Below are 121,896 nucleotides of genomic sequence, written 5' to 3' on the forward strand. Positions count from 1 at the left end.
GTCCAAGTAGTATACCAGGACTCACTAGGGAATAAAGTAACAAAGGAGATAACAATCCCGCAGAGTAGTAACTTGTAAGTCACTATAATGTCGCTCGCCGTATCAACCTTCATTTCAAGATATGATGTGTCGATAGTTTCAGTCTCCAGCAATGCCAGGATTTTTCTCTCTTTGCCTGAAGTAATACGACTAGGTTCTCTAAGATTCTCTTTCTTGGTATGTGTGAGTTTGTGCTGTCTTGCCAGCCTGTAATTTATTTTCATTTAGTGCTTATATCAACTGGCTGCCTGGCTTCGCTAGCCCCTATGGTTATTCCAGGCAGCAAGTACTCAGTAGAGCGACTATTGTTTCTTACACGAAGTTGTTTTCCTCATCGGTTCGTCGTGGTTGCTTTGCCCGTGCAAAGAATGATACACGACTCCCATTTTCTACACTGTCCGTTTCGCGTTTTTAAAATAGCTAGTCGAGTAAACAAGAATTCCTTTTATTTCTCTTCGATCTTTGAACGACTTGTGGGAATCTTCATTGCACAGGCCACGTTATAGCTATAAAAATTCCCGATACCGTCGACAATTCCGACTTGAAAAATTATCGAATAGTTATTTGTTTTCTTGCGCTATGCTACAGTTTGCGATTTCCTAGGCCTCATCAATTTTTGTCAGAGACTCTCCACGAAATAGCATCCTTTGCACGGGCCAAGCAACCACGAGGAGCCGATGAGGAAAACAACTTCGTGTAAGAAGACGCCAGAGTCGCTCTGTTGGTCCTCCTCACTGGTTGGTCAGAAAAACTATTTTTATGACCAATCAGAAGGACGCTACAGGAACTGGTTCGGTAAGAGTAAGTGCCCAGGGGCTCTTCCGAACTTGTTGTAAACTTTCGCCCGAAAATCCCGTCGTCTCGGCTTGCTGGCCCTGGGTCTCCGAGGATGTAAATACACCTGGTGACTTGAATACATTTAAAATAATATGTTCCATAACAGTAACATAAAGATACAATCCTTATAATGAATATTTAAAAAAAGCGTAATGGGTTGATTTTTTAAAGACACAGTGTGGTTCCATCACTCACACAGTTATCTCGGATCGTGAACGGCGGTAATACACTCTAATCGAGATAACAAATGAAATACCGAAATGCTCATATAAGTAAGACATTAAAATCATGTTATATATCTTTTAATTAAAAATAATAGTGGCACAGCCGTCGCAGTGGTAGTTTAAATAGAAAGTTTTGTGCAATTTGCCAGCAAATTCTCGTTGTAAAATTATCATATCAGTAAACATCTTAATAAAAGAGACTTCTTTGAACTAAATGCTATCATTGTCTTGTGCTTGATGATTTGAACGCTTTGCAGTTTTTTCATAATTTTTTCGCCAAAACAACAGCACTTGATTAGAAGTTTTCACAGTTTGCTCGACAAATGACAAATTTTTAATTTGCCCACACTCCTTAATTTATTTTTCCTCATTGATTTCATATTACTAGCGAATCACCTGCAATTAATAGTTTTCATTTCTATCCTAAATAATCTCTTACAAAGGATCAGCGAATCGCATCAGAGGTCCGCTGTGAAAATGATCATCGAAATACCGTGAATGTAATTTGGCGGTGACATATCAGTTAAAAGTGATAAAAAGTCGTTCAGTTCAAAGTCGACATAGACGTGACTTTTTTACATGCGGAAACTCTGAATACTTTTAATACAATCTCGCTGAGAAAATACGGCTGCGACAATAAGCTACTCTGAATTCGTGTAAGGTAAGAGTTATAATTGTAATTTTACATTCCCGCTTTAAACATGATTTGTGGACCGTTTTAGTTCTATAATGCCTCACCGGGTAGTTTTAGTTCCAAATCAAGCAATTTTCGTCGAACCATGCTGGGCTCTCTGTCTGGCGAGTCATGGAAACAAGCCTGATGTTTCGCTAAATGTGCTTTCATTGTTTTACAAGGCATTTATCGTGCTTAAATTCAGATTTACGCGAGTAACCCTTATCGTTTGCAAGAGGCTCAGGTGCTCTTCTCCGACATTGCCTTGTGCTACAGAGCTGCCATTTTGGCACCAAATTAAAACTTCTCTTCTATTCTTCGCAGCAATCAAATGACTATAAATTAACGTGTTTGCGTTTAGCTAGAAGTTTTTTTGTTAAATAAAAATCAGCAAAAACGTGCAAAACTGTCCTTTCTTTCCCATCTGGGATTGTGGGAAAACACGGTCACCGGATATTTACACAAATGGACAGTAATTAGAGTCTCGGAGAATACTAACGAAAATTGTACCCTTAACCATCAGCTGCGGGAAGCCTGATTAGTCGCTATACAGTGCGTTTTTAGCAGCTGCGTTGTCAAAATGCACAGAATGAATTCACTTTTAATATGGCCTTCAAATAAGTTTACGCAGGAAGCCCAATCTACCAATAAGAGCACGGGACCTGGACGCTGTTGCTGTGCTGTAATACTTGTTGTTCGCCGGCTCTTCAGGCCGATTTAGAGCGATTGATTCTCCTCTCTCGCAGCTAGATAATTCCATCTAAGACATGTAATGGTCAAATCGTCTCAAAATTTTTACACCGATGTAATAAGCCCTCAAACGTGCGGGTACGCGTGATCGACCGTTTGAACCACACACAAAATGGCGTAATGTCGACAAAATCACCCTTGGACCGGGAGGTTGCTTGTGGTCTTTCTTACACATAACTTCAAGATAAAATTCAATTGCGTCTTGAAAATTCGTTTTGCCTCGGTGTCCAAGGCTTGTTTCTTCAACATTGATGGCACAAACAAGTTATTCGTTAAGAAATGGTAGACTGAAAAATATGAAAATTTCAATATGTCACGAGCGTGAGATCAGTAAAGAAAAAATCTGAGTCCCCGACGGGAATTGCACCCATGGCCTCCCAGATACCGGTTGGGCGCTCTAACCAACTGAGCTACGAGAGACTCGTGGTGAGCTGGGCGACGCTCGTGACATATTGCGGAAGATTTCGTCTTTATCATTTATTACCAAGCTTAAAATTTGCCATCTTTATTATTTATAACAAACAAGCCAGTTGTTCAAAATTTACGCAGAAGAAAATATAAAAGTGATATACTTTTTATTTAAAAGGAGTTAATCAGCTGATTGGTTGTCAATGAAATTTTGGACATTTTTTCGTGCAACACTGTCACTTACAAATTAATGTATTAATTCTGACTTCATTGCAAACGTTTGACAACTGCGTTTAAATTTGAAGTAGATAAGTTAGAATTTATGGTTCAAGATAGCTTTTGTGGCCGGTGTGTGGTCTTCGAATGATTTTATTATTGGACCCTCTCTCTCATTGTGTCGAAAAGTGCTTTCTTAATCGCTTGGTGAGTGTAAACTTACATTTTGTCCTAACGCTTTCAGCTAGACTTGCTTGAAGTATTCATATACAAAGTAATGAGTCCTTTCATGTTGTTGGCGTACGATGTTACATTTTTGTCTGATGTGCGCTTTTCCGTTCCTTCGCATTTCGATTCCAACGGCGACCGCGGTAGCCTGCGTAGCTGGTGGTTTTGTTGGGGTTTAAAGCGCACACGCTTGTGTCACAGCTTCGCCGCTTGCTTGTGTGCGCTTTAAACCCCAACAAAACCGCCAGCTACGCAGGCTTCGACCACGGTTTAAAAATAATCCCAATTTTAATTTACCAAAATATCGATGAACTCGATGCTCAATGGAATTCATTTGAACACTATCCAAACTTGGGTTTAACACACGGTAAAGTCAAAGGTTTCCTCCAGGAGTGAAAGTATTCGTGCTGCCTCGGTATATGTTTTCGTGCACACTTCTGTATTTTAAACGGGGACGGTTGCTGTTTTATAGAGAACCTCATGTTTGGACCGATAATGTTTGTTCCGAAGAATAAACAGCGATTATTATTTATACTTGTTATATTGTTTAGTCTTACATTTATCAAGTTACAAAGATACTAATGTTAGTTAAGCGAGGCCCAATTCAAAGATCTCAAATTTTCAGCCAAAAAAGTGTTGAATCAGTTGGATGGTTTACTTTAGCCGCGCGCCCGGCCCTTTGTCAAAAATTTCACCCAAAATTTTGCGTGATAAAAAAGTGTTAATATTTTAGCTGAGCCACATCTAACGTAATGTTGGATATAAATGTTTAATTGGTTAGAGGAACTTTAACTGGTTCCGGTGGATCCGAGTTGACAGAAATTGCATTTTAGCAGATTTATGGTAAAACGCTCTTTCCTTTACCATTTCGATACTTTGAATTTTAAGCAGATAGGTGACAAAAATAAGAATATTATCGATTTAGGGAAATTCCTTAAATGAAGCACTAAATTTTCAAATCTATTACTAGAACGGCAATCTAGCATGCTCGTTTCGAGTAGCTTCGTTGTTGCCAACACTGCGCGCGAGTACGACATTTTAAGCGTACATTTTACCAAAGTGTTTTAGCATAACAAAGAATGCAATTGCTACTACTTAGCAGTTGGAAAAATCTTGCGACAACATGCTCATCAAACGGCTATTATAACATAACAATACCCGTTGTATTAAAAAAGTTGAAACGGACAGTGCGATTTCTTTCTGTCATTTCTGAATAGCGCATCTGTTCGCGCGCACAATTGACGATCTCGTATTGTTTTCTCAAACTTTTTATTGCTTTCAAAACGTCACTTGTTTAATGAAAGACGGTGCTCTTTAAAGTCAAAAATATTGCTTGAAATCGTTATGATTACCGTATTGAAAAATTCGCCCAATCGCCATAATTTGGTATCATCGCGTCCGTTAATTTTTACCTCGTGTATATTTTTTCTTCAGCACTTATATGTGAAAAGAAAAGTTGAAAGGATGATATATTCTTGTAAGTATAACAGTTGATAGTTTTCTCTTTAATGTAATCGTTAAAATTCTACCCTAGAGGACACACTCTCGACGGCTGTAAAAGTATCTACAAAAAAACGAATTTCGGTTCTCTCGCTTGAAACTGATGTCACAACCTAAGAGGTCCGTTTAATGGGGTTATGCACGTTCAACTCGCGTGGCTCGTTAGTTTGCACAAATAAAAAATTGATAATTATAATATTCTCTAAGTCCTTTCTAAATATTTAGATTTTTTTCTGCATTTGACTGTCAATGATAAAATTCTTGGTTGTTTTTAGAAGTTAAATTTACAACGGATCTCAAAGTTATACTAAGTAAACTAGGCGACAAGACTTCAAGTTTCTCTAGAACGTTTTTGTGGACTCCAAATTCAACCTTTCATTAAAGTCCCAGAGTACTAAGAATCGACTAAAGAATGTTTCAAGTTTTTTATACATACCCTGAGTACCCTTGGACCTTTTTAAGATTTTCGCCCGCTTCTGTAAGCGACCGGCAAACACGAAATGTAAATATTGTAGCAGTGTTTGCGTGACTAAATATTGCAAGGTAAAATATTTTGTTCGCAATACAGACTACAACAACCAGTAAAAGCTCATGAGGTTAAACCGTCAAAATAATGAATTGTCAGGCTTGTCAGAAGATTTCGTATTTAAACATCTCAACGGCATTTTTAAAAACATTCAGTTGCTCATTCCCAATCCGATTCACTGAGCTCATTTTCCAGTTGTACAATAAAGCTTTCACTTTATCGTCTTCAAGTAATCAACTTTAAAACATAAATATGTCGTTTATACTTAACGCTTTATGATAGAATTAGAACCGCCTGGGCTTTATTTTTGCTTGAGTGTCAATAACTTGTTAAAAATTCACAGCAAAAAAAAGGAGATGTTAATAATTTTGAATTTGTATAATGTGTTCAGAATATGTATTGCCTGCATTTCAGTAACCAGCAATCAATAAATGGTCCAAAATTTAATCGTCTACCGTCAAAACGCAATTTTTTGAGCAATTGACGGGGGTAGCCACCCATAATGACCCTCTGTGTAGACTATCGTGACCGAATTTGGAAAACCGTTATGGCTTGGTAAAGATGTGAATGATGAAAACTGAGTTTCCCATGAATTGCCTTGTTACAGACGTGAAAATTACCAAATATCTTCATTCGCAGAAATCTTTCCCACTTTAGTGGACATCTTTATCTGGTTGTTCAACATGTGTCATCGTGATACGTCACCAGCCATGGGACGCATAAGAGCGCCAATTCTTCCCTCCCCCCACCCCCGCAAATCTCCCGACAAATTCCCCACTATGTCGGCAATTTACACGATCAAATGCCCGATCGGTTAGGGCTTCGCAGATTGTGAAAGCCCTCTCCCCCTCCCCCCACCCCCCCCCCTCCCCCCATTCCGGATTTTAAAGACAAAAGTGTAAACTTTATTAAGAAAAGCGGTAGTCCATGATATTCCCTGGAACAATATCACTTGCATAAATTTTACAAAACTATTGATTGGCCTTGACAACCGCGCCTTGTAATTCGTGCCGACTGTCGCAGCAAAGCTACGTAACTAGGCAACCGACATCAAAAGCATTTTCAAGAAAAAAAAGTCAAAGAAAAAATTAAGGTCAAAAAAAATTCGTTTCAGTTCGCTTTCTTCATTTCATCGTCTTAATGATTTACATTTCTGTTTTTTTCGCTTTTAAACAACTACTGCTTTGTCAAATGAACACAGAAACACCTGTGTTTATTGTCATCAAGAGTAAATATCAAATGTGAGTTCTGAATGCTATGTATCCAAAAAATTACCAGAAATAAGGAATAATTATCAAAGCGTTTAACTAAAAGGAGAAACTTCGCCTGATTTATAGAAGTTACATCATTTGCTCTCGAATGTGAGCACGTTTTCCGAATTTTCTAGATTAAACGCCCCCGGCTTTTATTTCAAATTTGGCATGGTGGATCGAGGACCCGGCGTTAATTTGACTCCTGAAGTTCATTCGAGCAAGGGTTTTATACATTATTTTTGACGGACTTACATATTTCCATTACGACTACAGCTTAACCTCAACTAATTGTTCTAGGGGTTATTAACAACTCTTGCTTGGAAACCGGCGTTTATTCCAGACCGGCGTTTACTTAAGAAAAACGGTATGTAGAGTTTCAGTGTTTTTAGCATAATATTAAATCACTTGATGTCTAATTTAGGCAATAACGGTCGCCATTCATAAAGATGTCCATTTAAAAACGTTTCGACAGTTTCTTTCCTAGTCTAGATTAGCTAAAACGAAGAGAAGAGACCAGAAAAACTTTCTGGTTAAATAACACGCTAAATTTTGACCTTGGATATAGGCTCGCATGAAGCCAATATGTTAATGAGCTTTCTTCTTAGCAAACTGTTCTCATTTATCTTAACTTCTGCTTCGTGTCACACTTAATAATAGTTGACAGCTAGCTTGTTACTTTGTTTGGGTGTCAAAGTTTAAAGCGTAGTCCAAAAAATCTTTATCGTTTATTTTCAACCACTGGCAGCAAGATATATCATTTAGGAACGGTTCCGTCGACCAGGAAGAGAATCGCCAGGTTAGAGCAAATTTTCTGTAACCGAAAAGCTACCAAAAATATGATCATACAAAAATGAAATTTCAACTTTTTTTACTCCCGTTCTAGTTTAGACTTCCTGTGATATTTAAGCTGTGACATGGTTTCGATAACATTCTTCCCCCTCGTTCATATGAGAAAAAGTTACCCAAGGGTGATTATATATAACGACTTTTAAAAAACCTTAATTATCCTTCTTCCGTTGAGTTTTGAACTGTGCGCTTTGCTGAGCTCAATTTTGTTATTGTGTTTTGAAACCTAAAATATGGGCATAACGTGACACTCGGCACTCCGTAAGTTGTCCACGACAAGCTAGCGAAAGTGTTTATATGAGAAAAATATGTCCCGCTTGCCCTACCTGCTGAATCAAGCTAGAACAACACGCCTCCCTGACCCTCATATAAACGGTCGTTTAACTTTTTTCAACGAATTTGAAAAGTTATCTCGACCATGGTAACTCGGGGAGGGTTGTCTCGGGTACCGTGGCTTAAATAACAAATTTCTGCAAAATTAAAATGCGTTGTTAATCACGCGGTTCTCATTTTACCACACAATTTTGCGTAAGAGAGTCATTCTACATTATTTTTTATGAAGCCGTTTAATTGCTGAATGGTTTATTAACATCTCGAAAAGGATTTCGCATCTTTGAACGTCTTTTACACCTTGGATGCCAGGGTTATTTCGCCCTTTCGCGAAGTAATGAGCAGGGGAAAGAAACATCTGGTTATTAAGGTGGCTATCTATCAGCAAACAAACAATTTTATTGGCAGGTCCCAGGTCTATTTATGCTTCTGTCCAAATATCGGCTGACTCCGACATTGTCTTGTGGTACAGAGCTGCCATTTTGGCACCAAATTAAAACTTCTCTTCTATTCTTCGCAGCAATCAAATGACTATAAATTAACTGTCCTTTCATTCCCATCCGGGATTGTGGGAAAACACGGTCACCGGATATTTACACAAATGGACAGTAATTAGAGTCTCGGAGAATACTAACGAAAATTGTACCCTTAACCATCAGCTGCGGGAAGCCTGATTAGTCGCTATACAGTGCGTTTTTAGCAGCTGCGTTGTCAAATTGCACAAAATGAATTCACTTTTGATATGGCCTTCAATTAAGTTTACACAGGAAGCCCAACCTACCAAATGGAGCACGGGACCTGGACGCTGTTGCTGTGCTGTAATATTTGTTGTTCGCCGGCTCTTCAGGCCGATTTAGAGCGATTGATCCTCCTCTCTCGCAGCTTGGTAATTCCATCTAAGACATATAATGGTCAAATCGTCTCAAAAATTTTACACCCATGTAATAAGCCCTCAAACGTGCGGGTACGCGTGATCGACCGTTTGAACCACACACAAAAAGGCGTAATGTCGACAAAATCACCCTTGGACCGGGAGGTTGCTTGTGGTCTTTCTTACACATAACTTCAGGATAAAATTCAATTGCGTCTTGAAAATTCGTTTTGCCTCGGTGTCCAAGGCTTGTTTCTGTAACATTGATGGAACAAACAAGTTATTCGTCGATCAAGAACATTTAAGAAATGGTAGGCTGAAAAAGATGCAAAGTTCAATATGTCACGAGCGTGAGATAAAGAAAAAATCTGAGTCCCCGACGGGAATTGCACTCATGGCCTCCCAGATACCGGTTGGGCGCTCTAACCAACTGAGCTACGAGAGACTCGTGGTGAGCTGGGCGACGCTCGTGACATATTGCGGAAGATTTCGTCTTTATCATTTATCACCAAGCTTAAAATTTGCCATCTTTATTATTTATAACACAAACAAGCTCCGTGTTGTCATTTCAAATCTGTCTCAAACTGAGAACATTTCAACACCCCAAACCAAAAAAGTTTTTTTCTGTTACGTTTCGAGTGACATATGAATTAAAAGCAGAGCTTTTGATTATTTGAATAAAGTTATGGATGCAAAATCTAGGGGGTTTTTTGCTTTGTTTTCATCAAAGTCCCCAAGCTTAACCGGTCAGTACCTGGTCAGTAACTGTAAGTATTGCGTTTAACAAACAAGCCAGTTGTTCAAAATTTACGCAGAAGAAAATATAAAAGTGATATACTTGTTTTTAGTTCAAAAGGAGTTAATCAGCTGATTGGTTGTCAATGAAATTTTGGACATTTTTTCGTGCAACACTGTCACTTACAAATTAATGTATTCATTCTGACTTCATTGCAAACGTCTTGACAACTGCGTTTGAATTTGAAGTAGATAAGTTAGAATTTATGGTTCAAGACAGCTTTTGTGGCCGGTGTGTGGTCTTCGAATGATTTTATTATTGGACTCTCTCTCTCATTGTGTCGAAAAGTGCTTTCTTAATCGCTTGGTGAGTGTAAAATTACATTATGTCCTAACGCTTTCAGCTAGACTTGCTTGAAGTATTCATACACAAAGTCATGAGTCCTTTTATGTTGTTAGCGTACGATGTTACATTTTTGTCTGATGTGCGCTTTTCCGTTCCTTCGCATTTCGATTCCAACAGCGACCGCGGTGGCCTGCGTAGCTGGTGGTTTTTTGGGGGTTTAAAGCGCACACGCTCGTTGTCACAGCTTCGCCGCTTGCTTGTGTGCGCTTTGAACCCCAACAAAACCGCCAGCTACGCAGGCTTCGACCACGGTTTAAAAATAATTCCAATTTTAATTTACCAAAATATCGATGAACTCGATGCTCAATAGATTTCATTTGAACACAATCCAAACTTGGGTTTAACACACGGCAAAGTCAAAGGTTTCCTCCAGGAGTGAAAGTATTCGTGCTGCCTCGGTATATGTTTTCGTGCCCACTTTTGTATTTTAAACGGGGGCGGTTGCTGTTTTATAGAGAACCTCATGTTTGGACCGATAATGTTTGTTTCGAAAAATAAACAGCGATTATTATTTATACTTGTTATATTGTTTAGTCTTACATTTATCAAGTTACAAAGATACTAATGTTAGTTAAGCGAGGCCCAATTCAAAGATCTCAAATTTTCAGCCAAAAAAGTGTTGAATCAGTTAGATGGTTTACTTTAGCCGCGCGCCCGGCCCTTTGTCAAAAATTTCACCCAAAATTTTGCGTGATAAGAAAAAGTGTTAATATTTTAGCTGAGCCACATCTAACGTAATGTTGGATATAAATGTTTAATTGGTTAGAGGAACTTTAAAGTTTAGTGGATCCGAGTTGACAGAAATTGCATTTTAGCAGATTTATGGTAAAACGCTCTTTCCTTTACCATTTCGATACTTTGAATTTTAAGCAGATAGGTGACAAAAATAAGAATATTATCGATTTAGGGAAATTCCTTAAATGAAGCACTAAATTTTCAAATCTATTACTAGAACGGCAATCTAGCATGCTCGTTTCGAGTAGCTTCGTTGCTGCCAACACTGCGCGCGAGTACGACATTTTAAGCGTACATTTTACCAAAGTGTTTTAGCATAACAAAGAATGCAATTGCTACTTGTTAGCAGTTGGAAAAATCTTGCGACAACATGCTCATCAAACGGCTATTATAACATAACAATACCCGTTGTATTAAAAAAGTTGAAACGGACAGTACGATTTCTTTCTGTCATTTCTGAATAGCGCATCTGTTCTCGCGCTCAATTGTCGATCTCGTATTGTTTTCTCAAACTTTTTATTGCTTTCAAAACGTCACTTGTTTAATGAAAGACGGTGCTCTTTAAAGTCAAAAATATTGCTTGAAATCGTTATGATTACCGTATTGAAAAATTCGCCCAATCGCCATAATTTGGTATCATCGCGTCCGTTAATTTTTACCTCGTGTATATTTTTTCTTCAGCACTTATATGTGAAAAGAAAAGTTGAAAGGATGATATATTCTTGTAAGTATAACACTTGATAGTTTTCTCTTTAATGTAATCGTTAAAATTCTACCCTAGAGGACACACTCTCGACGGCTGTAAAAGTATCTACAAAAAAACGAATTTCGGTTCCCTCGCTTGAAACTGATGTCACAACCTAAGAGGTCCGTTTAATGGGGTTATGCACGTTCAACTCGCGTGGCTCGTTAGTTTGCACAAATAAAAAATTGATAATTATAATATTCTCTAAGTCCTTTCTAAATATTTAGATTTTTTTCTGCATTTGACTGTCAATGATAAAATTCTTGGTTGTTTTTAAAAGTTAAATTTGCAACGGATCTCAAAGTTATACTAAGTAAACAAGGCGACAAGACTTCAAGTTTCTCTAGAACGTCTTTGTGGACTCCAAATTCAACCTTTCATTAAAGTCCCAGAGTTCTAAGAATCGACTAAAGAATGTTTTAAGTTTTTTATACATACCCTGAGTACCCTTGAACCATTTTAAGATTTTCGCCCGCTTCTGTAAGCGACCGGCAAACACGAAAGGTAAATATTGTGGCAGTGTTTGCGTGACTAAATATTGCAAGGTAAAATATTTTGTTCGCAATACAGACTACAACAACCAGTAAAAGCTCATGAGGTTAAACCGTCAAAATAATGAATTGTCAGGCTTGTCAGAAGATTTCGTATTTAAACATCTCAACGGCATTTTTAAAAACATTCAGTTGCTCATTCCCAATCCGATTCACTGAGCTCATTTTCCAGTTGTACAAAAAAGCTTTCACTTTATCGTCTTCAAGTAATCAACTTTAAAACATAAATATGTCGTTTATACTTAACGCTTTATGATAGAATTAGAACCGCCTGGGCTTTATTTTTGCTTGAGTGTCAATAACTTGTTAAAAATTCACAGCAAAAAAAAGGAGATGTTAATAATTTTGAATTTGTATAATGTGTTCAGAATATGTATTGCCTGCATTTCAGTAACCAGCAATCAATAAATGGTCCAAAATTTAATCGTCTATCGTCAAAACGCAATTTTTTGAGCAATTGACGGGGGTAGCCACCCATAATGACCCTCTGTGTAGACTATCGTGACCGAATTTGGAAAACCGTTATGGCTTGGTAAAGATGTGAATGATGAAAACTGAGTTTCCCATGAATTGCCTTGTTACAGACGTGAAAATTACCAAATATCTTCATTCGGAGAAATCTTTCCCACTTTAGTGGACATCTTTATCTGGTTGTTCAACATGTGTCATCGTGATACGTCACCAGCCATGGGACGCATAAGAGCGCCAATTCTTCCCTCCCCCCACCCCCGCAAATCTCCCGACAAATTCCCCACTATGTCGGCAATTTACACGATCAAATGCCCGATCGGTTAGGGCTTCGCAGAGTGTGAAAGCCCTCCCCCCTCCCCCCCCTCCCCCATTCCGGATTTTAAAGACAAAAGTGTAAACTTTATTAAGAAAAGCGGTAGTCCATGATATTCCCTGGAACAATATCACTTGCATAAATTTTACAAAACTATTGATTGGCCTTGACAACCGCCCCTTGCAATTCGTGCCGACTGTCGCAGCAAAGCTACGTAACTAGGCAACCGACATCAAAAGCATTTTCAAGAAAAAAAAGTCAAAGAAAAAATTACCGTCAAAAAAAATTCGTTTCAGTTCGCTTTCTTCATTTCATCGTCTTAATGATTTACATTTCTGTTTTTTTCGCTTTTAAACAACTACTGCTTTGTCAAATGAACACAGAAACACCTGTGTTTATTGTCATCAAGAGTAAATATCAAATGTGAGTTCTGAATGCTATGTATCCAAAAAATTACCAGAAATAAGGAATAATTATCAAAGCGTTTAACTAAAAGGAGAAACTTCGCCTGATTTATAGAAGTTACATCATTTGCTCTCGAATGTGAGCACGTTTTCCGAATTTTCTAGATTAAACGCCCCCGGCTTTTATTTCAAACTTGGCATGGTGGATCGAGGACCCGGCGTTAATTTGACTCTTTGACTCCTGCAGTTCATTCGAGCAAGGGTTTTATACATTATTTTTGACGGACTTACATATTTGCATTACGACTACAGCTTTACCTCAAATAAATGATCTAGGGGTTATTAACAACTCTTGCTTGGAAACCGGCGTTTATTCCAGACCGGCGTTTACTTAAGAAAAACGGTGTATAGAGCTTCAATGTTCTTAGCATAATATTAAATCACTTGATGTCTAATTTTGGCAATAACGGTCGCCATTCATAAAAATGTACATTTAAAAACGTTTCGAAAGTTTCTTTACAAATCTGGAGATTAGCTAAAACGAAGAGAAGAGACCAGAAAACCTTTCTGGTTAAATACCACGCTAAATTTTGACCTTGGATATAGGCTCGCATCACGCTAAAATTATGTTAATGAGCTTTTTTCTTAGCAAATTGTTCTCATTTATCTTAACTTCTGCTTCGTGTCACACTTAATAATAGTTGACAGTCAGCTTGTTACTTTGTGTGGGTGTCAAAGTTTAAAGCGTAGTCCAAAAAATCTTTATCGTTTATTTTCAACCACTGGCAGCAAGATATATCATTAAGGAACGGTTCCGTCGACAAGGATAAGATTCGCCAGGTTAGAGCAAACTTTCTGTAACCGAAAAGCTACCAAAATACGATTGTACGAGAATTAAATTTCAACTCCTATATTTTTTTTTTCATACGCCTGAAACTTCCGTTCTAGTTTAGACTTCCTTTGATGTTTGAGCTGAGGTTATTTTAAGGTAGTTACCCCGTAGAAAAAAGGTATGCTTTTAAAGATAGCTGCATGATTTATAGTTTTCATTTTTTTGCTTTAATATCCACCTCGGTTAAAATTGTTGCATAAGGCTCCATTTATATGGTCTCGATATCACCTCCCCCCCCCCCCCCCCCTCACCGATCGAAACAACATCAAGCGTTCTAGCCGAGTCAAAGTTGAGCCTGGGTGATTATAAATAACGAATTTTTTAAAAAAAAATTATCCTCCTTTCTTTGAGTTTCGTTAGTTCATATAACTGTGCGCTTTGCTGAGCTTAATTTTGTTATTGTGTTTTGAAACCTAAAAAATGGGCATTACATTACACTCGATCGGCGCGCCATGAGTTTTCCTGGATTAAAGGCAAGCCAAGGTTTTCATATGAAAAACATCTCCCCCGTTTGCCCTAGCTGAAAAGACAAGCTAAACAACTCGCCTCCCTGGTCCTAATATAAAAGTGTCGTTTGACTTTTTTCAACGAAATTTTGAAAAGTTAGCTCGTCCATGGTAACTCAGGGGACCGGAAGGGGGATTGTTTCGGGTACCGGGCCTTAAATAACAAGATTCTGCAAAATTAAAATGCGTTGTTAATCGGTTTTTATTTTACCACGTAGTTTTGCGTTGGAGAGTAATTCTACTTTTTATTATTATTAATTTTCATTATTTTCCATGAAGCCGTTTAATTGCTGAATGGTTTAATTTATTAACAACTTGAAAAGTATTTCGCATCTCTGAACATCTTTTACACCATGGATGCCAGGGTTATTTCGCGCTTTCGTGAAGTAATTAGAGGGGGAAAGAAACATCTGTTTAAGGTGGCTACCTATCAGCAAACAAACAATTTTATTAGCTACGCAGGTCCCTGATCTATTTATGTTTCTGTCGAAATATTATCGGCTGACTCTCGTATCTCTAAACAAATATTAGATTCAAGAAAATTGCAGTTTACATTGCATTTCTAAGGGAACCTTTCTATATCAATTTTATTAATGAAGTTTAAACATTTTCTTTGAACAGCTTTCTCGTATCTCTCGATTTCACATTTGACAAACCTCCAATTCAAGATAATTGTTAATGAAAAATTTCTGATCAGAGGCCTACAATTCTTGTATGACATGGTACCTCTTCGGGTGATAAATGTTTTGCTGTATGCGGTAAACGAAAGAAACAAAGAAGACTACTGATGATATACAGTGAAGCAAACATCTTCCTGTCAAAACAGACTTGCATACCGTTTACGACTTTAATTTATAGCCTGTGTAGGCATATAACATATACACAAAATTTAATAAGCGTTATCCTAGTCAGTTGTTCTTTGGCACCCATGAACTTCGGTGCAATGCAGTCTACCAGCTGAACTATGAAGCTACACATTCGGCTTCGCAAAAAACGGCAAGTGTTATTAATTAATTTTACATTCTCTCCGCAGTTTATATATTACTTCATTCATATTCCTCGCTTGCCGTAAACGACACTTATTTGCGGCCATACGTCAAAAAGTTGACTGAATGGCAGCTATATTGAGGCACACAGTCTTTTTATTGTAGTAAATTCACTCCTTTATAATTATCCGGCAATAGCGCTATTAGGCGACTGTCGTGAATGAAATAATTTCAAATCGTGTTTTAAATTAAACAACTGTGGTTGTTTAATTATAATTTAGTGAATGTCCTTTTATGTAAATCACATTGTGTAAACTACTTCGGAGTGAAAACATGCAGTTCAGCAGATTTCATTTCTTGTTGTACCAATCGCCGGGGTAATAGGGTTGTATATTTTGACTGGACTAGGTTATCAGCAGTGCCCAAGTTTTAACTGGTGTATGCCTTGGTAATAGTTTGCTTCACTCTCCTACACCTGTCTGCTGGACGAATCCATTCATTAGCAGAGTAATTTCCGTCATCGGAAAAATAAAATTCCGGAAACGGACTCTTGGCTCAGGATTCCCGGAGTGGATTCTGGATACTTGGCTCTGAATTCTGGAAACCGCATTCCAGATGGACTTTAGGGTTTTTAGTTTGATCCAAGATTCTAGCATCCTACTTCCGGATTCGAAATACAAATAACCTATATAAAAGCAACACTAAGAGCCGGGAAATGAGTGAATAGCTTGCTCAGAGTCTTTTTGAACTTTACCACCGCATCGATTGTTGGACATAGATGAAAACTGACGCGGATGCAGTTTCTGCAAACGGAGACAGTGTGAGGCCTTATGCGTCCAATGGAGCGAAAAGGATCAATGATGAAGCTAAGTTGTTACGAACAACAAAGTACAAATCAATTTGTCAAACCTGTTTCACTGGTTGTAGCTGGTGAAAGAAACAACTTAAGATCAAAACAAAAGACATGACAATATACAATGGATAACTTTTGATCCTTTTTGACGGGTGGTGACTCCAAAACGAATAAGATTGAAAGTCAGTCTAAAGTAAAGAATATTGTCAATCTTATTTGACGGCTTGCGCCTCCTAAAAAAACATTTTATCACAGGTAAAAGCATCAAAGTTTTTCAAATATCACTTTTTTGAAAGCTGCTAGGACAACTTCATTATCAATAACAAAAGGTGCCTTGTTTAAATAAAGGCGGATTATAATGATGTCCAACAAGCTAAATTGCAACCTTTGCTTTTATTTGCATTATACTGCAGCTGGTGATACAGGTTTCTTTTGTAAATTCATAGGAGAAAAAGTTAGGGAAATTTGCTTTTAATATGTAAGAGTCTGGCTTTGATGGGTTGATATTTTGATGAATTAGGACATTTGTCATGGTCCAGGAGATTTATTGCTTTTTTTACAAAACCATGACAATTTATGTTAGAATTAAGCATGACTCATTGTGCGAGCGGGAGCCGTTAAATGAATGCACCAGTAACTATATTAACTTTTAACATATCTCGAAATCGTGTCTCACAAGTTTTGTAATTGATTTTTTTTTATGATTTTGCTGATATTATATTTTTTGCTTATCCTCAATAACGTTTTGAGACTAAATTTGATATGCAACGTCTGTCTGCATTTAACCACACATCGATTATTTATTTGGCTTGTATGTTTAGTTAGAAGTTATGCTAAATATTCAATATTCTGACAAGCACGCAAGTAACATAATACATTTCGAAAGTAAGGCCTTTCTGGAGGACAACCTATGGAGCGGCGAATTCTGGTGCGTTCGAAAAACCCTTTAAAAGCACTGCCAATTGAGTTCTAGAACACTTAATCGGCAATCGAGAGCAGGAAACCTTGAAGCACTGTTATTTCTTCCTCTTAACTTTTTCAGATTGTGCATTTTACAAGACAACGATGTTGATATTTCTTCAAGGAACATATTTATTATTAGTGACGTGTGAATTTCTCGTAAGAGGTGTCTCTTCGCAAGATCTTACCGGTAAGTTTCTTTTACATTTTGTTATATATTCGCACATTTTCTATTATTTTTTAGTGTAACTAATTTAATTTTCCACCCGCAGTAGAATTTGCAAAATACCTTGTGTTTTAGTTATTGCACATGCCCTTCCTGACAGCTAATGTCAATTTTCAACATTGGTCGCAATTAATTTTTCTATCCTTGGAATGGTTTACACCTTCATTTCAATTTTCGCCCGGAAGCACCGATTTTACAATTATCTGTGCCTTGATGGAAATTAGCAATTTTCCCTTCCAATATTAGTTAAGCCCGCAATCATTTTCTGTTAGCTAAAATAAACAAAATCATTCATTCATTCGAACGTCGCAAAAATCTAGACTTTGCGAACAGTTTGCCTTTTCAGATAATCAGCATTATTTTCTTTAAAACTATGCTGTATCTTTTTTTTTCTCTTCTCCTCTTCTGTCACGGATCGAGAATAAAAAGAATGAACGAAATGTCGGCATTTTATTAAATTGGCCTAGAGAAGATATCCAACGATTGTATTTGACTTCTTTAATGAATTTTCAAGGGTGGCATCGTTGCTAGTTTACGGTCGTGAAAGCAAAACACGTAAACACTCTAACTGATAACGATAAGCTTAAAGATGTGAGCTAGTTAAGGAGATGTACAAAATATTTCTCCCGCGTCTTTCCTTCTTTCGCCATAAATGTGTCACCTGATACATGCTTTGTTAAAGCAGCTGCCGTTTCTTAACAATACTCAGATAAACTGCCTGGATTATTTTCTAATCAGATTGCATATACAAGCGATGAAAGAATACTTGCAAACGCGTTCTTTGTCACTGTCTAACGATGCACTCGTTTGGTTCTTGAGGCCGAACTTCAGATCTAAGTGTAAATTGTTAAAACAAAAATGAAGAAAAAATAATGAGATGCCGATTGCTTGAAACAAAACGTCGGATACGTGATGACTTTAGACACAAGCAGCTGAAGGCTCTTCAAAGCTCTTACCAAAAATAAATGTCGGTCTGACTTAAGTTTTATTTAAAGCGAAAAAGCGAAAGCCGGCTACTGAAACGGTATATTATAAACCCACTTCACAAAAGTAGCCTGAAAGAGTCCATTTAACACCGAAGAGTTTTGTCAAAGTGTCAGTGTTAACATGAGTCTACGACCAAATCTTTGAAAAATTTTGAATCAGTATCGCCAATTACTATAACAGGCAAATGCAAATTAAATCTGGTTATGGCTATCATAATTTTTTGAAAGGTTCCTCGTATTATTGTATGGCTGATCCAAAGCTTTTGTTAACTCTTTTTCTTTTTGTGGCCTGTTTTTAGCGCGACCCACTGTGAAATGAGACAAAGGCCTGGTTTACACTAGCGAATTGGAAGTGGAGTCGAGAGCGTTAGTTACGACCCAGTGAAAATCAAAAACGAAGCATAGTCGGACGCTCGATGGAATCCGTATCAGGGTCGGAAGCTCGTCGTAATCCGAATCCAAAGGATCAGAATGGATTCTTTTTCTTCTGATTCCGCTTCTATCGCTTAGTCACGAGAGGAGGATGAACGGAAAATAAGCTTGATCACAGGTTGTCTACAATCTTCAACAAAACTGTTGAGACACTTGGCCTAATTTTCACTAATTACCACAGCTCATTTTTGCAACACTTCTCCCCCATTTCAATGCTGTCAAAGCCGGGTGAATTGGAAACCACATGGAGCAGGGGGAAAGGGAAACGAAATATTTTAATTAACCCGTTTGAAAGTCAAGACATTTGCAAAAAAGTTTGTGATACTCGTTTATCCAAACTAGTTTTTTTTTTTTTCTAGGATTGTAGCTTTAGGCCTGCTCGGGTGACATGGGCAACTTCTATAATCAGTGAATTGCTGCTCTTTTAAACTCTGTGTATTTCTAAAACCCGTACTAGTTTACACTTAAGCCCTGGCTAAACAGTTACGTAAGTGGATGCAAGTTGAACTTGCGTATAGACTTGCGTTAACTAGTTAAACGGACTCGCAAGTTTACTCGCAAGTGCACGCAAGTCGTCAAAAAATCCATTTCAATGCTACTGCGCGCGCTGCAATTCAGTACTTGAAGTGAACAGCAAGACTTGCGTTGGATGGCCAAACGGTGAAAACTTGCGTTGACTTGCATGCAAATTTGATGTCGACCAAAGTGAACGCAAGCCATCGCAAGTCAACGCAAGTGCACACAAGTCCTGGTTTAAAGGAGACGCAAGTAGACGTAAGTTTTCAAGTCGCTTCCACTTGCGTCTCCATTAAGCCAGGCCTTTACATTGTATGAGATACGTATAAGCATAAAGAGAAGCAACGATATTCAGACAGCAACATTTTCAAGCGCAATCCTTGCAGAAAAATAATAATGATCAACATGATGGCAGTCCAGTGTGTTCGTTAATGGTGTATTCTGTTTATCATGCCTATTCCCGCTGATGAAATAAGGAAAATAAGCATTAACCAACACAAGTAATAGAAAAAAGTTATTTTTTTGTTCTTGTAGATGTGTTTGGGCTCATTTCACCTCGTTGTGCACTAGTTTTTTCTAGTACTTATGCTTGTGTCTATCTCGCAGGCGTGAAGTAGGCAGACAGTCTGGCGTCTCTAAGGGCCTGTTTACGTGATTCCGGAATCACTTTCATTCTGGAACGAGCTCATTCCATCTGCATATATTTCTCTGTATCTGTTTACATGATACCGAGAAGAAAGTCAAGTCATTCCGGATGAGTTAATTCCTGTTTTCATTCCGGAACGAAATATCGTTCTGGAATGACATTTCATTCTGGCATCATGTAAATACGGAACGAATTTCGTTCCGAGATGAAACCGTATCCCATGAAACCGCATACGGAGGCCACAGAATGAACTCAGAGCCAAAAAACGTAATAGCATTTCCTGTTTAGCCCAAAGAAATATATAATCAAATTGCTCGATAAAATTGCAAATGTGACCATTAATGGGCAGAATTAATTTTAATCTCGCACGAAAGCCACGCACGTGAAAACGCCTTAAGAGCCGGTCGACTCTGTCATGTGAATGCAGAACGAACTTTATTCCGAAACAAGTTTCGTTCCGGAATGAAAGTCATTTCAGAATCATGTTAACAGGCCATAGAGTAATCGATTTCTTAATCTCGTAATTCAATCCCCGTATGTCTAACTAAAAACAGATCAATATAAAGATTGCAATTTTTTAGATAGATTACGACTGGTTCGAGTCTGGGCCCGCACTGTACCAACAACATTTACAACAAAACAAAAATAGTGTTTTACATTATGAGTCATTTTCTACCTTTGTTAGGTAATTGCAGTTTTGATCACAACCAATTTTGCAACTGGCAAAACGAGAAACAAAACGACCATTTTGATTGGCTGTTGTTACAAGGAAGTACTCCTAGTAGTCATACTGGACCAATCGGCGATCATTCAGGTAACGAATCATAACTGTTAAAGAACCTCTTATTATCAGATTATAATCTTTGATCATGTGAACAGGCGTTCGGACCCGAGATAGATTTAGAAGAGAAGGGCCGACGAGTGAGGAGAGGGGAAGCAAGAGTGACCTGTTCGTTGGCTATTTTACAGCATGTTTTATACGAAGATCGTTTATGAGTCCATAACGAGCCGTTACTGAAAGGCGAAAGAGTCGGCATTTCACACTCAAAGAATGTAAGGTGACTACTTGTTGTGGCCGACCATTCAAATGTATTCCAAAGTGCAACTAGCAATTACCTTAAAAAACGCGATCCCGCAAAATAATTCTATATTTTTTACGTCTATTCTTTACAGTGTCTATCTACTAAAACAACTAGACATTCGCTACATAATTTTCTAGTGGTTTGATACAAGTTTACTAACCTCTGTCCAGAGGAATAATGTAAAGCTCATAGATGAGGTTCAAGAGGTTATTTAAACGACACAATATCTTTCTCCAGGAAGTGGCTCATATATCTACATAGAGACGTCGCATCCACGTATGTATAACGAGAAGGCCAGGCTCAACAGTCCTTGGATGAGAGGCGCACAGCGGATGACGTTTTTCTACTCCATGTACGGCAGCACTGTGGAGTCCCTGTCTGTATTCGTTAAAGCTCTGAATGGAAGTGAAGACAGAGTATGGAGTCGATATAGAAGCCACGTATCTGAAGACTGGATCGAGGCATGCGTGACTTTAAACTACACAGGGATATATCAGGTACAAACAAAGTTTTCCCGTATTAAGTTTAAATGACCTTTAAGCTGCCATTTGCATTTTTGTTATTCAGAACAAATGTAACAGGGAGTCCTCGTTTTCACTCGCGGGGAACGCTGGCAACACTTAGCCCGTCTTAACCCAGACTCCTCGCGTTTTTTAGTGTCGCCGTTGTCGAATCGTAAGGTCCTAAATTGTGTTCACTTCTCTACACCAAGCTAATTTGAACTAAAAATCGATCGTTCGTGTGATATACCAAACACTCGAGAGTGTTTCACCACATTTCCAAACACCGAGAGGAACATTGAAAATATGACGAGCAGTTGAGTATTTTTGACAAGCTTCAAGGTGTTTGGAAATGTGATAAAATCAGGTACTCTCACAAGTGTTTGATATATCTTCTCAATCGAAACTAAAACTACGGAGAAAACAGAGAAATAAAATCGTAAAAATCTATGCACATTAGGTCACATATCCTAACCATCGTCGCGATTCTGATTTCCCTGGTTTTAAAGTTGAATTCCAGTCCGTACTGCGCAATCTCGGCTGCAATGTTTATGTGAGCCTCACACGAAGGAATGTTTACAAGCAAAACTAAAAATTCCGCGACAAACTTACCTTTTTCTTCATTATTAATGCCAGATATCCTTGCAGAACAAATAATAACGAGTAGAAGAACCTTAACGCTATTTCAAACCGACGTTTCAGCTCATCGGAAATTCTTGAACGAAACGAACTGTAATGGCGGACTAAAAAAAACTTCATGTATGCTGTCACCGAAGTGTAACGTTTCAACGAATTAAAAACAAAAACGAAAACAAACCCCGAGTCTGCGCAGTACGGACTGGAAATCAGCTTTAATGTGATGAAATATTAATAAGTTTGAGAAAAGTCGTTGCTACCTCGGAAGCATTCGTTGTGTACTTGTTCTCTTTGAACGTTTCTCTAGATATCATACTCCAAAACGTTTGTATCTGGGCTCTATAATCTCAGTCTGGAACTGTGTCACGGATTTTACCAAAATTTTATAGGCATGGGAAATGGCCATCAAATTCGGTGATTATAGAAATAACCACCTAAACAGTGACGGAACATTTCAATAACACAGCAAATACAAAAGAAGGTACGGATAGCCAAAAGTGAAGAAGATTGAAACGAATAGGCCATTTCCGAGTTACCCTGTGCCTCTGTTTAAAAACGAGTCTACGTGCGAAACCATTCAAATGAAAATGAGTTTTATTTGCATGAAAATTGACATGTAGGTGAAACTCATTTTTATTTGAATGGTTTCGCACGTAAACTCGTTTTGAAACAGAGGCAAAGGGTAACACGGAAATGGCCTATTCCGATATAGGATTTTGAAATACTGTTTAGCTGAACAGTTTTCAAATTTTTAACTTTGACTGAACTGAGATTAAAATATTGTTTGCTTAGGAGACACATTTGGTAGTAATGAAGCTATGGTTTTTTCAGAAGTAATTTCTTTGCAAGCATTAAGTTTCATAGCGGGTATTTGGCACAACCTAGTAAAATAAACTTAACTCAGCCGTGACACAATCCCTTTAACTTCAGGTCATAATGGAGGGCGTTGCAGGCTTGATATACACAGCAGACATCGCCATCGATGATATCAGTTTCAGCAAGAACTTAACTTGTGTCTCTCGTGGTAGAAATGCGCAACCTGAAATATTTGAAGGTAATGATAAAGGTGTAATTGTTAAGAAACACTTGTTCATCTCCTACTCATAGAAATCAGTGATCAGTCATGGATGTGCATTAGCCCTACTGATCACTTCTTGTAATCAGCGAGGGAGTTTATTTAAGTTAGTATATGACTAGCAGGCAGGCATTTCAGAATGCCAAATAACTTCTGTTTTTAGTACTCTTCCAAAATGTTTAAGCGATAGTCTGTGAATCAAACGAACATCACATCTCGACTCATCATGACATTTATCTTTCAACCCTTCAAGTCCCAAGAGTGAAAATTCGCCGGTAAGAAGAGAACAAGTTGCTTATTAAGGAAACTCAGTCCAAAACGAAGAGATCATTTAATTTATAAAAAAAACAGGCCAAGGACAGCCGCGATTCATCTAGACAGTTATGTTAACCGGGTTTTGTCTTCTCCCATTCTAGCAAACTGTACATTCGATAGGAACTACTGCGCATGGCGTAACGTTTTAAGCAACTGGGACAACATGGATTGGTATGCAAGGAAGTCTGGAACACCAAGCATAGGAACTGGGCCGAGCCAGGATCACACTGGTAACTAAAACATCCTCCCAAAAATAGCAGCGAGTGACAGTGACCACTCCGTTGGGAATTCTAGTGATACAAAAATACGTTAAAGGAAATTTTGTACCACATTAGGTGTAACAAAGAACCCCTTACTTGTTGTAGCAACGTCAAACTCTGAGCAATTTCTTTTTGCAATATGGAACTTATCGTAGCCACCAAAAGAAATGTATGCTTGTTTTCATCTGTAAAAAGTCGTGCAACGAGATGTTACTCCCTCAGTCGCTATCTTATTAAGGTTTCAGCAGTTTGAAAATGTTTCTTTTAACCTTTTTATCAAAGATGTGTATTTGGTAGACAGAGGCGGCAGAGTGTTTTGGAACGTTTGGGGGGCTAAGACTGTCCCAGGTTTTCATTTTTGGAGCAACGTTTTTTTTCGTTCTGCAACTTTTTTGCTTTTTGAGCAGTTGCTAGACCGAAGACTTCCGATGATTCTCCGATCATTGTTCGAAGGCCCGAAGACTCCCAAGTAATTTTCGAAGGTGTTTGAGCTCAGTTACGAGACGGAATATTTTGACAAACCAATTTTTACGCCTCTCTCGCGATATGTTCGGCACCAAAACGTGGGGGACGGCTGAGTCCCCCATAGTTTCGTTTGGTGGGACAACAGCCCCCTGTCCCCCCTGCTCCGCCCCCTATGGTAGAAGAGTCGCCAACTCTTCCTTGTGTTCTTTGTCATCACAGGAGGTGGATTTTACATTTACATTGAGACATCAAATCCGGCTAAAGTAAATCAGTCTGCACAGCTATTGAGTCCGCTCATCCGGGGACCCAAATGTTTTCGCTTCTTTTACCACATGTATGGACGTCATATAGGAAGGCTTGATGTGTACCTTCAAATTCGAGGACATACAGGCAATCGTTTGATGTGGCGAAAGTCAGGAGAACAGGGCGATCAGTGGAAAGAGGCCACCGTCGAAATTGGCTACACCGGCGAGGTTCAAGTAAGAAAAAACTGCAAAACCTAACAAGCAAAATCAATATCAATATAAATACTTCACCAGATAGCATAAATGTGATTTCCGAAATTTCGAGTCGAAACTACGGTATATGTTAAAACCATAAAAACCTATATATCAGAAGGACGTTTAGACAGAAAAAATCGGCGGCTAACGTGTTTACATCCTTGTTTCCACGCAATCAGTCAGATCATGTGATCAACTGTTCTGTTCGTACATACTTCCACGCAGCTTAGTTAAATGTGTCGATGTGTAACAAATTGCACAATTGTAACCTCGCAAATGAAGCATGACGTGGTCTGAATTGGTAGTAACAAGAAAGTAAACACGTTAGCCGGTTCTGTCTATATTTAAAAAATAGAAAAAAAATGATTTTTGTCGGGTTTACCTCGGTGTAAAAACCTGTAAAATTTTCCTTAGCTTTGGAACTATTGTTTTCCTGCTCTTTATTGTTTCTAGGTTCTTAGTTGACTTGGTCGTTCTTTGTTTTACGTCACTGGTGAGTTTCACAGGTTTTTACACCGAGGATGAGTCTTTTTTTAAAGAACGATTTGTCTAAGAAAAGCCTGGATTCGGCACCAAATCACCATAACAGTTTCCACGTGCTTGATCGAGCCACCAATCACTACTGGACTAAGAACCTCATAATGTAATCAATAAATGATCAAAGTCGAAATTCTTCTTACAATATCAACACATTGCCAAACAGACAAGTGACAAGAATTAAGAAAATCAACAAACACGAAGTAGATGAACCACACTTTGTCAGAGTAGTTAAGTTTTAAGTAGTAAGTAGTGTATGGTAATTTTAAATTAGTAATGAGACTGTCAAATGTTGTCGTTACAGGTTGTACTGCAAGCAGCTGTTGGCAGAGGCTATGCAGGGGACATAGCAGTCGATGACGTCACATTTACTGATGGGCTGTGTGGAAATGGAAATGAATCACAAGGTCTTTGTCTTATCTCTAGCTGTGATGAACATCATACAATGTATAGTAACCAACTTCACTCAGTGAACCACATATGGCGCAAACTTGTATCAGACATTTAATCTTTTAATTGACGTTTTGCAAGATTTCAAATACCTAGCTATGTACCTAGGATATCAAGCGATCTGGTTCTGTGCTGGTTGTTTTGTTTATTTCAAAAATTTGTCATCATGGGAAGTATTTTCCTTGTAGAAGCGCCATTTAAGTTTTTTATTCGCGTTAATTTGAAAGATTATGATGAGCGCAAGAATCTAATTTCCTGTAATTAGATTTCATTAACGTGCATGTAAGCTTTTCAAAAGGGTGCTATCGTTATTGCTTCACTGGGCATTTTTAATATGGCAAGCTTACAGGGACTGTGTCACGGACAGCGCATCTTTCGGTTTATCATACTCTCTCATACTGGTGGTTTGAAAACTATTATTTTGAGGTTTACTTTAATAAGAGAGTAATTTTTGTACCTTAAAACAGTAACCTCAAATATCGTGAGACATCTACTTTTACTTGATAGTTTACTCCACTGTTTACCTTCCGTCGCTCAATTCCCTTACGAGTAGTCTTGCATATAGGTGCTTGGGGCTGATAAAAGGCAGAAAGAAGCTTGGGGCTGAAAACTTTATTATTTCTTTTTTTTTTTTTCTTTTCTTTTTTGTCAAGGAAATTGCAACTTTGATGATGACTTGTGCCTTTGGAGGAATGCTTACAACAATTTTCACTGGACGCAAAGGAGATTCAATACACCAAGTGTAAACACTGGACCATATAATGATCACACTTCAGGTGACCAAGTGTTCAACAGTCGAGGGAATAACTGCCAGTTTTGCCAAATCTTCGTTGAAGCGCTCGAAGAGTTTCCGAATTATTTCATCCAATCAAAAACTAGCGAAAGTGCTAACGAGAACTCCGAAAGTAACCGCACGGACCAATCGTCATGTTACTTAGCAACCTCTGGGACGAGCACCGCGGGATCAGTCCCGTCTCGGAAGCGGGATTTCGTCTTCATCTGGAATTTTTTTGCCGACTGTTAAAACAAATACAAAGTACTTCTCAAACTCATTAAATATGCGTCATGTTAAAATTAATAGAAATCAAAACTGTAACGGTGTATGGGAATGTGTTAGATTTTGTTTCGATTGAAAAAATATCTAAAACACAACACTAGAGACAGTGTTTTATCAAACTTCAAAACACATTCAAGTTCTTCGTGTTTGAAAATGTGCCGATAAAATACTGTTTTTCATGTATCACTAGCACTATCACTAGTAATTTGACTTTGTAGCCGTTGTAGTCGGCTCCAAAATATAAAAAGGCTCTGACGGGGGAGGGGGTATAAATACCACTTTCCAGGCTATCTCATCTTCCCATTTTTGTTTGTGATTCCCATTACGAGTGTCCCAAGTCCTATTTTCCCAGTAAAAAACCTACCAAATCCCAGTTCCCATTTTACGCCTTTAGTCCCCTCAGATAAGTGTGGTGACGGTTTAGAGGAGAACTTCCTTTTTTTCTTTCTTTCTTTCCAAACATTCACCGGCAAAACTTGAACCAATGATGACTCGGTCGATGCGCATTTTTTCGCTTACGACACCTGTTGCATCGCGGTTCTTCTTTACATTTGCAGACTTTTTATGATTGGTCAGACAACTGAGAAGAGACACCCTGTTTTGTAGTACAACAAATTTTGTAATGAAGATGAATTGTATCACTGTTTGTTGTTTCGATGTCCGGCAAACTTTAAAGGAGCAAACAAAATGCAAATAGCTATTGTGTTTTGTGCACGGTCAAGACCAAAACATGCGAACTAAACAATGAACTATGTCAATCTATTCACAATGCCCTTAGCAACCATTCGATAGCTACTGCGCAGTCTCGGTTTCCCGGCACCCCGCTATGACCATTTTTTGAGCCGTGTAACAAAGTAAGTTTCTCCCCCCCCCCCCCCCCCTTGATTCCAACATAATTACTTTTTGCGATGTTGTAGGGAGAACGAAGGGTAGACGTTCAGACCCCTATCATTAAAAATAATGCGATTTATTCCATTTTTTTCCAAATCTAGGAAATGGAATGTACATTTTTATTGAAACTTCTAGTCCACGAAACCCAGGAGACACTGCGCGACTTGAGAGTCCATTGATGCGGGGACCGCAATGCATGACGTTCTACTACCACATGTTTGGCGCCTCCATGAGCTGTGTTATAATATACATAAAAAGCCAGGCTACGAACAGGTTCAAACCGGTTTGGCTGAAATCTGAGGATCAAGGGAACCGTTGGATACGTGGACAAATAAGCATCAACGAGACTGGATCCTACCAGGTGAGTGTGCGAAATATTCGCTGTGGTAACTTAGGTCACGTCATTTATAGAGCGACAAATGCAATAGTAATAGCTTAGATCTCCAGCATTGTGAAAAGTCACGTGGAGGCAAATCTTGTTACCAGGCAGAAATTATCCCATTTCCTCAGTCAACCTCTGGGTTCTGAAGTTTTCTAGCTATAATGATCAGAAATTGCCGTGCTTTCCTGCAACTTTCTAATATTTGTCTGATTCAACTGATATGCCATTCTTTGGTGTTTCTATGGGTCCTTTGCACAAAACGGTCACATGGTATAGAATCCGCCTTGCTGGGTGTCAAAAAAAAGCGACACTCCAAAAACAAAGCAACTATAACCAGTAACCAGTCTAGCTTGACTTTTCTTTGTTTTTGAAGTCCCAGGCCGTTAATAATAACAAGCTTGTCATGTTGTACCCTGTGACCGTTTTTATGAAAAAGAACAATTGACGCGGCAATTTCGTGTGCTGAGAGATGGGATCATCGGCGCTGGCCATAACGCCGGCTTCTGTATACAAAATGAAGCGAAGCGATCAGGAGTAATTTACACTGTTCGTAAATGTCCCAAATGGGATACTAGTCCATCGCTGCTGTAACTCAGGCGGCGATCATTTGTACTTTTGGAGGGAAGAATGCAATCTTAGTGAATACTGTCTTGCCCAAGAACCTGAGAGATTTAGTTTCGATCCCTGCCAAGGCTCGAGACCGAACCTCTCAATCCAGAGTGCATCTATACAAAGCAAAGAATTAAAAGAAAGTTTTCGGCTATGATGATACTTCGGTGTGTCTCTTGATTTGTCAAAAGAAGCTTGCAATAAGATTATAGTTACACTCTGTTTCGTGATGTCAGTGCCTTTCCATCTTTTTAGATAATTATCGATGGCATTAGAGGCAGCAGTTATCTTGGAGATGCAGCTTTGGACGACGTTTCTTTCCAAAAAGGAACTTGTCAACAAACAGGTATTAACATATCGACAAAGGGTCTTGTACGTGAGATCATTGAAAAATCTTTAATTGAAGAGAGTTAATTGCGGCTACTGGCCAAATTATGCCTCTAAGTCATATAAAGTTTTAAATCTAGCGATTACAGTTTTCTTGATATTAATATGTATTTAAACTTAAAGTTGTAGTAGCTGCAGTTTACTCTCCTCGTTTCTTTAAATAATTGACGGATTGACGTTTTATAAACAAATAGGGCTAAATCAGTAGACAAGTTGTCAGTACTTTCCTAAGGTTACGAGTCTAACGATATATTTCTGTGAACGCGCCATCCGAGCTTTAAAAGAACTGCTTCCTGTCTTAGCAGATTTATTACCATTGTATGAATTGCACTTTTTATTTAATTTTCCTTAATCTTTTATTTTCAGAAGTAACTACCCTCTACGTGTCCTCTTATAAGGGACGATACTTCCGACTTTCCTCGCTGCCTTTCGACCACAGTCTCTACTCCGAAGAATTCCGATTCACTGTCGAACACCCACAAGGAAATCCGAAAGAGACACCATACTTCATCTACTCTGGAGTGTACCGCAGCCCAAGTGTCATAACCTCAGCGATGGATCTTTCCAACTCCAGAAACTTCCCACTAGATGTTGTTGTTGGAAGCAGTGCAGGCAGCAATTCTAGGAGGATTAATCTGGTTGACAGGAGTCCTAATGTACATATGATTAGCCTTGGAGATCATAGGGATGATAAATGCTGTGCGAGTAGAATCGTATTCTCTTTTTATGCTGTGAATGTCACTAAACCAGGTAAGAGAACAACAACGATAAAAGTTCGTAGCAATCTTCTTTGACTGATATAACTTCCCTCAGTATGCATAATGTTACTATAAGCCCAAATTACTCTAAGTTATCACTCTAGGTTATTATCCCTGAGCTTATGCATCTTACAGAACGATAAAAATACTGATTTTATCTTCAGAGATTTTCCCTCCATGCGATATCTTTTTTTGCACTAAAAATTCTCAGACGTGAAATCTCTTTAAACAAGTCATCCATTTAGGAAATGCAAAATAACTTCCTGTAATATTCGCCTACTCCCTCATATAATAGTACAATTAGCCTTCCAAATGAATTTTCCAAATAAGAGCAGAAATGTAAACTTAATCCCAACCGGCTTGTATTATTTTTTTTTTTTGTGGGGGGGGGGGGGGGGTGGCGGTGATGGTGGGGACTTAGAATTGGAGGCAAATTTTTTTCCGTACGTTTAAGGTTTTGCAGGAAACTACTCAACCTCTGGTTGCGAACCCGGTTGACAAAGAGCCAAAGAGCAAAAATGTAAACTGAAGCCCAGGGACTCCCAGTTTGAGAAAGGGCCTTATGATTGGAGGCTTATGTTGTTTTCCTGAAGTTTAAGGTTTTTCTTTTTCCAGGAAACTACTCAACCTCTGGTTGCGAACCCGGCTGGTTCAAGGCCAAAGAATCCTGTCATATGTTCTATTTTCGAGGAACTCGACGATGGGGAGACGCGCGGACCTTGTGTCACTCGCAAGGGGCCGAACTTGCTGTTGTTAATGACGCGAACACTCTGCGGGATATAGCCAATCAGAGAAGAGAAATGAAACTTGATGACCGCGACTTGTATCTTGGATTAAGCGGCCAGCTGCTCTGGATCTGGTTGGACGGGGGTGTTGTATCGAATACGATTAATCTGTGGGGTCCTAAGCAACCGAGCGGAGACGGCAAATGCGGGTCCTTCTTGAATGCCATTAGATGGGATTCAAACTGGCTTGGGTATGGATGGCGATGGAATGATCAAAGCTGCACGGACCTACACGGATACATCTGTCAACAGCCGCTGGGTATGCTCAAGAGATGTTGTTGTAATATTACGATGAGGCAGCGTAGCCGAGCGGTTTAGAGCGTTGATGCACTCCATCCTGCCACTAACTAGACTTCTTCTTACCAGTTCCGAGCTTAACTTCTCGGCCAGGCAATAAAAATAAACAATGAATTTTAAAGGAACCGTGTCACGGATTTTAGCCAAACTTAGGCATAGGAAATGACCATCAAATTTGTTTAAATGTATAAAATAACCTCTTAAAACAGTGAAGGAATATTTAAATAACACACCAAATGCAAAAGAAGGTACGGATGGCCAAAAGTGTCGAAGATTGAAACGGATTGCGATGTGGGGTTTTGAAATATGGTCCGGCGGAACAGTTTTCAAAGTTAATCTTGTCTGCTTGTAACTTTAATTTATGACGCCCGGGAGACACATTTAGCTGCAAGGAAGCTATGGTTTTGTCATTTAGTATCAAAGAATTAATTTCTTTGCAAACATTTAGTTTCATAGCGAATATTTGGCAAAATTTAATAACATAAGATTAACTTAGCCGTGACATAGTCCCTTTAAATCCATTTTGATTTTTTACAGGATAGAAAAATGATGTGAAATTTTGCTTTTGAAATCCTTTTTTTAAATTTTTAAAAAAATATTTCCATTCACCTGTAACGGCAGGCTTATTACGCCAGGTGTTCTAATGAAGTCACACCACTCTTTTCAATTCTAATCATCATCAGGCAAGATGACTTTATTTCTACAGAAATATGTTTTTAAATTTAAAAGAAATACAGCCAATTGTTATGCAATTTCTTCAGTTTTGTTCAGAACGTAGTCTCATAACCCTAGGTTCTGTGTACAGCATACTTCGCCATACTTTATCATTCATTTCTCTATTGTTAACATAGAAAGTATCCGACGCCAGTGTTCTTTTAGTTACATTGTTTTTCTCCATTCCCAGCTGTTCCTCTGCCCATGGCACTCTTTTCACTAAGTGGCACCAATGGAACTGTGGACATGAGTCCTAATGGAGCCACCAAGGCTAAGTCAAGTAACGTCACATTTGCACCAGGTCCCTTTGGAAATCCAAATGGCTCATTCTTTTTTAGCGGTGATGGAAACAGCTATGTGGAATTGAAAAATACCGGAGAACTTGACACTCGGTTCTCGATTAGTGTCTTCGCATGGGTACATCTTCACAAATCTAGTGGCCCGATTTACAAGAACGAGCCCGAGCATTACGGCTTCTCGTTGCGGGTAATTTATTCAACACTGGGTGTTAGAGTGCGATACATGGAAAGAAAAACTTTTAAAAGTTATCTGCTGTATAAGAAGAACGTTCTTAAAGCTGATGCCTGGAACTTTATTGGAGCCACGTACGACTACCACACAGGGTTTGCAACAATATTCGTCAATAACAAAACTGTCATGCAGAAGGTTATTAAAGCAAAGATGAAACTGGCGACGGATTCTAATGTTAGAGTTGGAGCCGTTAAGAAAAAGAATTTGTACTTCCGCGGTAGAATCTCCTGCTTACAAGTTTATGATCAGGCCTTTTCGGTGGATCAAATCATCAAGATTAAAACAAGGTGTAATCAAACAGGCGAGTATACCAAAGACCTGCATTTGCTTGACACGACACAAGCATGGGACAAAGAAAAAATATGAGTCCCCGACGGGAATCGTACCCATGGCCTGCCAGATTCCGGTTGGCATCTGGGAAGTTGCCATCTTTATTATTTACTACACACTTGATGAATTCGACATTGCTGATCCTAGCAGTATGCAGAACGCGTGTTACATATCAACCTAGTAATTGCCCTGGTTCACCACGAGTCTCTCGTAGCTCAATTGGTTAGAGCGCCCAACCGGCATCTGGCAGGCCATGGGCTCGATTCCCGTCGTGTCATTGTTGAAAAATTATCTTCATGATTTATCACCGAGCTTAAAATTTACCATCTTTATTATAGACTTAATGACTTTTTTGTTGCGTCTTATGGCTCTTTCAGTAGCTGAGAGATTTTCGTCTAAAACTCCAGCTGTAATGGTAATAGGCTTCTAAAAATCCTAGCTATAGTTTTTTTCCGAAGTTTCTTAACAGAACTTTTTCTAAAACCATTCATAAGAAAGAAGACTCCCCAACGCCAACCTAGAACAACTTCAAGTACAATCTTTGCATTTGCGAAGTCCCAAGTAACATCCTTTTGCTTGTTTTCACAGCTCCCTTAAGATGCAGTCCAAACTTTTTCGCCTTCCATGGTGGTTGTTTCTCTGTAAACACCAAGAATTTGCTAACGTGGCACGATGCTCAGGCACAATGCAACAGTATCGGAGGTATCTTGGCCAAGATATCCCGGGAAGGTTTGAGATATGCATTCTCTAACATGCTAGAAGCCATGAGACCAAAACCTGACAACTTATACATTGGCATGCTGACCCGCGATGATTGGGTGTGGATTGATGGCAGCCCGTTAAATAGCTCTCTGTGGATGCCGGGATATCCTACTGGTTACCATGGAGTCCAAGACTGTGCCATTCTTTCAGCTGGTTCATCTGGGATAAAGAATGTCGACTGTCGGACAAATTTGTACCCGTTGTGTCAGAAGAAACTCGGTAGGTGAGACTGCATGCAGCCTTACTTTCGGTAATCATGACTAGTTGACTCCGAGGATTAACGGAATAAAACAAAAGGAATAACATCAAAATTGTGGGAAAATTTGATTACTTCCGATTAAATTCCCATTTGCCAGAAGCCAAATTAAAATATGCTTACTGATTTCAGAGTATGTTATTGTCTTTTGCGTCTGCTAAGGTCATGCAGCTGGTTAAGAAATCTTGCAGAGTGTAATAACCAGTCATTTATACAACATCAAAGGAAGCTTTAAGCTTACACGATCTGATAACAGTTTCTGTTTTCTCGTTGCCTTTAGTTTGCAATATTTTTTGAGATATGAAGTCGGTTTTAGTCTGGAGATCGCTTTAATCACTAAGTTGACGTTTGATATAATTGATGCAAAAATTTAAAAATACTAAGACTTCTATAAACAATAACAAACTAATGGTGTTATATCAGTTAGTACACACTCTTCAATCACGTACAAAGAGCTCGAGATCCGCGGATGTCTGTCTAAGACTTCTAAACATCCAGGCATATCTAATCGATGACATCAATGACATCAATGAAATCGATGAGTAATTAATAGGTAATCGATAGGTAATCAGTTGATTAGTCATTGATTATTGTCGATGATCAATGAGTAATCGATGACTAATCGATAGGCCACAAAATTTTTGGTCATCGATTAGTCATCGATTGCATTGATTACTCATCGATATCACTGGTTCGTGGTTGAAAACCGGAACTTGTAAAAGTATTAAATACTCAAGCTTGTACAACGCCATAACGTCTAGTAATATCATGTTTACACGTGAAAAAAGCAGCACAGAAAGTAAAAGTGCTTGTAGCTGTTCCGGTGCGTACTGTAACTGCTTATGACGGATGTCTTCCTAAGCCGAAGCAGTTTTACTTTGCTGACAAACATCCACCGAACAAAAGCTATAACCACGTAGTCGTTTATTGTCTGAGTACTTGTTAGTTTCATTTTCAGACTGGTTGGTTTTGCTGTTCAGTTGTTTTGTTATTAAATCAGGGGTACCCATCGAGAATATAGTTCAAAACCACTTAAAGATAGCACCGTTGAACGTATTTTAGTATTTAAACGGTAGATATAGGCATATTTTTATCCCCTAAAAATTTTTTATCTGTTCGGATTTCCTAGCTGAAAGTCTAGTGATCCGAAAGTTATAGGGATCAAAACTTACCTTTTCGAAAAAATTCCAGCCAGAGAAAGGCTCCCGAAAATTCTAGGTGACCTTTTTAGAGTAAAAATCCGTTAAAAATGAACAATTATACCATTTTTTAGATATTCGAAAATCCTAGGAAAGGCAGGCAAGCAAAAAAATTTACAATGAATGTTCCGAAAATTCTAGATCTCAAATCGTCTTCCGAACAGATATTTTAACGAAATATTCCGTTGGGTGCCCCTGTTAAATAAAGAGTTGGGTAAAATGAATATTGCACAATTAAGAATCATCTGTACCCTTCACGTCTCGACATGCCGGAAGGTTATTTGACCCTTTGCGAAGGCGTAATTTCGTCAACAAGAATGCTAGTAATAAAGCATAAAAAAAAAACGAAAAAATGGTACAAGAAAGCAAGGATTGTGTCTTTTGTGTGCAGTATAATAGTCGATAAGTAATCGATGGGTCATCGATGAGTAATCAATAACATCAATAGGTAATCAATTACATCAATGAGTAATCGATGTCATCGATGAGTAATCGATAGGCCACAAAATGTTTGGGCTTTGATTACTCATCGATTACTCATTGATCATCGCCAATAATCAATGACTAATCAACTGATTACTCATCGATTACTCATTGATTACCAATTGATGTCATTGATCATCGATTAGTTATGCCTGGAAACATTCGTGCTTTGTGGAAGTAAATTCGTTAATAACTTCATTTCTACCACATAGGCTACAACTATAAGGGTCAACAATTCACTAATATAACTGCACTTTTTTCCTGTTTTTCCTTTCTTTCTTCATGATTTAGTTTGTCTGCTTCTACATCAGAATGACATCAATAAGTACTAATAATTACTGTTCAACCTTTGTATCTTTATTGTTACAGTAAAGTCATTGTCACACCGTAGTTTGACACAAAGTTCAAGTGTTTTGGTGCCTCGTCATCCCATGCTGGCTATTGATAAATCTTACACCACATGCTTTCGTTCAGAAAAGGTAAAACATTATACAAAGGTACCAGAGCCGTACCTAGCGAGGGGCAGAGGGGGGCAGTTACCCCCGCCAGGAAAACTAAAAAAATAAGAAAACTAAAGAAAACAAGAAAAACTAAACTAAAAAAACCCAGTTGCCTCCGCCAGGAAAACTTACCCCCGCAAACAAAAAATCCTAGGTACGGCCCTGGGTACACACAACACTCGTTTGCCTGAGAGATATTATTTTAAAAGGGATACGTTGTGAGTAGCATGGCGACTAGCGCAGTGCAGAATGAAATGAAAAAAAAATAATAAAGTTATGAAGTTTAATTAAATAAAATAACAAAATAAAATTTCTTAACTGAATTAAACAAATCTCGAAAATAAACAAAACATGGTTAAAAATCCCAACTGGCAGGAGGCAGATCAGCTGGTTATTTACAAACGTAGCTGGAGAGCTAAACTCGGGACTTCCGTGAACAAATCTAGCTTGTTTCACACTCCCACGGTTTGTTTGTGAAAATAGAAAATTGCAAATGCCGATTGTGACTGTAAAGAATTAGGTGTTGCCGTCTGTCTGTTTGTCTACCTTTCTGTTTGTCTTAATGTCTGTTTGTCTGGCTGTCTGTCCGCCTGTGTGTCTATATCTGCCTTTATGTACGTTTTTCTAGCCGTCTGTTTGTCTGTCTTTCTCTTAGTCTGTCTGTCTGTCTGTCTGTCTGTCTGCCCTTTTGTCTTTCTGTCCCATTGTCTTGCTGTCCGTTGTATGTTTGTCTGGCTGTTTATCTTTCTGTCTGTCTTAACAGTATCTTGAGTCATTTAGTAAATCTTTACGCACACTGAGTCTCTACAATAGCAGATAACACAGTGTTCTCTCTAGGTATTTAAGGCCAGGCGAGGACGCCCAGGTTGAATGATCATGACTGAAGACTCGTTGGCGCCTGGCTTTAAAACCAACAATTAAGCCTAACGTTATCTTAATTTCAGTTCTGGTATACAGAAAATTGATAGTAATGCGGGGGAAGACGTTCATTCGCCCACGACACTAATCTTTTAATGATTTTATTGGACATTTAATTGGGCTCAGAAAAACATCTAGAGAATAACAGTTACTTGCTGAATCAAGCACAAGTGAGTCGTAAGTTTGAAAATCTTTCCTAATTGTCTATTCAGGCCACGACAGGCTTCTTCAAACGCAGTTGAAAATCACAGTCAGAATACCCCTGGCTTCCAAAATCCTAGGGAGAACACTGTACAAGTAGTATTTTTGTTTTTCATTTCTTTTGCATGCTTGGTTTTTTTTGCTTGGTTTTTTTATGTTACTTTTTCTCTTTTGTTTTTGTTTTGTTGTTTTTTAATTAGGAGTCTAACCCTTGGTGGCAAATCACTCTTGAGAAACCACTGTATGTTGAATCTGTTGAAATCGAAGATAAAATCGATTGCTGTGCACGTGACACTGGAATTCTCAACGTCACAGTATCCACCAGTCAAACTGGTTTAGATCCAACTTGTACAGGATCACTGGACTATGGGAAACCTTTATCCTATAAAATCCAGTGTTCTCCACCGGCACTCGGAAGTTATGTGACAATCACGTTGATTGGAAAGAAGGTCACGCTAGTTCTCTGCCACGTTGTTGTACGTACAATTGGTGAGTAACATACACGGGGTAGATTTAGCTTCAAAGATGATGTACGTCTTTCGTTTTACGTGATTTTTATGCATGTGACAGTAAGCTTCGATAAACCGAAAAGTTCAGAAGTTGGAGCTAAAGCAATTCAGCTAAGCTAAAGTAACGAAGCTAATAAAAAGGAAGATAGCACACGTCCCCTTGAACTGAAAACAACAAATTGGCAAATAGATGTAAAATGATTTGTTTCAACTTGTACATCATTATGTGTCTGATCGAAATCGTCAACTTTGTACAAGGGATGTATTTAACAATTATTCTATGAGCCCGCGTTGGATACGAGGTGGTAAATAGTCAACGAGGGGCGAAGCGCCGAGTTGGCTATAACGACTCGTATCCAACAATGGCGAATGGAATAATTGTTTTATTAAATTCATCTTTAAGTTTAAATCGACTGGACATTTCATTTTTATGTAAATGAAGTAATAGTATGAGAAGGCGGGAAAATTTGTGGCGCGGTGTTCACTTCTTGAGTTGAATGAAACACCGACGAAGAAAGCGAGCGAGAGAGTTTTTTACCAAGATTAATATTTTCCTCGAACAATCTCCTCTAAAGTCGTCTATATATCCTGGACATTGTGACAACAGTTACAGTGCGAATACTCGAACCGGGACAGTTGGAACAAAGTTAACCAATCACAACGCTAATTGAGAACAAAGAATGGCGACCTTTTTTAGAAATGGACCAATAACGTCCAAGACCGCAAACAATAGATTTGCAACAAAATTTAAACAGTCAACAACGTTTGAAACAGTTGCGGACCTCTCAGGAAACTTGCCTTGTATTTGATTGGATAAAATAAATTTTTACTGACTGCACCGAATTTTCAGTAGCGCTCGTAAAGACGTAAAACCGTAATCAAAAGTTGGCTTTCACAGGCTGAAAAATTCTTCAAAAGAAATTTTCTGATAAAATTGTATTGCTCTTCGTTGGTGATAGCACAGTAAAGAATAACGAAGGACGCTTTTATTCACGACAAGCGCGAAGACGCGAAACGGGATGGAATTGTTTCAAAGGAGGTCTCAAGTGCCTATTCCGTCGTATGCAGTGTCTTATGTCGCATGTGAGCGGAAATTGAATACAAACGTTTCTCCCATAAAAGTTTCAGTGACTTTAGCCTGTGGTAATTTTATTAAACCGCAGAAAGATTGAAGACTCAATGACGAAACGGAACAAACTCCTTTTTTCACGAAAACCGTGAGTTTACAAAGTTGTAACAGTAGATAACCGATGTTTACATTTCACGTGGCCTCAAATCGTGTCAAATCAAAGATCTCTTCGAGATATCGACTTTTTTTGCATGAGGTTAGTATGAGTAGAAGGTTTATCCTGGGCATTGTTGTTCGAACATATCATGGAAGAATTCAAACGTCTTTCAGTTCAAGTATTTTTTATTTTCGCGGAGTAAATGCTGTATTTGTCAGTCGCGACGACTGGGTGCTTTGCGACTCATATACTTTGGCTTGGTTAAAAAAGGTAAACTTTGACGTTTGCCTTTAACATGTTTAATCGAAATAGTCGTTTCCTTTCGAGTTAGAAAGATTTCTACTCGGCCTAATGCAGAAAAATAACGCCTGATCGCAGGTTAGGTTACGCACGACAGAGTTACCTTTTGTCTCGTCACGCAATCTTAACCCCACACTGAGAAGTAAATTTTCGTTTGGATATTACCAAAAGCCGCTTCTCCTCGCGTTATTCTTTACCTTACAGCTACACATGCCATTTCTAACGACTACATTTCCAGCAAAACAGTTTCTGTTATTTTTCTAATTGCGATCGATGCATTTACTTCTGAACAGAAGAAACGTTTAACGTTTACTTACTACTTCCACCGGAAGTAATTTCACAACAGGCTACAAAAACACTTATAAATATCACTTAACACATTTAATGATGTTGCAATTAGCGAAGCGCACTAATGACGTCACAGAATTTGACCCCCGGTGTGAGTCAAAATTCAAACAAACAAACCGCTCTCTGTAAGAGCAATGTATGGTTGGCGGGCACTTTGGAGGCATATTTAGCGATTGTTTCACAAAACCATGGCCAGATTGGCTCGGATTTCGAGAGAAAGCCTTACCTGTGCAACGTAGAAAGCTCAAACCGTGGTTTGAAACAAAAGGTTTGTCAAACAGAGCGATTATTCAATAAATGTGTAAAATGTTTTACTCTCAGTTATTGAATGGATTATAAAGGCCCGATTTGCTGCCGGGATTTGCTGAAAGAAAACATTTATTTTTATGAGAAATGCAAAACGTTTACACTGTTCTTAGTGGCACATTTTCCAACACAACAGAGCTAACCTCAGATTTATGCCCCACAAAATTACACAAAGAAACGCTCGTCCGATCGGTCCCCTTGCCTGACCCGAATATTTTAAGAGGTCAATTTCGTTACACAATTGTCGCGGCAAATACTATTTAATATACACTGATCGAGCTCGGCAGCTGTAGCTGCAGTCTGTAATAGTAATGGGGATAAATAACAGCTTTATTAAAATCAAACCCGCCGTCAATTCCATTAGAAAGGCGTTTGAATAGCATAATATTTTCGCCCTCTATCTATCATGTGTCGAAACAGATCGGATGACCGGCGATCAGTGCCGTCAAATTCGGGAAGAATTCTGAATTTCTTGCAACCGACGATCTTTCCGGTGCCTAAATAAAGCAATCCTTCGCAATTATATAATTCGATAGTAATTCGCTATCCGCCGCTTAAATTTCTCGGCAGCCTGAATAATTTTGCACTGGGAATCAAGGTGTTATTGCCGGATCTTCGACTAATAAATTCAATTTTGGGCCATTTTTTGGATACCTTCAATCTGTTTTCACTTACTAAAGCAAAAATGTTTGGAATCTATGATTTTTCGAGCCTTTCGAGAATCTCGGCCTCACATTGTGTCGGTCCCCTCCATACAAAGCCTTTGCCCAAACTAAAATTGTTGTCCGACTCACGCAGAGGGGGGGGGGGGGGGGGGGGGTATCATGTGGCGAAATCTATTTTTAGTAATAGTGCGCTTCGCTAGATGATGTTGCAATTCTAAATTGTGCAACTCAGCAGAAATAATCAATTGTCACGAAATGAGATCCCTTTGGTTAACTATTAGCGACGTTTTAGTGTGTGAAAGACTTGTACGAGTACAAATTTGCGTTGTTAATCGTTTTAGGTTAAATTAATATTAGCGCCTAAAGACTTGTACTAGTAAAAATTGCGTTCTTAATCGTTTTAAACTTCACTGTCTTCGAGCGCTGAACCGCTTACATTCTTAATTGGTTATGTGACGTAAGATTTGGGCTACTCACGTTTTTGATTCTTATATAATGTTTGTAAATTTGACAAGTCACGTTTTTTCTACAAGAACGGAAGTGCTGAAGCACAATTGTGCAACTCAGCAGAAATAATCAATTGTCACGAAATGAGTTCCCTTTGGTTAACTATTGGCAACGTTTTAGTGTGTGAAAGACTTGTACGAGTACAAATTTGCGTTGTTAATCGTTTTAGGTTAAATTAATATTAGCGCCTAAAGACTTGTACTAGTAAAAATTGCGTTCTTAATCGTTTTAAACTTCACTGCCTTTGAGCGTTGAACCGCTTACATTCTTAATTGGTTATGTGACGTAAGATTTGGGCTACTCACGTTTTTGATTCTTATATAATGTTTGTAAATTTGACAAGTCACGTTTTTTCTACAAGAACGGAAGTGCTGAAGCACAACTATAGAGTGACACTTACAAGTCACGCGCTTTGACCACCCACAGCGGAAAGTATTCCCTTGAGAGTTAACAAGAATGCGATCCCTTCCGGTTCAGATTTGAGTCCACTAAACGCTATTCTCCTCTTTTTTGCTTGTAAACAAGCAAAATAAGTCGAAAAAATGTAAAGTGGTAACTTGTGGACAGTTATACGGCATTGACCGACGATATAAGTATTCTGTTTTCGTGAATTTCAAAGTCATACGAAGGTGTAAAAGCAATTTGTTAACATTGGCGAGGAAGTGACTCGCATCGATTTCAAGGCAACAGACAGAGCAAAGCTACTGAAAAGCTAGAGCGAAATGAAAATAATTACGGCGTGAATTTGATTTCACAGTCTTCATTTTATTTCCGGAGTGAAAATTTTCAAACAAGAGCGAACACAGTGTGGAATATTCAATTCACAACTCCTGGCCGCGAAGAGAAAATTCACGGTTCGTAGTTTGATTTGTAAACTTTTCGCGAAGATGATATTGTAACATACATCTTGTATAACTTGTCTAACTTTATCTATCTACGATCTCTATCTACGACCTCTTGAAAATTAAGGATCGAAACTAACCAATCAAAAACAAGGCGAGTTCCCTGAGAGGTCCGCAACTATTTGCAACGTTGTTGAGTTTTCAAATTTTTCTGTAAATCTATTGTTTGCGTTCTTGAACGTCATTGGTCTGTTAACGAAAAAGGTCGAGATCCTTTGTTCTCAATTAACGTTGTCATTGGTTAACTTTGTTCCAACTGTCCCGGTTCGAGTATTCGCACTGTAAGATTTACGGGAAGATCCGAAGCAAAAGCTTTTCTGAAAACTACATGTCTTGTGCAAGTCGAACGAAGTAAGTGTTAAAATTGTACTTGTTTACGGCTCCACGGCTGTCAGCAAGACTGCTATATTATTTGACTGAAGCGAAAATGAGCTCAAAGTGAAAGTATAAAAGGACAAGACCAAGATTGAAAGGTAACAAACTTTTAAAGAAGTACTAAGCCTAATTTTATGTCGTAAACTAAAAAAAACCGTGTCAGTTTGCCGTTTTTTCGTAAATTATTTGCTGCTTTTCTACTTTATTCAGACACTCGCTCTTGTTGTGCGTTTACAAGTATTATTAATTAAAATTTTCGCATCAATCATTTTGTTTGCGTAGTTCATTTTACTATGGTATTTCTGTGGTTTTTGTAGGCACCGCTGATTATTTCTTGTTCATAAAGCTCGCCAAATTTGCTATTTTCAACCATTTTTCTGATGGAACTGTCGCTTCCCGCAGAAACATTTTACGCTGAGCGGCACTTGCCGCACTCATTTCCCATATAAGGTCAAACATAGGATATGAGCTGATAACCGAAATTCAGTGAACCAATCATAAAGCTAGAAATGCAATATCCGAGGTTGGGGATTTAATAAATTGTCTTACCTTACTTTTTCACTGTAGAGTTTTCTGCAGAGGCACGCGGAGTTTTACGTGAAGGGTGGTATAACGTCAATTACGACTCCAAAAAGGCACCCACTATGCGTGACAATCCCACGTTTAAGTCTGCAGTTCAAGGCCACATTGTTTTGCGGGACTTCGATGCACCAATCAACGTGGGAGAGAAGTACATTCAGCGATTAACAAGCTACTTACAGGTAAACATCTTTTTGCGTATCCAAAGTCACAGAAGACTCGCCGGTTATGTTCAAAGGCTCCTGTGAGCCAGCTCACGGATGAAATGGATTAATGAGTGTTTAAAAGAATGGAGTGAGTGAGTGAGTGCCATTAAGGTCCATTACTTAACCTCATTGCATGACTAGATCATCTAAAGCTAAAAATGGCCCAGAGGAAAGTGTATATCACAAAAGTGGGTTCATCTGTTCAAATGACTTTTTACCTTCACGTTTATGTTTACGTTCTTCCCTTTTTCCAGAAATTGAGCCTGATCTTAAAATATAAGACTGAACTTACATGTCTAGGTATAAATCACGTGAATTCAAATTTTTACAATAACGAAGCGAATTCTCGCGTGCTGATTGGCGAATTGTATTGTCGATAAGAGTATAGACGCATGAAACTCGTTTAGTGCTGACGCAATCAGCGAAGGTTTTGTCCAAACTTTAAAGCACTGGTTTAGCGCTACATTCTAAACTAGTAGTTTTCAATGAGGAAATCATCTTTAATTTATCAGTTAAAACTTAAGAAACTATTGCAACCTGAGGGCGAAAAGATGAGAATATTTATTGAGGATTCAGCCTGAAAATCGGCGGTGAGTGGGAATGCATTCTGTCAATGAAATTAAGAAGCTGAACCGCGTTTTAGCGGATTACATTGAAAACATTTTCCACTGGATAAAAGGTAAGTTGAACTATTTCAATTTTCTCTTGTATTTCTGGCCGTATTCTTACCAAACTCTTAATCTCTTAGCCTATGATTCTCCGCATTGCAGCTTCCTTCGTTTTAAAATCAGTTTTGGCTTTTTGTTACTGTAAAAGAGGCTCGTGCATCTACAACACTTTGACAATGTTATGACACAACTTATCATTAATAACAGGTCAGACGCATAAAAAACTGATGTCAATTTGTTAATTTGATGACTTTAAATTTTGTGGCGTGTCACGTATGACTAATGTTTAGGTAATTTCATATCATTTTATAGGTCCCTGAAAGCGGCAATTATACTTTTTACGTGTCATGTGACGATTTGTGTGAGTTGTGGAAGCACGATGTCACTGAGGATGGCATTGAAAAAGAAGTCAGGAAAGTCGAGGAAAGTGTAGCCAAGCAACCAATAATATCCACGAAAAGAGTTACAGCACATAACGAGTGGGACAGGTATGCGACATGAGAACATGAAAAGGAGAGAACGGCTTTTGAGAATGAGGGAAAGAACTACAAGAAATTAAAACAAACGTCACAATTCAAACTTCAATAGATATCATAACTAAAAATGTAAGAATTCAAATAGATAAAGTCAAATTTATTTATATTCTGACGTTTTTTGCTTGTAATCTTATAAATTTTTGTCGTGGTATTTTGAATTGTAACGTTTTTCCCTGTGCGCGGTCAACCTTTCTTTCATTTTAGTTGTTTAAATCAGTTCACTATAATTTACTGAATAAATCCACAATTTGCTGACTTAGATCCACCAGGATCCGGTACCTCTGTACTGTTCATTGGCCCTTGCCTAAAAGTAAGATGTTGAAAGTTTATTGTATATTTTTAAGGCATCAAGAGCAAAAGTCGCAACCAGAGTTTCTCGACAAATGTCGACTTTATCGAATGGAAGCGTTCATGAGGGAAGAAACGGGCAAAGACCACATATCTGTGGGCATGCGCACACCAAGTGGAAAATACGAACGACCTATTCCAGTGACAAGACTGTTTTGGACTAAACCAGGTAACTTTGCTTTGATCTGAGATGGTGAAGATTTTGTTGAGGAAATATCAATAAAATATAGAGCTTCTAGGGCTTAATTTTTCTTTCGTTTGAAAATTGAAAATTTCATAAAATCAAAATTGTTTTTAAAACGTTTCCGCTTGTTATTTGTTAGCACCACCCTGTTCTCCAACTGTTAAAAAATGTTTCGATAAAGGCTGTCTTTTCACAAAATTAATAATAAAGAAAAGTTTGCTTGAATATAATTCCAAATCATCCCTCCCTTTGACTCGATGTTTATCATCATCATTTATCCTTTCGTTGTTCCAAGCACTAGCGCTTCTTTTAAGCTTGATTTGAGCAAAAGCATTTTCAGCAATATTACAAATTAAGAATAAATTCTTAGTACATGTTAATTTATTATCTTATCAAGGTGAACAATCTTTTTTATGACATAACGCTGAATTCTTAACAGGAACGCGAAGATTAGAGGTAACACTGGACCATCACAAAACCTCCTTATCTGCCACAGTTGGTACAAATTTACGCGTAGCAGGTTGGTTCTTGTGCGATATTTACATAAATAATAAACAGAAATGAATATAAAAAAGAACGAAGTACTTAAAAGTGGGGGCGAAACGAAACTCTGGAAAAAAACAATTGTCATTTGAGATTCCAGCTTTAAGATTGACTTTTTAGCCAGCAATTTTATCTCGTCTTTGATTGGCGGCCCGGCCCTTTGCCCACTTAGGGCTTATGGCCATAAGTCAAGTCAAGTTTGATTGGCGGCGTTTCAGTCTCATTCTGTTTTATTGTTGTAAAAATTATGATAAAAAATTGTTTTCAAAATGGAACCATATCGATTGAAACAGCTGACAGTGTAGTATTTGTTAATGACTTCACGACTTGTTCTTTTCAAAAATCTGTTATCGCAAAACAAAAATTTGGAGGTAAATGGTATCTTTCGGAAACAACATATGGTACACGTAAATATGAGGAAAACTTAATTTGAATTGCATTTTCTTCTATTTTAAAAACAGGTTTTTACCGATTCTGTTGTGAGGGTGTATATTGCCCAGATTGCCCGCTGGAACTAAACATTTCAACACTTGAACAAAATATATCAGTGAATCCCGCGCTTAATTTGTCTTGTGTGAACACACCATTCACGGCTACTTTTAACACGGACAAACAACCAAGAAATTGTACAATAAAGGTCAGTGGAACAAGTTCCTCAATGAAACTGATTTTTGATTTTCTCCTTGTCTATTGTAACTGATTGCCTTAAACAGGTCATGGTTTTGAAAGTGTTAAACATGTCAAAAATGACACTTTTCCTTTTCCAATTATCAACCAGTCAGAAAAGTCCTAAAATGTTATTTTATAATTTTTCTTTCTGTAACAGGCCAGTTATTCCTTTGTCAACAACTCAGAACAGATTGTGGAAGAGAGGGTGCTGGGACATCTTCATCTTCAAGGTAAATGCAGTCTTTTTTCATTGCAATTTTTCACTAAGATAGGATGAAAGCCGTTCTCCTTTTAATTGTTTACTTTACTTTTATTTTATCTTTTTTGTAGCTGTGGTGGTCAAAGAATGCCGCTTCCAATCAGAATATTGTGGCTGGACAAGCCTTGGTGATAAAGAAAAAAAGTGGAAATTGTCGAATGCTAACACCTTCGAAAAATATCCAGGTAAAGATTGTGTTACACGGGGCAACTTGTAACAACGATTGATCGCGAACAATGTTGGCAACACGTTGAAAGTTTTGAACTTGGGTTTAAAAAACGGTGCCGAGCCAAACGTACGTTGCGCGAAAAATCGTCGCCGGTACCACGTTACACGGTGTTTGATTTTTCACGCAACATTGTTGCACAAAAAATCGTTGTTGCAAGTTCAAGTTTCTGTGTAACACCGCCTTAAGTTGTTCTTCCCTTTGTTGGCTGGGTGCGATGGCCATATGGTCAGCGCGAATGGACTAATCAACCATAGAGTCCTGCCCGTGGTCGTTGAAGCTTGGGGAAGATAGTTTACACTCTCAAAGAATTCCTCACCAAGCAGAGTAAATGAGTACTGGGGAACTGTTTAAACTGCACTGACAAAACCTGGCGGTGGGAGGGGAATGGGGTAATTTGGGAGGAAGTAGCAACCCATTCAGGGTGGGGATCGGAAAACAGATCTCACAAGCTCTCCAATAAATGGCTCGTTACCTTTCGAAAGTACAATATAACAAAACAAAAAAAACAGAAACAACGCCCTTAGACCCAATAACAATAGTTACTGCTACGCTAGAGGACCAATAGAATTTCAAGCTGAAGAGATGCTACACTGCTGCTCGGGGGAGATTGAAATACCCCGTCCCTTGAAGCTACTGGGATCGCACTTAAATAAATGAACACAGCCCAAAGTCAAAGCTTTTTATAAATTATTGAAAAATGGAAGAGTTAAAAATGTTTTCTTCCAGCTCATTTTGCCTATATTGATGGCTCCTTTAAAGCAAGGTTGGAAAGTCCGCAGTTACCGTGGAAACCATTTCATCAAACCGTTGGCTTGTGTTTACATTTTAATTACCTCATGCCCGCTCAATCAAAGTCGTCTTTGAAGGTTTTTCTTCGACAGCCACAACGAGAAGAGCCAGTGTTAGTGTGGCAGTTGATCGGAAACCACGGTGCAAAATGGTCAGCAGCTCAAGTGGCTTGGTCAGGTGGCGAAGGAGGTTCAGGTTAGAACGAAGCCATTTGATATCAGTTGGTATAAACATCGAGAAATTCGAAGACTTTTTTCAGTTTCTCGGCCGGTATCACATTGTGTCGTTACATGATCACGATTTTTAAGATAAAAGCCCTTTAGTGGGGTAATGGTGAAGAAGGCAGAGTCAACTAATAAATGTTGATTATGTAGGCATTCATGACTAAATTGCGGAGTTAATAAACATTTTGAAGAAATGTGTTAAGATTTAGCTTTTGCTACATTTCATATTTCGAGATTATACCGCATTTCAGGCACAGCATTCCACGACCATTTCATTTGCCCGACAGTGACATTTCAAAGCCCTTTTGTATTCTTATCAGCAAGGGTTTTTTAAAATATTTCACAATAAAAATTAAAGGTAAAATTGCGCGACGTTTCGACCGCTCTTCGGTCATTATCAAGCTAAATGTAAGAAATAAAATTTGCATAGATACATATAGCTACAAAGAGGTAAAAATGTATGAAAATATTAATGAAATAGAAATATCTAAAAAATGTGTATAAAAAGAATTTACTTCACCGACGGACAACAATAGTCCAGAGCCCGTTCGTGTTGTGTAACCGTTTAAAGACCAAACTTCAGCTGATTTTCTTCGCAAGCAACTGAAAGATCTTAGCCAGAAAATTAACACCATTATCCGACCTGTTTTCGTCAGCCACAAGATTGAGCGAGACCTGAAATTACGCAAAGTCAAGCCGCCAGTAGTATACCAACAGTCCCTTGTTTATCATTTTAAATGTGACCTGTGTGATGCAGGTTATGTTGGTTTTACGTGCCGGCACTTGACTAGCGCGTCGATGAGCACAAGAACGTATCGTCATCTATTGGAAAGCATATTCGCGCGGAACATTCTCTGGCGCGACCCAAAGGATCTTACCAATAACTTTTCAATTTTATAGCATGCTTTTATTGCATGCTTTTTATTGTTTTTACAAAGTACTCTCTACATTCTTTTTACACACATTTTTACATATTTCTATTAAATTAATATTTTTCACGCATTTTTACCTTTTTCGTAGCGTTATATACCTATGCAAATTTTATTTCTTACATTTAAAGAGCGGTCGAAACTTCGCGCAATTTTACCGTTAATTTTTATTGTTAAACCTTCTGTATTCTTTGAGAATATTTCGAATAGCTTCTATCTTGACGACGAAGCAAGGAGAAATGCGAGTAGTAGCTACAAACTCTTGTTTGCAATCCTGTAGGTTATCTTTGAGGGAGAGGGCTTTGTTGTTAACAAGATCAACGTAGCGATCGATGACGTCATCATAACAACAGAGAATTGCTCCCTGAGACCTTACTTCGCTGAGCCAGGTGATTTTTTTTGCTTCTTTATTTGTTTCCTTTGCGTGATCGTTCCTTATATTAGGCTAATTAGAATCGTATTTTCCAACTTTTTGTCTCTCTCTAATCTTTTGTATTATACACCTGAAACTGTGAGTGTTCACAACTGAAAACAACAAGCCCAAATGCTGTATTGCTGATCTGGTAACATTAAAACAAGATTACTTTTGGGGTTTTTTATTTTAAATATTTGAACACATATTTTCTTAGGAGAATACACTTCATAGATCGACATCTTTATTTCTGCCTTCTTTCCCTTCCGCTTTGAGAGGTAAGAAATATTGTTTCCACCACATTTTTGAATAAAGATTTCAATCATTCATTCCCACTGTCCTTTTCCAACCACCAAGTCGAGTCATAAATCTCACATTAACGCTGGGCTAGACCCATATTCCATTACATCTTGCCCGTTCGGCTCTCGCGTTTAGATAATAAGGCGTATACAACTATTTTAAACTTCCAGGTTTCAAGTGCAGCGACAACAAGTTCGCATGCAAAAATGGCGAATGTGTCAAGAAGAATCTACTGTGTGATGGCGACTTTGCATGCAAAGATGGCTCAGACGAGGAGAGTTGTGAATGCCCTTCCAGCATGTTTAGCTGTAAAGGGGGAAAATGCCTTCTAGCAACAGCTGTGTGCGATGGTACAAATGACTGTTCTAACAAAGATGACGAAAACAACTGCAGTAAGTTGGTCATTTTAAATAAGCAAATCACAAATATTGTTGTTGTTTTTTTTCTCAAAACAAGATGTCTCCAGTAAAAGCAGTTATTTAGGCTACGTTTAATAATCGCCTAATCGGCTTCTATTTACACGATACCGGTCCGAAGCGGATCCAAAACTGGACCTGCTCATTTTGTAGGTTCAGTTTTGGAACCGTTCCTGACCAGTCCCAGAACGTTCCCCTGTAAACAGAAGACCTATCTGGTTCGAAAATCGGACCAGATCCATTTGTATCCCTTTGGAACCGGTCCCGTGCAAAAGTAGCCTTAAATTCTTGTATGCCAGAAACCTCGGTATAGGGGTGGGGTATATTCTATCACATTGCCCCACAGCATCTTGTTCGGGACAGGTTAGAAGGGGGCTTCAATAAAAATGGACGTTTACAGCCAAAAAGGTGCTTCATATCGTCTATATTGATAAAGATTGTGCTTTATTGGCCCGGTTTTAAGTAATTCAAAATGCTGCCCTTTGTCAAACCTTTGTAGACTTGGGTGGTTCGGAGGTGCACATCGCCCATTGAGAACGTTACACGATTAAAGGTCACCATTGACTAAAATTTTGATTGAGTGATTTGGACTGATAGTTATTTTTTGATTGGGACAACATTCTCACTTGACGAAAATACTAAATGCAAGACATGAATGTTGTTTTATATCGGTCAAAGTCACAAGGCATGTAAGTATTCAAAGGGCAAACGTCGGCTGAAAGGCTAACCTTACATTAGTTAAATTTTACCCGTCGATACTTGGACGGTTTTGGATTCTTGTGGCAGTGAACAAATTTTGCTAAGAACTTGGAAAGACGACCACAACGAGGACCGCGCGAAGAAAACCCGTTTCATTCTTTGAAACTCGCTACGGAACGATTCTCCAAGTGACTTAACTCGTTCAATGTTCAGACATCGAGGTAAGCGACTTTTTAAGTCCTAAATTTTTTGGAGCACTTAATGGGCGGTGTATGCGAGTGCCTTGACAAAAGTTAGGTAGACTCCTTGTCGGTTTGTCCTTTGGTGCATGCAATTGAATGAGTACATGCCTTAGGATTAAAAAAGAAATTTCTTTATTGGTAACGCGTTTTCTTGGGGATTTTTTGGCCTTGGAGTTTTCCGCTGCATGTAAACGGAGGATGACGACAGTGCACACGTCCATGGAGGAAAAAATAGAAAGTCCGGGTTTTTGACTTTGCCTGCAGTTGACGGACGTGAAAAGCACCAGTGAATGGCAAATCTTATACGACGAGCGTTTCTTTTGCTTTCACATTTTTAAACCCTAACCTATCAAGGTAACATGTCAAAGAACTATGGCAAAAATGTGAATCACACTGGGATTCAAACATTTTTTTTTATGCGCAAGTAGTAGAAAACGACAAGGCCTCATTTATGCCATGGTTAAGGGGCCGACTACGTGCCTGCCTGCCTGCCTGCCTCCCTGCTTGCACAAGATTCAATCAAGTTCAACCCTTTCGATTGCCACTGTTAGAGTTGAATTTGGCTTGACGTTGATTGATTGGTACGCGTTAAAAGTTGGAATTGGTTTAAAGTTGGATTTCGTTTGGCGTTGATTGATACGAAGGACCGTATCAGTTCATCTTCTTTCGCGTCATTTTGGTTAATCAGTAAGTGTAAAACTTCAGAAGACAAGGGAATTTAAAAGGGGTGCACATTTTAGTTGAGCTCAGTTGAAGAGAATACAGCAAGTCTTATTAAGTAATCTCATGGCAAATTTTTTAACCATCAGCCACTGTGATCTATTTATTAAGCGATATAAATGGCACGTGATTTACAAGCTTATCTCTTGTTCTCCCAACATCCCGCCAACATTTTTTACGCCGGCTAATTTCTAGTAAGAGCGGGCGATTGATTTTTTTAATAAACTATGCAAAACGTTTGTTAGAGAAGAGGAAATTAAAGCACCGTTCCAAACAGGACTAGCATTAAAAGGATATTGTTCCTTTTAAAATAAAACGGCAGCTGCTTAGTTTAAGATTACTGCTTTCTTATTCAATACTTTCTGTTATTTTCTAAAGTCAAATGTCACGTTATCTCCAATGAGCATGAACTTATCTCCAATGAGCATGAACGGTGCCCACTGCTTCACTTCAGAGTAGCCGTTATCTCTCATCCACTTCATGGCCTGATGAAGAGATTCACTGGCACTTTCCCCAAAAACAAGATGCTCGTAGAAACGACGCATAAACTGCTCTGTTGCTTTGTCATCTAACGCCCACAGTGCCACTAGTACTGAGCGTGCACCGGATCCTAAGAACGCTCTTGTGATTCCAATAACTCCTTCGGCCCTGATCTGCCCACGACCACTGTGACAACAGCTAAGTACCACCAGTTTAGCTCGCAGACGAACATTTGAAATGTCAGACATTGTCAATAGATAATCTTCTTCTTTGGGAATCTTTTTAGAAGAGCGTACTGGAGAAAGGGCAATTTCTCCTCTTTCGGCATTACCATGGGCAGCAAAATGTATCAGACCCACTAAATGTAATCTTTCAAGCACTGTCTGCTTGGTTGCTTGCTCTCCCAACAAAGGCTGAACGCCAAGCATTCCCCCAATCATCTCCGCTTCCTTTCTTGCAAAAGGCAATGGTGAGAAGGTTTTTCGACGACCATTGTAACGCACCTTACCCACTTCAGGATCACCCACTATCAGAGCACCTGACTGACTGTGATAGTCGTCAGGACTAGTACTGTCCTGAATAAATTTGAGAGTCGTCAGAGAAGGAACGATACGAATCCTGAAAGTGTCTGATAAACACTTCCCACTTTCATCAAGTAACGCTGGAAATGGAACACTGTACAAGCAGGGTTCAGGTACAATGATAATCTCGGACCCCTCAAGTAAGTCAGCTACAGGGGCGATGATCAAATTATAGAACAAAGTTAGACTCGGTTCGGGATTATCCTCACCCCTAAATTGTCGCAAAGTGGCAAGCTTCTTTTCCTGAGAGGAATAAAGTTTCGGTTCATTGTCATTCAGGGATCGATCTTCACAATCTCCTTCGGGTAAAAAAACAAAACTGCGGAAGCTTTTCCAAAAAAAATCATCCAAGCTTCCAGAAAATCCAGCAGCAACACTGTTCTCATTTACTCTTATTGTTCGAAAATGAATGAAACCGCTGGTTTCGAGAATCCACAAAAACACACATGGAGCATTAAAAGAAATGTACAAGCAGATGCAGTTACTTTCTTTTGTCATGACATTCTCAATGCCGAACCATGACTTCGGGTTAGGTGAGATTTGCCACTTCACTGAGTAATGAGTCTTCATCAAATCTGCCAAAGCTCTAGCTCTTGCCAGCTCTAGAACATAAAGGGCATTTTTTGGATTCCCAAACAAACAAAAAAATGAACCAAGAGACTGGTAAGGAAAATTGCGAACGTCCGAAAACGATATCTTAACTTGATCGTTGTGTCTCAGAAAACCGCGCAAAGTTTCGCTTTTTTCCATACTCAAGAGCAGACATTCGAACACCTCCTGTATCTTCTCCTGAATGAGCTTCACAACTGTAAGCTTCAAAATACATTCAATCTCTCTGTCAATGTCTCCAATATCTCGATTAATTGAAAGTGCCTTCTCAATATAATCTTCAGCCCTGTCATATTCACCAAGAGATTCAAGCACAGTTGCTAAATTTTCGTAACAGCCTGCTTCTCCTGCCCTGTCACCAATTTCTATGCTGATGGCAAGTGCTTTCTCAAGATATTCTTTAGCTTTGTCAAATTCACCAAGAGATTGAAACACATTTCCTAAGTTTCCGTAGTTAGCTGCTTCTCCAGCTCTGTCATTAATTTCTATTCTGATCGCAAATGATTTTAATTTTCATGATACTCTTTAGCCTTGTCATATTCACCAAGAGATTGAAACACTGTTCCTAAGTTTCCGTAAGCTGTTGCTTCTCCTGCTCTGTCACCAATTTCTACTGTGATCACACACGCTTTCTCAAAATATTCTTTCGCTTTCTCATATTCACCAAGAGATATCAAAACATTTCCTAAGTTTCCGTAAGAGCTTGATTCTCCTTTTCTATCAGCAATTTCTATTCTGATAGCAAGTGCTTTCTCGAGATATTCTCTGGCTTTGTCATATTCACCAAGAGATTGGAACACAGTTCCCAAGTTTCCGTAACATCTGGCTTCTCCTACTCCATCCCCAATTTTCACTCTAATGGCAAGTGCTTTCTCGAGATATTCTTTAGCTTAATCATATTTACCAAGGGATTGAAACACGGTTCCCAAATTTCCATAACAGCTTCCCTCTCCATCTCTGTCTCCAATTTTTTTTTCTGATGGTAAGTGCTTTCTCGAGATATTCTTTAGCTTTGTCATATACGCCAAGAGATTGCAACACAACCCCTAGGTTCCCGTAGTCTGCTGCTTCTCCTTCTATGTCACCAATTTCTATTCTGATAGTAAGTGCTCTCTCAAGATATTCTTTAGCTTTGTCATATTCACCAAAAGATCGAAACACAGCTCCTAGGTTCCCGTAATTATTTGCTTCTCCTTCTCTGTCACCAATTTCAATTCTGATTGCAAGTGCCTTACTAAGATACTTTTCAGCTTTTTCATATTCACAGAGACGATAAGAGATGATTCCACACTTTTCCTGTGCATACGCTTCTCCATTTCTATCGCCTGCTTCTCTCGTGATATTCACCGTTCTCCTATAAAGTTCTCTTGCTTCTTCGTATTTATATTGCTGTTCACACATGTTAGCCAGTGTTGCAGAAAGGTTCCCTTCTGTAGCTATTTCACCACACTCGCGGTAAAAGTCAAGAAGTTTGCAGCCATAGTGTATTGCATTTGTAAAGTCAGGGATAAGACAATACGCCCAGAAGATCGTTTGATAGATATAAATGCTAACTAAATTGAAAGTTTTTCTACTTTTCCGTAGTTCATTATTGTTTAGGAAAATCAAACATTCTTTGCAGACCTCCAAGGCTTTCAGACCACGACCAGTGTCGAGAAGGAAAATAGCAACAGGCAAGCCAATAACGATAACTTGTAAAATGTCTTCTATGCTGTTCATAGCGTCTCTTTCGGTAAACCTTGTGTAAGGATAATACCAATCAAGAAGTTTGCTTATTAAGAGAAACATACTTTTGCATTATTAAACACAAAGACCTGACCGGAAGTTGTCACCATTCAGCCTCTAAAAGCTTTTCTTCACATTTATTCTTTGTGGGCCTGAATGGAAGCTTGGGGGAAGGCCTTTTACTCTCGGCTGTGGAACTTTTTACACAATACTTAGGTAACCAAGGTTTATTGAACCAAGACGTCCTGAATGCAAAACTAATTTGCATTTAGCGTGTGGCGCGAAGGGAAAAATTGGAAATTGGAAAATCTTGGCCAATCAAAGCCCGACAAGCAATGGGATTCAACAGTTTCACAACTTTCTGCTTCCCCTAGCTAAGAAAGGCCGATGGTTGCTGCGCTGGACTCCGGGTGGAGCGGACCGGGTTCTAGCCCTGGCCGGGATCACTTGGTTGTGTTCTTGAGCAAGATACGTTACTGTCATAGTGCTTCTCCCGTCCCCACAGGCTTCCCAAGCTCAAAAGTCGTCTTTTGATGTGTTTTTGAGAGCCCTTCGGGCGGCCGACTCTACATACGTGGTGCATGCGACAGCTTGTGTATATAGAGAAATGTATGGGAAAATCACGGATTCTCTAAAATCGGGTAAATAACTATCTATTTTGAAATAAAGTTTACCTACCTCAAATGTGTCGCTTACGTGTGTATTGTGCCGAATTTAGAGAATCCGAGAATTCCCCATACATTTCTCTATATACAAAAGCTGTCGCATATACCACGTATGTAGAGTCGGCCGCCCTAAGAGCTCTCAAAAACACAACAAAAAGACGACTTTTGAGCTTGGGAAGCCTGTGCCGTCCCAGGTGTTTTAATGAGTACCAGCGAATTTAATGCTGAGGGAAGTAGTCCTGCGATGGACTAGCATCCCATCCAGAGGGGAGTAGAAATACTCCTAGTCGCTTAATGAAAATTCAAAATGTCTAATGCCCGGAGTTTGTCCGGTGGATTGCCCCGAAAAATGTTGAAGTATCAATTTGACTGATAGATAATTCCTTTTTATAATAAAGTTCCGATATATCGAGCGCTCTGATTGGTTGAAAGGGCGTTCTTTATGAGAGTACAAAGCACGGAGCTCACGTTATCATCCGCAAGGTCTGATTTTTGCTTCGGCATTTTGTGTGATTTGACCAAAATTAAACGTTCTTTGTGCAAATAAAACGAGCTATTCGTCTGCAATAAACAACAGTAGCGTTAATAAAACGATACGCAAGGTCCAACAAACTGCCGATAAAAATGCGGCAATCAAGAAGCGAAGTAATCAAATTTTTCTCAACCTGTCGAGTGCTTCGATAAACGGCGATATATTTATCAGCAACAAGTACAAAAGCGAAAGAAAACAACAAATAAGCTGTCTGTGTGTCGGCAAGATTTCATTGTACAACATTATAGCTTTTATAGCTTTTACATCGTTAGTTTTTGACTGAAAAGTGAACTTCGAAGCATTCGCTCTTCAAACGAAACCGAAAGCGAAGTTCGTGTTTAGTTTTGATTGACAGCGGTTGTCTCGTTAGCAAAACAAATCATTTGAATCATCCTAACGAACGTTGTGATTGGCTAAAATAAGCGTATTTTATGAGAGTATAAAGCATGCTTGCTGACGAATTTTTTAAATCGTTTTGGAAGCAGAAGAAACTGCGTGCTTTACAACAGAACGGAGCAAAGTCGAGGTTTCTTTATTTGTTAAATTTTGTGTCCTTTTAAGTCTAACTAATGTTTGAGACATCAGCAAATTTGACCACGCCAATATCCAGTGTTCTTAAGTCTTTTTAATTCAGTACATGAGAGATAGAGCAAAATACATATCCTAGTACAGCCTCGCATTCATGTTTTAGTCAAACATACAGTATCTGATGTTCGACGGTTATTTCTAGCTCTTTTCTTCAGTAGTGCATGAAATGAAAATAGTCGCCATACGCCTACTATAAAGTAATGTGTACTCACCAGGCTGAATAGATCAACAACGGCAACTGTTTCAATAATATTTAAAAAGAAGAAGACCTTAAAGATGAATTCCAGTCCGTACTGCGCAATCTCGGCTGCAATGTTTATGTGTGCCCACACGAAGGAATGTTTACAAGCAAAACTAAAAATTCCGCGACAAATTTACCTTTTTCTTCATTATTAACGCCAGATATCATTGCAGAACAAATAGTAACGAGTAGAGGAACCTTGACGCTATTTCAAACCGACGTTTCAGCTCATCGGAAATTCTTGAACCAGACGAACTGTAATGGCGGACTAAAAAACTTCATGTATGCTGTCACCGAAGTGTAACGTTTTAACGAATTCAAAACAAAAACGAAAACAAACTTCGACTCTGCGCAGTACGGACTGGAAATCAGCTTTAAGGGACAGTGTCACGAGAAATCTAGTTTTCGTGTAAAATATTCTAGAATTACGAGGATGCACTCACTGTTAAGCAAAGGCAAAAAGTCATTCTCAAAGATGTAAATAAACCGCAATCAATGGTTTTTAAGAAATTTTCTTCCAAGTAAAACTGTCAAACTTGAAAACGTCGGTCCGAAGTTTTAGGCCACTTTTTCCCCACCAGTCTGTACCCAAACGACGTTTTAACAATTTCCAAGACCTGTAAAGTACGTTTTGGCTAGGCCAGGTAGCTATGAGTGGATTTACAATTCATACCAACACCTTCATGGGATTTTCTAATTGCACTAAATTTTGGTGATACTGCCCCTTTAAGCAAATTAACTCGTTACAGCTCGAAACCAAAATAAAATCAGTCACGCGATCCATGCAAATTTCTCGCAGCGGAATTTATTTACATTTAACATCGGTTTATATCCCGTGTTATTAAAAACTAGCGATGGTATATTGTAATTCCTGAGTTCTGGTTGGTTAGCAGGCAATGGTATATGAGCTCATATACCATTGACCACAAATATGGTAGCCGAAACGCGTCAACGAAAACACCTGGGAGCTCAAATATTGTATATTCTTTGGCCTTCTTTTATTCCACTCCCGCTTGTTGGATATGATATCGTTAAAACCAACGAGGCGTGTAGCGCCAGTACCATCTCGCTCATAGCGCTCGTGGAATAATTGTTAATTATAAGCCCATGTTTTAAGGTCTTTCCCCTGTTTTGCATTGTGCATCTTTACTGCGCAGAATGTTACGCGTCATTAGCATGCACACATGAACAAACTGGCAGCTTGTTTGCTTTGGTAGGGGAGAGAATAAAATCGTCGTTTTCACGTAAACGAGTACGGTTACCTATCAGTTCTTTCTCGTATTTTGAGTGCTGTAATCAATTTTCTATAAAAAATGATCAATTTCTATGTTTGAAAAATAAATTATCACCGGAAACGTGTACTTTGCCAGTTCTCGCAAAGGAATGTATTATATATACAAGGTCTTCCTGCTCTTAAATGATTTTTTTACCCTCTTCCCCCTCTTTTATTTCAAAATTTAAATTCCCTTAAGGTAAACAACCAATAGGAAAAGTTGAATGAAATCTATGTTCAATTCTATTTCAGTGGAATTACCTTAAGGCAGGATGTAGGTCGATAGAAACCTACACAAGTTTGGTTTCTCGATCTTGACACCAAAGTAAAACCAAAATAAGATTGGTGGACTTCCTTCCTGTAAGATAAAGGCAGACAAGGACAAATACAAATAGAATTGTGCAAAACACTAAAGAACAAATATTTTTTGTTATTTATGGTACATCCCAAATTCCCATTTACATAGACGGTGTTATCACGATTTTGGAAGCCATCTTGACGCGTATGCCAAGTACTGACGGGATAACGATCAAAAAGCTTTTAAAAACATTTGCATTTTGTTACTGACTTCTAGACTTGACTTTGAGCTTCCTCCCATTGAAAGACGGGTGTGCTTTAAATTAATGAAGAACTAGTGATGCTAGGTTCTATGCAGTTCTCCATTCCCATTTTCAAGAAACAGTAGATTTGCAACAGTCACCACATAATTTAGTCTTCAAGATTTAATCGATGACCATTGTAACAGGCCGAGACATCACATTCACATCTACAGAACCTAAAAGCTTCGAGTTTGTAATAAAATTGAGCTCTGTGTGTATCAGTACTTATCTTAAAATCGGAATATCCTGGCTTTATCTTAATTCTCAACTGGTTATTAAAGATGAGGGCCACACAATACTGATAAGATTGATTGTACATACCACAGTGAAGTTCGCAGAGATGACCATTGAAAAGTGAAAACTATACGAAACAAGCGCATGATCTATCCTTCCGCAAATTCCGCGAAAACAGATTATGATATATTATTACACAGGGGTCAGCAGTATGCGAGATACGGTTTTGAAATCGAGGCGAGATACAGGATTTAACGGAAAGTATGCATTGTTTTTTTAAGAAAAATAACGACTGTTTAACTTATGTGTTGCACAGTAGCCTGTGTACAGCCGTCCGTCTTGCTTAAGAAAAACTGGGGAGGGGTGATTGTGTATTAGTGTCGATAATCGTGCTGCTTGCATAAATTATCCATTCATGAAACTGAAATTTCAGTGGTGCCAAACGGAAAAACAAAAGAAATTTCTGCCTCAAGGTGATATTTTTAATAAAGCCGTTCATGACCTATTTAAACCGCATTCGGTCGGTCGATCAATGAATTAGAAAATTATGTTGTTTAGTCTCGCGATCTATCTGAGAGGTACGATGACTCTGAGATGAGGGAATTCCGGCGGCATTGAGATTCCTATCAAAGAACGATAGAAGTGCACGCTTTTTAGCGGAGCTCCACAGCGGCCCGCCGAAGAGCGGTGCCCAGACCAATAGAAGATCCACAAAAATAGGAAAACCATGAACTTGAGTTTTCATGGTCATCACGGCTAGCAGCATGGCTCGCGGGCGCGTCCGTCCGTCCGTACATACGTACGTACGTCGCCCACTTCAGAAATAGATTTACTCTAACCTCTTTGATACCGGGAATCCACGTTATGGTCAATTGACAGCTGTCAATACAAGATGCCTGCTGACCAGTATCACGTAAATAATTTGCCAGCTCAGGTCTATAACTCATCGAGGTAACGTGTTTTTATAAATTTGAAAATGGTTTTATATTGGATCGCGGGTGAATTCAGACATTTAAATAAAGGGCAAAGTAAATAACCGGTGAGACAAAGATAAATCACAAACAAAAGAATAACCATCTAAATCACTCCACCCAATTTCAATGCTAGAACATCCTTAAAGGTCGGCACACACTAGGGGACTAGTCGCAGGGACTTGTCGCAGGTACTTGCTTCGGGGACCAGTCCCCTAGTGTGTACTAGTATTTTGCATCGAAATTCTAGTCGCAGGGACCACATTTTTGGTCCCTGCGACAAGTCCCACGAATTAAGCTGGTTTGATTTCTGGGACTAGTCGCAGGGACCAATAGTCCCACAAAATGGTCAATTTTCTAGTGTGTACACACTACGGGATAAGTCCCTGCGACTAGTCCCCTACTGTGTGCCTAGCTTAAAGGTCAGCACACACTAGGGGACAAGTCGCAGGGACTTGTCGCAGGGACTTATCCCTTAGTGTGTACTGGGAAAAAATTGACCAATTTGTGGGACTATCGGTCCCTGCGACTAGTCCCAGAAATCAAAACAGCTTAATTCGTGGGACTAGTCGCAGGGACCAAAAATGTAGTCCCTGCGACTAGAATTTCGATGCAAAATATGGGGACACACTAGGGGACTGGTCCCCGAAGCAAGTCCCTGCGACTAGTCCCAGAAATCAAAACAGCTTAATTCGTGGGACTAGTCGCAGGGACCAAAAATGTGGTCCCTGCGACTAGAATTTCGATGCAAAATATGGGGACACACTAGGGGACTGGTCCCCGGAGCAAGTCCCTGCGACTAGTCCCAGAAATCAAAACAGCTTAATTCGTGGGACTTGTCGCAGGGACCAAAAATGTGGTCCCTGCGACTAGAATTTCGATGCAAAATACGGGGACACACTAGGGGACTGGTCCCCGAAGCAAGTCCCTGCGACAAGTCCCTGCGACTAGTCCCCTAGTGTGTGCCGACCTTAACAAGAGTTGTGCACCTCCGAACCACCCAGATGGACCTTTTGCAGCTAACGGTCGCATGCTACAAAATCCGCCATGCTGGAGGGCAAGTTTCGCTCTGGGACATTCAAAACAAAGGAAAGTCAAGCATGACTGTATGATTGGACGTCTCAACCTAAAAGAGAAAGGACTTCGTGCACTTTTTAGTTTGAGACGACACACAAATGTTAGTAGATTGAAACCTTCTCTTGCCTGTAAAATCTTTGATGCAATGATATCTTCAATTTTGCTCTATAATAGTGAAATTTGGGGTGGTTATGTAAAATCTGATTTTAAGGCCTGGGATGGTTCACAAATTGAAAGAACACATCTACAGTTTTGTAAACGCTTTCTTGAAGTAAGTAATAAGGCTTCTAATGTCGCATGTAGAGCTGAGCTTGGTCGATTTCCTCTCCTTATCACCATTAATCAAAGAATCCTCAACTATTTGATATATCTCCAAGAAAAGCAACCGGATTCTTTTGTTAGACAGCCTTTTTTAATTTCATTAGAACTTCACACCGCTGGTAAAAATAGTTTTTACTCTAATCTTATGAAGATATCCGAATATTTTAATTTTGGTAATTTTAATCCTGATTTAGTAGACACCGCAAAAGTGACAATGTCTCTGCAGTCAATGAAACAGAAATATATTTCGTATTGGCAGCATACTCTACAGCATTCTCAAAAACTAGAATTTTACAGATCTTTTAAGAACGAATATGCTACCTCCAATTATCTAGAGTTAACTAGGAGAGTTTCTGGTAGGAGAACATTAGCTAAATTACGTATTAGTAATCATAAGTTAATGGTCGAACTAGGCAGATATAACAATACGCCCAGAGATAATAGGCTCTGCCCGGTCTGTGATTGTAATAAAAACGAAAATGAAATTCATTTTCTCTTTTATTGTTACAAATATACAACAATAAGAGATAACTTTTACAAGAAAATACAGCCTATCATCTTAAATGTCAGCCGACTACCAGTGCCTGACTTGATTTTAGAATTAATGAATTCTCCCGATCATTTTGTGACCATGCAATTGATTAAATTTATATCATCTTGTTTTGATTTACGTAACAAAATACTATCAATGTAATTTATTTTATATGAATCATTTTTGTTTTTTACTATATATTATTATTTTATTATTTTTATTATTATTATTACTAAATAAGTTTACGCTTTTGCAATATTGTAACAAATTTACAGTCATGCAAATAAAGCTTGTTGTTGTTGTTGTTGTTGTTGCTTGCCCTCCGACGAGGTGTTACTTTGTAACATGTGATCGTGAGCTGGGGGGGGAAGGGGAATATACAAAGGTTTGTACAGAGCGGCCATTTTGAAATAATTTAAACCCAGCCAATTGAGCACAATGGTATTCTTCAGTCGTATTGATAACGACGGATTTTGTTTTTGACCTGCATAAAACGAAATTTTCTTTATTCCAAATATAATTGGAATTCCGACCAAAGCTGTATATTTGTTAGGTCTCGATACAGCTTTGTCGCACCAGAAATTACAGACTTGTAGTATTAGCCTGGTTATTTACCATATACGTGTAATTAATTCACCTTTCAGAAAATCCATGCCCCTCTAGTCATCAATGCCTTGATGGCTCTTGTGTTTCGTGGTCAAATACATGCAGTCAAACACCTTTCTGCAGGGACGGAACTAACACGCCGTCTGTGTGTGGTAAGTTACATAAAGTAAAGGAAGAGTTTGGATAGTTTTAGCGTGGAGTTTGTTCATCGTAGCCAGCATTGCTATTTTATTTCTCATAGGTTTTCACATTTGCTCGTTTTCTTGTTTCCTAGTCGTTTTCTTGTGTTGTCTTGGTGTTCGTTTTTTGCTCCGAACTTTTCAGTTTTAATTTCTCATTTCTTACTTTATGAGTTTTCTGTCACTAATTTCTTATTTTTCATTCAATTTCTTAGCAGTGCTTTTACTTTCCGTGCTTCTGAGCAGCTTACCATTTATCTTCTTTGCATGCTCCAACTCATGTGTGTTTTTGTTCATGCATTGGTTTTTCAGGATCTGGGAAGTGTCATCTTGATGATTTAGCATGTACCTCTAAAAATACCACCGAGAAAAAGAGATGTAGATCTTTTAGAGGTAAGATGAAATCACGACTGTCGCCGTTAACGTTATAATAAGCTTCTGCCGACTCGGTATTCGGTTCAGTTGAAGTGTCATTTCCTCTTCTTCGAATCTGGAAGATGAACTGAGAGAGATTTATCAAAGATGTAGCTCTACAAAATATTGTTAACGGGCATTGAGTTCTTTAAGAGAAGCGCAACACATGTATGTCATAAGAAACCCCAAAAATTATGGTATGTTTTCGTTAAACCGCATCGGAAAAATGACAATGACATGTATGCTTAGTGCTTTAGGAAGTGAGCATGAATAATTATGGGGAAAACTAGGGTTCAAAAATCGTGAGGCTCATATTTCAAGTTCCGTTTTAGGAGTCCTTTCAACGTTTGAATGTCATACCATGGAATCGTTTAAAAAAGTTCGTACCAACATATTTGCTATTTATGTTATTAACTGCGCTGCGCAGTTCTTGCTCTGCACGGGGTTTATTATTATTATTATTATTTTTTTTTTTCGTTTTGTCGGTGACCTGTCCCAGACCTCCACTCGGTCGAGCTTGAAGTCACGTAATGTTTAGAAGCTACAAATCAGTAACAAATGGAAAAAGTTTCTCTTTTTTTGTCTTTATAAAGTATGTTTATTGTGAACTATTCCATTTTGAAGCGTTTAGTCCATGGAAAATACTTAATTTCCACGCTTTCAAAGAGAAATATAATTAAGCGGGCCAGAATCTGTGAATAAATACCATTACGTTGGTGTAAAAGAATGTGCTGACATGACAAGTTTCACTTTCGATCGGCTAGAGCTCAAGTCACGTAATGTTTTAAAGCTATGTAAGCTACCTATCAAATCTTTGCGAATCCTTTGGTCTTTACTAAACAAATTTATTGCAAAGTATTTCTCTTAACGGTAATCTATTTTTTTTGGGCCTGTGTCATTGAAAGGATTTTAGAGAAAAAGAAAAATTCCCTTCACAAACATGCCCTGACTTGTACCGCTTACGTCATTCGGTATGCTAGGGAAATACCCTCTGTTCTAAAAACAGCTTCAGCGTCCGCACGTGGGAATTCGGCCAGATTTTGCATATAAGAAAAATTATTAATCGCGGCTAGAACAAGTCAACCATGAACTGTACAACACAAAGTTTGTCAGACGCTGCATTTTTACAACCGCCTATTGTAATACGAAAACCGAAACAGGGTCAAATAAATTTTGAACTGTTGAAGAGGTTCAAAAATAGTAGTAACAGAAACTGCAAAACATTGTCATTGGGCCATTTTCAGTTTTATGCAAATGGGGAATACTGTCAAAATTCTCACGGATATTTACGTTCCTTGCGTGAAGCCAGACGTACTTATCAATTGTAAAGTTTATCCTCGGAGACCCAGGGGCAGTTGTTGTAAACCTTCGCCCAAAAAATCCCGTCGTCCGGATAAGCGTTTTTTTGGTTTACGGATCAGGATCGTGGGAATTAAATTTGGCCAGCATTAGCATATAGGAAAAATATTTAATTGCGGATGGAACTAGTCAACCATGAAATGTCACACAAGGTGTTTTCTTACCATTTTGCTTGTCATTCGCAACATTGTTTGACGCAGATAAAGGGGATATACGGGGGTGGGGTGCATTTTTTATTCTCCCCCCATGGCTACCCCTAGGGTGGTCACGTGACCAGCGCAGTTTTAAGCTCTAAGAGCTTCTTGTTATTATTCCGCTGCTTATTTTTACCTGCGAATCTTGGTCTCCAAAGGTCATTGCAATTTCCAAACTGGACGTTGTGGACTGAAACCTGATAAAAATGCCACGTTCCAATGGACCCTGGGCTCTGGCCAGACACCAACAGAAAATACTGGACCGAGTTACGATCACACGTCGTTTGATAAGGATGGTAAGAAACGTTAGGATTAAAAAAAAACTTCATGTAGAACAACACTTAGAGTCGGCAGCAGTTTGTTGGAAGACGGCGCGAAAAACCGGAGACGAAAGTTTTATTAACCAATCAGAACTCAAGCCAGATCATGTAACCGGTGGCAAGCGTGAGAATTAAAATTTTGATTGATGTTTGTTCTGCTCCTAATGTTTGCTTAGCATATTTAATTGGTTAGAACATACTGCGAAAGTTTTATGAACTGTTTTTGAGCTCAACGCTACGTACTTTTTAACAAATAGAAACAAACACTTAGGGTATGAGATTGTGACAAAATAACATTTTATTTCAGTACAAGGACAGAGTTATAGTAGCAGTAATAAACTTATTTCCCTTTTATTTCACGCTGATACTTAATAATGGTAATTTTTGCGGGCCCAAGAGAGGCCCGCAACCCTAATCTTGACAGTAACCAGCGGATTGCGTTTTACGCGTGCGCGCCACGTTAATAAAAAGCGAACAGAAAACGGAAGTTGGAAATTTTGTTCTTCCACTAAGAACGATCGGAATGCGAAAAATGTGTCAATCACGACAGTTGTCGTAACACCGGAAGAGAAAATCTGTTTTCCAAGAACGATTGTCACATAAGATCTAGGTTTCTGTCACATGGAAGATTGCAAACATTACAATTTGCAGACTTGTTTTAAGGGTGTTGCTTTTGCGAAAATTTGCTCTGATTGTATCACGCATAAACCACGGCAAAGCGAATAATTTCAAAAACGGTTATTCTCGAGAAATTCGTTATAACACTGACAACATAGCGAGTTTATCGACCGAGGAAAATCACATCTCAATTCACACCGCGTGCTCGACTACAGTTCACTAAACTGTCAATCCGACAAAAAAACAACTCTGTCTGGTTCGCGGCCGGTTAGCGGCAATTAAGCGTGATTTATCATTAATCGCGCCACGTTAATAAAAGGCGAGCACAACATAGCAAGTTTATCGACTGAGAAAAATCACATCTCAATTCACACCGCGTGCTCGATTACACTTCCCAAAACGATAAAAACATGCATTTCTTGCGTGACGCGTTACTCGGGATAATTGTTTTTGTCCATTTAATCATTTATTTATCGACACTGCCATCTAAAATTACGCACTCTCGTACCAGTACCTTTACTAAGTGCGTCAAGGCCCGCACTTTCTAACCTGTGGTTACCACTAGTTAATAATTATTTTTTTAGGATCGTACATCTTCATTGAAGCTTCTCCGCAAAGCTCTGGCGACAAGGCGAGGTTGTTAAGCGGCTGGATGGAACCCAATGAAACAGTTTGCGTTCAGTTTTGGTATCACATGCACGGGTCAGAGATCGGAAGTCTGAGCATTTATCTGAAAACTAACCAATCAGAGACTCTCGTCTGGAGGCTCTCAGGAGATCAAGGAAACCGCTGGAGATTTGGACAGACGGCTCTGAATAGTCCCAGTTTATATAAAGTACGTAAGTTTGTAAAGGCATGTAAAATTTCAGGTTTCAAATTCCTTTTTCCGCAAATAATCGCCTTCTGTAGCCATGAAAAAGTAATGAGAGCGTTTTATTTCATATTTTTAAGGTATGTTGAACTCTACTTTTTAGTATTTATAAATTTAAGGTTCTTCCTTTTTTTTTGAATTACATCGTCATTTACAACTAAAATAAAGTTCTTGAATTTTTTTTGTATTTTTAGTTTGTAATAGAAGGAACTGTTGGTACTGGAAGTAAAAGTGATATTGCTGTGGATGATTTGATGGTGCTGGACGGAGTCTGTGAAAAGATTCTAAAACAATGTAAGCATGTAATTAAAAAAAATGTATTTTCCGATACTGTTTTTAAATTAGTAGCACAGAGGGGAGACTTTTGTAATTTTGACATGAAGCTAAGTGCATGACTTCTCTTAATAAAGTTATGTCTTGTATTTTATTCTTTCTTATGTGTCACCAGCAAGTCCAGACTGTTATTTTGAAGAGAGCATGTGCGACTGGAAGGCAGACGAGGGATGGGTCATTAAGACTTATTTGTCGGGATTGGAAAAACGAGGTAAAATTGTATTTCATGATACGTTATCAAAGATTTATCTAAAGCCTTGGATGGTATATTGGTCTGTATTCCTTTGTATGGGGCCCTGTTGATGAAATAGAGCCAGTTCATATCAGGGCGATTTTTTTTCATTCCATTACAAGATCCAAACGTAAAAGAGAAACGAGAAACTTAGTTCTATCTTAAAGATCTTTCTGTATTATCCTTTAAAGACGACTTTGTGCACAGCCCATCATCTTCTTTGTTGTTTTATGTCTAATTACTAACGATGAAAGTAATTTGATCCAAAGGTCGCCAGTTGACAACAATTTCTCGGCCAAAGCCTTGGACATAACCCTAACATAACCCCGTTAGGCTTCGACTGTATTCAAAACAACAAGAATTTTCGCTATAATAGACCATTTCAATGGTATGTTATAGGGTCGCCGAAAACAGCGTTACTATAGCTGGTTAACCCTCGGACGTACAAGCAAACTCATACCCCCACCATCGTACAAGGGGGGGGGGGGTGAATGGAACCCCTCCCCGGAGTTTTCGTTATATTAAGGCGTAACGAAATTATTTTGCACTGAGAAGAAAGCCTTTAGCTTACTCTACAAGATGACATAATTTTAATTGGCTGTGACGTCAAATGACGTCACGTGACGTCATTAAAGCCGCCATCTTGGATCCGCCATCTTGGATTTCAACATTTTCTTAGAAAGTCACAAAATAATGGAAATTGATGCAAAATCAAGCCAGCATGCTTATGAAATGTAAAAATAAACAAATCTTGCACTTCTGTTTCAAACAACTGGAAAAAATGAAGAAAAATGTTAAAAATGACCCTTTTTGGCAAGACCTGCTTGTATTTGTGACTGTTAAATTATGTTTTCAGGTGGATACGTTGCTCTTCCCGCGTCAGAGTCAGGCTCATACTTTCTGTCATCACCTGTTTTCAACACTCATGCTTACGAATGGAAGTGCCTTCGTTTCTGGTACATGATTGGCCAACTCGGCGATCACATTCATAACTGGCTTGAGGCAACGTTAATAGTGTGGCTAAAGGAGGTGTCATCAAACGGAACTCAGCTGCTTCTCTTTACCAATACAGTGACCAATGCAGTACGGTTTATGCAGATACCATTTCCAAACAATTCCATTAACGTACAGGTATTTATAAGCTGGCTGCGCCCTATTCCTCCTTTTTTTAATCATCGCATTTAAAACTCGTAACAGCTTTGATGGTATTGAGTTTATAACTCTCACAATAATAGTTGGCATAAGAATCCAGTAAGACTAGTAGTTAACCGGTAAGACTAATAGTTTTCTTACCAGATGAGGTGTGGGTTAACAACCCCTTCTTCTGTATTATATTGTAGATTGATTTTGTGGGTTTGAGCGCATTTTCATTGGGACCATTTATTGCCATCGATGATGTTTCCTTTTCAAAAGAGCCTTGTGAGCAAATTAATCCTCTGCATACTGGTACAGGTAAGTCATAATACTTACCTCGTTTTAGTGTTGTCCTAAAAAAATCACAACCCGAACACAGTTAAGGTTGTGTTACATGGGACAACTTGCAACAACGATTTTTCACGCAATACCGCGTCCCTTTTCATGGTATGTTAAACGAGTCAGCTTTTCGCGCAACATCGTACAAAATGTACTTGGCAACAACTCACCCTGTTACATAAGCTAACGTTCAAAATATCCGTCATCATGCATTACGAGTTTTTGACTTGGGCTTAAAAACTCGCAAAGTGTTGCCGAGTCAAAAGTTGTGCAAAAAACGGTCCCTGGTACCATGTTGCAAGTTGGTCCGTGTAACAACGCCATAAGTTTCTTTAAAGTTATATCTCAATACCGTAAATGTGCGATTTTATAAATCCGTTAGAATGTCAAGAAGCTTTCGGTATGGAAAACGGTAGAATCTCTGACGCACAAATTACTGCTTCTTCGCAATGGGATGATGACCATGCGCCCTCCCAGGGAAGATTACACTTCAAAAAAACTGGAAACAAACAAGGATCTTGGTCAGTTGCCAGAAGTGACAGTAACCAGTGGCTCCAGATTGATCTGGGTGGTCTGTACACAAGAGTGACACGTGTAGCGACCCAAGGGAGAAATGCATTCAACTATCAGTGGGTAACCAAGTACAAACTGCAGTACAGTAACTATGGAGTGAACTTTCAGTACTACAAAGGACGAGGACAAACTGCAGATGAGGTGAAGTAGACTTGATATATTAAATTTCATTTTCTTAGATTATTCTGGAGAGGACGTTTACAAAAACAGAAGGCAAGCGTTTTAAATACGTTATGCCGGCCCTAAAAAAAACTAACCCCAGTAGTTTCTGATTTGTGAAAGCAGTATCCGATACCTGCAAAACTCCAATTAATAAAATTGATTGCTTTTGGTTAACTAATTTGATAATAATTACAATGACGCCTAATTAACTTTATAATTCCATCTTGGCATATACCATCATTTCTTTACATACATATCTTACATCTCGTCAAAACGATCCAAGCACTGCGCGGGAAGATTGTCACATTCAAGCCTAGTGTAATATTCTGCCCTGGGTATTGTTATTTATGAGGAGTAGTTAAGTTATGGGGAATCGCTCTGGCCTGACACAGGCCCAAACCAGGCTAAGTCGCCAGGTAGTTTGCAGAGACGTCGAAACGGCTTCCAGACGAGGAGGGTGGGCTGGGTACCAACCGCTCCCTGCCGCAGACTGGAGTAGAGTGTACAAGGGGAGCCCATGTTTGTTTTTTTATACAGCCATTTGTACATCAAAATTTATCCTCATGGCATTAATACCAATTTAAACTGACTTTAGTTCTCCCCGGGAGGGGGGGATGAGTGAACTCAGATTTTTATTCGTATATGTCTTATATCTTGTGACTGATTCCATCTTTGTTTTTGTTAGGAATTTGATGGAAACACAGACTCGGATAGTGTTGTCTACCATGAACTACATCCACCAATCAGAGCACGTTACGTTCGTTTTCGACCAATGGCGTGGCTTGGAGCCATATCAATGAGGGTGGAGCTGTATGGCTGTAAAGGTACCATAGGGACGTTAACTGTATCTGCAACTATTCTAGAACGTACCTTTTTGCATCGGAAGTAAATGTTCTTCTTTTACATATGACACGTGTATTCCGGCAAAAAGACGTGAAATTGTTTCAGATCCACTTTCATCCATCCTCGAAGACCCAGGGGCAACAAGTCGGGACGTCGGGATTTTTCGGGCTTAAGTTGACAACAAGCTCGGGTAAGCCCTTAGGTACTTACTTTTAGGGGCAGCAAGTCTGGACGACGGGAGTTTCGTGCGAAAGTTTACAACAAGCTCGGGAAAGCCCTTAGGCACTTATTATTAGACGCTAGAGTCGCTCTACTGGCCCTCCTCGCTGATCCGCCAGAAAAAAAAACTATTTTTGTGGCCAATCAAAAAGAAGGACTTCAAACCCTTCTGGAACTGGTTCGGTCTGACCAAACGGAGACGCAAGAAGACACAAGCATTTGCGTTTCCATTTAGCCAGGACGTGCGCGCACTTGTGTTGACTTCGCAAGTTTTTTATCGTTTGACCACACAACACAAGGTCGATGCAAGCCTCGCTGTCTATTGCAAGGTACTGAATTGCAGCCCGTGCTGTAGCATTGAAATGGCTTTTGACAACTTGCGTGCACTTGCGAGTCGTTTAGCCAGTCAACGCAGGTCTGTACGCAAGTTCAAGTTGTGACTGCTTGCGTCCACTTGCGTTACCGTCTGGCCAGGGCTTTACATGCTTTGTACTGATCGGAATAATTATGTCTTCAATAAAGCAATTTTTAGGTCAGTTACATAGAGCTAGGTCATGCAGTAACCAGTCTTGTTGTTGACACCATTTAGATAACTCTCCTTGTGACATATCAGTAGACTGGTGTGGATGGAAAAGTTTGCATGGCTGGAAAAGAATAAGATACAAAGAGCTTGAACAGGACTATCACGATAATGATGGTGGTAATAAGAACGTTGGCGAAAATGATGAAGGCGATCATGATGACGCTGATGGCTATGGTAGGAAATATTGTTATATACCGTTAGGTAATGTAAAGTGCGCGTTCGAACCAAGTGGCCCATCAGGCGTGCAGCTTATCCTAGTTTCCTTAGCGTTGAGCGACTCGGAGTATTTCTAGTTCTCCGGGATGGGATGCTAGTCCATCGCAGGCTTACCCCAAGCATTAAACTCGCTGGTACTCATTTACACGTCAAGAGAGGCAATATGAGAGTAAAGTGTCTTGCCCAAAAACACAACGTAGTAACCCCAGTAAGGGATCAAGCCCAGACCGCTCGATGCGGAGTCCAGCGCCCTAACCATTAGGTCGTCGTGCCGTTATGCACAGTAGAACCACGTATTTGCGTTAATAAAATACGGCCCGGGAAGGGAAAAAAAGGGGGAACGCACAGAGTATATTCAAATTGTGATACAGTACTACTAAAAAGTTTCTAAACCATTTTACCGGTAATCCCCTTTTGTATAATTGTTTTATGACTGTACAATTTCTTAAGTTTAACTGAAAGTTATTTTTAGAAGACATAGCATTAAGAAGTAAGCACCCCTCAGTTATCGACGCGTGCAATGAAATTTCCATGTTCCAAATAGCGAAGCGCGCGAGGTTTAAAAAAAGAATGCAAATGAATATAACCTCACGAGGCCCAGAAAAACAACAGCGTGTTCTGAGAGAAATAGAAGAAATCTAGGCGAAGTTTTCGTTTCATAATAGTGTTTAAGGAAACATGTTATCTACACATGTGAAGATCTCGATTTCGAAACTTTTTCTGACACGTTTGCCCTGTTTCAATGCTGAATGAGCCAAAGTTAATCGATAATAAGTCTCCGAAATCTTACCCATTCTTCGCAAATCTTTGGAAAATTTCTGAAAATGTTCGGAAACATTCGCACGACCTTCGGACAACATTTTAAAAATCCACGAAAATCTTCGGGAAATGGTCGGAAATCTTCGGAAAATTGTCAAAAACATCGTAATTAGTAGGTTTATATAATAAACAGAATAACACATGGTTGCTGGATATATAAAATCACCGTTATTTACTGGTAATAGTGTATTTTTATAATCAAAACCTTTGATTTTTTTCTTCAGGATTTTTTGACCCAAGTGACTACGAGATCCACCTTCCTGATTTCAATCTTGGCCACGTGACATTCTCTGATATTTCTCCCCTTCGTCTGGGTTTTACTATGTGTTTCTGGTTGAAGACCGCGTACAGTGGCTTCTTTATTGAATACAAAGTCGCGACAGAACAAAATGAATCACTAGTGCTAGGAGTTTATTGTGGTAACAATACTCTTGAAATTCAGCTGGAGAAGAAGAGAAGGTACAAATGAGTTTCTATGTATTGTGTTTTTTGCTTTATAATCCTCGTTTTATTCATTGACGTTAGATTGCAAGAAAAACTGATAATTCATTACATTGTTTCAAACACGTTCTTTAGCAGCTTTTTATTTTTACTGCTCAAGTTCAAGTTAATATGTTGCTTACTAGAAAATGTTGGCCATTTAGACTGACAAGTAAACCCCTTACAATTGTAAAAGTTCTTTTAATGGGTAGTTTCCATTTTACTTCTAAAATACTACAATATCAAACATTTCGCTAAATAAATAAAATATTATTGACCTAAATATCATTGATTAAAATATCATTAACTTTTTATTTGGTCATTTTTTATACACAGCAAAATGCCATTGGGCGTTACAGATAACACGTGGCACCACGTGTGCTTGTTGTGGAAAGTTTACGACGAGCTTTTGGAGGTTTTTAAAGACGGCAAAAGAAAAAATCTGTCAACTGGATTTCAGTCAAGCCCCCGTCATTTAGGAATTGAAGGTATAGTTCCACCTTTGCGAAAGAATGATGTTTAACGAAAGAGAAATATACACATTCATCTTAAGCAGTTTAGAAGAAAGCCCAAAAAAGGATTCGAACCCATGGCTATGCGATTCCAGTGCAAACGCTCTTCCACTAAGCTATGAAGTCACTGGGATATGGTCCAATGATCAATTCCCACTGGGAATTCACAATTGACTAGCTCCCAGTGGTTCGTTCACATACTTACCGGGAAACTTACAACTTCTAGATGGCTATAAAGCGTGTGTTGTTGTTGTTGTTGTTGGTAAAAAAAAGCGTGTGATGTTGTTGTTGTTTGCCATCTTACCGTTCCCAAATTAGCAAGTAGCCAATCAGAAGCGCGATCTAATGTCCTGATATGCCACGATATCAAGTCACTGACCTGATATGCCACGATATCATGGTCACTTTGAAGTAAGTAGTGTTACTGTACGATGAAGTGAAAAGAGGTTTTACCAATAAAACAGAACTTCGTAATTTAAATTTAGCGGTGTTTAGCAGTGGTAAAAAGAGAAAAGTTTCCCTGCCAAAACAAAACTTGAGCGCGCTCGCCAATTGCCGACAAGTACTGAGACATTCAGACTGAAAAAAATGGAATCGGAATTTCCAAATTTTTCGCTTAATTTTGATTTGAAAATTTAGAGAATGAAACTCTAAACAAACGAGTAGGAAAAAGGCAGAAGGAGAACTTGGTAAAAGTGTTGAAGACCAATTCAACACAATTTGCAGTAGGTACCTTGCAAACATGGCTTCAACAGAGCGATAAATATAACCGGATTTTTGGCTGAATTTGGGTACGGTAAATACCTAATCGTACCTTTTTGGTACGCTTCGGTTGCATATCAGGCTCGTTTGGTCTCGCCATGGGTATTTTTGGGTTAAATACGAACCATGGCTCGACCAAACTCGCCTGATATGCTACCGAAGCGTACCAAAAAGGTACGATTAGGTATAAATACCATTAAAGATGAATTCCAGTTCGTACTGCGCAATCTCGGCTGCAATGTTTATGTGAGCCTCACACGAAGGGAATGTTTACAAGCAAAACTAAAAATTCCACGAGAAACTTACCCTTTTCTTCATTATTAACACCAGATATCCTTGCAGAACAAATAATAACGAGTAGAAGAACCTTGACGCTATTTCAAACCGACGTTTCAGCTCATCGGAAATTCTTGAACGAACTGTAATGGCGGACTAAAAAACGTCATGTATGCTGTCACCGAAGTGTAACGTTTCAACGAATTCAAAACAAAAACGTAAACAAACCCCGAGTCTGCGCAGTACGGACTGGAAATCAGCTTTAACATGCAAGTTATATAATTACGTTTCTCTGTTGATTGGACAAACTAACTCTTACTAAACATGTCTTCTTAGGGGGTGGAACCATGACAATTGGTTTTAGAGACAGCAACGCAAATGCATCAGTTGTTCTCGGTGTATTCAGTGGGTTCAATCTATGGAGTTATGCAATGAACGCAGAGGAGATACTGCGCATGTCACATGGATGTGGTACTGAAGCCGGAGACGTGAAGGCCTGGGAAACAGTAATCAAAGGGTTACAAAAAGAAGTAGCGGATGTATGGCCTCGAACTTGCATCGACAGAGAAGGTATTTCACCAAGGAAATTTTAGTGGTCGAGGATTAGAACCCTTTCTTCCCTGTTGTCACATTGACGTCACGAAACAGTGTCATGAAAATTATGGAACTGCCTCCGGCAAAGCAACAAAAATATTCTCTTTAGCAACTCCCCTGGTAAAACTCTTCTGTGCGTGCCTTTTCATTTTCGTTTTTTTTTTTCCTTTCGTTTTTTTCTCTTTTTCTTTCTTTCTTTCTTCCTTTCTTTAATTTATTGATTTACTTGTTCATATCATTAATAAAGGCAGTTAACTGTCACTTTTAAAATTTATGAAACCGAAACTGTGTGCATATATATATTTTTTGTCAGGAGACAGACTTGTAGTAGATTCCAACGCTACCCATTTGAACCAGACAGCCGTACTTGTGAGCTCAACATATAACAGATCACGTGACTGGCATAGCGAATGCTTAAGATTTCGTTACATGTTGAGGGGACCTGGAAAGAAAAGTATGACGATTTACCAGAAGACAAACAACCATCGAGAAATACCAATCTGGATTTCAAAACGCAGAACTGGAACAAATTGGATTTACGGACAAGTTCCGTTGAGTTCTGTTTCGAAATTTCAGGTACATATCGAGGGGTAATGGTACCGTTACATCCCATTCTCTCTTTTGCATTCTACCCCCATCCCACATTAATGGTTCCATCCGGTATATTGCTGCCTCCTCCTCCGCCCTCTTCTCCTAGGCTTTGGTAGATTGTGCTAGCATAATTTTAAGCATAATTTAGCAAAACGAGCATTATTTTAAGCATTTATTTTAGTTTAGCACTGCTAGCATAATACGAGCTTTTATGCGTTGAAAACAAAAAAAACCATCTTAGTTCTAGAATAATTCAGTTTATATTTTATTTTTGTATTGTTTTTGGAAAATATTGAGGTCTGACTCTGTGGTAAGGCCCATGGTCAAATATGCTCCGGCAGAGTCCAGGTCACCCTGTGCATATATGAGGGTTTTATTTTTAATTTTTTAATTTTTTTATAATTTTTTTTATTTTTAATTTTTTTATTTTTTTTTATTTTTTTTTAAAAAAAATTAATGAGTAGTTGTTTTAATACTGAACTGAGGGCTTTGCCTGGAGGGCGTCTAAAATAGGTATATACAAGTAACCCGGATTCAGAACCCAGAAACGGTTGATTTCGATATTATTTGTTAGTCATTTGGCTTTTTGAGGTGCGCACATGCGTATTTGCGATGCTAAAGACTGTAAAACTGTAAGGTGGACTATATAAATGTTCATTAAAGTTAAAATTGATAGAGTTAAGCTACTGGTGATCTTTATTTTCCTTAAAATCTATGTAGCATAATTTCGGCGACAGAGAGCATAATTTCCAGAAAGTAGCATAATTTTGCCATAATATCTTAAAAATATGAGCACTGCTAAAAGCATAATATGCTTTTTTTTCGAGCACAATCTACCAAAGCCTATCTTCTCCAATACCTGATATGACCATAATACTGAATATTATCTTGCCTGGCCCCTCCCCCTACCATCCCCCCCCCCCCCTTCTACTTTACATCTTCCCACATGAAGGGTCCCTCCAAAATATATTGACACTGTATTAGTACAAGCAATGTTTCCTTTTGCTAAATACTTGCTATGAAACTTATTGTTTGCAAATAAATTACTCCTATGGATCCAAATGAGAAAAATCAAAGCTTCATTGTAACCAAATGTGTCTGGGCGTTAAATTTTAAAGTTACAAGCAAACGAGATTAGTTTTGAAAATTGTTCCGCCCAACAATATTTCAAAAACCCATTATCCAACCCGTCTCAATGTTCGTTTCTTTTAGCCATCCGTTCCTTCTTTTGAATTTGCTGTGTTATTAACATGTTCCTTTACTGTTTTCAGAGGTTATTTTAATATTTCACCAAATTTGATGGTCATTTCCGATGCCTAAATTTGGCTAAAATCCGTGACACAGTCCCCTTTAAAAGTACTTCCTTGAATGTTATGTTCAACCAGAAGTTTACAATGTTGGTTACATTATAAACTTCTCAATTCAATTTCTTATAACTGACTATTCTTATCCATCGCATTCTATGTCGACGTTTAAGTCCACACTTTTTGAAAGGCCTTGCACCTTAAAAAGTGTATGGTCTAATGAAGGAAATAGTATGCAATTTATTGTTTTTAAAAGTGTTTCATTAACACAATAGGTATTTATAAAAGGAGAAGCAGAGAAGAAAAATGGCCTGATAGCATTGACGGGACTATACATTGGCAAGGGAGATCATTGCAAATACAAACCCCTGTCGGCCAAACAAGGTAAAATGTGTACTTGTGGTTTCCATTGAACTAGAACTACTTTGTACGTCCTCTGGTTAGCAATTGAAAACGTGTCCAAACTTTGGACTTCCTTACTACGGTCTTCAATGGTAATTTTTGGTAATTTCTTTTTCCCTTCAAGACATGTTTAACTGAACTATTTAGCACGAAAACGTATAGAATGTTTCTCGAAACGATCCATTCTAGCTTATGTTCTTGTCAACGTCCTTGAAGACAATAGTTTGCAGTAATTATTTTTATATGGGGAAGACCTACGAAGCCGTTGGGAGCTGGTTAATAACGATGTTCATTATTATCAAAGCCTTACATACCGTTTTCTATTTAGCTTGCAGTGAAAACTTATTCAACATGTCAGGATATTTCTTCTCTCCATCTTTTCCTGGGTACTATCTTGATGACATATTTTGCACGTGGCACATCACCGTCCCATCTCATTACATCATTCACTTGGAGTTACAAGAATTCCGACTCAAGGACCACCCCTCGTGCGACAATTGTTTTCTTCAGATTTTCGATGGACGGGACGACACTGCGCCTGCGATAGGCAGATTCTGCGGTTATACGTATCCTCCCGTTTTCGTCTCTTCGTCAAATCATTTGACGGCTGTTCTTCGTTGTGACGGAAACTTGCATGGAGCAAGATTCAAGGCCTTTTATAACGCTGTTGCAGGTACATAAGAATTTTGTAATGTTGTTGTTAGACTTGGTGTGTTGCTGTCGTCATCTTCGTTGTTGCTGTTGTTGTTGTTGTTGTTTGCTTGATATTAACAACTTAATTTCCCGGGTTTGTTTTTATTCCAACTACAACCATCGGATGTGTTGCTTGTTTTAGAAAAAAAAAAACACGTGTCCTTTTTTTCTTTTAGCTCATGACGAACAAGGCTCGTCTTGCTCTCGTCAGCAAGGTAAACAATACAACGTTTGTACCATAAACGCCCGGGGGGGTACTCCAAGAAGTTTTATACGGGGAGGCTCCGCCCTGAGATCCGACCCCATTTTGACAGAAAAGGCACCCCTTTTATATACCTTTTATTGAAAAAAGGTACCCCTTTCATATACCTACATGACATCACATAGACTTAAAACAGGAAGTTTTATTGTCATTTTCATGCAGCGCTAACAAAAATTTAAATGATACAGCCATAAGTTGCGTCTGTTCGAAATATTTTAATTAAAGGCCCTTTTAAATACCTAAATGACAGATTTCCCCACCCTTTCATATACCTAAACTTGTGAAATCCCTACCCTTTTATAAACCTGAAGCCTGAAAAAGGTACCCCTTTCGGGCGGAGCCTCCCTGTATAGGCCATTATAGGGAGTACCCCCCCCCCCCCCCCCGGGCATAAACGGCCCATGGAAATGCTCGAAACATATTCTTAGTCCCATGCTGGGCCGTTTTCATTTGGCTTGCGCAAAAACAAAGCTAACGAAATTGCAACAACCAATTGTCAGCGAACGCTGACAATATAATGCCCGGGACACAATGAACCAAAGAGAACTTATATTAAAGGGGCTATGTCACGGATTTTACAAGGTGTTTGAGCAGAAAAATTTACATTTGTGTCGCAGTAAACCTAAAAATAATAGTCCATTTGTAATAAAAATTGCTATATTAGAGCACTGAAACTGTTAACGGGCATCTTTGGCTGCGGATGGCTCTGATAAAAACGGATTACAACTTGAAAAAGTTAAGCTAACGCTTTGAAGTTGTTTCCGCGCGCCATCAAAAAATCGATATTTATAGCCGTAGGTTGATTTTTTATCTGCAAATTAAGGTTGCATCTTCCTTTATATTTTCAAAGATTATGTTTTTTTTTTCTACCACCAATTTCAGAACAGTTTGCACTGAAAATCTGCGAAATCCCCGTGACATAGCTCCGTTTAAATCACCCGGCAGGCGGCAAGCACTGACCACTGAGCAGATCGCATGTTTGGCTTTGGTTTTGCAGCTTTTTGGTTAAGATGTGGCGCCAGTTAAGTCAGTCATTTAGCGTATTAAAGTAGAGCTGTTTTCAATTGAGTGTCGTAAAACCAAAACCAAAGTAATTACTCTGGCCAATCACAAAGGACACAGACAATAAAGTGAACCAATCAAAACTCGAAGCAAATACATGTAGCTGGCACGAAGCGCGGGAAAACGTGCGCGAGAGAGTCACGATTGGTTTTGGTTTTAGTTCTGATTGGTTGAGAAAGTGGCGCGAGACTTTTAAGCCAACCACTAAGCGTAGTAATGCAAAACCAAAGCAAACGCAATTTACTTTCGACACTCAAGTGAAAACGGCTCTAAAAACAAAGCAATTCCGGATTTCCATTGACACTCAAATGAAAACTGCTCTTACATCATCTCTTTTTTTATTGCTATTAGAAATTGGATCAATGTTTGCGAAGATTTTTTCATATCCGGCACCGTGTCCTTGGCTAAAGTTTTAATTTGTGTTTAGGATGCCCATCAAGCTGCAAATGTGAAGAATTCGGCGAAGATCCAGACAAGAATATTCTGGTGACCGGAGAAGACTTGCTGACTGTGCCGAGCAACCTTCCTTCTAACACTGGAGCAGTGTAAGTTACAGGATTTTCTACTTCATCATTTAAGAAGCTAGCTAAGTCGCATGCAACAAAACTATAATAAAGCTATCGCGCGTTGGTCAATGATCTTGATTAATGTAATTGCAGGCTACAGTATCTGTCATATTTGTTGTTATATGGCCTGTTTTTTTTTCGTTAGGACTTTCCAGAAAAACCGGATATCCCAGTTGCGAGAGAGGGACTTCATAAATCTCACAAAACTGGAGTACATGTGAGTAAGATGTTCAAGTTTCTTCCTTGCAATGGAAAACTAACTTACAACCAGAAAACCTAAAACCGTCAAGTTATTCCCTTAAATCATGAGGAAAATAAATGCATCCTTTAATCAACTATTACTCAGAGAAGCATAAGCCTGACAAAAAACTGTCCCTGTCTTTTACCTTGTTTTGCTTGAAGGATAAGTTGCATTGATATTCCAATAATTATAACGCCCGGAAGACATATTTATTTGTAATGTTTGTTACTTCGATCCAGAGAAGTAATTTCTTCGCTAACACAAGTTTCAGAGCAAGTATTTGGCATAACTTAATAAAACAGCCTAAATAAAAAAACTCAGCCGTAACACAGTCCCTTTAACCTCTCCCTACAAATCTTACTAGTAATAGTTCTCACTATAAAGCTGCCCCCGCCTTTTTATAATTTGTTTTACAGCAATAATCTAGGATTAGTGGAGTCTTTTTGTCGCCTTTAAAATTAGGCTTCGTTTTTACTGTGCCATGTACGTCAAGACATTGTTTGGTCTGTTTGCTGCGGAATTTCTTGTTGTGTGACACCATTGCGTCCTAAAAATATTCACAAGTTCAACTCGAATATATTACCTAACGCGCGGAAATAACACCTAGCGGAAATAACACATACATTATTTATGGTGACAACACACAAGATTATTCCCGGGCTTATAACATTCACAATTAACTTACAATAATTGCCAGTTCAAAAAGCCTAAAAATTCCCCGAGTTACAAAATATGGCACATTCAAAGATTCGAGAAGACAATTTTTTATCCTTATTTAAACCACTTTTTGAACAAATAATCTGACAGTTTGTTAGCGAAACGAATTACCCCCGAGAGCAAACCTTAACGCTCGAACCAGCTCTTGGAACACACGAAGCCAAGAACACGAAACCAATTCCTCGAAATATTTCGACGTATTTCTAACAACTGCTTCAAATATCACTTAATACAACCAAAGCAGAGAAACCACTCGAACAAATCTGTGAACACGCGAAAGCCAAATATCGGAGTAATCAATGTGTGTCTTTTAAATACCGTTCTAACCCAAGATAGGGATTTTCATTTACCGCTACCCCCTGTTATCGTGACGTCATACGTCATCATTACCCAGAGATGCTTTGCGGCAAAACGTCATCATTACCCTAGATTCCTAGCGGCTTTTTTCGAGCAAATCGAGATTTTTTCTGGTATACATACCGTATATTTTGACTGTAAGTTCATTCTCTATATATACGCGCAAGCTACAATGAATGCCTCCTCGGGCTTTCGCCTCTGGGCGAAAGCCCTGCAGGGGCAATTATCTTGAACAACCAACTAATTCTATTTTCCTTTTTCCTTTCCTTCCTTTAAGCGACATGAGTTTCAATATTTTACTCCACCTTGATGAAGACTGTTTCCAAAATACTCCGTCTGTCAAGACACTGTAAGTAATCATCTCAAACAAATACCGTAGCTTAGTGAGGATCTATTGTATTGTATCTATTGTTCAATGTCTGTGACATTAATGTTTTCTGCATTGCCCCTGAAGTGGCCCGTAGAGTAGTATTTGGTACGTAATGAAAATGCACTTCTGTAAATAATTGTCAGATCGTCATGTACAATGTTCATGTCAGAATGGTTTAATAGTAAGTTCCTTTTTTCCGTAATCTGACTAATCTGTATAAACATCAGCAAATAAAATAAAATTTTATCATGTTGATCATAGAGCAGTTTTCAATTGAGTGTCGTAAAACCAAAACCAAAGTTATTACTCCGGCCAATCACAAAGGACACAGACAATAAAGTGAACCAATCAAAACTCGAAGCAAATACATGTAGCTGGCACGAAGCGCGGGAAAACGTGCGCGAGCGAGTCGCGATTGGTTTTGGTTTAAGTTCTGATTGGCTGATAAAGTGGCGCGAGATTTTTAAGCCAATCACTGAGCGTAGTAATGCAAAACCAAAGCAAACGCAATTCATTTTCGACACTCAAGTGAAAACCGCTCTATTTCTTCGTGTTTTCCTTTGTTTCAGGAGACTGAATTCCAATTTCTTTCGCACTCTCCCTGTTGGAGCGTTCGCTGGACTGCCTGAATTACGTGTTCTGTGAGTATGTTTACAAGTTATAGTTTTCATTACATTAAAAAGTTAAATATAGTCTTATTCTTTCACTCCCATTATAGAGTGATTAAGAGGAATCCGCAGCGAGAGACTGACTATGACCACTATACACCTGAGCAGCTGTGATGCTCAATCAAGAATCCACACACCACACGAACAATTTCAGTCCACTGAATCCCATGAATCGCGATGAGCTCGCCCGACTTGATCTTCCAACTCTAAAAAATTGTGACCAAAATATTTCCACCTATGCCCGCCCCAGATCCCACACCCACCGTCCCACTGACGCAGACATGCGTGAGGCCAGCTTGTTTCACACACCCGGGGGACGTATCTGTACTTGGTCCCTATTACTCGACTTCCTAGTGGATTCCGTCTTAAACAAAATGAAGTAAAGCACTTGACAGGAGAAAGAGAGACCATTTAGTTAAGACACATTACATGTTATCTGTTCCATATTAAGTAACAAGTTGCCTGAATCTTTTTCAGCGATTTGGGAAGGAATCTTCTACACAAAGCAAGTAGTGGAATCCTTGAAGGGCTGTCAAGTTTAGAGGTTTTGTAAGTGCTATATTCTGTGTTAAAAAAATTCAAATTCGAAATTTGCAATTTCAATAAAGTTCATGATTTAAATCAGTTTTGTTGAACTTGACTTGACTGGTTGTGTTTTTAGAAGTTTGCGTTCAAACCAGATAGAGGCGATGGAATATGGCGTATTTGACAACAACAGCAACATGACACATTTGTAAGTATATTCGTGCAATTTGTTATTTAAACCAGTCATTTGCAAAGCGAGTTTTGGGAGAGCAATCGATTACATGTTTGGGTACGGTCCACAAGAATAAACTGTTACTGTACTATTTATTAGACTTTACTTAGACTTTATTACACTATAAAGTACATTGAATTACGTAGAGAAGTTTTCTAATAATTTAGCTCACTTAATATGCTCATTAAAGAAGATCTAAGTTTCGCCTGAGTTGATAAAAGCACTATGCATACGCCCACTTGTTTTGCCAGTAAAAAATTATCAGCAAACTCTTTTCATTCAAATAACGAGTGAATTTACCTGAAGATGTTCAATTGTGGAGCACCTCAGTTGCCCTTCCTAGTATTACTATAAATATTTTATCCAATACTGACCTACTGTTTCATGTTACAGATACCTTCAGGAAAACAAGCTCACGACTTTACCAAATGGTCTGTTTGGAACTCTTTCAAAACTAAAAGTATTGTAAGTATTTATAGTTTCACGTAACACTTCAGAAAACAAAAGGTAACCAAAACGATAATAATAAGGAACCGGGGATATTGTTGTCATAAATTATAAATAGCCTTACATTATTTTTTTCATCACTAGCAAGTGACGTACTATCTATGGACTCCTGATGAAGACTAGCAGTATTGCAATCAAAACGTCGCGATCAACATCTCAAAGCGATTCTATCGAGAGACAAACGAATAAACGTTCATTCCTACATATGGAATCCTGGAAAAAGCAAAAGAGCTGTGCAGATACATACATGTGAAAGCACTTTACTTATGAGTTTATCGCAATCTGCTTTTCATATTAAATTTTGTTTTTTCGCTAGGGACTTAAGCAGCAACGAGCTGACAACAGTTACAAAGGGAACTTTTCAAGGATTGAACTCGTTAGAGTATCTGTAAGTACAAACCACAGTGCTGGAACCTGAAAAGCGAAGAGTACTGTAAAATGATTATATTGCCTCCGCAAACTTTTTAATAAAATATAATATGATCAAACTTATATTTTTTCACGTCTTTCTAGTAGGGCACAAAGTGAAAGTGGGTGCTATTAAACATTCGGTACTGACTACTTTTAGTAAGAATTTCTCGGAATTTTGTCATTTACAGCGTTTCACTTCATATTGCCACTTCTATAGTTGTTATGATACCTGAACATGAACTTTATTACGAACAAAAACTACATGAAAAACACTGGGATTAAACCTGTTCGATGCAACCCTCTTGGGAGCGTAAGAGTCTAATGGGTAGAGATGAGCTTGAGCTTCAGTCACTAACAAAGCGGGAGTCTCGTATCTTGGATTGTTCTCACGTTTTCCACCAGCATCCCTTCGAGTGGTCACTAACCAATAGCTTGAAAAGAGAGGCATTCCGTGAAGCCACCATGTTATTAGGCCTTTTCCGATTTCCTTTTTTTTTTTTAAAAAGTTTGTGGGAAACCTTTTTTAAAATTTTTCCCTCACATTTCTTTTTTTTTAATTAAATTTTTTTTTTTTTTTTTTGCCCCCCGAGCCCGAGTTAAAAAAAAAGGAAAAGGAAAATAGCAAAATCTTTTTTTTTTTAAAATAAAAAGAGACAAAAAAAGGGGGGGGGGAAAAGGAAAAAAAAAAAAAACGTTAATCGATTGGTCATTCTCCTTTAGTGGCACTTCTATGCAGCTTTTTCGTTCTTTTTCAACACAGGTACCTGAACAGCAACAAACTCTCCGACGTACCATCCGATGCATTTAGTGAACTGAAAAACATAAAATACCTGTGAGTGATAATCTATTTGTTTCGTGAAACATAAGTGCATTGGTACATTTTTAATGACATTACTACGATGTGAAATTTGAAAAATGGTCACGTCAGATTTGAGTAACATTAGTTGTTTTGGCTTGGGTCTAGTCCTCAGGCCATGAGCACAGCTCATGCCAGTGAGGTGTTCTTTAAAAAGGAACATTGATTACTAAGTTTAACTGACACAAAAACTTGATTTTGCCATCACTAACAAAATTAATACTGGCACGAATAATTGTCTTCCGACGAAAAAGAAATTAAAGGCTTGTTTCAAATTAAGTGACATGTGAAGTCAGGCTTAAGTTGGTAACTGTTTAAGCATCAACAGTGATCAACAACATTGAGATGAGAGAGAGAGAGCAGAAAAGGAGACAAGATTGTTCTTCGTGCCAACGTTTGTTTTACCCTCACACAGGAAACTTGACCGCTTCATCCTTTGCTGCTACGCTAAGAAATCAATTGAAGGAGTTGACTGTGAATCCCCAGTCGATGAATTTTCAAGCTGTGACGACCTCATGAAGAACAAAGCTCTTCAGATTTGTATTTGGATTCTTGGAATTCTCGCCTTTGCTGGCAACCTTCTTGTCATAATATGGCGAATCATTGATAAAGAAGAGAACAGGGTTCAATCTTTCTTGCTGACAAATCTAGCAGCGGCTGACTTGTTGATGGGAGTCTATCTGTTGACAATCGCAATCATGGACTTGAGGTGGCAAGGGGAGTATTTTAAACATGACATCGAATGGAGATCTGGCATTGGTTGTCAAATTGCTGGAGTTCTTTCGATGCTCTCCAGCGAAGCATCCGTGCTGATTCTAACCATTATCACCATAGACAGGCTAATATGTATTGTCTTCCCTTTCAAGTTCAAGCGCCTCACATACAAAGCCGCAGTTTTCGCCTGCATAGGAGTATGGATATTTGGTGTAGTCATATCAGTGATTCCCATCACTGGGATAAGCTACTTCTACGAAGATGAGAGCGCCGGTAGCTTCGGTTTCTACAGCCGCTCCGCCGTTTGCCTTCCTCTCCAGCTGTCGGAAGGGACACCGGCTGGTTGGGAATATTCTGTCTCGTTCTTCGTCGGTTTGAACTTTATTTCTTTCACGTTCATCCTCGTCGCTTACATTTCAATGTTCTGGACGGTGAAGCGTGTATCCCGCGCCGCGCGATCGACAAATTTAAACAAGGAATCCGCCATGGCCAAGCGCCTTGTCTTCATTGTGATGACAGACTTCTGCTGTTGGATGCCCATAATTATAATCAACATTTTGTCTCTGACTGGAAATTTTGAGGATCCGAACAAGTTTGCTTACGTGTGGATAGCAGTGTTTGTTCTTCCACTCAACTCTTCCCTCAATCCAATCTTGTACACGTTTTCCACCGAGAGAACTAAACGAAGCTTAACCCGTAAGCGAAAAAAGGCCACGAGCTTGGTTATGAAGACGCTGAATAGTCGTATGCCAGGTGGGTAGAACCCGAAGTCATTTACACAAAGACATTACAATGTGACACAGTCAGAACTTTTCTTTGGCACACCTCCCGCAAAGAGACACCTCTCATATATAAGAGGACACCCTCCCAAAAGGGGGCAGCTCCTGTAAGGCGACACTTATTACAAGTGGTTGCATCCCATAATGGGGATCCTGCCCTAAGTAGACGCCTCACGTAACAGCACACTAAGTTTTGGTCCCTTTCGCCCTCGAATACTTTCTCCACAAAGGGACACTTTCTTCGGTGCGTTTCCTGAGGGGGTGTCTTCTCCTTTCCTAATTTTTCGTTTTTTTTTATGTTCTTACCTGAAACGCAATTTGTATTTGTTGCAGAATTTCTGCACTTCATTATCCTTCGTCACCACACGCTATGTCGCACGCCGTTAAAACTTGAACCACGCGTTACCTTCTCGATCTCGTAGATATTATTGTAACTGCTTGTTTAAGGGAATTAAATTAGCGCCAGTACATTTTTGCCAGTTTCCATGACTTTCGACCAGTAAAAGACTGCATGGGTTCACTAGCTGTCGGCCTGTTATGCTTTAGCATTTGAACCTTGACGTTTCACTGGGACGTTTTATGGAATTTTTCTAGGTCGGAGACAAACAGTTGATTGGCTGAAAACATCTGATGACGTCACCTTGGTTTCCAACGTCATCCCTGGTTTCAGTCCTTTTCCTTCGCCGAGACCAGCGGCAACACACGAAAGAGAGAGCCTGAAACAAGTGCATAATGCGAAACTTAAGCTGATTGAACAAGTAGACATTCTGCAAGACGACACTGCTGAAAAACGTTCAACAGTAAGTGCATGAACAGATAACTCTCCTAATTGACATGTACAGTATGCGCCCTTACTCGCGCGTCAGGAGTAAATACAGTCAAGTCAAGTTTATCAGTGACACTTTTTATATGTTTGCATTTAATTATTATTAAAAATTAGACTACCAGCCTGCGTTTCTAAGAGCGAATAGTCAACGAGACGCAGCCGAGTTGACTATCGCTCATAGAAAACGAGGGCGAGTAGCCTAATTGTTATAGTAAAAACTCTAAAGGATTGCAGTCCAAAATGTCATTTTTATGTACTTGTAAGTCAAAAAATCAATAGAACCAATAAGACTCGTTGATTTCCAATAAAACACGGCTGAGTTTCAACTAAAAAGCTATAGCTCATCGTTCATTCTCCCTTGTCCTTGCAGGGTTATGCTGTAGCTTGGTGCGAGGAAGGAACTTTTCTAAGTATGGTGTTACTGAAATACTTTGCAAAAGAATACAAGGAGGACTGGTTACGAGAGGTTGATATGGTGCAGGGCCTGTCCTGTGGCAGACAACCACTATCTCATCTACTTCATTATCGCTGGCACTCCAAAGGCGAGTAAATATAACTAACTAATGAATTATTCTGTATTTTAACGGCTTAACTTTTTGGTATATGCCAGACGGAACTATATCACAGTCCTTTATACTCATTTTTTATTATACTTCTTTTCCTAACTATGTACACAGTTTATTGCAAAGCATGGATTTAAATGAGAAATGACTCTTTTCGCGAAAATCAGTATTGTTCATTAGCTGGACTATGACTTCTTCTTGGACGGCTGTTTCTCCAACCATTCTATTGACTCCCATAGTGTCTTCTGGGCGCAGATGCAAATGAAAGCTTGTGGCTAAGCAGAGGGCTTTAAAGGGGTAAAATGTGAACTGGGATTTGAGCAAATTTTTATTGGGAAAATGGGATTTGAGTCACTGGGAATGGGATTTGGTCACTGGGAATGGGATTTGAGTCACTGGGAATGGGATTTGGTACTGGAAAGGGATTGGAGGAATGGGATTTGAGTCACTGGGAATGGGATTTGGTCACTGGAAATGGGAATCGCAAACAGAAAAACAATAGAACTGGGAATAAGATTTTAAAAACTGGGAAAACAATAGGCTGGGAAATGGGACTTGGACGTGGACTTAGAAATGGGATCTATAACCCCCTTCAGGACTCTCTAAGAAGAAAATGGAGTAGCGGTCTTGGAATTTATATTTGCTAGCAAAAAAGGATGAATAGATGATGTCTGATAATGAGGACTAGTAATGAATTAATTCCCTTCCCTCAGAAGAAGATTGAAATAAAGAGCTCTTCCAACCTTGTCTACATGAAGCTATTTCCTGTATCGGTTGCACCTATCATATTCAGCGTTTTTGCAATGTTGTTGATATTTAAGTGACTGAAGTGTTTTCTTTCTACTTTAGCTCGTGACCAAAACATTGAACATGGAAAAGTAAGGATTCGGGATTTCAACTCAAACAGTAGGTTAGTTTTATTTTTGCGTGTTTCTTACAATTGGATTGCGATGTCAGTTAAGCGTTGTTTTTTTTTTTCAACCTTTTCCCGGCTTACGATATACGCCAGATTCAGATTCGATGTGATATTAGGAACCGGGGAGCAACTTTCACAAAGTCTGATATGAATGACTCGTTACTCTTTGAGAAGAGAACAACACAAAAAAAAAAAACAGCAGGAATTCCAATAATTCTGCTAATCCCCCTCCCCCCAACACCACCACCCTCAAAAAAATAGCTAACAATTATTCAACGACTTGGAGGTGAATACACTGTACTTTGCTTATCACCTCCGAGTTAACCAATCAGAGCGCGCGAAAAGCACTATTCTCTTGTGTTTACTGTTGACTAAAGGACCAGTAGAATAACAAGCTTCCGATAATTGCTTCCATACTGGATAAGAGACGTGTCCCATCATGCATCCTAGTGGAAACGCAATTTTTTTAATGGAGAGCACAACACGACAAAAAGGATCTGGGAACGAGTTTAATTTACCTTTCCTCCCAGGCCTTAAACAGTGTTTTACAAACTTATCTTCTCCTTCTCATCCCTGAATACAAATTGTTTTTTTCTCATTTTTTCTCCTAAGATTAATTTGCTATGATTTTGTGTCGAGTTCAACTTTGGAAGATTTCCTTTGCGAGAAAGGAACTGTTCTTAACTTCGATGGAGTGTGCGCCATTGCATGTGACGTCATCAGTGCCATTGAACGACTTCAGGATCATGGGATACTCCATAACAACATCACAACAAACAACATTTTGATTGGTCAATGTTCAAGAGTAAGTGAAACGATGGACTTCGAGCGCCTTTTTTTTCTTTTTAGTTCGTAGAGAAAGAAGCGAGGAAAAGCAAAAGGACTAATGGCCTAGCGAGATTTTTTTCCTCTCGCCGTATTTTGCTTCTCTCTCGAAAAACTAAGGAACAAGAGGGACTGCATGTAGATCAGGAAAGCAAAGGGTTATTTGTGGCTACAGGTTGAATAATATCTTGATATATAATAAAGGTTCTTTAATTTACTGTTAATGTAATGTTTCGCTAGTCTGAATTTCACATCTTCCTCTGGCCGGGAGTAAACGACCAAAGGAAGACGTCTGAAATTAAGGCTACAGTGTTCGCCAGTAGGCATCGTATTCTATGAAATACTGAGTTGCAAGCTGTTAAAAAAATCTTTCTAGTTTAGATTGGTTTTTGTAAACATACATTAACAGATGTGCGCGCAAAACAGTTGCGACTTGTTTACTTTTTTTCGTTTCGTCATATTTAGTCAGGAAACGGTGCCCTTGCCGTTCAGGAAAATATTTTTTGCAGTTAAGACATTTGAGACTTTTTTACTGTTGTGTTCTTGTAAAACTGTAGTACATAACAATAAATAAACCTAGTATAAACCAGTGCGGCATAAACTTAACCTCCATAAAGAAACGACGTAAAATCAAAACAAGGGAAACGTTTGATAAGAGAACTGGATAAGAGCTTAGCCTTTCCTCTTGACCGTACGTAAATTTTATTTATCGAGACCTTCTCTAAATCTATGTTTTAATCCGGTACATAATTTTTTATTGTATCTTCTAAGCTTCCCCCTATAAAAGCAGTCTTGGGAGGATTTTCTCGAGCGTCCAAGTTGAACGAAGCTGGCGCGTTTACAAACTTTGCGGCTGATGAGCAGAGCATCTGTGGAAACGATATTGAACAATTTGGACAGTTGCTTGCTACCTTATTAGGACATTGTCACGGCTCTAGTGAATACACCCAGGTAAATATTGTTATTTGTATTATTATCTTCGTTCTTCTTGCTTTGCCTTCTCGCCAATTTACATTGTGTTATTATATGGTCGTTCACCAAAAATAAAGTTTATTAATCACTGGCCGAATTATTAGTGTCTTGGGCTCCTGATCCGGCTTTCTGTCAGATTCTTGTTTTACCTATTTTTCACACCAGTCACGAGGTTGGTCGGACCGGGGGCCTGGAAACTGCTCCGCTAAACATTAACTTCTACCAACAAACTTGACTCCAATTCACACCAGCCAGTTGGGGAGGGGGGGGGGGGGAGGGCATTTAGGGGACTGGACCCGGGAGAAACGAGTGAGGTGACCGCCCAAGACAGGGAGGCAGGCCGAAAGAAGGTTAGAAAAGGAGTCGTTCAGCCCTTTTCCCCCCCCGCCCCCCCCCCCCGTGTTTTGTTAAACCATGTTTAAAAATTTAAGGCGAAAACATCAGCAGGAAAGTGAAAGAGTTCATTTTACAGAAGATTAAAATTAATTTTCACAAATCGTCATCTAACAAATCTCAGTAAACAATGACTGTCGTGGTCCCCTTAAACGCCTTTAGAATTCTTGACGATATAAAACATCCTCTGATTCATTTGACCAACGCAGTATAATGCACTTTTATTTACATAAGCTTTTTTCACGTGTTTACAAAGATTGACAAAAATTATTAGCTTTAGGTGAGAAACCCATGATGAAATTCAGAGACTACGAGACAGTTAGTCATTGTAGAATAAAACTTGACAGATTTACGATACTTCTGACAATAAAGAAGTTTCCCTTACATTTCTTTCTAATTTAAAGGTTATTGTTTTTCTTTTAGCTACACGAAATAATGAACCTGTGTTTCGAGGAGACAGTAGAGAACAGACCAAAGGCTTGTTACATCCGGGAACTACTGGAAGAAGCCTGGTACTGCGTGGGAATCTGGGATACCTGCCTGTAAAAAACTTTGCTTCGGACGGGCTCGCTGTCTCGCTTAATGCTAAAGGAACGCAATTATATTATTTTAATAAAGACGAGACGAGCGACTCTTAGAATAAAAGAAATTTATTCCCTAGTGAATAAATAATTTTATGCTGATTGCAGCGCTAGTTAATATTTTAATAACTGGGCCCCGGTTTCATACGGGACCTTGGATATTTGATTATTTAAATCACAGCAGGCCAGGTTACAGGCCTCTTTTTCTCCAGCTCGAATACAGAAAGCTTTGTTTAGCGTTCATGAAGCATAAAATAAGTTATTTTGGAAGAATTAATTTCATTTTTTGTTTAATTTTGTAAATACACTAGTCCGCTAGCTTTAAGGTTCCATATACTCTGAGAATAAATTATTATTTAAAGTTTGTCACAGCTCCTTTTGTGTCTTATACTCCAAGCTGGCGTCGATCCGTACAGGACTTTTCCCCAGGCCCTGACCGCAAATTCGACACGTTTTAGCCGCAGCGAAATAAGGAGGCCTGGGACGTCGGCCAAAGGGTCGGTCAAAGGTCGGTCAGGGTTCGGTAAGGGAAACTTAATCAGTTGGCTCGTGCATTTCGGAAATCGATAAGAACGCAGGCTCAGACATCGCCGGTTATCGAGGCTAATATGTCCAGTATTTTTTAAAAGATTAAAAAATGGTCTATTGTAACGTTTTGCTTCTAGCAGCCTACAGAAATTTGGAAATCAACTGAAAGCATTTTGACTTTGTTGACTGCTTATCCAATCTTTCGGCCGAGGAAAGGGGAGCCCGTTTTTTAGCGAAAGAAAAAAAGTCTATAAAAGAAAGAGCAATGACATCATAAAATACAAAACAATCTCGAAAGCGGGGGCATAAGCGGGGGATTTCTTCATGCAAGATTATGAGGGCTTTTTCAGATTTAGCCTTGGGGAAAATTATTTGTGACGAAAAAAAATTCTCAAACGTGAAGAAATCCGACATGTTTGTCGTGAGATCGCGGGTTTATCTCATTTCGTTCGAGAACTTTCTTCCCCCCAAATCGAAACAGGATGAAATATAAAGCGCCATGTGAGATGCGGACGTCCGTTTCCAAAAAGGAAAACCTTTGTATGTACTTTGGTAATTAATTACTGAAATTGCTGTTTCCAAACAAGATTTTTATTAAATAATAAAGATTTTTATTTATGTTAAAGGAAGCTATTTAAAGTGTAGATGTTTTAAATTTAAAATTAAAACTATAACTTTGTCTAATAACATCAAAACTACTCTTGCGAAATTTTGTTCGTGGTATTTTAAAGGGAACCTTTTTCAGCCTTTGAAGAACTTTTTATAGGTTAAGATTTTTTTGATTCGTTTCTAGGTTCGAAACTTATTTCAGAGGTAATAATAGATTTGTTTCATCATCGAGTACCGAAGAACAAAGGAAGTAATTGTAAAAATAAGTACAACATCCGCTTGGAATGAAACACATGTTGTATTCACTTACAGTAATCATAATGCTGAATGGGGCGGTAGTAAATTACTGTTATGCCGGCTAGACTAACTTATGCATAAAAAATTTCATTCCAGTTAGCTTATCATCTTAATTTAGGAAAGGCACAATTATTTAGCATCTGTCAGACAACGTTTGTTTTTCACCGAATTTAAGTTTCCGCTGTCCTTTTTCCACACTGAGACACAACTATAACACCATTTCAGCTCTGTATTTAAATTCGGATATATTTTTGTTTATGCGAGGCCAAAAATAATTTCAACATATACGAAAAAGTTTATTTTTAATAAAACGGACAAAACTGATTATGGCTTTCAAATATTAATTCATTAAACTCCTAAAATAATTTGCATGTATTCAAGAGCAAACCTTCAGCAAACCCGTCTTTAAATTAAATTTTATTGTTACTTATTTTCGCGGGCTTATTTGGAATAAATTGGGAAAATATTTATTTTTATTAAAAAACATTTTTAATAAACTATTCCCAAATCTCACGTGACTTTTTAGAAATGTATGCAGACCGCAAAAGATAAATATAATACAGTACTTCACCGCAATGTTTTTTAATCAGCTGTGGTTAATTTTAGTGGCAAAACAGTGCCAGTTTTCATATCTTTTTATATCCCAGTTTGACAAAGATAAGCAGAGCAAATCTTAATCGCAATCTTTGGTTAGCTTCTGGGATTTCGGTTTATAACAATGTTTTATTTATCATAGACGTGAAATCAATGGCTTTTCACATGTTTTCATTTGTGAAGTAATAAAATTTGCATACCGCGTATTTCCTCAATAGAACCACCTTAATTTCCCGGGGGGGGGGGGTGGGCCCGGGCTTAATTTATATAAAATTATTTTTCTCACTTCAGACGTTAATTCCGTTTGCTTGATTGGATAATTTAAATTTTGCGATTTTATGCGGACAATTGTTCGAGAGTGGCTCTTTAATCGAAGGTGGGTGATGAAATTTGCTGTTCGATGACAGTTTTTTCTGAGTGTTTTCCTAAAGGTTTTCCCAAGCTCTTTCGGGCTTAGTTAGATTTTTCCGTTATCACTATTACAAAGCTTATTGCACTTTTAAGGCGGGGGGTATACCCGAATTTGAATGAAATTTTAGGAGGTTTAGAGAAGGGGTGGGAGAAAAACTAAAAAATTGAAACACCACCAGACAGTTGTCCCCCACGCAAAAGCATTTCAGGTTGTCAGGGGGACTGTCTGGTGTCCGTCTACCAATTTTTTTACTTCAAATTCGAATTTTAAAATCACATAAAATCTCTATTTTTTTCATACTTCTCTAAATTTTACTAATCCTTTGAGAAAAACTATCTCCTCTCAAACATCCCCAAAAACCACCCAAATATTTACAAAACACCGCAAAACATAGATTCTTGTTTTGAAACGCGAACGAGATATTTGAACAAAATCCAAGTTAAGGAGGGGTGGATAAACATCCTTCAGAACAAACCCTAGAACACTTTCTAGTCTCACCAGGGCCCCGCAAGGCCAAAAAAAAAACAGAACGGTTTTCATGTAACTAAAATATTATAATGTGGTTTCCCCTGCTGCTTCTGACGTAGGGTATACTTTTATTTGATTATAGTTCTGGTTCTGTTTCCTGGATTGAAGATGGGACCTAACATTGGCCAAAAACCAGGGAAAATACGGATTTCCCTCGTTCGCTTTCGTTATCTATTCTCGTTCCGCTTTCCATGAAGGATATGGATCAAAACACCTACTTCTTTAGCGAAACTTTTTTGCATCCCCTCTCCTGTCTGTGACCTGATTCCATAATCAGGCGATCGAATTCAAGCATGTGATCAGCTTTTTCTCCTCAGTTTAACACCCTTGTTTGATTAGTCGCCCCTCTTTATTTTATCGAATACTCTTTTATTTTGACGACCTGTTTAACTTGTCAGCTTGCCAGACAGTTACCGGTAAAAAAGGTGGTAAATCGTCTTAGCTACGGACGGCTGGTTTATCTGATTGATTTTTTTCCTTTCTTTTCTCCCGGCGTTTCTTCATTCTGAATCAAAATCTCATAGGAAAGCATTGACCCGCAGCTTGCGAAGATACTCCGTTGCTCCCTTATTATATTTCAATTCTGTTCAAGTTTTACATTTCAAAAAACTGTCACTTTTTATTGTTTTATTGTTTAATACCTGTATATAAACAACTCAAGGGAAATGTGCAAGAGACAAGACGTAACAGAAAATTAACATTGACACTGGTGTTGTTTATCAATGAAAAAAGGTTTCGCGGGAAAACTCCGGAAAGTGTTTTTAAATGCAACGTTAGCGAGAATTTCCCCTCTGTGTTTTATTGTTGTTAAATTTTTATCAATGAGCCGTCCTTTTCACCGTATAAAAACGGAAACATGTATTCAATTGAACAACCTTTTTACTGTAGTTATTAAATAATTTATGCTTTTTGGCCAAACAATGGGCTACACCAATCATATTCTTTGTTGTGGAGAATTTGCGCACGTGTGCTAAATGTGTGGGCTTTTTGTTTGGTCAGTGCGCCATTCCTTGTGCCTCATTATAAAACCGTTTTTCTCAGTTTCAATTTCTGGCATTTTTGTTCCTGAGCCGGATATGTAATGAAATCAAAAGCGTTGGCCGATCTTTCCTGTTTTCTTCAGGCGAGAAATACAACAAGCAAGTAATTATGCGTGGAGTTGTATATTTATTGACCTTAATAGAAAATTTTCATTTATAAACGCCGAGAAAACAATTATGCTTAATATAATATTGATTTTTTTTTTCGTGCAAGCGCCGAGAGATTTTTGTTTGCGGTTGAAAGTGGCATTTTCTATTTTTATCAACACGTTTTATCGCGTTAAGTGTGAGAGGCGATTTGCATTTTATATTTTTTATGACCGTAATGAAAATGAATATATGTTGATAAGAAATCGACCTGAAATTGATTCAAATAAATTTCAGCCTATTGTCTTCGTTGCCTGCGTTGCCTTGCAAATTGAAGTTCAAGCCCAGGTGATTTTGTCGATAGCAGCTAATTGGTCTGGAAGTGGTTTTCAAGAAAATATTCGCTTTCGAAAGTGGCAGACCAAGGGTAGCCATTCTTCAAAGTCAATGTGCTTTGTATTGATTGTCAGAAAACTACTAGAGAATTAATTACCATGGTTGTCGAAGACTGTTACACTCGGCTGCCCATAAACAATAGTGATAGGCCTGGCACAACTCCAGAGCAAAGCTCCCGAGGGTATTTACACCCCTAAGAGTGTTGTTTTGTCACTAAGGCAGTCGCATAATTTATTTTCTGCCCGCAAATACGCGCAAAATATTGCTGGGATACCGCAGAAGAAACAAAATTAATCCACGCCTGTCTGTTTTATTTGGTTTTGTCAAGAGCCACAACGTTCATTTCTCGAGATTCGAAAGCATTTTCGAAGCTGACAGACCGGCCGTTTCTAATTTTAGCGTTGTTCCTGTTTTTAAATTCTCGTTGTTTTTTTACTTTAGTACGATTCGATGATTATAAGGTCTAGTGAGTGCCGTCTTAACGAAGGAGTGCTGTGATTTAAAGAAAACGAAAATTTTAACTCAGGAAAAAATATTTGTTCTGGAATGGGAAAATATAAAATGTATTTTCTGATCGGCGACCCATGGCGGTGCGGTATGACATTGCGTGTCAAGCGTGACAAGATAATGGAGCTGTCTGATTGGTCAGTTCCGTTACTGATTGGTCGTGAGGCTCATATCCCGCCCGACCCTTTTGTAGCTCGCATCTTTCTTTCACTCGTCCTGTTGAATTTGCTGTAAAATCTTGAATTTTGGACGAAAAACGGAGCAGTTACTGCCACCAGAATCCTTGTGAATAGGGCTAACCGTTGGAGTCAAAGGAGCGAAGTTTTACGAGGTTTGCATCACGTTTTATACTTTTTTATTATCTTCGTCTTGAAGCAATTGGTATTTCAAGCATCCTTGAATGTGTATGGCGTGAATTGTAAAACCGTGAAAATCTCAGGAAATTCCGATTTTTTGTCGGAAGTCTTTTTGTAAATGGTTCCCCAGTGTAATTTGTTCATGTTGAACGTTTTATAAGAGCATTTCTTTCAGTACGAAAGACGAAAATCGGAATTTTACGGAGTGATCGACGAATATGTAATGTTATGAATAACAAACATAGCTGCCCGATTTGAATTTCTAATTTTGTCACATTCGGTGAAAGATTTGTATATTGCTTATCACCCAAGAAAAATCGGACCAATCCATTAGAAATAATTTTACTCGGCCTGGAAAGCCGAAGTTTCCTAATTGTGCGTAGTCGCTAAAACGATTTTCTCTTTTCTCGCTAAATTGATTGCGTCCACGCTCACATTTTTAATACTCTACTTTCTTGACGAGAAATTTATGTTTTGTGATTTTTACAGATTACTCCGCTTGTGAAGTTTAACCTTTGCGACAAATGATTGCAATGCTTTTCTTGTGACAGGTAAGGTTCGATATTTGTCTATTTTATCAATGGGTAAGTTTTTATTACTTCAACACGACCAAATGACCCGAACAATTCAAGCGCTTTCAAGTAATTTTCGTGCGCGAACGTTAGTTCGTGTTTATTGCAATAAAGGACCTTTTACAGAACAGTGATTTGAAGCTATTCTCCCAATAAAATGCTTCCCGCATAATTCTCTTAAATTTGCCGACAATTGATGGACATGATAAACGATAGAGTTATTAAAATGCGTTGATATTTTGTTTAGATAACTCGGGATAACTCGATACATGTAGCTCGTGTTCGCAAATCTTTCATGCCAGGGGGCCTTATATTTGCGATCGTCTGCTTTTAGAAAACTTTTAGAGTGACTGTCCCTGTTTCAGCTGTTTTCATTTATATTTTTAAATGCGCTACTCGAATGTGACACCCTTTTATTCTTGAGCGGAAATTTGTCCTGGAGCAAAAAGCATGTTGTTTTCTAAACTTTATGGCTCACTCGGGCGAGACACTGACGTAAGCAAACCTTTTGATAAAATTCAAATCCTTTTATAAGCTTAAAACACGTCACAGCTCCATGCTTTCAAACGCGTTTGGTATGTTGTAAAACTACCATCAACGCGATTAAAGGATTTAACCTTTATAAAATGAAGTTTTGCGACTCGATTTTTGACGACCGCCTTTCAATTAGGTATTTTCTCGATGTCCAACCTGGATTATTTTTAAGCCCTTTTTATCCATAGAAAAAATATACTGCTAATTTATGCATGTCTTGTCGATCCATGGACGATAATCATTTTAAAACCGCAAGAAAAAGGATTTTGTTTCATTACTTCCTTACGGTTTTATATTTGCCGGTCACACTGAAAACAACTTAAAATGTGAAGTTATTAGCTTACGGGTTTTGATAAAGCGTCCAAATATGACACGATATTGGTTATCTGGTTTGTCGCTCAGCTAAATCTTTTGTGGACTATTGTCTTCTGTGTTATTCCCAGTGGTAGGCTTGACTTTCGATTATTTGAACAGTTGGTGTAAAAGCAATCGTCCAATGAAATGCGTCCTTTTGTCTCTTCACATGATAACCATTGTTAATTGTTCTTGAGGGTCTTTTGTATTGTAACTTTTGTGTTCAAACCAAAACTTCAGCTTTAGGAATCAACGCTACACTATGAAAATGAAATATAATCTTATGGGCTGTCCACATGTTGTTAGTTTTGTATCTTACAATACACTAGCTATAAACAAAAACACTTTTACCATCATGGCGTCATTTTGGAAAGCAGTGAAAAGATTGAAAGCAATCAGTTGTGAAGTCAAGCGTGGCTTGCACAAGTGCGTTTATGAAGTGACCTGTGACAAATTTGCATTTAGTTTGATAAATATTTAAAACAGCATGTTTTTACTAATCAGAGTAACAAATAGTTCTAGAAAAATAAGTTTTTCTCAGCTGTGACGTATACCACTTAAGCTGTAAATTAAAACCAACATTTCTGACCTGTGGTGTTCGAGTCGCAAGGTTTTTCTAATTATTATTTTGTTTTTATTTTTTACAGCTGAAGTGTGTGTGGGTGTCTTTTTTTATAATATTTCGGGTGACAATAATTCTTACTAGTAACATGTGGCAGGCTTAAGTTAAAAAAAAAAAGAATTTATCTGAAGTTCATGTAGCTTGATAATTGAAGTGTTTTGATTTCAATCAGGTGGGTTTAGATTATTTTGGTGTCTTGTGTGATTCAGACAAATCTCACTAGCAAGTAGGCTGTTTAATTCTTTTGCATCTCAAAATCTAAATTCTCCTAGCATACTCAATACATTTTTAAGCAAGCAGGTAGGGAGAATAAGTAAAAAATCAACTGTAATGTTCAACAGAATTCTTTGAACTTACAGGAAGAGAATTAGCATTGATATTTCAAGCTTTGATCCTGAAAATATTAGAAAAAGACACGCTAAAGACATATTTCTTAACCAATACAAGATATCTGGCAGTAATTAAATATACACTTGATTTATTTTGGTGTTACTAATATTATGTCTGACACCATATCAATAACAAAGAATAACGTTTTAGTAATGAGGTTATAATATTAAGTTCTTAACAAAACAAGAATTCAGCTTTTAGAGCTATTTTTAATTAAATATTATTTTTCTACAGAAACCAAAAATAGGATTTACGATTATAATGCAGTCTGCGTCTGAACTGATAAAATTTTTCTTTGTGTAATTTTGCATGACAGTACAGGTGTATATTTTAAAACCCATAAATTAACAAGAGATATTGATTCTGTTGAGTTGTCTCTCTGGAGACTGAGAAAAACATCTTAAACAAAGGGTGTGTTATGCTAGCTGTACAAGTCTAGTCTTCAATCAACATCAAGAAGAATATTGAACTCTCTAACAATAAGTGTAGCTAAGTGGTCCTTTACGTTAGCACACTGCTTAGAGCTGTTTTAAGAGAATTCTAAGCATGTAAATGTTGTATGTTTATTTGTTGGCTCAATATCTGGGGGCTGGCATCTTTTAGCCTGAATAAGCAGCCACTGGGCTAAGCAGCTAGACTAACTTAGTTTGTAAATCTACCAGCCTGTATGTCACTGTTTTATAAGTCCCCGGGACTAATCATTGTTGTGAGAGCAGAAGGGAGACCCTAGCTGTAGTAATATATGAAGCCATATACACCCACTAACCGAATTTCTATTTTACATGTAGTGCCAAAATGTGGCATAAATGCACTTTGGAGTTGCTTGTTCCTATGATTCTATTTTTAATTGTGCAATTGGCGATTATCTAATGACTTGCACACGATTTCAGCCGTTGAACAGAAAGAAAAAGCGTTAGTGTTGATTTCCCGTGGAAGGTCACAAATTGCTGCATGTACTACAGTGACTTTTGACAATTTCTGCATGCTCTTTACTAAGCTGAAATTTGGATGCATGCATATTTTTCATGGAAATATATACTTTTCACCGTTTAACTATTCATTGCAAATCCATTAAAACATCAGGAAGAAACTGCAAGAAAAATATTCCCCTTCTACTTTAATTTGGATTTTTTTTGCTAAGACCATTTTCTTACCTTGTAAATAAAAAATATATACTGGTAAGTATTTTTTTTCCTAAAGTTTATCAGTCTTTGCCTTTGATTTTTTTTTAGAATCATTAATCAGTTAATGTGTGGTCCAGGACTCACGGCAACAGACCACTAGTGGTGGTGTTTAAATGATGACAGTTTCAGTTGGTTTAACATCTTGTACGCCTCAAGCCAAAGATCTGGAAAAAGTAGAAAAAGCTTCACAAGGAGATGACATTGATAAGGTAGAAGGAGAAAATTTGAAAACTGATCAAGTTGGAAATGATGCACAGAGAACAGATGATTTGACGCCATCTTCAAAAATTGTGGAAGAGAGTGAAAATGGATCCAGTGAGGCTGTCAGCTCTTTAAGTGTGCCCTCTGAACCATCCAAGGAGAAAGCAGTGTTGGCTAATGAGGGTGACGCCCCTGAGGTAGGCAACACATTTGTCAGTATTACTAAGACAACAAAGCAAGGTCGAGCAGTCAGTCGTGGGAGAAGGAAAAGCGATAACAAAGAGTACAATCCAAAGTCTCAAAGTGGTGGGAGAAATCGCGGAAGAAAGATCTCCAAAAGCAACAGAGATTACGAGAACAGCTCAAGCAATGGTGGTAACTCTGGAGCAGACGGCAATGGTGAAGATAACGGTAGTGATGATGATGATGATGATGACGATGCGGATGAAGATGATGATGACGAGGATGATGATGATGACGATGATGGGGAAGATGATGAGGATGACGAGGATGAAGAGGAAAGTAAAAATGAGGATGATGATGATGACATTTCGGTAAATGGAAATGACAAGAATGGGAAAGAGACAAAAATCAAACAGGAGCCATCAGATGATCAAGAGGTACTGTACTGTAACTGTTACATAGGAATACAACATGTATGAGATAAAAAACTCTCCGTAATTATAATACTTATTTGTTGTTTGTATTACAACATGTTATTGTATATAATTATTATGTTGCAGTTTAAAATAAATTTGAGGTCATAATTTCAAACTACATGTAGTTTGATTTGAATTTTTTGTTCCAGATTTTTTACCGTCATCCTTAAACTTGTAACAAAAAATACAAATCAAACTTAGTTTAAGAAAAAATGGTGACTTGAAATTCATTTTAAACTGCTACATGTTTGTGTAAGCGGGTGTTTGTAATGTGGGGTTTGACTGTAATTATATACTTAAACTACACTTTTAAATATTGTTCTTGTACAAATTACTCAAACAAATGCCTTGGTTGAAACTTAGAAGACTTAATGTTGTCATATTTTCTAACGTATGTCTTAATTAAGTTTCGGGCAGAAATGTGTCTCATATCATGTGGTATTTTGTGCAAGAAAAAACAAAACCCTTTCCCGCCTTAGTTAAATGTACATAGATCAGAGAAGAATGGAAGAATTACAGGGTGTTGACGGTTCTTCTCTATACCAACTGATAACCTTGTTATATGTTCCTTGAGTCAATGGTTGTCAATCATTTTATCCCATCAGATGTTTCCTTCTGGACTACAAGGATTCATGGCAGGTTTGGATGGTAACATTCCATTAGCTGATCTTCTAGAAAAGCTGCCCAACTCAGTGTGTCCAGGAGATGAGAACAGCTCAGCACCTGCAGCTCCTGGTGTCCCTGTGACTCTCCATGGGATAGTCTGTCATGAAATTGGGGGTAAGAATCAAATCAAATCATCCAATCACAGTGTCTTACAGCATTTAGCGTAAATTGTTGGGGATTTAAGTGTGATCACCACTCCATGAAGAGTCAAAGTTAGTTCTAGTTAAAGTAGCTAATTAAAACTGACTTTATTTCTTGTGCAATGAGGTCCCGTTAGTGTACATGTATAATGATTGTCGATTCTGATGTGCTGTGTGATGTGTGTTTCTTTCAGGAGTATTGGTTGTGAATATCAAATGGAGAAACAAGTTTTATTGTGGCTCTCTGATGGATTGTTCTAGGCATGCATGGGCCAGTCCAAGGTAGTATAATTGTATTATAAGTTATTTTGTACAGTATTAATTTTAAAAATTATGACGGTTGCAATGCAGGGCCAGTATGACTAAAACTTTGTCCCTGGTGACTAAGAGTTCTGGTTTAGTCCTGACTTTGGCAACTAGAAATTAAAAAGTTATGCTGGAAATGATTCCTTTGTCTTGTTTTGCATTTCTGTGAGAATAATGAAATCATATCACTTGGAAATACAGGTATATATACACTGTATTTTATTTTTTTGAGCCCTGCGATGTGCATGTTACACATTACACATGTTACACATCACATGTACCTGGTGCTTGTAGGTAATGAGCAGTTGTTTTACATGTCGAGACCAGTTGCAGTTTTTTAAATCACAGTCTAAGAAATCAATTCAAACTGTCCAACGATCATGTTGAATAGAATTTTTGCCAAGTGGCATTGTCAGCTACACTACCTAATATCAGACTTCAGAAACTCATCAATTTTCAGGTGACTGTAGTCTTACAATGTAATTCTGATTGACAAAACTTTTTTGATTTTTCCTTCACTTATGCATTTATCCTTTGGTTACAGATTTCCTGCTATGGACGGAGGTGAAAATGAAATGAAGATGGGCGGAAAAGGTGGAAAGGGAAAGAGAAGACAGAAAAATAACTCAGTATCCTCATCTCCAGGAAATTTGAATAAAGAAGGTATACAACTCAAATAACTTTGATAATGATACTGGCCACAAAAATTGTCTTCTTGTTTTTCTTCAAAACATAATTTTTGTAAATTAATAAATTGCAGCTACGCCTCTGAAGCACAAACTTCGTGGTCGGAAAAGAGGAGTGTCAGGTTGCCCCGCTCCAAAATCCCAAGGGTTTAAAGGAATGGGGAAAAGAAGGTCCAAAAATATGGATGATGACGATGATGGTCCTCGTCCTGGCAAGCGAAGCTGTACAATGAAGACAACTACTGTGTCCCCTCAACCTTCTCCTACTTTGATTGAATGTCCTGAGCCTGGGTGTGACAAAAAGTACAAGCATATCAATGGACTGCGCTATCACCAAGCACATGCACACTTGGAAGAGGTAAGGATGAGTTAAGGTTTATGCCTGAACAATACAATCATTTTCCTAGTTTGCTCAGCTACATTCAAACCAACAGATTCTGGTTATTTGAATCTGTATGATTGCTTAGCAGTCTTTGTTCTTTGATGAAGGTGAACATTTTGAAGATCAAGCAACCAACTTAATATGAATTGTACATTTATTTAGATTTCTGTAAGACTTTGGACTGTCTCTTTATGCTGTCCCAATTTTAATTGCAGAGTGTCTTACAAATATTAAGTTTCTGGTTAAAAATGACTAAATGTACATAATATGTGCAGTGAAATCTTGATTTCTTGAACCTCTAGGGGAAACATAAATTGGCTCGAGAAGTTGGGATTAGAGCGGTTTTCACTTGAGTGTCGAAAGTAAATTGCGTTTGCTTTGGTTTTGCATTACTACGCTTAGTGGTTGGCTTAAAAATCTCGCACCACTTTCTCAGCCAATCAGAACTCAAACCAAAACCAATCGTGACTCGCACGTTTTCCCACGCTTTGCATCAGCTACATGTATTTGATTCAAGTTTTGATTCACTGGATTGTTTGTGTCCTTTGTGATTGGCCAGAGTAATTACTTTGGTTTTGGTTTTACGACACTCAATTGAAAACTGCTCTAAAATGCAATGTGTTGCAAATCCAAGGGAGATGACTTTTCTTCCAAGTTATCAGGAGGTTTAAAGAAATTACATGTACATGAAAGGGTTCAAAAAACTAGGATCCCAGTTTGGTTATCTTGTTTGCAAGTTTACATGTGTTTCATCTCTTTTCAATCTAGTCCAACCAATCAGATGAGAGATCTGCAAGCACCAGTCCTTCTCCTGTAGAAGAGTTCAAAGAACCTGATACCAAGCCTGGTTTTAAAGGAAGAACGTCGCGTGTCAGTGCCCGAGCAAGGAGTGTGTCTCCATCACTAGCTGCTGCTCTAGCAGCAATTGAAAAGAAGGGATCAGGTAGCAAGAAAAAAGACATCACTGAACCATCTTCAGATTTGACAAATGTAAAGGAACCTAAAGTATCAAAATCACCTGTTCCCACAAATGAAGAAGACAGCACTGTGGAAGACGCTTCTGTATCATATGTGGAAAGTTCAGATAAGTGTCAACAGGCCTGTGAACATGAGATCAGGAAGGAAAATGATAACCAAAAGAATGTTGACATGGCCAAACGTGAAATTGAATCAAAGTCTGGCTTTAAGCCAGTACTTGATGAACAGCAAACTGCAGTAAAGAATTTGAAAAAGGAACAAGTAATGCTGTCAAAGGGTTCTACCAACTTGACTACATGCACAACAACCACAGGAACACTATTAGGTGATACACCGGACACTGGCAAAGTTGGAATAAAAACGGAAGCTCCACAGAGCAGTCAAGAGGTGTGGGAGACTGTTATTGACAGTGGGTTTTGTGGGGCAAATAACAGCAACAAATCTCATAGTATGGAGGAGAGGATCAGTATAAGCCAGGTCGAGGATATGGAGAAAGCTCTTGGTGAGAGCAGTGGCAAGCAGTCTGATAAGCAGCTTAGCATTCCAGGTATGCAGCCGGTGGACTTGCGGCAGGCTGTTGACACTGGAGTGGGACTTATTAACCAGCTAGGCATTGAGGTTGAGGATATCAGTGAGAACGAAGAAGACATTGATCCAGGCCAAGGTAAGGGGACTTAAATTTTGGTGGTTTACTTGTACATGCAGTGTTGTATGATTCAGTGGTTACTGAGGACAAATGCAATGTACATACTATGCACGGGGGCGCGCCGGGGGAAGGAGCAGGACAACGCAGAACGACGAAAGGGGGGGCGCAGAGGCGGAGCGCGGGACGCGAACTGAGGCAGACGCGACGCAGAGAGCCAGCAGACTGAGCAAGGACAAGGGGGACGCCAGAGAACAAGACGGAGAGCGCGCCGGAAGCAAGACGAGGTGTACATTGTAGTAACAGTACATTACCTTTGCTTAGCCTCTTTGTGTGAAGTGTACTTTAAGAGCTCATAAAGTACTGCAGGATCCATTATTCTTACTGCCGATGGGCAACAAAGTGTCCTCATACTAACCAATCCATGGCTGTATATTAAAGTGGTTGCTAAGTAACTGACTGAGCTTTTCTTAAAGTCAAAAGAAAGTGGTCATGTAGGCCTCTACTGTAGGGAGGGTCACAGTATCCGCGCCGAGGGGGAGGACACCCGCGCGAGACCAGCAACGAGGAGCGAGCCACGAGGGAGAACAACCACCGTGCCCGCAGGCGGGTAGAGGGAATCGGGTATTGGAAAAGTAAAGAAGGGTTAACATAATCGTGTTAGAAACTGACTGTGGGAAGAATGAAAACATCAGAACAGAAATGACTTACCAGTTATATTGTTTCTGTATTTTCTGCAGATTCTGAATACACAAGCAAGGATGTGACCAGTCTGTCTTGCTCTACTGCCCTTACTGACCACAAAAATACTTCTGGAATTAGCAATTTCAAAGGATTACCTTTTGCTGCCAATGAAAGCTATTTGTCACAGGTGCAGAAATCAGGAGTAAGCTCTGAGGCACTAAGAACCAAGCCTGGTAGTAGCTTATATTTTGACGGAAAAATTAACAAAGAGCAAGATTGGAAAGCTTCATCCAAGTGTGAGTCAAGTAAAAACAGTGATTTATGGACTAATCCCTCTAAGAATTTGTCTGGACAGTCAACTGCACCATCTCAAAGGAGCAGTGAAACAAAATCAACTACTTTAGAGGACAAGGCTGTGAAAACCACAAGTAGTGGCATCTCCATGGAAGCTCTTGTTTCTAAGAGCATTTCCAGAAGTGCTGTTGAACCCCCACTTATCAATAGCGATGCACCGTCAATGAGATACAAATTCTTCGAGTGTAGAAACTATGGTGATGATAATTACGACAAATGTATAAGAACATCAGAAGTTGATAAGAAGGGAAATGTTGACTCTAAGGCTACTCTAGCTCCTATTAGATATCCAGAACTTGTGCGGAATGGTGCTAATTCTGAGCCACTTCATAGCGATTCACCCTCAGGTACTGAGGGCACAAGAACAGGTTTGAATGTCAAGATGTCAGGTGTGGAAGAGAGTCGCAGTGATGGAAAAATCAACAATAAAAACTTATCACTGCCTACTAGTAATATTAGAACTCGTAGTCCAATTCCAGAAGCTTTAAATAGGAATTTAAATCATCCGGACAAGGCTAGGGTTTCTATGGAACCTCATCACTCAAAAAGCCCTAGTTCTGCAACTTTGTCAACTGGCAGTACTGCAACGCATTTATCTTCTTCAAGACCAGGATTTGACTCAAACACTCAGTCACCTTCATCTTCCAAGGTTCATTCCTCGATGGTAGACAGAAGAACTCCATCAAATCCTTTTCAACCTGTCATAGTAAAGCATGAATTTCAGCCTACAGAAGCAGGAAAAGGAATCCAACAAGAAGTGGACATACCAGGCTTTGCACAATCTAACTCAAAAGTGCCATTCACGTCTTTACTGGCTATTACATCAGGGGAGCAAGGCAAACCTAATGCTGAGTCCAAAGGAAGTTTTGGATTTAATGAATCAAGTGGTAGTAGGAAAAGTCCTCTTCCTGGTCAAGGAACAGAGGATCATGACAAGTCTTACAAGTCGACAGCTAGAGGTCTGTCCAGACCACACCCAGCTTTAATTTCTAGGAATAGTAATGCACTCCCCCCATCCCTCCCTGTGGGTGTGGCCCACCCCTACCCCAGGGCCTCGGATGGTGGATCAGCATCAAACCGTTTGAAAGTTTCTGAACATAAGACGTCAGCGACTGTTTCATCTGTGACATCAGGTAACAGAAGTTTATCTTGATATATTAGAGTGTATAAAATTACTTACAAGTAGGTGTGATATGATATGAAAAATTATTAACAAGATATCAGGAAAGATATGGCAACTCAAAAGCTTCACAGTTCTTTGTGAAGGAAACAGTTGGTTGTATTCTCAGAAACAATATGTACATGTACAAGTCAAGGTAACAGTAATGGGTCATGGAGAATGCCTTGCGCGGACATTATTATACCAATTACTGCAACATGTTGCTCAGTGAGAAGAAACAGGGGTCACAGTGGCTTAATGTTTAATGTAATGAATTTTTAGCGCATTTTTCTATCTTACTGTTGAGATGCGCTGTACACATACTGTAATTTACTCCACAAGGCCAGCCACAACACCGGAGCTCGTGCCCCTGCGAAGTGTGGGGCCGCCCTGTGAAGGAGACGGGACCACGGATGTCCCGAGAGACAGATGTCAACCAGAGACAGGGCCTCTCCTCGAAGACCTGGGGGTCCGGCGGGAACGAACCCACAACCTCCCGCACAGCAGCGGGCCAGAAACGAGCTAACATGGATGGGAGTCCAAGGCTTGGCCATTCAATTTGTGTCACTGCTGAATGTAGCGGTCAATGAATGTGTACTGGCATCTTTTGGGGCTGTGGACCAACACACTAAATATTAGGCCTCTGTTTCATTTACAGTGATGTAATACATGTACATGTAGCACAGCCTGTATGAAGCACTATTTATAATACAATCACACCTTTATAATTTAATATGTTCCTTTACATTCTCAGTGACCTATTCAAGTACTTCTCCAAGACCCCTTCCAAGTGCTGTTGATGTGTCCACAGAGCTGCTGCAGCCAGAGAACAAAGCTAAACAACTACAAACTTTGCAAGTCCCTATTCCAGTGGGAGAGGTGTCGCCAGTGTCGCTCAAGAGGAGTCCAGGACCTGCTATTCATTCAGGCCTTCCTTCTGTTCTGCCAATGCTTGGACCAGGAATAAAAACTCAGGGATCTGTATCATCTCATCCTAGCATTAGACCAGGTTTGATTTCCATTATTTTACTCTCTGTTTTAGAAAATTATAATTGATTGCTTTTTTTTAGTAGCAGTTTTCATCACTGTTTGATACCTGCAGCAGTGATTCAATTTAGAAGTAATAATCTCAAACAAGAGAGGCAGTGTTTTATCGGGTTATCCAAACACCAAGAAGAGAGTTGAAAATAGCAGAGTATTTTTGACAAAATTCTAGGTGTTTGGATAGCCAATGAAACACTGTTTCGAGTGTTTGATATATCTTCTCAATCAAAACAAAAACTAGGGAGTAAAATTAATAGAGAAATAAAGTCGTAAAAATCTATACTAATTAAGACCGGGTATGCAAACCTTCTTCATGGTTATTATTTTCTTTGTTTAAATTTGATGAATTATAAATGAGTTTGAGCTGAAGTATTTTATACTTTCCTATTCTTTCAATCACTCTTTTCCCCTTCTGGCTTCTAGAACAATGTAGTTTGACATTAAATCCTTTCTGTCTGTATCTTCCATTCCTCCTATATTTACCTGTGCCATGTACTAAATTGTGCCTTTCTTAACTAAAGACTGTTATGTGCAGAAAGGCACTATCTTCATGTACACTTGTTAGGCAAGTGAGGAATGTTCTGTGCTTGTCGTCTTGTCTAGGTCTTGTTTTGTCTTTATTTGAAATACAATCAAAAAGGTTGATTTGATCAGGAATGCATTCGTTGTCTTCGCGCTTAGTGCCGTAACAAAAAATGTGACGCACTAACGCAAGAAGCGTGAGCACCCAACTTCACAAGATGAAGGTGAACAGATGCACCGAAAATTAGAAAAGAAAAACAGATCGATTCCTTCCACCGATCGAACCAGGACATGAGGTGCGAAAGCGAAGATGTAGAGCTCACGCCACAGAGCCAGACAGTACCATGCGGCCGTAAAGTACAGGCGTCACACTCCGCACCCACTCTCACCAAGCCACGCCACTCACGCACGCACTTTTTTTCTACTCTACACTGCTCCTCTCTTTTCATTTAACTCTCGGTTCTCGCTCTTTTTTTTATTGCTCTACGGCTCTATGTTTTCATTCTACTCTCAGCCCTACGGCTCTACGTTTTCATTCTCTTACGTTCTACGGCTCTCGTTTTCTTTCTAAACTTACGGTTCTACGGCTCTCGTTTTCATTCTCTCTGCCTCGCTCTACGTTTTCTTCTACTCTCAGCCCTACGGCTCTACGTTTTCTTCTACTCTACGTTCTCGCTCTACATTTTCTTTCTAACTCTACGGTTCTCGGCTCTCGTTTTCATTCTAACTCTACAGCCCTACGGCTCTACGTTTTCTTCTAACTCTACGTTCTACGGCTCTACGTTTTCTTTCTACTCTACTTCTCGCTCTACGTTTTCACTTACTCTCGTTCTCGCTCTACGTTTTCTTTCTACTCTCAGCCCTACGCTCTCGTTTTCCTTACTCTCGTTCTCGGCTCTACGTTTTCTTTCTAACTCTACAGCCCTACGGCTCTACGTTTTCACTCTAACTCTATTCTACGCTCTACGTTTTCATTCTACTCTACAGCCCTACGGCTCTACGTTTTCATTCTAACTCTACTGCTATGCTCTACGTTTTCTTTCTAAACTCTACGGTTCTCGGCTCTACGTTTTCATTCTAAACTCTACGCTTCTACAGCTCTACATTTTCATTTTAAAATCTACGCTTCTATGGCTCTACGTTTCATTTTTAACTCTTATTTTAAACTCGCATGATTTCCAGAGCTACCCACTTATGGATTAGGAATCATGTAATGTGTAGAAAGTACACTCGCCGCCATGGACCTCATAAAACGGGCGCCACTGACCGATCGCACTACTGGTTCTAGTATTTTCAGTCTTCATCATTCCTTTTTTATTTAGGAATAAAGGCCCCAGGAATGAATGAACCAATTAGAAGTGAAAGAAAAAGTGAAACTTTGCTGAGGGAATCATCACCCTATGCAACATCAAAGTCACCTGTACCACACCCCTTAGCCATGCCAAAACCTTCCCCAGAAGGCAAGAGCCCTCAACAGCTAGCTGCTAGCACAGCATCATATCAAAAAGCAAGAGCATCTGAGGACAGCAGCAGGGAGGACTCTAAAGTTGTCATTGTGAAAGAAGAACCTCTCACTTATGGCCCTTCAAAAGAAAAACCTGTCGCAGAGAAAGAGAGGGAAAGAAGAGACATCAGAGATGCGGCTGCAGAATTAAGTTATGGATCCCAAGAGCCCATGTCTGCAGAACAACTGCGGAATTTGCAGTATCAGCAGCAGCTGACGCTTCAGCAGTACTACCAGCCATTCATGCAGGCCGGCAGCATGTCACTGGAGATGATGAAGAGCCTTAGCCAGCTGGCGTACATGCAGGGAATGCCTGTTGATCCCAAGGCTACATTAGCAGCTCAGGCTCAGCTGTTCCAAAACATGCAACCAGAGCAGCAGATGCAACTGATGCAGCTTCATAGGCAGATGATGTTAGAACAAGAGAAAAAGGTTTGTTGAAGCTGATTGGTCAGTCTTGCCTTGATGTCATTGGCAGTAAGACTTGTGTAAAGTAAAGTTTAATTAAGTTGCTATGTTTGTGGTCCATTTGTCAGTTTTGTTTATGTTGTGAATGAGTCCTTTGTAAGGTGCCAGTAGGTGTTAACATCTGTTGATAGACGTCTATCAACACAATACTGATGTCAACAACAACCAGCTGGTGCATGCTGTAAACATGTATCATTGATGCTTTCTAGGAAATGCGCAGCAGTAGCAATTCAGGCCATCTAGAGGCAAGAAATTTTGAGAAGAAAGAGACTCCAAAACCAAGTGACCGAGTGCAGGAAGACAGAAGGATGGAAGAGTCAGGCATTAAGAAATCCCCTCAGGGGAGGGCTCACCAAGATGAAAGTGATTTCCGTCGATATACCAGCAAAAGCGAGAGCTTGCAGTATGCATCATCCAGAGGCTCGTCACCTAAGGTGACACAGCACAAACTTTCACCAGAAGAACCACCTGAAAAGAAAAGCAGGGTTGATGACGCATATGAACGAGAGAGGGAGATGGAACGTCTGAAGTACAAACGAGAAGAAGAATACCTTCAGAAACAAAAGCAACTGCAGCAGATGTCAATGTTGAAGTAAGGCAATACTTTCTTGTTTCCACAATCATTATCATTTTGTTCAGGATTTACTCTACCTGAGACTTGCTTTTAGACTTGTAAAAACTATTAATTTTAGGGTACATTTATTGTCAAGGTGTTTCCAAGGGTCATCACAAAGTGCGCAGTGAGGCGTATGATCCATTCCAGTTAGCCTAAATAGCACTTTGGTTAGCCTACAGTTAGCTTACAATGGGTAGCTTGTGGTTAGCCTTTTTATTATTTTTGTCTCACTCGCACATTGTAAGACCCAGTTGCCAACATGCCACTTGTAGATGACTCTAAAAGGCCCTTGTGCAATTTGCATGTTGTTTTGGTTACCCTTAACTACACTGTTCTTATATTTTCTTCTTATTACATTTTTCAAGAATAAACTTTCTAAAGGACATTGTACAGCACTTTAGTAAATAAATCTAATAAATTAAAATAAAATCTAATAAATATATTTCAGTGGTATCATGCTCAATGTTCTCTTTCTAAAGGCAATTAGAGAATGACCTACAAAATAAACAAATGGGTGGCAGCTTTCCTCGCAAACGACAGACAACCCCAGAAAAATCAGAGAGACATGGAAACAGCAGAGAAGAGGAAAGAGTGGAAAATAGGACTGGGGGTGCAAGGGATCTGATTTATCACCGTCCTCAGGTTCGTTGGCACTTATTGTTTACTTTTTGTATGTTGATTTTGTTATTTTGTTGTTCTGAGAATCAGGGCCGCCCTGGTTGTTTGAAAGATGATTAACTCTAACCTAAGATTAGTAGTTGGGATCAAGGGGTCATTTTCTCTTGTATAAATTAATAAAAGTGTTTTCATTGCTTATGTTTTGTGGAATTTGAGATTTGTCAATGTCAAAACTGAAGGACAGAAAATATAAGTTATACAGAAACCCTCACTGAAAAATTAAAAAAACTGAACAGACCCAGAGGATTTTGACATTTTTTGGAAGCCAGAGTCAAATTCCCCACCCCTGGGCACCTAATAAATGTCAAATTTAGATGTCAAATCCCTACCCGGGAGAGCTTCACGATGCACCCGCGGTGCCCGCCGCCCCCCCGGGGAAAATGATAGGTGCAATAAACTGGTTTTACTGGCGCTCAAGGGGAGTTTTTAATGAATTAATTTTCTTATCTTTCGAAATTTCAGGAAACTTCAACAAGCACTGTTAAGTCAACACATCATTCTTTTGAGGCAGAAAGTTCCCAAGGATCACCCCGTGGACATGTCGTTAAATCTCAATCCCTTTCTGCACCGAGATCTCCAAGACCTGCCACAAGGTCTCCAGTGCCTACATCAAGATATAAAGAAAGCTCATCTGCTTCAGGTGAAAAGAGAGATGGCTCAAACTCACTTCCTGCCAACTTTATGCCAACTCAGTTTCAAGCATATCTGTCACAGCTCAACTTTGATCCATCTGCAGGTGTGTTTGAAGGACGTTGTTTGTTGTTGATCTTTTGTATGTAGAGTAGTTTTCTTGAGTGTCGTAAACCAAACCAAATTAATTACTCTGGCCAATCACAAAGGACACAGACAATCCAGTGAACCAATCAAAACTCGAAGCAAACATGAGCTGGCACGAAGGGGGACGTGCGCGAGCAGCAGATTGGTTTGGTTTTACTCCTGATTGTCTGAGAAAGTGGCGCGAGTTAAGCCAATCACTAAGCGTAGAATGCAAAACCAAAGCAAACGCAATTTACTTTCGACACTCAAGTGAAAACCGCTCTAAAGTGCTTCATGATTAGGCAAGGCACAACAGTCATGTATTTAGTTTATTATCACCTCTTTTAATGTATCAAAGCAGCCCAATATTTATTGTGTTGCTTCAGAAAAATTAATATTCATACTCTGCAAGGGCTATAAAGGGCTCCATAGTTGAAATCCACCCCAACCCACACACAAACATTTCAGAAAAGTTCATGAGAACATTTTGAGATCCCCCTCCATGACTTCACAATCATGCACTTTGTGATGACTGGTTTCAACCTGTAACGTGACTAATACTATGTTATGGAACATTCACAAGGTGTCCCACTACATTTTGACCAGTGACTCTCTCTAAGGTGGGTATGGATATTTTCTGAAATCGCCCATTGTGCAGTTAATTGCACACTGAACTCTTTTCCTTGTCTGACACCTTCCATTTTGCTCGTCTGAATGTCCTTTCTAGCTCTATTCTGCATCTCATGATCACATGAACACCAGTTTTATGTCTATCACATTTTGCAGTATTACCATTGTTCGTGGGCCACTCAGGCTTTTCATAACTGAAGCATTCAAGTTCTTTGTTGGGCTTTCAGAAGTGCTTCTTTCACACAAAAGCCTGGCACAAAAAAAAAAAAAAAAACATTCCTTGTATGCTTACTGCATTCCTCCATGAGACCCCTGGGATTTGAGCTAAAAAGTTAATTGGCTTTTGCTTCATGTAACCCAGTCAGAGATAGAGATAGTGCTTAGTGATACAATGTGACCATTGTGGAAATTTCTAGCTTCATTCTTTCTTTGGGTAGTAAACTGAGTATGCAACAAGGTATGTTTTCTCAGGCAAACAATGGTCATAGATTCTTCCTACAGCTTTAGATGTGTTTTGGCATTCATATAACTACATTGTATGAAATGTAAGTTCCAACTGCTTTCACTGTGTGGCTTGCAGGGCAACTACCCTTTATTGGTCCACAGTTCTCTGTTCCTCCTGGACTAGTCATGAGCATGCCAATAACAAGCCATGGAGAATCATCCAGTACAGTCACATCAATGGCTTCTGGTAGTCGGGAGAGGGAAGCAAGAAGTCCTTATCGAAACACAGAGAGGGACAGAAACTCTACGCCCACATCTCATTCAAATTCGCAATCACGGATGTCAACTTCTGAATCGCATGAAAGGCTGCAAAGACTCAAAGACAGTGCCGAGAAGGAAACACGACACTCGCCAGTTATGTACCAAGAGGAAAGATCCAGGAATCGCAGCACTGCCAGCGAGCAAAATGTTTCCCCAAAGTCAAGCTCAAGAAATTTGGATTTTAAAGGAGAGGACAGCTCTATGCACTCTCATCCAAGCATCATTTCCAACAACCTTGCAATCAGTAGAATGGCAGGTCACATGGATGTCCTAACTGAGGAGGAAATTATCAGGAGACAGAGGTTTGCTGCAGAATACGGTGACCCAAGTCAAGCTCTACGCATGGGTTATTATGTTTCTCCAGGTCTTATTGGACAGTTAGATCCTGCCTATGGTGAGTTTATCACGGAAGTTATTATCTCTTGCAAATAACCCAGTTGGGGGAATAAGTGCCAGTTTTAGCAAATCTTGGTTGAGGTACTCGAATAGTGCAAGCGCTCATGAGTACTCCGACAGATGTCGCGTGTATGAATACATCATGTTGCTTAGCAACTTCTAAGATGAAAACCGCGGGCTCAGTCACTTCTCGGAGAGGTGATGTTGCCATCAACTGGCACTTGTTTCCCTGACTGTACAGGTATATATTCAAAATTCATCCCATCAGGCAGTCAAAGTATCCCTTGCTTGTTGTCAATGGACTAGTGGAAGGGAAGCTAAATTATAACCAATTTTAATCTGACAGTGGGCCATCTCAACACATTCATAACCATAGAAAATGTCCAATGGTTTTCTTCATTCCAACCATTGTCTTGTTTCATACATTTTTATAGTCTTTAAATTTTACTAGTTGAATTTTTTTATTGTTAATAAAGGTCCCTGTCGCTACCAGCAGCCTTTGCTGCTGACAGGGTGACCCTTAATTTTAAAAGGGTCTATGTACAGTACTTTGTAAAAGTAATGCAGACGAAATTTGTCCAAATTCGAAGCATAATTATTTTGCGATTTTTGCGCTGTGCCTATTGTTTTTAACATCACAAAATTAATTTTTTCATGATATTTCGCTTACTTCAAAGTCAACTGAAAATTGAGTGCAAATTAACATTTTTTTCAAGCTTGTCTACACAGTGACAAATTGGGCATAATACAGGGTTTTTTTGTAGACTTTACATTTAACCATCTTCTTGGTCTCTTGTAGCAGCATCCATGATGCAGTCTTCACAACATATTGGTAGAGGCATGGAGCATTACATGACAAAAAGGTAACAGCCATTTTTATTAAGTTTTTTAGTTCCTGAGCAGAAAGGTTTTGTATTGAACCTCGTTATATGTATTTATTGCTCCACCTTATGCATTCTGACGGGTTCCGGGGTATTACTGAAATCCCTGCATCTGGGTACAGCAGTCACCAGTATGGAATATTAATGGTTTCAAGAATATTTTTTTCAGTGCAAAAAGAAATAGGTCTGACTGTTAACTTTTACCTCTTACATTCAGTCGCAATCTCGAGCCCAGAGTGTCTCCCGGCTCCGCGGTCCGTCAGCGGTTGGTCAGCAGTAGGGTCGCCGGTAGACACTTGGAAAGAAATGTATTTCTTTCTCTATTGGCCCTCACAGAAAAAGAAATCAACATGGAAGTTGAAAATCTTCCCGGAAGTAAACCAAACCGGAAACCCTGGAAAAACATTTTTTTGTTTTCCTTAATTCCATGTCAAATGTTCAGAAGTATAGCTTAATTTTGTAAAAACACCTAAGAAATCGTATATGCTCTAAATAAATAATATTTCTCTCCCCCGACGAAAAGATACAAACATTGTGCAGAGATATGGAATGAAAGTATTTTTTTTTGTTCTGTTTTTTGCTTTTACTTCGGAAAAACTGTTCACAGCTACTTTATTCTTTCCCAGTTTCCGCTCCGTCCGACATTTTTTCTTTTACAATCTTTTTTGCGATACATGTTTTTTTTTTTTTTTTTACGGCGGATCGATGACATTTTTTTTAATTAAGTTACGGTAGACTGCACGAAGACGATCAAAACAAATCTAACAAAAACATTTTTTCGACAGGTTTAAACGAGTACAGCTAGGATTTTGTTTCTGTATGTGTTCACGCGTCCCGGTGCAAGTTTTTGCATACCTAATACGAAAGCGCCGTGAAAGTCTCAAAATCTAATTAATTATTTCGTACTTGGCGCTAAGAAGTCTGCAGGAAGCCTACCGCAAACACGCAATACAAGCGATGTTCATGATAGTTCCAGAAAACAACGTAGACTAATCTGCGCATGCGTTTGGTGTAAATTACGTTGAGTAGTACCACAAGAAGAGCAAAGGGTTTTCTGAAACAAATATATACGTTTGAGATCTCATATGAAAGTAACGTAGATGTGCTCCAGGTTTTACCTAGGGGTACGGTCAGGTGCTCCCCACCCCCACCCCCTCCACAAGGATTAATTAATTGATATTAATTAATTAATGTGATTAAAAGTTTACACCATAGTGCTTTAGCGCCTGAGGGTTAGCAAACGACAACCCACCAAACCATCACAATAGTGCATCTGCACAAAAGGACTTCCCGTCATCGGAGTTTTTACAACACGACGGCGTCACCAGGAAAGTGAGAAAACTATTTAGTTGACTAAATCCGCTAGACTACTTTTTCATTCAAATCTCCGTTCCGGTTGAAAAACTGAATATGGCAGACAGTGCACGATCAAAAATACTAATGACGATTGAACAAAACGCTTGTTGTTTTGCTGAAGAAAATGAATTGTACAAAAATTAAAACACACGTGTGCACGTGCTAAGTCGCCAAAATGCTAATTACGCCTTTTGAATAGCGTTGACCTGTGTGCGTGTGGCCTTCAACGTCTTTATTTATATCACCGCCATTCAACGAGGAAAAATTTTTTGCTTGAAACATGCAACCTATCCTGAAAAGATGCGCTGTCAGTGAGAAGCCTTTCCAATATACAAAAGTCACCAAACAAAAGTATGCGAAAGTCGCCAAACAAAATTTTTTATGAACAGAACAATAGCTTGTTTGTGCGCTGTGTATTATGTAAATTTCTTAGCTGTCCTCGGCAAAACAACAACGGACACACGCACGCAGTCTTCACGGACGGAATCCTGGAAGGCTAACAACACCATTGATTTTAAAACAAACATAGCAGAATGCCCAAGAAAGAGACTAAAGGAAATCAAAACACCAGACGCATTTTTGTTAACTCTCTCTTTTGTTAACTGCAGGACGTTATTGTTACTTTTGTTGAATCAATAAACACCAGTAATACTGTATTCACTTTTTCGATTTACTTCCGTTCTGGGAAATTTACTTCCGCTTGGAACTACGAGCATGCGCAATAAAAAACGGAAGACCAAGGTTCTTCCTGAAATCGAACTGAAATTGATCTGATCGATTCCAGTTTCCCAGAGTTCATCCCATACCGCTGACCGACTGGATGAACTCTGGGCTCGAAATTGATTCAGTCGGGGATCTGGTGGAGTGGCCCATCCCCCACCTTATTATTAAAACAAGTAAAAGCGTGAAGGGTCAAGAAAAATCATTTTCTAGAGCACCCCCCTTCCCTTTATTCTAGGGCCTGGATGATCGGCCCCCCTCTTATCTGAAGATCTGGATCCGCCACTGACATTACTGACACAACTCTATCAAAGTTTTAAAAGATCTGGTGGGAATCATACAGAGTTCATACGGGTCTTGGACTGAAAACCTGGAAAGTCCTAGAATTTCCTAACATTATGAGAAATGTAGACACTAAACTGTGAAATCTTGGGAGTGAAAGGGTTAATGTGAATTTTGGAGTCCTGGAAAAATCAACCTGAGTCCTTGAAAAGTCCTGGAAAATAATAATTGTTTGTGAAAAAACTTGTGTATGAACCCTTAACTTTTTTTGTTAACAATTTCTTGTAACTCATGATTATTGTCTTCTTGATTTATAGGCAGTGAGCTCACCAAGGGAAGCATCAGAGATCCTGGCATCATTTTATAAACTATTATTAATAATAACTACATGTATATTTTATTTTATCTTACCTATACATTGATCTTGAAGACAAGACTGTGACAGTTTCGGTTGTTGAGTTAACTTAATAATAATAATACTTCTGCTAGTTTTAGTTTCATGACTGCTTCAGCTCAGTGAGGGCTTTTAGTTTCTTTACATTCAAGGTAGTAACACAATTTTTTTTATCCTGAGGTTTCCTAAAAGGTTATTGATATGTTCAAATTCTTTTATTTTTAAGCTCATCTGGCAGTGAACTAGCATTGAATGATTTTTATAACTTGCATATATATATACCGTGTTGGTGTGAAATTACTGTAACTGCTTGGCAGGTTTTCTTTGTTAAAATTATACATACGGTAAAAGCTCCAAGAGCTGCATACAATTTTAAGGTTCCATGCAAAAAATTAAACTGATGTTTTATTTAGGAATCTCTTTTGTATACAAGCTAACGTTTTAAGAGAGTTTAAGCAAAGCCTTTTGTGAAAGGCCAAAAACAGTATACTTTATTTTTTTAAGATTGTAGCTTTTGTACTAAACATGTACATGGCATTTCGCAGCTATTAATGTTTACTTTTTTTAAAAAGAATATTGCGCTCAATGCTCAAATTTTGTTTGCAACAGAGTTTATTTAAGAGTATTAGAAATTGTAATGTCAACTTTGGTAGTTTCAATATGGTGAAGACTATTTTTGTAAGGATAGGTATTTTTTGTAAATTAATGTTTCCAAATAATTTGTAAAAATAGTGTTTTTTCGAGTGGATTATAATGTTGTGTGGAACATGAATGAATATAAAATAGGATCTTAGAATAAAACAGTTTGTGACATTGTTATTTTGTTGATGTCAACTTTTCTGTTATAAGCAAGTGATATCATGCTTTTGCCTCCTTCACAATCATTATTTTGAGAAGTCTTACAATGCTTTAGGCTCAATATCAATATCTGCCACTCTCTTTTGAGTCTAGCCTTCTATCCCGACGTTCTTTTGGCTTGTCAGGCAATCGTTCCTCCCCAGCGAATATCTGCTAAAACGAATGGCACATTCCCTTTTTCCCTAAAGATCAGCTGGATATCACATGGAGATGACCAAAAAAAAAAAATCGTGCTAGCTCATAAGCTCCCTTGGGGTGATTACTTTCCCAGTGTTAAATTCATGCACAAAAATAGCTTCTAAATCCTGTGTCGTGTGTAGATGAAACTCCCCAAAACATCGATGGAAGTGACTGTTTTCTCTGCAACTTTGCTGTAATGCTTTCTGCAAAAATAGGAATGGGTGGTTTGGGCGGGTAACAGGCCTGATTAAAAGTACAAAGTTCTCAAGGTCACCTCTCGATCTTAAGGTCACTTCCAGGATTTGGAAGTGTGCTGTGATTGGTCTACGTAAATAGCCTCGTTTCAGCACGTTCATTGGGGAGGAAAGATTGTGTGACAAGCCAAAAGAATGTCTGCATAGGAGGCTATTTTGGGGTAGTACTTGGTGTAAGACCCCACATAATGTCCCGGGAGTTTAAATTACTCTGTTACCTTGTTACCTTGTTACTCTGTTACCTTGTTACCTTGTTACTTTGTTACTTTGTTACCTTGTTACTCTGTTACCTTGTTACCTTGTTACCTTGTTACCTTGTTACCTTGTTACTCTGTTACCTTGTTACCTTGTTACTCTGTTACCTTGTTACTTTGTTACCTTGTTACCTTGTTACCTTATTACCTTGTTACCCTGTTACCTTGTTACCTTATTACCTTGTTACCCTGTTACCTTGTTACCTTGTTACCTTATTACCTTGTTACCCTGTTACCTTGTTACCTTGTTACCTTGTTACCTTGTTACCTTGTTACCTTGTTACTTTGTTACTTTGTTACCTTGTTACCTTGTTACCTTGTTACTTTGTTACTTTGTTACCTTGTTACCTTATTACCTTGTTACCCTGTTACCTTGTTACTCTGTTACTCTATTACCTTGTTACCTTGTTACCTTGTTACTCTGTTACCTTATTACCTTGTTACCCTGTTACCTTGTTACCTTGTTACCCTGTTACCTTGTTACTTTGTTACCTTGTTACCTTGTTACTCTGTTACCTTGTTACCTTGTTACCTTGTTACCTTGTTACTCTGTTACCTTGTTACCTTGTTACTTTGTTACCTTGTTACCCTGTTACCTTGTTACCTTGTTACCCTGTTACCTTGTTACTCTGTTACTTTGTTACCTTGTTACCTTATTACCTTGTTACCTTGTTACCTTGTTACTCTGTTACCTTGTTACTTTGTTACCTTGTTACCCTGTTACCTTGTTACCTTGTTACCCTGTTACCTTGTTACTCTGTTACTTTGTTACCCTGTTACCTTGTTACCTTGTTACCTTGTTACCTTGTTACTCTGTTACTTTGTTACCTTGTTACCTTATTACCTTGTTACCCTGTTACCTTGTTACTCTGTTACTCTATTACCTTGTTACCTTGTTACCTTGTTACCTTGTTACCTTGTTACTTTGTTACCTTGTTACCTTGTTACCTTGTTACCTTGTTACTCTGTTACCTTGTTACCTTGTTACCTTGTTACCTTGTTACTCTGTTACTTTGTTACTCTGTTACCTTGTTACCTTGTTACTTTGTTACCTTGTTACTTTGTTACTTTGTTACCTTGTTACCTTATTACCTTGTTACCCTGTTACCTTGTTACTCTGTTACTCTATTACCTTGTTACCTTGTTACTTTGTTACCTTGTTACCCTGTTACCCTGTTACCTTGTTACCTTGTTACCTTGTTACTTTGTTACCTTGTTACTTTGTTACCCTGTCACCCTGTTACCTTGTTACCTTGTTACTTTCTTACTTTGTTACCTTGTTACTTTGTTACCTTGTTACCTTGTTACTTTGTTACCTTGTTACTTTGTTACCTTGTTACTCTGTTACCTTGTTACTTTGTTACCTTGTTACTTTGTTACTTTGTTACTTTGTTACCTTGTTACTCTGTTACCTTGTTACTTTGTTACCTTGTTACTTTGTTACCTTGTTACTCTGTTACCTTGTTACTTTGTTACCTTGTTACTTTGTTACTTTGTTACCTTGTTACTCTGTTACCTTGTTACTCTGTTACTCTGTTACCTTGTTACCTTGTTACCTTGTTACTTTGTTACCTTGTTACTCTGTTACCCTGTTATCCTGTTACCTTGTTACCTTGTTACTTTCTTACTTTGTTACCTTGTTACTTTGTTACCTTGTTACCTTGTTACTTTGTTACCTTGTTACTTTGTTACCTTGTTACTCTGTTACCTTGTTACCTTGTTACCTTGTTACCTTGTTACCTTGTTACCTTGTTACTTTGTTACTTTGTTACCTTGTTACTCTGTTACCTTGTTACCTTGTTACCTTGTTACCTTGTTACCTTGTTACTTTGTTACCTTGTTACCTTGTTACCTTGTTACCTTGTTACCTTGTTACCTTGTTACCCTGTTACCCTGTTACCTTGTTACCTTGTTACCTTGTTACCCTGTTACCTTGTTACCTTGTTACCTTGTTACTTTGTTACCTTGTTACTCTGTTACCTTGTTACCTTGTTACTTTGTTACCTTGTTACTTTGTTACTTTGTTACCTTGTTACCTTATTACCTTGTTACTCTGTTACCTTGTTACTTTGTTACCTTGTTACTTTGTTACCTTGTTACTCTGTTACCTTGTTACTCTGTTACTCTGTTACCTTGTTACCTTGTTACTTTGTTACCTTGTTACCCTGTTACCCTGTTACCTTGTTACCTTGTTACCTTGTTACCTTGTTACTTTGTTACCTTGTTACTTTGTTACCCTGTTACCCTGTTACCTTGTTACCTTGTTACCTTGTTACTTTGTTACCTTGTTACTTTGTTACCCTGTCACCCTGTTACCTTGTTACCTTGTTACTTTCTTACTTTGTTACCTTGTTACTTTGTTACCTTGTTACCTTGTTACTTTGTTACCTTGTTACTTTGTTACCTTGTTACTCTGTTACCTTGTTACTTTGTTACCTTGTTACTTTGTTACTTTGTTACTTTGTTACCTTGTTACTCTGTTACCTTGTTACTTTGTTACCTTGTTACTTTGTTACCTTGTTACTCTGTTACCTTGTTACTTTGTTACCTTGTTACTTTGTTACTTTGTTACTTTGTTACCTTGTTACTCTGTTACCTTGTTACTCTGTTACTCTGTTACCTTGTTACCTTGTTACCTTGTTACTTTGTTACCTTGTTACTCTGTTACCCTGTTATCCTGTTACCTTGTTACCTTGTTACTTTCTTACTTTGTTACCTTGTTACTTTGTTACCTTGTTACCTTGTTACTTTGTTACCTTGTTACTTTGTTACCTTGTTACTCTGTTACCTTGTTACCTTGTTACCTTGTTACCTTGTTACCTTGTTACCTTGTTACTTTGTTACTTTGTTACCTTGTTACCTTGTTACCTTGTTACCTTGTTACCTTGTTACCTTGTTACTTTGTTACCTTGTTACCTTGTTACCTTGTTACCTTGTTACCTTGTTACCTTGTTACCCTGTTACCCTGTTACCTTGTTACCTTGTTACCTTGTTACCCTGTTACCTTGTTACCTTGTTACCTTGTTACTTTGTTACT

At 38.7% G+C, this 121,896-nt stretch overlaps 3 protein-coding genes across 4 annotated transcripts; 2 read left to right on the forward strand and 1 right to left on the reverse strand.

Annotated features, from left to right (window-relative positions):
• Window positions 1-17,222: 17,222 nt before the first annotated feature.
• Window positions 17,223-91,586, forward strand: LOC144636935 (MAM and LDL-receptor class A domain-containing protein 2-like). Its single transcript, XM_078496135.1, has 61 exons — window positions 17,223-17,448; window positions 20,750-20,878; window positions 21,384-21,643; window positions 23,213-23,336; window positions 23,774-23,902; window positions 24,617-24,876; window positions 25,739-25,841; window positions 26,538-26,660; window positions 27,934-28,193; window positions 29,079-29,169; window positions 29,577-29,960; window positions 30,584-31,012; window positions 31,955-32,596; window positions 33,214-33,606; window positions 35,695-35,804; window positions 37,145-37,433; window positions 42,650-42,843; window positions 43,848-44,023; window positions 44,416-44,588; window positions 45,043-45,123; window positions 45,608-45,783; window positions 45,973-46,045; window positions 46,146-46,259; window positions 47,030-47,287; window positions 48,074-48,078; window positions 48,526-48,634; window positions 49,128-49,349; window positions 62,107-62,220; window positions 62,560-62,640; window positions 64,373-64,510; window positions 65,737-65,987; window positions 66,218-66,317; window positions 66,472-66,567; window positions 67,445-67,719; window positions 67,929-68,040; window positions 68,444-68,775; window positions 69,482-69,620; window positions 70,448-70,615; window positions 71,701-71,935; window positions 72,293-72,444; window positions 73,843-74,076; window positions 74,414-74,676; window positions 76,271-76,379; window positions 76,726-77,070; window positions 77,267-77,305; window positions 78,842-78,959; window positions 79,126-79,197; window positions 80,573-80,644; window positions 81,235-81,306; window positions 81,811-81,882; window positions 81,995-82,066; window positions 82,484-82,555; window positions 82,914-82,985; window positions 83,769-83,840; window positions 84,280-85,331; window positions 85,952-86,157; window positions 86,554-86,725; window positions 87,596-87,656; window positions 88,275-88,467; window positions 89,259-89,438; window positions 90,276-91,586. The coding sequence occupies exons 1-61, from the start codon at window positions 17,364-17,366 to the stop codon at window positions 90,396-90,398; spliced, it is 11,256 nt and encodes a 3,751-aa protein (XP_078352261.1). The 5' UTR covers window positions 17,223-17,363; the 3' UTR covers window positions 90,399-91,586.
• Window positions 53,551-56,439, reverse strand: LOC144640993 (uncharacterized). The gene is made up of 2 exons (XM_078500086.1): window positions 56,427-56,439; window positions 53,551-54,442 (listed from the first exon to the last, which is right to left on the reverse strand). Exon 2 carries the CDS (start codon window positions 54,421-54,423, stop codon window positions 53,605-53,607), a length of 819 nt encoding a protein of 272 aa, XP_078356212.1. The 5' UTR covers window positions 54,424-54,442; window positions 56,427-56,439; the 3' UTR covers window positions 53,551-53,604.
• A 4,031-nt stretch (window positions 91,587-95,617) lies between the features above and the next one.
• LOC144633009 (uncharacterized) lies at window positions 95,618-118,126 on the forward strand. 2 transcript variants are annotated; one of them, XM_078491817.1, is made up of 17 exons: window positions 95,618-95,762; window positions 96,277-96,338; window positions 99,492-100,264; window positions 100,909-101,083; window positions 101,304-101,391; window positions 101,960-102,078; window positions 102,176-102,459; window positions 103,252-104,125; window positions 104,845-106,275; window positions 107,056-107,310; window positions 109,190-109,803; window positions 110,049-110,431; window positions 110,935-111,097; window positions 111,596-111,869; window positions 113,100-113,678; window positions 114,480-114,543; window positions 117,237-118,126. In XM_078491817.1, the coding sequence occupies exons 3-17, from the start codon at window positions 99,557-99,559 to the stop codon at window positions 117,241-117,243; spliced, it is 6,018 nt and encodes a 2,005-aa protein (XP_078347943.1). In that variant the 5' UTR covers window positions 95,618-95,762; window positions 96,277-96,338; window positions 99,492-99,556; the 3' UTR covers window positions 117,244-118,126. The 2 variants fall into 2 exon arrangements, with proteins under 2 accessions (XP_078347943.1, XP_078348015.1); XM_078491889.1 differs by having other exon boundaries at window positions 114,483-114,543.
• Window positions 118,127-121,896: the final 3,770 nt, after the last annotated feature.

The sequence above is a fragment of the Oculina patagonica genome, chromosome 1 (genome assembly GCF_052425735.1).
Source record: "Oculina patagonica isolate OP01 chromosome 1, crgOcupat, whole genome shotgun sequence".
In the NCBI taxonomy this organism is placed as follows: Eukaryota; Metazoa; Cnidaria; class Anthozoa; order Scleractinia; family Oculinidae; genus Oculina; species Oculina patagonica.

What these genes read in the sequence shown, in the direction of transcription:
- LOC144636935 (XM_078496135.1), top strand. Translation starts at nt 17,364, where the DNA reads ATGTTGATATTTCTTCAAGGAACATATTTATTATTAGTGACGTGTGAA. An exon ending in ACAATTCCATTAACGTACAG is followed by an intron (nt 67,720 to 67,928) that starts GTATTTATAAGC and finishes ATTATATTGTAG; the next exon opens with ATTGATTTTGTGGGTTTGAG. An exon ending in CTCACAAAACTGGAGTACAT is followed by an intron (nt 79,198 to 80,572) that starts GTGAGTAAGATG and finishes CCTTCCTTTAAG; the next exon opens with CGACATGAGTTTCAATATTT.
- LOC144640993 (XM_078500086.1), bottom strand. Translation starts at nt 54,423, where the DNA reads ATGAACAGCATAGAAGACATTTTACAAGTTATCGTTATTGGCTTGCCT.
- LOC144633009 (XM_078491817.1), top strand. Translation starts at nt 99,557, where the DNA reads ATGATGACAGTTTCAGTTGGTTTAACATCTTGTACGCCTCAAGCCAAA. An exon ending in AGGAAATTTGAATAAAGAAG is followed by an intron (nt 102,079 to 102,175) that starts GTATACAACTCA and finishes AATAAATTGCAG; the next exon opens with CTACGCCTCTGAAGCACAAA. An exon ending in CACATGCACACTTGGAAGAG is followed by an intron (nt 102,460 to 103,251) that starts GTAAGGATGAGT and finishes TTTTCAATCTAG; the next exon opens with TCCAACCAATCAGATGAGAG.